General features: G+C 38.7%; 6 protein-coding genes across 7 annotated transcripts; 1 reads left to right on the top strand and 5 right to left on the bottom strand.

Annotated features, from left to right (window-relative positions):
• Positions 1-4,966: 4,966 nt before the first annotated feature.
• On the bottom strand, positions 4,967-61,539 carry gcgrb (glucagon receptor b). Its single transcript, XM_080879233.1, has 14 exons — positions 61,266-61,539; positions 18,740-18,883; positions 18,526-18,622; positions 18,337-18,444; positions 15,884-15,972; positions 15,496-15,602; positions 15,229-15,385; positions 13,120-13,279; positions 11,258-11,318; positions 10,997-11,066; positions 9,844-9,932; positions 9,495-9,639; positions 8,429-8,470; positions 4,967-8,123 (listed from the first exon to the last, which is right to left on the bottom strand). The coding sequence occupies exons 2-14, from the start codon at positions 18,791-18,793 to the stop codon at positions 7,722-7,724; spliced, it is 1,581 nt and encodes a 526-aa protein (XP_080735359.1). The 5' UTR covers positions 18,794-18,883; positions 61,266-61,539; the 3' UTR covers positions 4,967-7,721.
• Positions 61,540-77,558: 16,019 nt separating this feature from the next.
• On the bottom strand, positions 77,559-90,650 carry slc25a10b (solute carrier family 25 member 10b). The gene is made up of 11 exons (XM_080880685.1): positions 90,108-90,650; positions 85,622-85,741; positions 83,818-83,932; positions 83,504-83,552; positions 83,377-83,418; positions 83,247-83,290; positions 83,089-83,159; positions 81,786-81,878; positions 81,420-81,497; positions 81,262-81,318; positions 77,559-80,466 (listed from the first exon to the last, which is right to left on the bottom strand). Exons 1-11 carry the CDS (start codon positions 90,195-90,197, stop codon positions 80,365-80,367), a joined length of 861 nt encoding a protein of 286 aa, XP_080736811.1. The 5' UTR covers positions 90,198-90,650; the 3' UTR covers positions 77,559-80,364.
• Positions 90,651-94,127: 3,477 nt separating this feature from the next.
• LOC308395813 (claudin-4-like) lies at positions 94,128-95,044 on the bottom strand (the record flags this gene model as incomplete). The annotated part of the gene is made up of 1 exon (XM_080880805.1): positions 94,128-95,044. One exon carries the CDS (start codon positions 95,042-95,044, stop codon positions 94,376-94,378), a length of 669 nt encoding a protein of 222 aa, XP_080736931.1. The 3' UTR covers positions 94,128-94,375.
• A 9,662-nt stretch (positions 95,045-104,706) lies between these two features.
• On the top strand, positions 104,707-107,545 carry LOC308396323 (GTPase IMAP family member 9-like). The gene is made up of 2 exons (XM_080881528.1): positions 104,707-104,863; positions 104,967-107,545. Exons 1-2 carry the CDS (start codon positions 104,752-104,754, stop codon positions 105,818-105,820), a joined length of 966 nt encoding a protein of 321 aa, XP_080737654.1. The 5' UTR covers positions 104,707-104,751; the 3' UTR covers positions 105,821-107,545.
• Positions 107,546-107,547: 2 nt separating this feature from the next.
• On the bottom strand, positions 107,548-109,391 carry LOC308396322 (GTPase IMAP family member 9-like). The gene is made up of 3 exons (XM_080881527.1): positions 109,263-109,391; positions 109,015-109,086; positions 107,548-108,617 (listed from the first exon to the last, which is right to left on the bottom strand). The coding sequence occupies exons 1-3, from the start codon at positions 109,270-109,272 to the stop codon at positions 107,686-107,688; spliced, it is 1,014 nt and encodes a 337-aa protein (XP_080737653.1). The 5' UTR covers positions 109,273-109,391; the 3' UTR covers positions 107,548-107,685.
• Positions 109,392-113,026: 3,635 nt separating this feature from the next.
• LOC308396324 (GTPase IMAP family member 9-like) lies at positions 113,027-115,104 on the bottom strand. 2 transcript variants are annotated; one of them, XM_080881529.1, is made up of 3 exons: positions 115,069-115,104; positions 114,757-114,870; positions 113,027-114,303 (listed from the first exon to the last, which is right to left on the bottom strand). In XM_080881529.1, the coding sequence occupies exons 2-3, from the start codon at positions 114,848-114,850 to the stop codon at positions 113,465-113,467; spliced, it is 933 nt and encodes a 310-aa protein (XP_080737655.1). In that variant the 5' UTR covers positions 114,851-114,870; positions 115,069-115,104; the 3' UTR covers positions 113,027-113,464. The 2 variants fall into 2 exon arrangements, with proteins under 2 accessions (XP_080737655.1, XP_080737656.1); XM_080881530.1 differs by lacking the exon at positions 115,069-115,104 and having other exon boundaries at positions 114,757-114,877.
• Between the last annotated feature and the right edge of the window lie 837 nt (positions 115,105-115,941).

The following is a 115,941-nucleotide window of genomic DNA, read 5'->3' as shown; positions in this document are numbered from 1 at the left end:
ACACAAGCAGCCAGTACAGCAATCAGTCTTTTTATTGGTTGTCTCTCACTGGTAAAAGTCTTTTACTGGGTCCAAGTCCTACACATCCAATTGTCTACCAACAATTCCAATCTCAGGTCTCTTTGGCATCAACCTGTACTGCCCATGTTGTTGCTCTGCTGTTACCTGCTCTCTGACCCCCCACAATCCTTTTGTGTAGTGAGCAGGTGTTCATAATTTCTTGGATTAGAAAAACATGGGTAGGAAGTAAAAACATTTCAAAATAAAAGCATGCAAACTTCTAAAAACATGCAACTACAAAACCAAGCTAATAAAATACATGATAAAACATTAACACTGCCATTATCCTATTATTGTAATAGAGCACCATGCCAGACTACAGGTTTATGTGCGGTTCCAAGAGTGTCTAAAAATAGAGTTGGCAGGGTCTTCAGCTGTAAGGTCCCTCGCCTGTGGAACCAACTCCCAGTTTGAATTTGACCCATAGACACCCTCCATACCTTGATTAGGCTTCAAACTTGCCTTTTTGGTAAAGCTTATAGTTTAGGTTGGACAATCAACCATTCCTTAGCTACCTTGCTGCTATAGGCTCAGACTGCTGCAGGACTTCACTGTGATCCACTTAGCACTTCTTTGCCTTTCACCTCTTTCCACTGCTCACATGCAGCATGTCATTAAATATTTTCCCCTCGCTCCCTGAATTGAACCTGAATTGAATTGTACTGGTGAGTAAGCCTGCAGTACCAACACTGTCAAACCACTTCATGCAATGACATTTCAGGATCTCAGTACTCAGGAGAACAGAAAAAATGGTGGATAAAGTAAATAAAGTTCACCTACACCAGCCAAACCTCTGTACAAACGATATAAATAAAGCCATTAAAACACAATTTTGAGCCCACAGTTTAAAACTGCTTTATGCAGCACACAACAATTACAAAAACACATTAATCTCTCTTTATCTCTGAAAGGCTTTAGCTTTGTTCAACATCTGTTGAGTCACAGGTTAACTGTAAAAATATCAGATCTTTTGTACAATAGCAGGAACAAGGATAACTCTATGGCAGTGGTTTCATTTTGCTATCATACTGTAACTGATTACAGCTACAGTATGACGTTTCCTTTAAAAACAAGGATAGCTCTCAGAAAGACCAAATCTGGCTGCGTAGCTATTAAACACAAGAAGAATGATGACAGTAATTACAGTGGGAAAACAGTTTGATCCACATGAGACCTAAATGCTTTGTGCTCAAGAGGCAGATAATTATTTTTCTGCAATATCTACACCCCTCCCATTATAGTACACACAAACATATGGTCTTTTATTCTGTACACATGTGAGCAGTGTTTTTTCCTCTTACTGCACTTTTGTGGGACTGTAACCCAGCCTGTGCCTGTTTTTGGACTCAAGTACTTTTCACAATAGATCTGTCACGGCTGATTGATTCCCGCGCCACGTAGCTCCTCAAGCTGTTTTTGTCCTGATCTCAAAATAACGTCTCATAACTTTGTGTACTGCATGTACACTACTTCTTGTCCAGTGTAAACTCGGAGACTTCAACAGCACAAAAAACAGATAAAAATTAGATTATAAAAACCAGTTTCGCAGATTCTAACACCCCCCCCCCCCCCCCCCCCCCCACACACACACACAACGCAGACACACAGCACAGATATAACGAAGACTGTGATTTCAAATCTAATACCAACCACAAAAGGTCAGTGAACCCAGAGGAAAACTGATTTTAGCCTTTGGATATTTATTCCTTCAGTATTAGATATAACTTTATTTCCTATTTTATTAAATAATTACTGCAGCCTTGTCTGAGATTCTTTCTGCTTTAAGGATTTTCATAAGATTTTTATTTTGAGGGTTAAAAAATGATACTGAACTAGAACGCAGACTAACTGTAGTTAAAAAAAAAAGGTAGATAACAGTTACTGCGCTTATTTGAATTATATCCTTTTTGAGTTGCAGCAATTTTATTAGTTCCAGAAATTGTTTTGTACCATCTACAATCCATTTGCTATCATGGGTTTGTGGTTTGGGAGTGAAATTCAGATTATTGCTGTAAGATTTTTTCACAGTCAGCTGAAATTACACACAGATGGTTTCAGCATCCTGTGGGGAAGCTTTGGGGAGGATGTATGGAAGAAGTTTGACCACAGTAATATGTTTTCAGTGACCCCAAAGATATAATGTGTTTTCAGACATCCTCCCTGTAGACTCGCAACATCACAAATGCCCATCTGGGATATTATTGGGTCCCACTAGTTAAAATATTATAGGAGTTCTTAAAACAGACATTTTAAGAACTGTGGGCCGATCCGAGAAAGCGTGAGTATTTGTTCTGTTTTTGTAATACATTTGGTCTCGCTTTATTTTTGCATCAATTAACGAGATTATGGTTGCAATTTAAACACCAATTAGAGACAAAAGCTTCTTTATCAGAATTTGAAAGCAAATTTTGGGCTTCAAAATCCAATTAATGAAATCAATTTTGTGATCAGTCCCTGTTTGCCCCTATTTCCTCTGTTTTTCTTATCTTTTCCCTTCACCTCCACCCAGTCATGACAGATGGGTGCCTCTCTCTGAGCCTGCTTCTGCAGAGTGTTGCTTCCTGTTAAAAGGGATTTTGTCCGTCCTTTGCCAGGTGCATGCTCTCAGGGAATTGTCTGATCATTGGGGAACATTCTCTACATTCTTCACCTTGGATTATAAAGCTCCCTGATGATGAGGGTTGTGAATCGGTGCTGCTTAGATAAAACTAATTCTATTCTATTCTACAAACTGTTTGCCAAATCCAGGCCTCAAGTGCCGGTGTCCTGCGGGTTGCAGATGTGTTGTTTATCAAGCACAGTTGATTTAAATGGCTAAATTACCTCCTCAACATGTCTCGAAGGTCTCCAGAGGCCTGGTAATGAACTAATCATTTGATTCAGGTGTGTTGACCCAGGGTGATATCTAAAACCTGCAGGACACCGGCCCTTGAGGCCTGGATTTGAACACCCCTGCTCTAAGTAGCTCTTCATTTGAGTGTGTTATGCTCCCTCCACTTCCTTTATACTTTGCAGGGTTTTCTCTTTCTGAGGCCGTATGTTGGAGAAGATGGTTAAACTGACTGGGGTTTACCTGTGTAAGGCTCACAACAGGTACAGCCTAGTAGTATATGCAAAAAAAGGGAAATAACTGTGTTATTCCCCAACAAACACATAAATAACAGTAAAACTGTGTTTTGCTTATAGATTTTGTTTGATCAGGTTCCAAGGCTGGTAGTAGCTGTGACAGCTTTTTACTAGTTGCTGCTGGTGCTACTGTTGAGAATGCAGCAGCAGCCCTGACAGCTGATATGTTGGTCATTTTCTACACTTATTTCTAGTTTCTTTTCCTCTTTTAGCTTTTCAGCTCCAACTTTTCACTTGTTTGTCCATCTTTATAGATCACTTTTTCCACACTAACCTGTTGATTGGGCAATCCAGTGTCAGCTATGAAAAAGGGCTGCTGGAAATGCTTGTAGGGCTGGTGTGCAACTGCCATTCAAGCCACCCAGTAGCCTGTATAATTATATTGACAAAGAAAAAAAAATCATATTGACCATCAGCCCACAAGTGTTTTGGCCCACTGGGCAAATGCCAAGGAATGAAACCACTGGGTTTTAGATTTTTTTTCTTGTTTTGCCGACACACTGCACTAATATGTCAGTTGTCCGTTCATGCATACCATGACTGATTCTTCATACCTCATGTTTATTATTTTGACATCGCAGTCTGTCTTGTCTCCCCTCTTTCTCAGTGGCTATGAGCTGGCTTGGGACAAATTCTGACATTCAGTTTTCAAGTAAAACTGCACAAGAAAAACAATTAAATTAAATAGACGGATTGAAATTGGATTTGTAAGCTAGCTCTAATGGCAGGGTCTCAGTGCATCCTTGTGTCTCTCACGGTGTTGACGTCACACCAGATTTTCTGCTTTAAACAAAAAGAAAAAACTGTGTTTTTTATTGGACATGTTGTAATCAGTAATTATACCTTTCCTACTAAGTGAGGTAAGAAAGTCAGTAGCCAATGTCAGATGGCTTGCACATGAACCAAAGGGTAAATTTTCCTATTATACTTGATGTAGTACAGTTTGCTTGCCAACAGTACACAATTAAATAATTCATGGTAAACTCTGCTCCAGAGTTGTGGACAAACCTTCAGTCACACACTCACTTCCTGAAGCTGATAATCCAAGTGGGACAAAATCCAGATTTTTTTCCTGGAAATGAAATGTTAGGTTGTTGTGAGCCTGTCCAACCCTGTAATTTCCCCTGTATCCCTTTTTTCTATAATCAGAATTGCACTTACAATATTCGATGCTGGAATGCAGCATTCTGCCTTTGGTGGTTTATGTTCTCTCTTATATGTAAATGCACACACAGGCACGGCAATATTTTCAGAGAGACTTCGAGATCAATTACACACATGAGCACACATTCCCAGACATGTATGACTAACTAATACATAATTCATCAACTCATTACCTTCTGCACAACAATACACAGATATATGAGTAACCATTTCACATTGCAGTAATCTCCATTGGAAACATGGTTAACAATAAGGCCGCTAATCTGCTATGTCACATGTAATTAGCAATAACTGAGAGTGTTATTCCTGCATGTGTGCACATAGACCATTTCAGTAGCTTATTGTGTGCTTTTTTAAACTAAGGTTAGAACTTGGATATTGAACAGGAGCAGTTCTACAGAAAGTCACTGCAAAATATCAGCTAAATCCAAGTATTTCTTTTTAAATGTCACAAAACCGAGACAGGTGTATTACTTACCTTTCAGTCAGAGTTGCATCAATGACTCTGTTTGACACAACATACACTCAGACTCTTTTTGCTGACAGAATCAAATTTAATTGGATCCACAGAGGCATATGAAACACAATGATGTGGCTTTTATACAAAACCTCTTCCTTTTCTTAATGACAATGTTTGCTTTAGGGCTGTTTTGACAACTACAATACTTTAAGCAAAGAGACACAATCTGATACTTACAAACATGCTTTGTGAAAGAAAAGTCTTTTCTCATAATAATTCTTACTGCTTTCATTTTTGAGTCACCTGCACTGTAACCATTAGCATAACAATACACCCAATCACCCACCTGCTTTTGTCTATTTAGCTTTATTGATATGTATAGTTAACTCTTTAAAGAGTGTCTATTTTCTGTTCTGAATTTAAAGAGAAAAAAAAGGTCATTTAGGTATATATGCTGCTCAATAAAACAAAGGAACCTTCATCACAGTATAACACATAATCAGGTAAACTGTCAATTTGACCAGCTGACACACATAAACCGCTATGATCGCATTTCACCTGCTCTGGTGCAAATGAGAGTGACAAAACATCTGGAGATGCCAGAGTATCCAGAAGCTTTCACGCCTGTCACAGATAGATCAAGAAATTGGAGATCCATTGTTTGACCTGCCATCGCTGGTGTTCTCAGGTGAATTCCTACACAGCTGCACAATGCTGGGCTGTAAGCACAGGTCCTGCTAAAGACTGACTTCACGCCTTCCTCAGTCTCGTTCTAACATTTTAGTCAGAGACATGTACATGAGTAGCCTGCTGGAGGTAATTTTGTAGGGCTCCTATAGCTCTTTGCGTAATAGAAAACATGCTGGTTTTGCTGCTGGGTTGTTGCTCCTATATAGCCCCCTCCAGTTCTCCTTATGTAGCATCCTGCCTCCTGGTATGTCCTTCACTCTCTTATGACAGGATATGGATGTACCATCCTAGAGAAGCTGCTTTTTCAACCAGAATGGGCTGCAGTTACCATCTAATGCCAATGGTCCACGGACATCAGCTATTACTACTTCCTTTTTGAGAGGTGTCTTGGTGTTACCACTCCAGTGCAAGTGTTAGCACTGATGCACTGGAGAGAAATCAGCTGAAAATGATTCACAATGGTTTCTTCAATTCAAGTCAATTTTATTTACACCAAAACAGTCACTTCAAGGTGCTATTTCTTGTTTATATGGTTTCCTATATATCTACATATAATATATAAATGTATTAATAAAAATATCTGTAATAAATGTCCACATTTATTCTAAAAAAAAACACAGTGTCAGGTTCTGCTTTCTTTGCACGAACTACAATGAAACAAGAATTAATTTTGGAAATACCTTTGCTACAATAGAGGTACTGATAGCTTTCAAATTCATGTGTACATCATGCCTGTTAGCAATAGTTCACACTTAGTGAACACACATTTTAGAGGAGTTTAATATTGTTTTTATTTAATAATTTTGGATAAATTAGGATGACCATCATTGCTACAGCCCTATAAAACGTATGCTTCCCAACTAGACAAATTGATATTGCACAAGTTTCACTGGTTTTGTATTATACTGTGAAGATTGTATCTTCTCTTAATTTTTTTAAGCAGTGTTTCATTGCTGGCTTCATTTATTTACGGTATCAAAAAAACCCAGCAACAAATAAATATGGTGGGTGGGGCACAATTTTTGTTCTGCGTTACTAAGTTTGACATAGAAAGCATAACAACAATCTAACTTTCATTGTCAATGTGGTGCATTAACAAAAAATCTTAGTCATACATTGTGTTTTTAAATGCAAAACCTTTTTCTTTAAAAACCGTCCTGGAATATAAAACAATCTTTGGACATCTGTACAAGCTGTAGATTTTGTGCAAAAATTATATTTCTAAAAATTAAAGTACGCCTGAAAAATTGTGCAGCTGACGGTGACTGTAACCGTGTAAGCATGAATCTTACAATGAGGCAATGAAGGCAAATGAGGAATTTGAGTTAGGTGTCAGACAAATCCAAGAGGCTCTGGATAGAGCGTGTACATCTAATTATATATATACAGTTAAATATTCAATTAAAATTCAGTTCAACCAAATTACTCCTCTGTCCATATACATTCAATCAAAATTTGTTTAAAAATGGAGTAGATGAATAAAAATATGGATTTCGTGCTTTATGCAGTCAATAACAAACCTGTGATATATTATTATTTTCTTGTTTGGCTTTGGCTTGTTAAAACCAGAATAAGTTAAACTTTGTATCATGTTCCTTCTAAAGGTGAAAGAGTCCATATTCTGTGTGCCTGCCTCAGCATAGCAAACACTGACTCCTATCACAGCATGATAAGATAGAGAGGTCTCCAGTAAATTGCAATTCCTGACCACTCAGACATTAAGAGTCTCTCATGGTGCAATTCACATTCATTTCCATCGAACCAAAAGTTTAAATAAAATCATACTTTGACACCAAGAGGTTCTTCTGTACCACAGATTAGTGCACACTGCTGCAAACACACACGACACAAGCATGTCCCACAATGGTTACACCGGATAAGATGTGAGAAGGGTTGAAATAGCTGTCCTCCATATGTGCACAGGCAGACACACGTACGCACACTGAACGCCAGTAAAGTTTTGATTTATTTGATCATTCCTAATGTCTGAAGTCAATAAGTGTTTTTTCCTCCATCTCCCAGAAGCAATAAATACTCATATGCAGCTGGGCAGGACTCAGTGGCATTTCCTGCAATGTTCTGAATCGGTGAACATCATGATCCCTGTTTGTTACTTCCTCATCCTCTTCCTGCTCAAGCTATACAACTGCCACATGATAAGCACGGATCCAAAGCAAGAAGCGCAATCAGTGAGAGTTTTTGCGATGAGGTCCCAGGGAAGTCAGACATTAGTTTCCTCTCCTTCCAGAGTATATGAGCGGTACTTCACGCGCTCTTCCAGACACACATCCTCTGTGGCAGTGCTGCTGGTGGCGCCTCTGTGCGATTGCAAAGAGAAGTGCAGGGTGTGCCTGCTTTTGGCAGGTCTGCATTTCCCTGTCCCGTTGCTAAAGGAGACAACGAGTTTGCGGTTCTCCTCAGCTGCAGTGGAGCAAACCGGGCCGCTGTTGGCTTTGTTGAAGTGAGGCCAGTCAACATTTGGGTCACCGGTGTTGGGCACATTGCCAGTGGCGATACTGCCGCTTTTAACGTGTGGCGTTTGGCTGTGTGTGTGGCGGTACTCCTCATCAATGTCCTTACCCAGTTTCCACCTCTTCCACTTTTTCAGCATCTCCGACTGCACCTGAGAGAGGAAGTGATGGGAGAGACAGGAGAGATAGTGGTGATGAAGATTGAACAAGACACAGAGGACATCAATAGATGGATGTTCTTTGCCAAAAACTGCATTTAAAAGACTGCATATTAGCAGATGGATCCTGTCGTGTCTGCTGGTCTTTGCAGACAAAAGAAACAAAAGTGGAACTTGAAGATGTTTTTAGAGATACAAAAGAACAAATAAAGGAAGAGACAGAGACAATAAAAAATGTATCCTCACAAAGAAGATACATTTAAAATTAAAGTGGCTTTTGACAAATGAATCAGTCTCACCTCTTTATTGACAAAGCAGTACAGGATGGCAACCAGCAGGCCCTGAAATGGAAGAACATTTAATATGCTTATTGTACTTAAAATACATTTTTTCATTATTAGAAACAAATACCCAGAAAATCACTATTTTTGCCTCATTACTCTCATCTAGTTCCCACAATAAAAGAGTAAAAACACTTTTTTTCATTTTATTGCACTGGACAGCTAAAACACTTGATCACTGAACTGCCAAAGGCAGAGGCATAGTATGAATGATGGAGAATATAATTAATGCAGCCCAATCTCATTCCTAGGGTGTCAAAATCTCTATTACTATTTTGTCAGAGCCGCTGGGATCTCACAGGTGCACCGAAACCTGTCTTATAGAAATAGAGAGACGCTCTCTCACTCCCAGCTTGTCACATATGGATGCTTGCAAACAAGCACGTGAAGCCACATTTAAATGCACCGCCATTTTTTAATGTGTAGAGTTATTGTTATGAGGGGGCGCATTGTACCACAAAGTAATTTTTCACTAAAACTAATCAGGTAAGTTTATGGTGCAAAGACCTAAATTACAAGCAACAGCACAAGAGCATTCAAAATTAATGTGCCTTCTTGTGACTTACTCCACCTTTCATCTCCACCGTAATAAATGCACTTCCTAGTCTTTCCAAAAAAAGAATTTTATCTCTCAGCCATGAATGCTGCCACATCTGGTTCATCAAGTCATGGTGCCAGGACAGCTTGTTCACATTTCCTGCAACACCAGCAGTATCTGACAGAAGGGTAGGATTTGTGTGCTGCCTGAGTAAGAAATAGTCTAAAAAAATAAAATTTGAGGATTAAGAAGGAGTTTGCTGGGCAAAAGAAATGTCGAACCCAAGCTCTTCACCTATGTTTGCCTTTATATGCAAATGTACAACATATAAAAGTGCCAATTTCTTTGTTCTCTGTGACATCTTTGAGTTATACAGATAATTTATTACTTTAGCGTGCAGTTTATGTCTTCCTGGGTATTAATCCTCTGAGGTCCCTCTGTTATATTTATGGGCACATGTGGAACAAGTGAAAGTTGAACTTATACCTGGAAGGAGTTGAACAGGAGATCACAGAAGAGGCGAACGAGGCGCAGAACAGAGCCTTTAGGAACAGATTCATCAATGACAAAGGTGAAGAGGATGGCATGAATCCCAAGCAAGGGAATCAGAGTTAGGGTAGATTTTGCCAGTCTGGAAGAACGGAGAAAGGGGAAGCAAATGGTATTAGAGATTACAAGAAAACTCTGAAAACAGGGGACTATATATAAAAATGGCTATAATACCAAAAAAGTTAATTCCCAAGCGAAAAAGCTACTAAGACTAAGTAAATGCTTCCTGTCTGCATTTTCTTTAAAAAAACAAAAAAGAAAAGAAATAAAGGAACACATTTCTCACCTGAACTTGTAGTCAGTGTATCTCATCTGGTGAGCTCTAAGTTTAGACATTAAGATTTTAATAATACGGATAAATATGAAGAAGTTAATCTGAAAGAAAGAGGATAAAGAAAGTCACTTTGAAGCAAACACAATGCAATATTTTAGCATATGGTGCTAGAGAGAAGATTACTGCCGCTTTGGAACGCGTTAGTAGTTAACACAAAGTCTGACTTTAAACGAAGTCCTCACAGTGGGACTGGGCAGACGGATTAACGTCCCCACAACACGAGCAATTCAAGTGCTTGCGCACAGAACAAGCATGTGCACGTGCGCACACACTGTGATCTAGTGCAGGACACTTACTGATGGCAGGTCATTTATTATCACAGCACTCAAGATTTTGGCGCTCCAAGTTTGGTAAAGTGCGTGTGCTGTCTCAACACAAGTATTTGTGTAAATATGTATAGTGGAGTGTACACAAACGCAGTTTATTTAGGTGTGAATCAGGTTGTTTGCGCAATAGTAGAACTGCAGAACAGCTCTGGGGTTGTTGCACAATGATGAAAGACTTTACAACAACTTTACATTTTTACCAACTTTTTCTGCAACTGCATTAAAAAGTAATGCTCCCACACAGTGCAGCACTGCGCATGTTTAAGTGCACTGGTCATAAGTGTGTCCATCCATAATGCTATTTGGGAACAAGAATCAGGAAACACACAAAAGGAAAGCGTCAGCTGGTTTTGGTATGTGATGTTGTTAAGAGGGAGTGTAAACACAATGATGTTGTCCTATATGAAATTTTAAATACTGATATTTTGTGAATATTGCACATGTGGTTGTATAAAGTTATATTTTGTCATCAGACTGAGCAAAGTGAAATAGCACAGCACTGAATGTAGGAACTGATAAAATATCAACTGCAGAAAATAAAAGTCACTATTTTTACACGACTTACATTTTTCCTGCAGTCCTATTTTCAACAGCTGCCTCATCTACACACATTCAAATACAAGCAGGCAGACAAAAGCATTTGGTATCTTTATGAGCACTCCTAAGCATCTGCCAAGACATAGATTGTTTTGAATTGTCTTTAAAACATTATCCAAATGTAAACTGACAAAGTTAAACACAAAGGTGAGAGAGAGAGAAAGAGATACAGAGAGTCTTACCAGATAAGCAAAAAGTATAGGAGATCGGATAATCCACCAATATCCCATGTTAATATTCCTCTCCCAGCACCTAGATACAGAAACAAACTTATGGGCATAACACATTTTATCAACATTTCCTCTGCAATATAAATTCTTTAAAGGAAACCAGGAGAAAAAAGACCCGCACTGATCTGTCTCCTCAGGGGTCACGGATAAAAGCGGCAATAATTAAACTGTCTTCCATTTGATGTGAGAATTCCATGAATTGATTAAACTTACTCTTCATTCTCATACAGGTATTTCACTGTGATCCATGGCAACACAAATATGAGCGGAGCACCTGAGAATGACAGAAAGCAAAGAATAAGGATCCCAAATCATTTCCTCCAAAGCACACGCAGTAGTCCTAGCTAATATTTATACTTTAGTCCAGTAATCAGTATCAAGTTATATTATTATATCACTGCCCATGATACAACATTTTTTATATTTTTTTCTGTCCTTGTGAATTTAATATCTCATTACCATTTCAAATATTTCCGCTCTCGTCTTATCCTAAGCAGACTTTAAAGGTCTCTAAATATTAAAATCATCTCTGTCATGTCTGCCTTTATCTAAGCTTCAATGAGCTCAATCCCTATGTGTTTATGAATGTGGTCTCAGAATTGTATCAGGCCTGTCAGGCTATAACACATCAAGGTGAGCTGGACAGTTGTTATTTTAGACATGGATGAGTAGTTTTCTTCAGTGAGTATTTTTAAAAGCTATACAAGAACTTAACTATGGACAGCTGTATAATTAAGTTCTTATTACAGAACAGGAGGCTGAAAATCATACATTCAATATTCATTTGAAAATGTAAAAATGGTGGAATCTAGGAAGTCTGAACTGGAGAAGCACATCTGCTCTTGAATGCTTGTTGTTACGGAATCTGAGGACTTGTTAAGTAGTAGTAGCAGCTGGACTCATTACATTTTTGTGTGTTTCAAAACAATACTTGACAGAGTTCCACGCCGTTAGGTGTTTACAGTGATATGAAAAAACAAAAACAAAACATATTTTCTTTCAGTGTCTCGTGGGTATGAATTAGATATCTCACAGTCTTAAAGACTACTGGGTGTTATACATCAAAGTCAATTTGCAGGTCTTGCAGAGTGCTACTGTCTAAGGAAATGTAAAAACAAAACCTGTATAAATCTTTCTTTGTCTCCAGAGAGAGACACACTAATGCAGGCTTTAGGTTTTAAAAAAGAATGAAGAATACATTATTTGGTTAGTCAGAGAAGTTTGAATTCAGGGCTTTTTTGAAAACCTTCTATTTTCAGTCACAGCTTAGTTTTAAGGTCTAAAAAACATTTGTAACCGTCAGTGGTATCTCTCAGCCTCCTAGCAGAAACACCTGTGGTGTCAATTTGAAAATCCTATGTCACCTTGTTTTCAAGTTATTGCATTCACAAGATTTTTAGAAAACACTTTGAAGTCGAGGTCACTGAGATTCAAAGCCGCCTAAGACTCTTCGAAGGCGCACCTATTGTATCAATTTGAAAACTCTATAGTGCCTTGTTCTCAGGTTATTGCATTCACAGGATTTTCAGACTACCTGGCTTCTGACCTTTGACCTTTAGGTTAAGGTCACTGAGATTCAAACTTATCCGCCCGCCTGGTGGGGAGACGTGAACTCCCCATCAGCCTTTAACAGTTATGGTCTGGGGTAAAATACACCCTTCTGATAAGTTAGCTCTGCTGTGTGCTACACAATATTTATATATACAAGAACGTTGTTACACCTAGCAGCTGGGAGACAGACAGACAAAACATATTGGTAGCAAGAGAAAACCTCTAAGGATACATTCCCACTTCAAACATGAAAAGAAGGTAAGGTGTAGTGTTTTTAGTAGTCTCGAGTGTTTATGGGATACAATAGCTAGAGACCGCAGATTTTCTTGTAGCTCCTCCTTGCTCTCAGAGCTATTAACATAACTGTTGGCTGACTTGTTGTTGCTAATTTCTGTCGTCTGACTAAATCACCCATCAAAAGACTGGCTGAAAGTCAGAGCGCTGTTCACTGTTGGACCTTTTGCATTACGTTGATAAGCACAAAGCCAAGTGTTCAGCTGCTGTTTAGCAGATTATGCTCTTACCCCAACCAATGGCCAGGTAAATGTAGAAGTACTTCCTCTCGCTGAATACAGTGATGACTAAGAGGCTATGAAGATAGATGCCTTCCACCAGAAGCCAATAGTTGTTGGCAATTACACTGTACTGCATCATCACCATGGCACCACGACACCACATCACAGCCTGACACGAGACAGATACCATGGGAACACAAACAATAAGCCAAGTTGTCCGTGCTTGCACAAATGTAGCAAATGCAGCTTTTAAACAAAGCTTCACAGGGTAAAAGCTGACAAATGTTTCAGTTCAGATGAATTAGTTTAACATTGTTCCAGTTCAGGGACAACAGCTACAGTACAGCACAGTGGGAGTTTTATTGTGGAATACACGGGTAGTTCCCCCTTTGCTAGACACCACAAAAATGAAAGTAAAAAAAAATGTAATATTTTTAAGTGATTTTTACTTCTTAATGATTGAGCTAAATGTGGATTATCTGACATCTTCCTCGACAAATGTGGAGTGTTTCATGTAAAAAGAAGCAAGGGGAACTTGAATATATCCATAGCTGAGTTTGCACTGTCCACTCTATACATTGAGTCACTATCTTTTTGTACTAATGTTAAATTTCTTAACTGTAGTTTTTATTCCACTTATAACGTAGTAGAAAATCATCCCAAACTGTAGTGTGTAAAAGGTATATGCTACTTTGCTCTTCAGCTGTAAAGTTAATGTTATTTTATTACCCATTAAGAGTGGCTACAGAACATCCAAACAGTGGTTCATTTAATTTATTGCCAGTGATGCAAATAAAGCTAATTCATGTTACATATATTTTACTTCTATGTTGTAGAGAGATGTATAAAATGAAATGTAAAGTATTTATCCAGAAATACAAGCAATGTTGATCTGCCCATAGCCTCTAATATGGTGCAAGTATTCTGCTGTGTGTTTTAGCAACAGAGATAATTAGATGGGCAATAGCAGTATACATTTGAGTGGTATCAGATATCAACAGGTGTCTGCCCTCGCTCATCTTCTGTGTAATAAATCCTAGATAGTGATCAGTCCTTTATGTTTCTTGATATTCTCTTGCAACCGCATTTCAGAACTTTAAATTAAATTCTTATGGACCTTTATGAACTCATGACAGGTTAGAATAGCATGTGAATTTCAAACATATATAAACTATATACTATATGGACAAAAGTACTGGGCCACCCACACATTACACCTACTGGAACTGCTCGGCTATGGAAACACATGATGTTAATGCCAGAGGATGTTTGGAACTCTGCAGTTACTGAGTCAGCACTGCGTTGGCGACTTTTACGCACTATACGCCTCAGCACTTGGCGACCCCGCTGTTCAACTTTACGTGGTGTGTCACTTTGTGGCTGACATGCTGTAGTTTCTTTTCCCTTCTTTTGCAGTAACACTACTTATAAAGGTTGTTGGAAGAAAGTCTATAATCTATACATCCTATAGAGTGCCATGTTAGGGCTGGTGTGCTCTTTAGAAGAACAGGTCGCATGGTCAGGTGTTTGATTTTATGCACCTTTTGCAATGCGACTGAAAACACCTCATTTTGAATATTAAGAGGTGTGACCCATTACTTTTGTCAACATGGGGTATATTCGTTTACTGAAGCTTTATTTACAGGAAATGACATGAAAAACAACACCAACAACATCAATAATGTTTTGTAGAATATGTCTTTCTTATCACAGATTTGTTGGTCTAGACATACCCAATCAATATCTAGTCAGCAGTTTATTGAAATATATGTGTGGTGGTTGTTAAAACCTACATGGAATTTATGTTCAGGACGAGCTGTGCAAGTCACACTGTTGAATATAAAAATTATATCGTGGTAGAATATTCTCTGTATGTGTTTGTGGCACATACTGCACTACATTACATTTGCGATCGACCTTTAATAGCAACATCCAGTGAACACTGATGTTTAAAGTGAGGGATTAAAAGTAAGTTATCTATATGTTTGTCTCCTCCAATCACTAATCACCTTAATATTATCATTTAACAGCCTCTACACTCTATATCTACTGTAATATGGTGGCTATGGCTAAGGTTTTACAACTGCAGGTGAGCTGGATGTGTGTTTGTTCGCTGACCGGTATGTTGACCCAGCTTCGTGCCTGTGAGTCACTGTTGCTTCTGGGATCCAGTGTGAGGGTCAGTAAAGCATCTTTAACCAGAATGGACACAGCTCTCAGGATGAATGAGGCAAACAGGTTCATGTGGATGTTGTTTCTCATACAGTGGAGCTTCCTAAGAGGTAAGAAGTGAGAGTAAGAAGGTAGAAGATGTAAACAAGATCCCGTAATTCAAACCAGGTCTGCTCCTTAACCCCCTTAACACGTCCTCTTTACATGATGTACCTGAAGAAGATGAGAATTCCCAGTGCCAGCAGCAAAGCCCCCAGTGAGAGAGAGTAACCCACTGTGTACATGATCCGCAACTGAGTGAGGATGCGGCCATACTGCTGCTGAAAGAGATAAAGTCATTTACAGACATGGACTACATTCAAACATAGATACAAACACACAATTTATATTCAGCTTTATTTAAACAATACAAAAAGATCCTAATAATTTACTGAACAGATGGAGGATTTTCACATGCGGCAGTAAGTTCAGATCATAATGAGTTAATGTTTTAAGTACCAGTACCGTGTAACAATCTGCCACTGCAGGCAGCTTCAAAAATGGCCACTAATTAACAAGAAAGCCACACACAAAAACAAAGTACTGCACTGTGTACACACACCTCACCAGGGTCGTCCTCACATTCACTGGTATTCTTCTGTGCCCATTTGCCATCTTCACTGCAGAATCTGTAAACCAGACCATCCTGAACTATACACACAAAGAAACAACGATTGTAAGATTTTATTTTAGAGTGGCATATGTAAACTATGCAAATAGTGCTGTCGCCTAAACACAGTGACACTTTTGGATTTAAATGGTAAATGGCCTGCATTTGTATAGCGCTTTACACATTCAGTCATCCACACACAGGTGATGGCAGCTACATTGTAGCCACAGCCACCCTGGGGCGCACTGACAGAGGCGAGGCTGCCGGACACTGGCGCCACCGGGCCCTCTGACCACCACCAGTAGGCAACAGGTGAAGTGTCTTGCCCAAGGACACAATGACCGAGACTGTCCAAGCCGGGGCTCGAACCAGCAACCTTCCGATTACAAGGCGAACTCCCAAATCTTGAGCCACGTTCGCCCCATTAAATTAAATTAAAGCTTTATTTCAGTTTTACTTTAATTTTAGAGTTTTACCAATTCACAACACTGACTATTTTATATTGTGAGGCAACTCTTAGCAGATTCGCTTATGGTATCAATTTCAAAATCCTACGTTACCCCATGAAGCTTTTCCAGCTGAGGGTAAAAAGATCAATTTCATCCCAAGGTTTAACTGATAGCTACGATAAACATAGCCATTATTTCAGAAATGCAGATTATGATATTTGATTGACACTTTTTACCACTCAGCTGTAAAAAGCTGATGGGGTATTGTCATCACCCTGCTGGGCAAGCGGATGGGGAGTTTGTGAATGTGATAAATCAAGAAGGACCAATTCATTACATAGGTGCAGCTACTAACAATCTCGGCTGTGTTCAAAGCTCAGTAACCTTGACCTCAAGGTATAGGGCAGAGGTCATTTTTTGGGGGGACTGTGCTCACACAGCCACACAACCTCCACTTCAGATACACTGACTAGTATTTAAAAAATGTATTGAAAAGCATGTTATTACCTTTCAGATATGCAAATTATGTTTTCCATGGGGTTTTATCTCAGAGTATTCCCTGAACATATATGTACGGCCCTCTTAAAAATGAGAAGGAATTCATTAAGCATTGTGGTGGGATAGTGGTGTAGTGGTTTGCATTGCTTCGTCATAACATGAAGCTTCCAGGTTTGAATCCACTGCTTATTTTAGGACTTGGCAGAGAAGGAAAATGTGCAGTTTTTAACCAAATCTAAACATAAACAGACATCATTTTCTATGAGTCTTTTCAACAAGTCGAAAAGATGAATTTTCACATTTTTAACATACTCTCACTTTGTAGCTTTCTTGCAGCAGAATAATATATTTTCAAACAAAAGTTAGTGAAACACAGGTTGGGTCTAAAGTAGTGCTGCACATCAGATGTTTACACACACCCCTGCAAGGCTACGAGTCCTCCGGAGATAGCAAAGATAAACCCCCCTTCACACCTATTCAGAGGCCCAAAACAACCTGGAGGAAGCCTGTGCATGGAAACAAAGATAGTAGACAGACAGCTGCAGTCAAAATCCAGGCTTTTCATGCTATGAACCAAAACTGTTAAGTGTTTGAAGCAAAAGCCCGCACACCACAGGTAAATGACTGAGAAAGCTCCACAGGACAGGTGTGCTGCCACCGGTGACACAGTGTGAAGTCTTTACACCACTCATAGGTTGAGAGTAAAGTCAGGGCTGAGTAATATTTGGCTTTCACACTCATTTAAGCACTCCCTGAAACCTCAGTGCACCTCAGTACATTGTATTCAGTACATCATTCTGCCAACCGATTACCTGCTGTACATGAAGACCAGAAACCAATCTGTCAAGTGTTTGTATACATTATATGTTTTGTTAGAAAACTGGTCGTGTTACCCTGAAATGCATGAGTAATTTTTGAAACATGTTTTCTTACAGTGGGTCATTCACACATGTAACGCAGATTGACCGCTTAATTATTAAAAACCTTGAAAACCTAGAAATATAATAGAAAATGCAGCACTAAACCCTGACACACAGATGCAGCGTCAGGCTGCTGTGGTCATAAGCTTTTATTAACTCCCTTTTTTTTCCACTGTTTCACTGTTTGTACTTATTCACATTAATAGTTAAAAAAAGCAACACAGTGAGCACATGGATGTCTTTGTTTTGGTGAGCAAGCTATCAAACACAATAATTACATATTATCACCTTATATCCTTGTTAAGTAAACCTTTCAATTAGCAGTCAAACTGTGCAGTGAGTTAGGTATAAGCATTTTATCCATGTAAATGAGAAAAAAAAACAGGTTAAAATTATGGCATATAATGAAATGCTACAGATAAGAGTGATAAGACTAGATTTAAATCGTACATTTGCAAACTGTAGCAACAGTACATTGTGACGCAGCAGTTGCTCTTTTGTTATTTTTTGTCTACCTCACACATATATTCACACTGACCTTTATGGTACCATGGCAGGAACCATGGGCAGGAGACATTTACAGTGGTTCCTGGAAGTCCATCGGGCCAGCACGCATACAAATCAAAGGTTCTGTTACACACCAGCCCTACAAGGGAAAGCAAATCTTTAGTCTGTGCTGGTGCAGATGCATTTTATGGACTTGCGTGCTGGGAGGAAAACAAATCACCTGTTGAAGGGGGCGTGGCACCGAGGTGGTCAAGGCACTGGTTCTTGTAGCTGCTCCACTGCTCCTTCACAAGCTCAAGAGAGTTAGCAGAGGAGACCTGAAGGGAGAGAGGAAATTTCTTTTGATGACTCTCAGAAGTAGACGGTGTGAATCAAGAAAAAGGAAACATATTTGAAAATTGGCATGTGAAAGTGAATAATGCTGGGAGTCATACCTTTTTGCAGCTGCAGAGCATGAGCAAGGCCAAGAGGAGACACACCTGGGACATCCCACTGATGCTGGGAGGATGGGGGTGGGGACCAAAACACAGAAGAGGCCCAACTCATGAGGCAGTCTCAGCCCTGTTTCACCACTTGGCCTGCAAACAACACGGAGAAGCTTGTTATAGGCGTGTGTTTGTGTAGATAACTTGAAATAACGAAGGGACTGTGAAACAGGTAACAGAAAAAACAGGCAATAATCAGTGACGCGCTTCTCCGTCACAATCACAACATAAATAATTTATATGCACCTGCGAGATACCTGGTTAAAAACAAACACCTAAAAGTCTTTGTTTTATTTTATTTTTTACACATCCTTTGCCATTAATGTGCTTTATTGACCTCAATATTAGGATATAAAATCTGTAACACAATCAGTAAGATGGGCTAATGAGTTGCTGACTATCACTTTGTTAGCACAATAATAATATTAATAATAAGAGGAAGAAGAAGAAGATTTGTTATTAATAAAGCAGTTTTCTGAATCTGATTCTGATTCACACTCCTGGTACGTTTGTGTATTTGTTCATGCCAACCCTCACATCTAGAATTCCACACTACAACTATATATACTTCTGAATGAAACCCATCCTTTGTCTATGTCTTAAATTCGACGAGCAGTGGCTTTCCTGTGGCATCAGTTGACGAGCTTCACCAACGCAGTTGGAGAACAAAACGAAATCTGAAACGTTTCTGCAAAAAACACCTTGAGCATGGAAACATTTTTAGCTAAAACGTTTCAAATTCCATTCTATTCCAGTCTCTTTGCTTCTGCTGAAGTGCTTTGTCGGGCTGTGGGTGTGTGTTTCTGTGTGTGGTTACCCCATGGCGCTAAAATGCTGTGACAGTGATCTAAAGTGAACTAAACTCGGCATAAATAGCCTTTCATTATCAGCGCACAAAGATTATCACCTTCATTTTAAGAGCTAAGAGCTGAGGAAAAAACAACAATACAGCAAAATACTGCTGTGCTTTGTTGCTGCAACAGATCTTTTATCTTCTGGCGCTGGAACAATATTTTTCCTTAGAACCACATGCAGTTTTTATTGACTGAGCAACAAAGTCAAGCAGACAGACAGAAGAAGGGCAGACAGTTCATAAGCTCTTATACAGGACACAATCTGAGAGATTAGACTATACTACTGCTTACGGTGAAATATCGGAATGAATCTATGAATATTAAAAATATGAGTGAGCCACTGATTTGCACTGTCACCTCACAACATGAAGGATCAGGGTTTTAACTTCCTTGTTAGAGGAGGCCTCTCTGGGTTGAAAGAAAAAAAATGGAACAGCAGCCAAGTGCCTGAGATGACCATACTGTGGATATTTACTCTAACAAACTCGGTAAAGAGCCAAGAGTATATAAAACAAGTGAAACAAAGTGTTAAGAACCAGCAATAATTGGATCCTGTGTTCAAAGCCTGATATATCTTCCTTCCATGTGCTTCACAACACAGCTGTTGTCCAAAAAGTGTACATTACCTTGAACTACACAATTGCATAAGTTTGCATTTCACTTGGAATTATCATGCGACTCATTTGAATTCACCTAATTTAAACATGTTCCTTAAATACTCCATAGAGATCTAATATCAATAACAGTGTTTTTAAGTTCTTGTTTTATTTTTTAAAGTTTGGTGGGATTATTACTAAAGATGGGTTTCAAAATAAGAAAATATTGACACAAGCTACAACATTACTGGATTTATCGATTTAATGTTCACTTGTTTTCCACTACTGAGTGAAACTAGAAAATTTTGTTAATGTTTCCAGTTCTCTAATCACATAGTATTAAATCTGAAATGCAGTTTTATGACACTTTTGGGAACCTTGGGCACAAAGCAGTAACTAAACCTTCTGTTGCAAATGCACAATGAGTCGTTCATATGCACAGTTAGATTCAATTTTTAAAGTACTCAGCACAAATTGCAAACATTGTTTTACCTTTACAGCAAATGATTTTTTTAGACTTTTCTTGCTCACACAGAATGTTTATGCTCTACAGACCTCTGAGAGCCACAACGAGTGGTCTGTTTGGATCACTCTTAATTGTAGGAGAAGCTTATTTTCAGATTCTTGGCTGAATGGAGGATATTGTGCCCAGTATTTGCTGGCAATCGCTCTATTCTGTTTTCCCTGCTTAAGTTGGTGTGTGTCAAGTGTGCATATAAGCGTATGTCTGTGCATGCAAACCCCACTGGGCTACTTGCATCTGTGTATCTCTTTTTAGATATTAGCAGTGAGGAGAGGACAATGCAAATTACAAGACTGCTTCAAACTGATAGCCTTGTCGACCACACAGGGAGATTTTACATTACACATACATAAAACACATGTGCATAAAACACTTGCACATGCATACGCCTACACAAACACATTAACATGCTGTGGACTGCTGATATTTGAATGTATTTCAGCATTTATAAAACATAGTTTCAGGCAGCACTGTAGGTATACCCTAATTTCCAACCCTGCAAACACTTTACCTGCCTTTCACTGGGTGTAGATAGAATATTTAGTGGCAGTTAAATTTAATGTTGGTATCCACAGGCTACAGGATGTATTTAAAGCAGTGAGCACCACACTGTGTAATGCTGTCTAATGCTGCTTTTACTTGATTTCCTTTTATTTATATGATACATTTACTCGAAAAAACAAAACAAAAAACTTTCTATGTACTTCTATTGTATGTGAACCAATGCTTGCATTCTTTTAAGTATCCAGCTTGGGCCCATTTTACACGGTAGTTAAATGGAAAGGGCTCAGCGCTCTTGTCCAATGATGATATGATGAATACAGGAGTCTGTGTGTGTTATTAAGCAGAGAGAAAAAGCCAGAGATGGAAAGTGAAAAAGATATTTGCCCAGCTTCTAATCTGTATTACAAAAGCCTGTATGACTCAACATTTCCCATTAAATTATTCCTGAAAAATATCCTTTTCATATGAATGCGCATGTAAATCAAAACAAATGACAGACCACAAACAATGTGAATGTGCATGTGTATGGTGAGTACTACTGTTACTCCCTAGGGTTATATACTTGAAGAAACTGAGTGTCAGCTTTCACCTGCATTATGCATTTGTCTTTATCGCTCTTACACACTCTCTGCCTCTGCTTTCTAGGGAAGAAAGAGGTGTAAGTGTAACATCTCTCTAATGACTGTGTTGTTAGCTCATAACAGAAATTATTGACAGTTGACTACAGGAACCTCCCACGTACTTCGTATGGACTTATGCCTTGCAGCAATTCTTTATAATTTTGTTTAATCTGTTAACTATAAAATGAATGAAGAAAGTCAAATGGTCAATCTGATTCTTCCATTAAAAAATGTCATCTTTCATTTTCCTCTTCTGTCAGTATCAGTGTACCAGATACAGGCTAAGGCCGTGCCTGTCACTCTCTTCCTCCCACACATCTCTATTTAACTGCACAATGTGTAAAACGCACAACAGACAAACAAAAAAAACAACGACAACAAAAACATACAGAAACTGCAGGATGAGAAAGTGAGGGAAAGAAATATAGCCTTGTGATTACTGCTTCTCGGGCATCATGGACTTTAAGTTTAATTGATCAAAGTAATGACCAGTGATGAAAATTAGCTGTTAAACACATGGTTCCCCATCACCATTAATTCAAACTGTACATTTGTATTCAGGCCATAGTTTCTATGGATAAGTGCATTATCTGCTGTGAGTGCCAACCAATTATATTGTTTAAATCAATAATCATTCCCTATGTGAGGAGGAGCAGGCAATTAGTATGGAGAGTATGTAGGTGGTAGCAGAGACAGGAGTGCAGTGGCTGTAACGCAGAGCTGTAATTATGTTGTTTCTGCCTTGGTGAACCCTCCAGCCCCATATGGTGACTGACAGCCAAATGGTCTTTAACTCCAATAACATTCTTTGCAGGACTTTAAGTAGTTCTCATTTTAGTTTGTTTTGTGTTTGCTTGGTGTTTTTAATGCTTTCTATCAGTACCTCCCAAGAATGCAAAAAAAACATTGCAGTCAGGATGAAACTATTAAAAAAAGATTTCTTCTGTCTGCACTGATTTATCTTTGAAGGTATGACTCTGTTCTGGGCTCTCCCCGCTTTTCCATGCGCATTTGCAAAGCCTGTGGCAGGCAGAATAAGAATCCTGCACTGAACAGGCGCCGGTGACACCGCATATGACGCTGATTCATTCAGACACAGCATGAAAAGGAGGCACTGGAGTGGTTTTGGTTTGCTAAGCTGCTTGCATTTAAATACGTGAGCCTACATAAGATTAATAAACTAGATGCATAAAAGGTTATCACTTGAGTTAAAGAAGTTGGCTTTTTAAATTAATAGTGGTCATTTCTTTTCAGTGTTTTTCAAATGTTAAGTTCTTCATTAGAATTTAATTTAACCTGCAATCAAAGAGCTACAGCACCATTTTCTGTGCTATAAAAACCTTTGAAATAAATTTAGACCATTATGCATACAGTAATTCTACATCTAGCCTTATAGTAGTTAGACTTATAGTAGGATCTGTTTATGTTTTTATAATATTTGGAGCACTTCTGTCTGCACCTCAGTATATTGGAAGTGATTGGGATTTGGGTTTGAGCTGCACAAAACGTTGTGCAATAACAGTGTTTTTCCATACAAAACGTTCCTGCTCCTCTCACAGACCTCACTATGAACATTTGGAAGTATTTTCTGGCAAATAAATAGTCCGAGTGAAAACCACTGTGCAGATTAACTTATTTAAAAGGGTGTTTATGGAAATAAGTACTAATCTTAAGTTTTCAATCAATTTTAAGCCAAAACGAGACTTTTATCTAATGTGTTGGGTTGGCATCTCAAAACCTGAGCTAATACGATTCCAGTGTCTGCATGCTGTCCATTCGACTCTTATACAGAGAAGGTGAAGTCACATAGAAGAGCTTGAATTATGGTCTTGAGGGGATCACTGTTATCTTCATCAGATTAGGTGCACTTGGCATAAGATTGTGTTTGAGTGTGTTTTGTGTGTGTGCATGTAAGGGCGTGAGCCTGTATTTTATGAGTACCTGAAGTGTGTGATGGAAGTGATCCAGAATCTGCTCCTTCAGCAGATGTTACGCTTCACAAACAGAACAAGTGCCATATTTCTTTTCATCTCTCACCTTCTCTCATATGTTCACCTTTTGCTTCCTCCATCCTTCTACTTTATGATCCTTGAACCACTTAGAGGCAAAATGGCTTGTCAGATGCAAGGAGACAAATGCCTGTGGACAAGTTTTCAGAAAATCTCCCTCTGTTCCCTGCCTTATCGTTCCTTCTGCCTCCTCGGGGGAGAATTCTTGCCCATCTTGTTTTCTGTCTGATTTGGCTTATGTGGAAAATCTTTGCAGCAGGAAACACAGAGGTGACCAACAGGCACAGGCTTGTATCTTTTGCATGGACCTCAGACATATAGTTGGCATACTATTAAAAGTAGTTAGTCATTTGCATTTTCATAACCTGCTTACCCAAGAGGACTTAGTTTCCTATTATAACTCTAGTCTCAATAGTATTCTAAACTGTTGCCCCACTCAAAACCAAATCTGTATCATTCTCTCAGTCAGCACCCTGGTTTACAGCTGAACTCAGGCTCCTGAAAGCAAAAGGACGACGACTTGAACGCCTTTATAAGAAAACTGGTCTGAATATCCACAAGGAAATGTTTAATAATCATATTATGTATTATAAGGAGTGTATTAATCAAACAAAATCTGCTTACTACTCCACCATTATCTGTTCAAAAGATGACTCAAGCAAGATACTGTTTTCACTGTTCAACTCTTCTTTCAGGCCACCAGATTCTTAACCTGCTCATCTTTACTCGTCCTCCTTTTGTGATTCTTTAATATTATTTTTCATTGAGAAAATTCACAAAATACACCAAGAACTGGTTTCCGAGGTTCCATTTAGCTCTTCCTGTGTAATTCATCTCTCATCACACTTTTTTTTTGCTTTCCAGCGCCCCTCGGTTACTGATATTTCAGATTTCATCTGTAAGTCAAAACCTTCTACTTGTCAGCTAGACCCCATTCCTACAGTTTTGGTTAAGGCATGTCTACCTTCTTTGCTTCCCGTCATATCTGCTATCATCTGCTCTTCACTTACCACTGGAACTGTTCCTGCTTCCCTCAAAATTGCCGGCATCACCCCAATATTGAAAAAAAACTGGTCTTCTCAAACTCAATAGTAATAAATCCGAGCTCCTCTTGGTAGGCACTAAATCAACATTATCCAGAACCAAGAGTTTCTCTATTACTATCGATAACTCACCGGTCTTCATTTCTTCCTCTGTGAAAAGTTTGGGTGTCATCCTCGACAGTACTTTATCTTTCAATTCACACATTAATAATGTTACTCGGTCTGCATATTTTCAATTGCGCAACATTAATCATCTCCGTCCTTTTCTCACCCCACTGCCATTCTTGTCCATAGCCTTGTTACTTCCTGGATTGATTATTGTAATTCACTTCTTTTTGGTCTTACTCCAAAATCCATCCACAAGCTCCAACGCGTCCAGAACTCTGCTGCCCGTATCATCACCAGGACCCCTTCTGTCCACCACATCACTCCTGCCTTGCAGCAGCTTCATTGGCTCCCGGTCAAATATCGCATCAATTTTCAAAATACTCTTGTACACATTTAAGGCTATTCATCATCTCTCTTCGCCCCATAAGATCACCGCCCCATCTCGTTGTCTCAGATCTTCTTCCTCCCTTTCACTCTCCGTCCCACGACTCTGGAATTCCCTATCCTAATTTAAGAAATATCTCTTCCTTCTCCCTCTTTAAGTCCAAACTCAAAATCTACTTGTACAAAATAGCTTATCCCACATAACCTCTCCACTCTGCTATTTTATTTGTTTATGTCTTATGCTTTTATGATTCTGTAAACTGCTTGCTTTTATTCTACTGTGTACAGTGACCTTGAGTGTTTTGAAAGGCGCTTTCAAATAAAATGTATTATTATTATTATTATTATTATTATTATGTAATTGTGAGGCTTACAGTTCTTTGCTATCCAGATTCATCAGCTACTTTCACACCGTGTGTTTACAATTTTCAGTATTGGCTTAAGAAAACTAGACAGTCAACTTTCTTTTTCCATTATTCATATATTAAAATAGTCCTGTTTTGGGATTCATGTGAAATATCAGGACTTCAACTTTGGGTTGGAAAGAAATCTGGGTACCACTGAGCCAATGGCAGATGGGCTGAGCAGCTTTTAGCTGATTGCTACATTCACAATAAGGTAGCATTTCTGTCTTATGTCATCAAATCATGGCAATACTGCGCCACAGGGCAGGTGTCCAACTAGGGGATGACGCATAACGCAGTGTCCAGATGAGCATCATAAAAGTTGTGTGAAGGAAAAGACAGAGAGAGGGAGAGAGCACATGGGGGAAAGGCTTGGCCAGTACATACCATTCTTAGTGTCCAGTGGAGCATGCCAGAACTATGCTCTCTGGGCTTCATAAAATTATTCTTTACAATACAATGCACATGTCTTCCACACTAGGACTGCTTATATAATAAAATGGAAGAATGAAATAATAAAAACATAAAAATAATAAAGTGGAAATGAAACAGCCAAAGTGACCTGGTTGAATTGTCAAATAAATCTGCTCCCAATTGCTCAATACAGTTGCTCCGTATCTTATGTCTCGTTTAGTAGATTTCTATGTCAAAGAAGGACCCACACGCTCCCCTACATCCAAAAGTATAAAGTACTAGATATAGAACTGAAGAGCTGACCTTATTGCAAAAAATAAACTGCAAAAATGACAGTTTGTGATTTTATGAGGGTTTTGTGATGAACCACTTCTTGGCTCTGAAGTCTCTGCAGACAGCCAGAAAATAATCCAGCACATAACTTAGAAGTTACCGTTAGAAACATATTTTCTTACTTTTGCACAGAGGTTGGCAAGCTACTACATATTTATCATATATTTTCCTCATTACATTAGTTTCATTGCCAGGTGTACGAAGAGTGACTTCTTATCAAAGCTGTCTTGATTTAGTGTTTGGGTTTTTACGTGAGGGTCACAGTGTTGTTTTTTGGGAGTGAAGCCAGAATGGGAGTGAAGCAACAGTCCAATAACGTGTCTTGGCTCTTATTCAGTTACACAAGCTGGTGCATTCTTTTGCTCACATATCTCTCTGGGCATATGGTCTGTTGTGTGGGTTTTCTCTAGTATTAATTTCCTTTGCACGTTACACTTCCCTGTCTAATCATTCACGCGATGAAGACATAGTAATATTAGCGATCTTTGTCTTTACTCTTTTGAACAGGGTATAACAAACTGGAGGAGTATAAGTCATGTGAATCCAACAGCTTACGTGTATTATTTGGCTTCATTTTTTTTTTATGTGGCTAAAGATGGAGATGTTTTAAACTGTTCAAGAATGTTGCACAGCGCTTTAAACTCTTTAACAATCGCTGCAAAACCCGGAAGCAATTTAAATAGTTTAAATTATTATTCCTTACCCCATTAAACAATTACTGCGATTATGTTCCAGTAATGGATCCAATAATGAATTCTAGTTATTGATTACAGCTCAACTTTGTGGGCTGATACATACACATTCGAGTACAAACAGCAGGTTCATGTGCAAAAGGACAAAAACCCTGATGAAGGCCACAAGCCGAAACGCGTTGGTCAGTCAATAAAGTTGTTCATCTTCCCTTAAGTGTTGCTGGAGTTCCTGCATTGTGTATTCTTTCATCCTCTCCATGCACCTTGGAAGTAGGTGAAGTTGTGCCAGATATTTTTGCTGTGATTTATCTTCAAAAGGACAGAAAGCCAGACAAAGTGGCTTTGACTTATTGTGTTTCCCACAACATGAGGGTAACGTAAAGTGATGACATAGGATGATACACCACAGTGACCAGCAGTGACAAAGCCTTTTGTCCTGTCTTCCTCCCCCTCACCCCCAATTAGCTGCAGCAGAGCCTGGTTCTCCTGTAGATTTCTTCCTGTTAATAGGGAGTTTTTTCCTTTCCACTGTCACCAAATGCTTACTTGTTGTCTCGCTGTCTGTGCCTTGATGTGACTGTTGTTGTGACATTTTACTGTATAAGCACAACTGAACTGAACTGAATTGAAATTAAACATATTATGTTATACCAGAAATGTAGTAATTGGAACCAATATCAGTAGTATTACATGATTCTGGCTAACTAATTCAATACCAAAACAATATGCTTATCTCATGTACTTTAACGTAGACCCCTTTATTAGAAGGTTTTCAATTGACTGGTATGATTTGAATATAACTGTATATTTTTGATGACAGGACACTCTATCAAAGTAAAACATTAGTTGGGTTACATTAGCTTAGCACTTATATGATATTAGCCACTGTAAACAGTTTGTGGAACTAATGAGGTAACATGTCACGAGATCTGGACATTACTATTTTTTTTCCAAAACAACACTGTAAAAGTGCTACTGATTGGGTTGTGTTTAAGGTGTTAGTCTGACACATGACATAATTGGTTAGTTTGGGCACAATAATTAATCAGAGACACAGCAGAGCCATTGCCAATGAGTTATTCTTCTCATTGAAAAGCAATGAATAATTATGTATTTTTGATTGCTATTTTGTTCTATTTAATTGTTTTGTACATACAACACTCATCTTCAATATCTTTTTATACACAGTTGTTCCTCAGAAGAGGAAAGATGTATAAAATGAAAGCCCTTTCCAGTGTTTCAGATTTTCAGGTTTTGATTGCATTGTAACTCTGCATTGTAGACCCGGTCTCTTCAGAAGTGTAGAAGATACATAAAATATGCAATAAAGATATATGATTTTAAAAAAATCATAGCAATATTAAACCTCTTAAGCCCCAAAGAGGTTTCTGAGCTTCCTGCTCGAAAATGAAATGCCCCAAACTAACTGATTATTTCTCTGCAATTACAAACTCCGTGCTTACAATTGTGGTATCAAAATAAAGCTAACACTTGTGAAATTTCATCAGAGGTATACATATTGAAGCAGATATTACTGTGTCAAAATTACTGAGACTGGAACACAGAAAAAGTAAGTAGATTTTATCCTCGCCTAATTTTTTAATTTGTTTTTAGCATATAACCCTTTTAAAAATATCCCTCAGTTCACATTTCATTCCAGAAATTCAGTAACCAACATATAAACATCATCTGTGCAAAGATTTATGTTTCTAAAGTGAAACAGTGGAAAATTACAGTTTCACTCTTAAGCCCCGGTACCGGGAGCGTGGGGCTTAAGAGGTCAAGGACTGTCAATTTAATATTTTATGTTTGCTCATTGTGCATGACTCTGCATTTGTGCACCTGCACAGATACTGTCAGTGCATTAATGTGTATTAAAATAAAGGCATATAGGACTATCATGGCACCCGCACTGTCTCCAAGGTACACTGAAACACAAAAGACGTGAGTGAAGGGTAAAAACACAGGTGTCTGATTCTTGTGACCAACACAAAAAAAGACATAGAAGCGCTGAGGAAGCACAATTGAACCAGTGTCACAACAGATAAGACTCAAGGAAAGAAAGAAAATTTTAAATTACACAATGTCATTAGACCTCTACATTACACATGTAGCACAGGACAACAATTAGAAAAAAAAACCTGTCTATTGTGAACTTAACTCTCCAAATTAGCCTTAAACTAGAACTGTTTGACACTGATGTGAATTTCTTCATTATAGTTACCATGGCAGCAGTGAATCAGATCCCCTGACATAAGTGAATATCTATAAAGGATTACAACAATCAAAAACCAAACAATTACCCCCCAAAAATCTCAATGTTTCAAGATATGAGACATTTAAACATGGTATTTTGAGCTAGCTGTTAACATCAAGTTCTTTATCGAGTTATGGCTCTGATTTCTCTTATCATTTTATATCACATACTGTCATGGTCCCCGTGTCTGCCCGGCCAGCTCCAAAAGGCCACATGTGTTTGGTGTACATTCTCCTCTCTCCTCCCCGCCAGGGCGGAGCTCACTGCAGGCTTCCGCCCTTGGCACACACCTGCATCTCGTCAGGCTCTGATTACGGGTTGGACTCACTGCTGGATGATTATGCTAGACACGTTAGTGAACCTCTTCCTCGAATCCTTAAGCTTTGTAAACTTGCTGCGATCTCTGTGTAACCTTATTTTCTCCTGTGCACAGTTTTCCCCGGACCCGTGACTAACCTGTTGTTTCAACCACTGTAAAGAAGAAGAGCTAGTATGTGTGTGACTCCAATCCCGGACTTCCCTTTCGGACCTAGGACCCCCGTTCCCCTCACTGTATATATCTGCACCTGGTGATTGTGTAAATAAACGTTGTTTTCTCCTGAACTCTGCTCTGCGCCTGAGTCCTACTACACCGCATGACACATACTAATTTTGTACAGAACTTTGTTTTCCTGGCTTCATGTTTCCTTTTTTAAATTATTTTTCTTTAAACTTGAATAGATTCCTACCTTTTTTGAAGTACAAAATAAAGAAAAGAGAGCAACAGTTTTGTGTATTGGTGGAACGAATACATAAATTATATATTTTATATATTTTTCTTTAATCTTCTTTCTTTAATTTAACTGACAATGATGCTGAGAGGGTGGGGGTCCTGTACATTATTGGACTCCGCCCTGTTGCTTCATTGCAGTCTAATTACCAAATAGTTTATAACTCAAATGCTATATTGATAAATCATGTTCAGTATCAATGATCTCTCCCTTTTAAACTGACTGTGGAAAAATGTTCAGGTTCTCTCTCCTCTGAAGCAGAGGCATCCTCCGAATAGCTCTTGATTAGGAGAAGAGATCCACTATCAGGCATAAAGACTATCTGCACACAGACTGCGACCTGGTCAATCAGAACTTGGCAGCATGCTCTTTTTCTACTTCCACTCAGTCTCATTAAGCTTTACTGTACAGACTCTTTTCAAGGCAAAGTCAAAATGTGCCCCACAGTTTTGAAGTACAGGCTGCCAGTATGCTTTCTGTGTCCTCCTGGTGAGGTTGTCTTCTGCAGAAGCTCACACCATCACCTGCTAGATGACCCCATTGGATAAATGCCTGATGATGTGTTTAAGTATTTGAGAATTTCTTTCACAGATCTGTGTTTTGTTTCTTGGTACTTCAAAACGTGCAGTATTAAAAATGTTTTCCCTAAAAGTTTCTGTTGTCGATCCCTTTTTTCGTATCAGTAGGAAACAGTCAGTATATCACTGGTTTTGAGTTGAGTTGTTGTTTCTGAGCCTAAACTCAATAAATTTTTACTTCTTCACACAAACAAGCTGTTCTACTCGCATCCAGACACAAACAAAGAGATGAGTGTCTTTCATGTTTCACTTTCCCACAAGCGTATCCCACTGAGTCTGACATCTTTAAAATTTAAATGATCACATTTTTGGTTAGGTTCAGGCAAGAACAACTTGGTCAGATTCCAAGTTTAAATTGCCACCCGACTGATGGTAAGCAACTTTGTTACCACATGGTTGTTGTTTTTTTTAAAGTAAATGGAAAAATAGAGTCTGCCCATCTTAAAATCCTTGATTTTGTTCATGGCTCCTTAAGAATGTATCCCAAATTCATCTTTTTCTTGAATACAGGTTATAATTTTGACAGATGCTCTTCAGTTTACACCAGAAAAAGGACAGAAGAGTTGTTGAAATGCTTCAGTCTCTGTTTTTCTATATTTATACAACCAAATCACAAAAATCAAAGATTTTATATTATAAAATATGTCATCCTACTTAGGAGGAATGCTCTGGTTTACACAGTGTTAGATACTGATTGTGGCAGTTTAGTAGTAAAAGTAATATAACAAAACAGGAAAATCACCACATCTGATACACAGGAGGTCCTGAAACAGTTTTCTTTTCCCCCCTCAATTAATTCAGCTGACATTTCTTTATTATATTTGTTAGTAGAAAAATAGCTTAGTCTGGTCTGGTTATCTTTAAATCCTTCAATCTTTGCTGCCAGATCCAGGGACAGGGGACTGTTTACTGTCAGTGTTGGATGTTGCATTTTGTTGTACTGCTTCAATTATTCATTCCTCCTTCAAAGTCTATAAAATGCACTCTGCTAAGTCTAAGCTTTTACGAGTCTCATTAAATATCAAAGAGAGTTCTTTTCAATAAAATACTCACATTCACATATTGTAATATTTCTAACCGAGTTAGCATAAGACCAAGTTTTCAGTTGCTACAGAAAAAAAAACATCTTTAGATTGAGTGATTTCATGGTATAAATTCTGCTCTATAGCTGCATCAGCGACTTCAGCTGTTGAGATACAAATTACAAAGTAGCGAAGAATGATGCATACATAATGTCTTAATCCGCTCTTAGGGAAAAAAAATACTGATTTACATGCTGCATGTTGGTCCTTGAAAGTATTCATTCAGCATGCCCGTTTCTGATCACAGTAAATAAGACTGTCCTTCAATTAAATATGTTTAAAGTATTACTATAATTAATGGTAAACCCACGAAAAAAACATCACTAAATGTTCTCAGTGCTCTCTGATGGGCTCAACCAGTAACTGTGAAAAGTAAGCGAAGTAAGTGGCTCCATTCATCTCTGTCAGATTAGATACATTTTGGATTTAACAAGGAAACATAATTATGTTAAAATTAAACAGACCCATAAGCGCCCCAGGCATCACAAGACACAAAATGCAGTTTAACTGTTGATGTGCAAGCCAGAAAGATACAAAGAGTGTGTTTATACTGTATGTGCATGAATTTGCATCCTGAGGGGCCAGCCCATAACTCAACCTAGTTTGTTTGGAGCAGTCCCATTCCTCTTAAATTACATTACAGGGAATCTGATTCAATGAACTGGCTTGAGAAAAGCTCAAAGGGGTAAAAATAATAATAAAGTGCATTAAAAACTCAGCGACAAATTCTGTTAAATTAAAGATAATAAAGGCACAAATCAGTTTTCTGCAAAGGAATTTTATTTGAGAAAAGAGATCAATCTGTGTCAGCCATGTAATTTTTACCGCTGCACATTTATCTAAATGAATGAACTATGCCATCAAATTCTAATGATAAATACATCTTCTCCTGGCAACTCTACATGAATATAGTAATCTTTTCTTCATCCATCCATCCATTCATTCGCTTCCGCTTATCCTTTTCAGGGTCGCGCTGGAGCCTATCCCAGCTGTCATAGGGCGAGAGGCGGGGTACACCCTGGACAGGTCGCCAGTCTGTCGCAGGGCCAACACACAGAGACAGACAACCATTCGCACTCACATTCACACCTAGTGGCAATTTTGGATTTATCAATTAACCTATCCCCACAAGCTGCATGTCTTTGGACGGTGGGAGGAAGCCAGAGTACCCGGAGGGAACCCACGCAAACACGGGGAGAACATGCAAACTCCACACAGAAAGACCCCGGCCTGATGTTGGAATTGAACTCAGGACCTTCTTGCTGTGCGGCAACAGTGCTAACCACCGTGCCACCGTGGGGTACTTACAGAAGCAACACCTTAACCAGACTCCCTTCAAAAATGAGTATTAATGTGACAAAAAACACCAGCTTTGACTTTTTCTTTTACAAGTAGCAGCAAAAAGCGGCAATACTGATAACACAAGGTGAAACAGTTGAAACATGTTGGCTGTAAGAAAGCAACAAGTGTACCTGACTTAAAGTTTGTTACCTATAGCTTTAAAGCAGTTGCCTTATCCAGAGCTCCTCCCAAACTTGGAATGCTACTTAGTAGTCCCATTGTCTCAGTGCTTGAAGCACCACGTGCATCACATGATGCTTCACTGGAAGCTTCACGGTGTCAAATGTATTTTTACAAAGAGTGCAAAATGAATAATGATGATTTTGTTAGTGCAGCCAAAAACAAGCATGTTTTCAACGTGTGATAAAGGGGTGCATTGACACAACAAAATCTCAACAGGTCATTTGTTAATGCTCTCCCTCAAACGCCCTACGTTACAACAAAAACTTGGTGCAAAACTTGGTGAACATTGAAGAAATCTCCGAGCCTTCCTGTAATGACACAAGTGACTTGCACCCTTCTTTGGGCTATTCTACTGCCAAGGACTGTGTGACGTCCTAACTCTTGTCACCAAGGATGATAGCCAAATGAGTCAGCGCTGTGTCAGTGCTGACACAATGAGATATTTTGTGGTGCTGTTTTGTGATGCAAATCACAAATAAAAATCTGCAGAAAATCACAAAAACAAGTTTAACAGGTCCTGATTTTGTTCAAACAAGAACATCCTGGCTCAGAAAATTACCTCTAGCACGTGTTTGACAACCATGACTGTGCTATCCTCAAATCTGAATGCAGTAGGAACAGTCTCTGATCTAGCTGATCATCCTCATCCTTTAAGGCATTTAAATAATTTAGATTTGTGTATGATAACACATAATGCAATAGAAAAGTACTATTATTTCAAATGCAGTTAAATGTTCCATTGAAGGCCATTATGCTATGCATAATCATGCAGAATCTAGGGAAGGCATAAAAAAAAGTTTCGGTCAACCAGATAGCTCTTCTGAATCTGATAATTGCCTTTCAAATATAGAAATTAAATCTAAAAACAATTAAAGACAGCACATGGTGATATCAAAGCTGACACATACTGGCTATAAGAAAGCAACAAGTGTATCTATACAGTTGTTGGTCTGATTAGAGCTAAGGATAGGGATGGGTATTGATAAGATTTTCACGATTCCGATTCCATTTTCGATTCTGTTTAACGATTCGATTCTTTATCGATTCTCTTATCGATTCTCTTTAAAAAAGGAGAACACTAAGGTCGATTAGCTTAGAACTTTGTTTTATATCTTCTCTTTGAACAAGATAGAAATTTAGGAGTAACATGGCCTTACAAACCCAACAGTGAGATCTTAAGAGATCCACAGCCTACGGCTCTTCAATGGGGTGTCACAGGGTCCCCAGGAAAAAAAATTGTAAATGTAAAATAATAAAATAAATATTCTTCTGTAGCAATAACAAAGTATAACATAAATTGTTCTGTGGCAATTACACAAGAATATCCAGTAATGTCCCTGCCTACAATTAAACACATTCACTTACCGAAAATCATCTGCTGTGGCAAATGGGTGCAAGCCTTTTACCACAAACTTAGTCACTGCTTGGTGTCATTCATCTATCCTGCCTGAAAGGAGACGCTACCGGTAGACTGCAGCGAGAGCTGGCAGCATCTGAGCCAGACTCTGTCTGTCTCTCTCATCATGGTCACCTAAACGCACAGTAATGGCAGGTTTTGTAATAAGGCAGATCGCGCTAACATAATATGCACTGTTAGTTGATTATTTACCTGCCGCATTAACGGGAGAGCACGTGCAAACATTACCGCTGCTGCTGGGTTGAGATTCACGAGTCCGGAGCGGAATTAAAAACACGACATTCATTTAAGGTCATCGCGTGTTTTGTGAGCAAATGCTTTTGCATATTCGTAGTGTTTCCTCCCTTAAATTAAATATCTACTTTGCAAGTATTGCAAGTTGCCCTGTTGTCATCCGTTCTCGTAAAGTATAACCAAACTTTTGAGCATTTGAGCCGCTTACTTAGGTTATCTCTGGAAGGAAAAAGTCTCCATGGAGAAACTCCACACTGGTGAAAAATGAAAAAAGAGAGTGTAGGAAAGCTGAGCGCAGATGGAGAAAAACAAACCTCCAGGTTCATTATGACATTTATAAAGAGAAACTTCACAATTATAATTTACAACTGAGGAATGCAAGGAGGTCCTACTTCTCTGACATCATCACTAAAAACAGCCATAATGCTCGGGTCTTATTTTCTACAGTTGACAGGCTAACAAACCCTCCTGTGTCAGTGGCAGCTGAACTTCATTCGACCATGGCCTGCAATGACTTTGCCAAATTCTTCACTGAAAAAATCCAAAAAATTAGACAAGCAATTGGTACATCAACAGCAGATCCAGGATATGTACTGTGTCCACCAAAAAACTGTTTAAACACCATGAAACAGTTTCAACCTATTAACAGCAAAGACCTGGAGGACATCTTAGGTCAACTGAACTCCTCCTCCTGCTGTTTAGATGTCCTGCCAACAAGTTTTTTCAAAAAGGTCTCAAAGACTTTGGAGTCAGACCTGTTACAGATCGTCAACTTTTCTTTATTATCAGGTGTGTTTCCAGAATCACTAAAAACTGCTGTAATCAAACCTATACTGAAAAAGGACAATCTTGACAAGACACAAATGAACAACTACAGGCCGATCTCAAATCTCCCGTTTTTAAGTAAGATCATTGAAAAAGCAGTTTCTCAACAGCTCAGTTACTTCTTAAAACAGAATAATTGCTACGATGCCTTCCAGTCAGGTTTTAGACAGAACCACAGCACTGAAACCGCTCTGACCAAAGTGTTTAATGACATATGTCTGAATACAGACAGTGGAAAAATGTCAGTCCTAGTTTTACTGGATCTCAGTGCAGCATTTGATACAGTTGACCACAACATATTACTCAAACGACTGGAGAACTGGACAGGTCTTTCAGGAACTGTACTAAACTGGTTCAAAACATACTTAGAAAACAGGAAATACTTTGTATCAATAGGTAACTTCACATCTGAGCAGACAAGTATCACATGTGGAGTTCCCCAAGGTTCCATCTTGGGACCCCTTCTGTTTAACATCTACATGCTCCCACTGGCACAGATTATAAACAACAACAAAATAAACTATCACAGCTATGCAGATGACACACAAATATATATCACAATGTCACCAGGAGACCGAGGCCCTGTACAGGCTCTTGGTAAATGCATTGAGGAAATCAATGACTGGTTGTGCCACAATTTTCTCCAGCTAAACAAAAACAAAACTGAGGTAATAGTCTTTGGCGCCAAAGAAAAACGATTACAGGTCACCAGAGAACTTCAATCTATACATCTAAAAACCACAAACCAGGCGAGAAATTTGGGTGTAGTGATGGATGCAGACCTAAACTTAGAAAAACACATTAAGACAATAACAAAGTCAGCTTACTATCACCTCAAGAATATATCAAGGATAAAAGATCTGATGTCTCAACAGGACCTGGAAAAACTAGTCCATGCATTCATCTTTAGTAGGCTTGATTACTGTAACAGCATCTTTACAGGTCTACCTAAAAAATCAGTCAGACAACTACAGCTCATTCAGAACTCTGCTGCTCGAGTCCTCACTAAGACCAAAAAAGTGGACCACATCAGTCCAGCTCTGAGGTCCTTACACTGGCTGCCTGTCCATCAGAGGATAGACTTTAAAGTTCTGATGCTGGCCTATAAAGCTCTGAATGGTTTAGGACCAAAATACATCAATGACCTCCTGACCCAGTATGAACCTTCCAGATCCCTCAGGTCATCTGGATCCGGTCTTTTATCAGTTCCCAGAGTCAGAACCAGACACGGAGAAGCTGCATTCAGCTTTTATGCTCCTTATATCTGGAACAAACTCCCAGAAAGCCTCAGATCAGCTGAAACACTCAGTTTATTTAAATCCAGTTTGAAGACTCACCTATTCTCAGCTGCATTTGAATAAAGCACCAAATCCACACTTTAAGCTTAAATTTCAAAACTTACATTTAACTACTGATTTTATCTACTGTTCTGATTTTATCTGTTTTGATTTTATATACTGTTTTGTTTGTTTGTTTGTTAATTAGTTAGTTAGTTTATTTGCTTGTTTTAATCAATTTTAAATCATGCTTTTTATTTGTTCTTGTTTCTAATGTCTCTGTAAAGCACTTTGAATCACCTTGTTGTTGAATTGTGCTATACAAATAAACTTGCCTTGCCTTACGCGCCGTGTTTCCTGCCAGGTAAATGACGCTCCGCAACGTGATGACGTCATTCGGGGCGACTGGAATCGATAAGGGAATCGTTTGCAAAAATGGCAAACAATTCCAAGGAATTGAAACAGTGGGAACTGGTTCTCAACAAGAACCAGTTTTCGATACCCATCCCTAGCTAAGGATGAAGCTGGCTCATTTTTTCACAGTTTACATGTCAGGTGATCGCATTTCAAGAGCTCAGGTGTCCTAGTCCACACCATTAGCAATACCAGGACCTTGCCGCTGGCACAACTAAATGGAATGCAGTTATAATTAATGTCATCATCTACAGTTAAAATGCCTTCAGCGAAGACAAGGTCTGTAAGGTATTAAGTTATTATCACATTTCACCCGCACCCTGGAAGTATTTGCTTCATCTGCAGTTCACTTAACATGAAGCTTCTAACTGACTGCAGTTACAAAGCACAAGCTAAAAATCTTTGTCAGACTCTCACATGAATGTTTGGATTTACAAATATGAGAAGTATACGAGACAGATATGAGCACAGACTGACAGTAAAATGAAAGCTAAAAATAATGTTGTACATATCCAGGTTTATTGCTTAAAATCTGTTCTGTGTTTGGAGCACACTGTAAAAAAAATTGTAATATAAAAGTATTTTTACTGTGTATTTTACAGTTTTTTTTCTGCTTTTTTAGAATATCATAAAATTTACATAAATAGACTGATTTTACATGTCAAATGTAAAATAACATAAAATCCCTGTAAATGTTTGCTTTGAAGCAGTAAAGCAGCAGAACCCACAAAGAAACGGGCATATTTTCAATGTCAAGAAAGCTGTAATTAATATGTAAAATAAGGTATTTTATAATGTCATTCTAAGAGCTTAACTAACCAATTCTTTGTGGTACTTGAGAGCACATCACAGCACATAACATACACAATTGTGTATTTTAGAGTTATGGGTGGTTTTCAGCTGCATGCCACACAACACTGTTTAATAATGACACAGTAAAAAGAAAACGATCCTGTACAACCTGAGAATGACAGCTGTTATTATGGCCAAAACAAGGAAACAGGAGTGGAACTCCAGCCATGATTAGTAGGTATTTTCACGCACCAGAGCGGACGTCACGTTACAAAGTGAGTTGACATGCTGCAAAGTCATAAAAAATGCCAAATAATAACCAAATACTGAAATTTTGTGACTGCAGTTGGAATTAGAGGACACTGAACTTGGCTCTTGGAGAAAAGTATTAAAAAGCAGTATATAAATTGCATCTAAAACTTTAAAACTGTATGTACTTCTATTTTAACCTTTGATCCATGTCTCTACATTGCCATTTTTTCATTTATCAACAGTGTTTCAACCGCTGTTGGTTTTCTATTTGCATTTAAATAGTGACCTTAAGTAAATATGATCTGCTTTCTTCTGCTAATATTCTCATTTTCATTTTGAACATGGCAGCTCATCAGACTAACACGCACAGTAACAGATGCACACATGCCTTCTGCAGTATTACCAACTGTTATTTCTTTCTGAGTTCTATAAAAGTGAAAACAACTGAATAAATTAGAAAATCAAACTAGCAGCTTTCCAAACACTGGCCACATTAGCCAACGTATGTTGGGCTCTCGAAGCTGGTAACATGAGGTGTTTGGTGATACAGTGTCAAAGAGAGGAGGTTCAGCTGTTGTAGATAACTGTTCACATTTGCTCATGTAATATTCAGTTTTACTCCTCGTCAACTTTAATAAAGTGTAAACCCACAGAGTTTGGCCACATACATGAAAAACCCTTATATTTACTATTGATATAATTTTTATATTATTAATATTTATTGTTGTAGGGTCTTTACCTTACAATAGAAAGCATCTTGTGGCGACTGTTCTTGTGATTTGGTGCTATATAAATAAAACTGATTTGAAATTAACTGAATTGAATATTTGGCACACACCAGTCTTTTCTGCCCATTTCCCTTCCTTAAGAATGTGTTCTTAACAGCTACTTTTCTGCTGTGACCTGATGAAGCTTTAGGGAACCATAGATTAACCAGCTGAAGGGCCAGATGTGACTTTCAGTTCCTGTGTCAGGTCTTTATTAGATTTTTTCTTATTTCTTAAGGTCATAACTTTCAGGTACTGTTTATCTGCCTTGTAGGCCTGCCCCTACCTTCTTTGGTCCATCTTTTGTCCTGAGATATGGCAAGTTTTCTTGTGGAATTAACTTGTTGTCGCAAAATGCTACTGCTAATGTACCCATATATTTTGTGGCAAGCTGCTAGTAACAGGAGATAAAATTTTAAATTTGGTGTTAAGCTGTCTGTTATGTGCCGACACAACACAGGTTCATACCTTGAGTTGGCTGCCTTTATATGCAGGTCAGTGTTAAGTGACTCCACGAGATGAGGGATTATCAAGATAAATAAAACAACGACAAGAATAAAAAAACAGGAAGTAACTACGACAAAGACCAGGACTACAATGCACACGTCTGACCCAGACAAAAAGGTAAACAAGCATGAAGACATGACTAACTGGCACAAAGAGAAAAGACAGTTATCTGAACAGTGAATGGAGGTAATTCAGCATAGAGGAGAACAAGATGACTAGACAGGGGAACATGGGAAGATAAAAGGACAAGAGCAGATGAGACTGGGACACGAAGGAACACAGAATGAAACAAATTAAGAATGATAAGACAACAGGCTTTAAATTATATACAAACACAGCAGAAAATAACCACTAACATGAAGTAACTAAACCTGGAATCACATGCAGACAATTACAAGTTAAAGACAAAACACAGGGGAAACATGATAATGAAAACTATGAATGGAGCACAACCTAACAACCCAGAATAGAACCCAAATGAGTGAAACTAGAAACACTGAGAAATTACCAATAAACTGACACAAAATGGTAAATGGCCTGCATTTGTATAGCGCTTTACACTACATTCAGTCATTCACACACACTGGTGATACAAGCTACATTGTAGCCACAGCTGCCCTGGGGCACACTGACAGAGGCGGGCCCTCTGACCACCACCAGTAGGCAAACATGGGGTTAGCATCTTGCCCAAGGATATTTGGCATGCAGCCAGGAGGCAGCCTGGGATCGAACCACCGACCTCCTGATTAGTGGCTGACCTGCTCTGCCACCTGAACTACAGCCACCCCAAAAGGACAAGAGACAAAATTCAGAGATGGGACTAAACCCGACACAGGAACACAAAGGAGGCAGAAATACATAAAAGACTCAAGGGATACAATATAAACATAAAACCCAGAACAAAACTTCATGAGAAACAAAAGTTTTGAATATCAAAATGCAGTAAAGCCAGCAAATATACAAGGTAGATAAAAACTCAAAACACTGGGATCCTAAAAAGAGCGAAAAAGCAGCCAATGTTCAAAGGACATTTTTTGAAAGACATTCAGAAAGCCTGGAGAACTACTGCTCAAAACTCCAGGCGGGGGTTTAAGTGAACACTTAAACCCCCGCGGAGCCATCATTTTGCGTTTCTACCTTTAAAAGCCGGAGAGCAGTCAAATGCTGGAAGTGGAAGCTAAATTGGCTAGTCATTCATATGTATATTAGGTTGTTACCTAGGAATTCTGGAGGGAGGGGAGTGGGGGTGTGTGAGCTAAAAGCTGTGAACTTCCCTTTTGTGTTTCATCTTGATGCATTCTCAATCATCCAGGGAAATAAATCTCCAAAAGTCACCAACTTGGAGTGTTACAGTTTGCCATCTTAGGGAGAAATCAACACACATGGGTGTATGTCCTTTGTTGCTGAGATTTATTGATAAAAACAGTACAAAAAACCAACCATTTGTACACATATTTACAAATAATAATAAAAAGCACAGCGTGGTTCAGACTGATAACACTACCAAAAGGAAGCCAAACACTGTCACCCTTTACAACAAAACAAAGTGTGGCGTGGATGTGATGGATGCCAGGATTGTGAGTGATTGCTGAAAATGTTGTAATGTACTCACTCGCTTTTTATTATTTAAATTACAAGTCTGACTCTTTGGAAACGAAACATAGAGAAATGAGGGGTGAATCAAAACCTTTGTCCAATACAAAAGTCCCATTAAATATACAACTTGGTTCCCTGTGTTTTTATATTGCATATATTCTACTATCTGATTTAATGCAGGGAAAACTATAGGGGAAAATAAATAAACCTCAACCCAGCTCTTACAGAGCTGTTGGTGTTCTCCATCATTGGGATTTTATAAATTACTGTTGCCCTATTAACTAACAAAATGGCCCAAAATCCAGTATCCACTATTTTTGCAATATGTGAGAAACAGTCTTGTACATGATTACCATCACACTAGTGTAAAAATAGGATGGCAACCTCCAACTGGTCACCTAGAGGTTGAGCATGCAGCACTCTCACCCTCTTGGAAACCACTTTTGGTCACAAGACAATTGCACAGGTCACTTGGTGGGAGGAATCCTACCTCAGACTGACTGCACTCGCCCTCCAACAGATTGCTAACACGTTATAATCAGTCAGAATTTGTGCTGCTGAGCAACTCATCTGCTCCTTCATTTATTTCTCCAAGTAAGGATACAATGTAATGAATCACACAAACCTGAGTAACTAAGATTTGTGGCAAGCAGTTTATTGTAAATTGCACTCTAAATTTAACACAGAAAAGCGTGTCTTATTTTGCATCTGATATGTGTGTGATTGTTGCCACTAGGAGTGTTTAATTATTTGGAACAAGAAGGGAAAATGTTATCAGAATCAGTGTATTCTGATAAAATCTCTCCCTGGATGCCTCAAAGCTGTGAGCACAATGACAAAACCTTGGCTCTGTCCTATTGCTCTCTACTAAGTTCTCAGTGTTTTGATGCGAGTCCCACAGTTTCCTGCACTGCAAAAACACTGAGATTGATTCAAATAGAACTGAACTGAACTTCATGCAATGTCAAAGTGACAGAAAAGGAAATCCTGATGCAAGATGCATACAAGGATACACTTTATGCTTAATCTGTTGTCATCCTCCATAATCACTCTGCATGGATTACTTTCTCTTATCCAGGGTTCATCATACTGTCCATTATCAAAAGGCACTAAAAGTGCTCTGCAGAGAATTAACCACACACGGATATTTACACACAACAGCCTTAAGGATGTACCTGCTGGAGTTCATAGTGTGTTCTGTGTATCAGAGTAAAGAAAGCTGTGTGAATTACCAACACAGACCTGCCTCAAACACATGAGGTGAAAACAGCAAGACTTTGTGAGAGTGTTGTTCGTGTATATGTTTGTGTGTGCAGGGCACTGATACCTGTAGACTAACTCAGCAGGAGTTTTGCTTTGACAACAAAACCAATCATCTGATGTCTTTCTGCTTCAGATGAAAAATAACAGATAAGAAAGTAAGTAAAAAAAAACAAAGTGGAGAGCTCCTGTGACTGCGATGGTTGTCATTCATAACATTAGACCATCAGTGTCAAAACAGAGGAGCTTAGATGAGTGGCTTCATTAAGATATCAACATGATGCCTCACCCATTTTTTTCAACCAGCCTCTTGGTCTTTTCATTGCCAGATTAAGAAGAAAGAATAAGAAGGAAATCCGCACAGACACAAAAAGAAAGAGGCTGCAAAAATATAAAACAGGAGATGGTAAAGTTCTGTGCTTACATGCTTTTTTGCTCTTTTTACCTTAAAAAAATATTTAATTTTGGTTTAAAACCACTGCTGTTTTTTTTTTTAAAAAGGTAGATTATGACATCTGAAAATTAATTCTTAAATTAAATTAAATATTTTTTCTAAATCAGCGGCCTTCTAAGTTAAGGACTTTTTGAGCTGTGGCTGACAACCAATTTTCAGACGTAAGGTCGTTAATTCTCTGACATAAATATATATATATATATATATATATATATATATATATATATATATATATATATATATATATATATATATATATATATATATATTTTTTTTTTTTTTTAAACAAAAAAAAAACCTTTTACCACTGAATTGAACAATGGTCATCAATTTAATAGACACTGTTAGATCGTAAAAAGCAGAAGCATCACTGAAAGTAAGTCCTTCATCATTTCTATGGGCTCAACAGACAACCTTGTGCATACTACAAACAAGCGTACTTGGCTTCAAGGAAACTTCAAATAAGAAGTCAATGCAGACAACCGATCCGAAGTCATATTTTTCACCCATCCACATACTGGTAAGAAGTTTCCGGTCCAACATTTCATAAATTGAAGTACAACATCAGCACTCTAGGTATGTTGCACAGCCAAACACTTTCATGAAGCTAAACATGGCTCTCTTGCCAATCTGGATTTCTTTGAACTTGAACATGAAGCTCACCCAACCAGAGGCAGCAGTCTATCAAAGTTCCTGTCCCAGAGATCAGTTAGATGCTTCAAATATCTTTACTGAACAAGTTCTATAATGGAGATATATGCTCCAATGAAGCCCAAAAGACAGAAATTAATAAACAAGTGAAACTGAAATTTCTTGACTTTTTCCTTAAGTTTTTCCTTCAAGTGTTACCTGTTTACCTTTGGGTACTCAGCACAGAAAAAACATGAATATCAGAGTTTCATTGTAGTAAATGAAGGATAACGTCCTTCAAAAAAATGCAGACGGCAAGCGTGTGTTTGTTCATCAAATGTATTTTTAAGAGTTAAAGACTCACATGATTGTATGAGTAAATATCACACTGACATCATGTTTCCATTGTAGTAAAAACTCTGTTCTTGTGATACAGTAACCATGTCCACAATTCATTCAGACAACCCAAAATTATTTATTACAGGAGCAAAATACAGAAATGCAAAGAAAGCCTACTTCTATTTGTCTAGGGCCAGAGCTCATCAGCTTCCCCAAAAGCTAACCCAAATATGTTCAATTGAGAAATTGGGACATGATGAGTAAATAGCTCACCAGGGGCTGAAGCGGCTGAAATGACATCCAGTCATGCATGTTAGAAGGAGAGATGGGAAACTCTGAGCTCAAATAGAGTGCCAAAATGTGAGAGTGAGCTTCCTATAGCTTGAAAGTGTATATGAAGCAGTACAAGTTGGATTTCCAATATTAATTCTGCTTTCTTATGACACAAAAGATGTACAGAAGTAGGAATTGCTTTTCCTGCAAACTGTGGCAAATACCAGAATTAATGCCATCACTGCTGGAATTGAGTAAACTTTGGTACTGTTTAGGCTGACAATGCACCCTGCAATGTAATTTTTGCGACCTGGCGTCTAACACGGCTACAGAAAATCAGTCTCTTTATTTTCTTCTTTCACCTGCTCCCTTTAGGGGTGACCACAGTGGATCATCTTGCTCAAAACATTACAACATCAGTCTCTCTGATGGATAAAATGAAAGTATGGGCAAGACAGCATAGTGGGTGGTGGCTACAGACGTCTGGGAGAAAACCATGGAAAAACCTTTGTGACTTTATGAATTTGTTTTCTGTTTTAACATCTTCTATTCCTATTCCGACTGTAAAGTAATTTTTCATTTATTTATCTTGTGCAGCAACATCTGTAGTTTAGAACAGCTCGGTGAGTCAAGTGTGCCTCAGGAGTGGGCACAAATGGTTATGGCACTCTCCTGACGTCATAGTTTGTGAAAGCACCGTGACAGCCGCTTTAAAAGAAGCATCAGTCAAGTGACATGCTTCTTACAGACAACTCACACTATCTTTTGGGTGCATTCAATATTGCTTTCTCGTTTTGTTTGAGGCTCGTCAGAAACTATTGCATGTTTCTTGGACAGTGATATCCTGAAAGTATTTGGTTAAAAGCTCGGTTCAGACGGCAGAACAGCTTGTTTTTGACATTTTTCTAGTTTATTTTCTCAATCGTTTTCTTAATTGGGTGATTTTAGCAGTAATCTGGACTGAATGTCATGGAACATTGTGTACTCATTTTACTGAGTGTCTCTTTGTTCGCTGTGGTTGCAGTGACAGGAGGTGGCTGTACACCAGTGTGAATCAGCCTCTTAAACTGGCATGCTTCAGCTCCGCAGCATAATGACATGAGCTGGACAGGTGTTCCACACAGTGATTGAGAAGATAGTCAGTTGTGAACGTGTCGGCTGATTACATGTTTGGAATTGGGAGAAATTGTGTTTTAAGAGCGCAATAAAGTGAAATATCAGTGATTCACAAAAGACCTCAAGTGTGATTCAAGGTTGGAATTAGAGGACTTGTTGTTATTCAAGATCAATGCAGTTGCTGCTCTGTGTGTTGCTGTCCTTGAATACTTATTCAAGCATCTGTGAGTTTAGTCATACATAAAGACAGCCAAACCTGCGCACACAGCAGCTATTGTGGGAATGAAAGCTTAATCTTACCATTTCTGTCAGACTTTTTGTAGAAAGGACATTAAATTGAAATTTTAAATATTCACTTTAACACTAGCACTTCTAAAATGGGTACTTAATGTTTAAGAGCCTCTTTGGTTTAATTCAGAAAGATTTAGATAAATCTTTTCAATTTTTGTCAGATAGTGTTCCACTCCATCATTCACGCCTCAATGCGCTGCTCTAATCCCCAGATACAACAGATGCTAAATATAATCCAGTTCCTTTAACTATTATTGTAACTTCCTTTTTCCATTTTACAGTTCTGGTGTGGATACAGTTTAATCAGGAAAGCCATAAGCATCCTGTTAGATAACTTGAAGCTAGGGATTGTGTGTACAGTGTCTCTCTATGTCTGTCTCCACGTTGGTTGAGTGTTGAGTAATTGCGTATGAGAGCATGAGGGTGGGAATGGATGTTTGTATCTGTGTGTGCCTGTTTGTCTGTGTCTATATGTCAGGTTGGGTATTAGACGCCACCTCTCTGGGGACATCTCGGGCCCTCCAAGGTATGGAGGCCTATCTCCCTGCCCTTTTAAAAACAAGCGCGTTCATGCTGACAGGTGTACACACGGGTGCTCACACACACAAACGACACCCTTTTTGGCTCCTACCTCAAAGTACACTGTGCGCTGTCGATCTTACGTGCTGCACAATAATGTTTAATATTTAGTATTTACTGTTATATTCAGTCAAACAGATGTTCAAACCTCTCAAGTCTGATACTGAGATATCATTCATAAATTTCTATTGACCTGACAGCGTTCTCCCTGCCACTACTCTGTCTTCCCTCCTTGTCACCATCTGCTAGATGAATCACAAACAGGCTGCGTGAAATAACGCCCATTTTGTTTAACCGAATTATCAGAAAAAATTTTTGTTGAAATGATTCCGCTTATCTGACAGTATGATTGCATCTGATCAAGTACCCACATCAGCCAAAATGACACAGAATACAAAAAGCTGTAATTATTTCATCAAAAGATTTGAGCTTGGTGAAAATTGTCATGACAAATGATCATTTGTATAACAAAACTGTAATATTTTCTCTTACTTTCATAAATTTTACCAAAAGAAAAAGATTTTTCTGAACTACTGCGAAAAAAGTTACATCTCTAAGTTAAGCTCTCAAACTATACAACAAGAGGGATTGTGGGAATTCAATCAAAGGGAATGCAGAAACACACTGTGCAGTCCTTCAACAAGGCAACAAAATACGTGGTCAATTATGGCTTGTTGACTGACTGTGAATACATACACTTTATTAGCCAAAGTATTCACTCGTCTTCTTCACATGCATGTGAACTTGACTGATATCCCATTTTTGATCCAAAGGTTTAATATGATGTTGGCCCAACTTTTGCAGTTATAACAGCTTCAACTGTTCTGGGAAGACTTTCCAAGAGGCTTTTTAATTCCTTTTCACAGTCTCTGCTCTTATTCATCCCAAAGGTGATGCCACATTGAGCTCAGGACTCTCTGCAGGGCAGTCAAGTTCTTCTGCCTAAACTTGCTCATTCAGGATTTTAGGCCCTTGCTTTGTGCACTGGTGGGCAGCCATGTTGGAACACGAAGGGACCTTCCACCACTGTTCCATCAAAGGTGGGAGTATGAAATTGTCCAAAATGTCTTGGTATGCTGAGAACACCAGACCAAGCCAACTCTTGAAAAATAGCTCCAGACCATAATCCACCAAACTTTACACTTGGCACAATGCAGTCAAACATGTACCGTTTGCCTCACAACCACCAAATCCAGATTTGACCTTTGATTACCACATGGTGAAGAGTGATTTGTCACTTTAGAGAACGCTGCTGTAGAGTCCAGTGGTGTATTTTACACCACTGCATCCAATGCCTTGCATTGTGCTTGGATATGACTGATTGATCATGGAAACCCATTGCATGAAACTCTCTACACACTCTTTTTGAGCTAATCTGAAGGCCACACAAACTTTTCCACTCTGCAAACTGACGTCAAAGTGACGTCTTTGACATGTCAGTTATGTATGTTCAATTTTGGTACACTGGCGACGTCTTTTTGTTTAACATCTACCGAACGTTTAGTGTTGTCGTACAGCCTCCGTGTACACGCTAAAATGTGCTTATTGTGGACATCTTTTCAATGTCAAACTCATTATAGACACTGTTTTTATATTGCTTCTGCAGTGCCATGTTTATAGAGGGTAGAGGGCATGTTTTCTGTACAGAAACAGTTATGTGTAAAGGAATGCAGGGTCAGAGGACATTTCCAAGATGGTGCGGACTCTTTAGCTAAAACAGAAAGCTAACTTTCATGTTACAGAGTAACATGAAAGTTCTGTAACAAGTTGGATAACAAATTACTTTCCTCTGGAAGTAACTGGGTAATCCACTAAAATGTGCAATAATATAGTACATATTCATTACATTCATGCATGTAATGTCTTTGATATGCTGCTCCTCCTATTAGACATGAATGTAGTTTTAGAGATGGGAATTTAGGTCATATTATTGTTGTGGTTTCTATATGTATCTATAATTATCAGTTTATTCTTACAAAAAAGAACTTGCAACTTAATATTGTTGGCTGTTCATCAGCATTAAAGTAATTTAGCAATTTATTTAACCTAACATCACTTTCCATGTACCAGAGTAGATGGCTTAAACTTTAGCTGCCCTGTGTGTCCTGTAGAGAGCTGGAATATTGGTTGTCCCAACAACAGGAGTCATGACGACAGACATGGAGCATGACTAAAACATTAGGTGTCTGTGAAAGACGCGGAGGGGTAAGTGATATCCTGGAGGGTAAATGGTCGCCCATCTGAGTCTAAATACTGTTTCCACGAGCACTACTATCTTTTACATAACCGCGCAGAGACAATGCAGAGAATGCACGGGTGAATGCACGAGCCAAATAAAACCTCATTCAGTAAAGCTCAGAGGGACAGAACACCTGCGCGATCTCAGCACCGATAAACCTGGACGCATCACAGTTCATTTTTTGACTTGCAGGCATGTGTGCATATCTTAGAGATAGAGTTACATAAAAATGTTTATGTGCCCACACTGGTTTGGAAAAGCATCTGGCAGTGAATTAATTCATCAGCCTTTGTTTACTGCCTATTTATATACAGTAATTAATGAGTAAGTGGCACTGGGGGATTGTCTATTGGGATTCATTCCTGACAGGAAACAGCAGTGACAGCAGATCTGTGTTGATTGTGTCAAAATGTCCGACTTGACTCAGCCAAGTGCCGGAGAGCACAGGCAAACCTCATCGATTTTTCTCTACAATTTCCTGTCTATCTTTCTCTTCCCCATCTTCTTCTGTCTTTCCCCCTTAGCTATGTATGATAGATCACATTATGATGTATATTAGCGCTTCATGTAAAATGGATAAGTTCTGAAGCGATGAATTCTCTATATCTTTATTCCACTTTTTCTCCAGCATATTTCTGGTCCAGTTGCTGCACAACTAAAAAACTACAGAGTGATACATCGCTGCAGGAAAAACTGTCTGCACTGAGGATTTAGTTAACACAGACTTAGAATAAGAAACTCTTTCCTCTATATTTCTGCTCAAAGGATATCTTAATGGTTTCTTGACAAAGATAAGTAAACAGACTCTGCTACACTGAAACGTTTGACAATGAGTATCAATGAAAACATACAGTAAACAATACAGTAAACATACAATAAACATTAAAATATGCCAATCTTTTGATAATGTTTGGCTGTAGCTTTGACTCTCTCTCAGTTTAAACATGGTTTCCTATTTATATCTCAGATATAAGATAAAACAAGTCATAAAATAGCCTTTTTCAAACTAGAAGACTAAATTCAGTTACGGCAGGATGTGGTACATTTGTTCCAATACAGCAGTGTAACTCCATTCTATCCTTCCTTCCAATTACTTCCATTTCATCCTGTCCCTAGCATGCCCCTTGGTCACACCAAACCTCTGCATGTCCTCCTTCACTACATCCATGAATTTTCTCTGTGGTTTTCCTCTTTTCCTCCTGCCTAGCAACTCCATCGTCACCATCCTATCACTATACTACATTAGTAAGTGAATCATATACACCAGCGGTCTCCAACCTTTTTTGCGCCATGGACCGTTTTATGCCCGACAATATTTTCACAGACCGGCCTTTAAAGTGTCATGGATAAATACAACAAAATAAAACTAGTACCGGTACCGAAAAAAAGAATATTTATTCATAACACACTTGAAAAGACCCAGGAAAACCGAGTTAACAATAAAAACGATAACAAAATAACGCTAAAAACCGATAAAAACCCTGAAAACCATACATTTCACACCCGAGCCTCAACTCTCGCGGCCTGGTACCATGGCCCGGGGGTTGGGGACCGCTGATATACACAGTGTACCTGATAAAAGTGTACTAACAAGTATCTAACAGAGACATAATGGAAGAGGAACTTGTGTATTATATTATATTATCCACCAGCTGATAGGCTTCCTGTGTGGCTTCTGGATTTGAAGCAATATTAAAAACAATATTGTAACAAATAATTGCAACCAAATAAATGTAGCATTAAAATCTGCAGTGAAATCCAAAAATGCATCTTTTTTGAACACTAACATGAGTTATTACTACATAAAAAACAAATACAATGTAGTTTTTAGAAACAAACACATTTACATTTTAAGTTTTAAAAGCTGATTTTCTTACTCATTTCTCTTTATGAAGTTGTTGTTGATAATTACTTCTGTCAATCAGCTTAGACACGAGAGAGAGAACGCTATATATAATTTTTACAGTCATGTAGAAAAGAAGATTTCCACAGAATGCTATGCAATCCTGTGAAAGATTAAGTGCACATTTACAAATCCACTTGATTAAGAGATCATCAACAAACTCTGGTATAGTTTGGCTGTTTGCTGGTCTGGTTTACTCAGGTCTGTGTTAATGCAGTCTCACAATCCTGGAGTGGATGTTCCAGCAAATTCACTGCATGCAAAGCTCAGAAAAAAACAAGACTAGAACTCACACTCAGTTTGTTAAACATTAAAGTTCATGACAGTTCATTTAAATAGACTGAACAACAATGGTTTGTTTGGAAGGATTGTCAGAAGAAAGCTTCATCTCTCTACAAAGTTTTACAAGCTATTAAATCATGAGGCATACTGAGTTTTTCACAAGGCTGAATAGAGTCTTGTGAAAATGTTCTTGTGCTCTGTATGATTGTATACACATTCTCCCACTGCAAAACTTCCAGTTGTGGGGTCAAATGAAAGTCAAGGGCAAGGATTTAGGTACCACCCACTCACATACAATTCCGTTTGTGGGATGGCTAGAGACAGAAGAAGTTCAATTTTACGCACCAAGAAAGTGAATGAAAAAAAATATTGGAAGAATACTAGTGGTGTAATTTGAAAGCAAGACTTGCGGGAGGTGTGGGAGAGCATAATGGAGGCTACAGAGATGGTTATTGTAGAGTGTGAAGAGATAACGGAAATAGGGGGAAACTGAAAAAGGAAGAAATCCAGCCGAACAACAACGGGAGTGTGTTTAACCCAATCCTTTAGATTTAAAAAGGGAGGGTTATTACCACCGATGGGTGAACAGGGTAATAGATGCAGTCCAGAAACAGTAAGAGTAAGATTGACACAATAGAGCAGGGGATGACGCAGGTAGTGATAAATGTGAAGGTCCTATTCTTTTCAATTTTGCTGCCAGTTAGAAAAACTTCCAGAATGGACAGAGAGTCATTAATGAATGCAGCCACAGTGGCATCACAGGCACATGCATGAATGTCACAGTTAGCTGCACAGAATAAAATAAATAAAGAAATAAAACTAAATATAGCTAATAGCCGCCATCAAAAATTACTGTTGTTAATTGCTGTGAGTTAACAAGCTGTTAGCTATATTTATAATGAGTGTAACAAGCATGAAATGATGACCCTGTCTTAATTTTATCATGTATGTGCTATATTAAGCACCACATTTCTAAAAATGACATTCATAGAGAAAAGGGAGTGTAATGTACTGTTGATGACAATACTGTATATACACATCTCTCTTTTTTGACATGTGTTTATAACATTGTACAGTGGTGGAAACATGAGGTTTTACAGAGTTTTTAACGTTTCCACTTTTGTCATTATGAATTCACTGCAAAGATAAAACCTTTATGAATGAATGAATGAATCAAGGCTTTATTGGCCACATGCAGGTTGCCCCGCAGTGGAATAGAACCCCCCGACTTACACGCACAACATAGACATCACATGGGAATACAGGTCGGAGATCGGCAGCGTTACAGAAAAACACTGAAAAAGTACACAACAATGGGAAAGTAGAAGAGGAAAAAGAGACCTCCACTCATACTGGGCTCCTAGGAGGACAGCATGAGAACAGGAAACAAAAAAACTCCTCTGCATGGAGAGCTCATAAATGTCCACAGTACAACATTATGGAGCACGTGACAAGCCACAGGGTTGGGTAGGGGGTGAGGAGTAATCCGAAGGAAACACAGCAGTCATCCTGCCCTGCGCTATTATTCTAGCGTGGGCCCAGACCCGCCGTGGTCTCCAGGAGGGGATATAATGAGGATATGCAAATAGGTTGGAAATGGAAAATCCTTTACTGTTCTTTGTTGTGTTTAAGCTATAGTAATGTTAAAGTCTGGGTCTGTGCCCACATATTAGACTAGTCAGATAATTGTTTGTTCAGCATGTGCAGCACAGTGGCGCAGTAGTTAGTACTGTTGCCTCACAGCAGACTAAATAGGTGAAACAGCTAAGAAAATGCAGAAAGGAATTTCTTTAGTGTACATTTTCAATTCAGTGCTTTTCAATTTGGAAAAAATACTGTTGCAACAACTTTACATTTTCAGCCTATTCACATAACATTACTTCTTCAGAGATATTCTGCTGTTTCTGACTTGTTATCGCAGGGATCATTTTAGATGTGACTCTAGTCCAAATCACAGCACATCCATTATCTTTAACTCATATGTGGCAATTTTCTTAGAAAATGACACAATTTCAAAATTAGATATGAGGCCATCTGCCAAGTTTGATGTAATTACAGGCTGAGCGTTTATTATTATTGTCATTTCAGCTTGTCTGCCTGACATCCCTCTCACTCACAGAAATGATAGCCATGCTTCATTACACATAACACAAACTTTGTAGCAAGAGTTAGTAACTTTTCATAATTCTTTAATGGCTTTTTTTTTTTTAAATAAAAAAAATGCACTAAACACTCCCAAACATCCCATGGGTACTCTTGCACACTTCCCTCTGTACCATTCAGCAATTAGCAACTCAGAGACAGCGTTCACACACCGTGTGTTACTTAGAATAGAGTAGAATAGCCTTTTATTGTCATTGCATATGTTCAACAAAATTGTATCAATTCCATTTTTTTTCTTTTATACCCCCATTCCCAACACATTCCCATTAATTTATTTTTGACAGTCACAAGGACGTATATCCCTGTAAGCAAACTGTGTTTGTGAAACACACTAAAAGTTCAGCAATTTAAGACATCTGTAAGGCCTCATGCCGCATTGCCCTGCAGCCAGTTAAATAGCCACAAGGGTGTCTCATGATGATGACATCAGATTGAGGAGTTAAATTATTGTGATTTTAGCTGACGTACACCAACTTTGTTTCAGCAAGCTGGGGCAATCTGCACTTATAGTGTGTGTGTGTGTGTGCGTGTGTGTGTGTGTGTGTACAGAATGCGTCACGAGCCACTCTAGGTCAGTGTTGATGAATTAAACAACTGTGTTTATATAGCAGGCCTTCTTTCAACACGCATGCATAAAAAGAATACCCGCAGATCAACAAAGTTTCACCCTTCAGCATGTTCTGCTATCCTGTCTTTATTTCATAACTAATGAAAACAAAGCAAATGTTCCCTCTTAAAACAGAATAAATGTTAATGGGTATCAGCTTAGTACAATTTTCCACTCAGAAATAAATGGAAATTCACAAGAATCTCAGATTAGTACATTTCTTTCAAGCTCATTGCTGAAATTGACATTTTGCACGGTTCATACTGAGTTCTACCATAACAGAGGGAAGAAAACAAAAAGGCAGGACCCTTGATGTAATGAGAAAACTCAAGGAGGGAAAGCAATGCCTGTAGCACCATTGTCACCCTGTAAACTGTGCCAGAGTCTTGCTGGTGTTTTTGTTTTTTGTGCACCTCTCACTTTTTTGTAACCTGCCATGTGCAGTGCTGAGAGCAGCGGGGAGGCTGGCGTGGGCAACTTAAAGACATAATTGTACTTCTGTGTCCGTCATTGTCGCCAGTTTAATGGAGCCCAGAGATTTTTAGATTTCACAGAGGGAGATGCTGGAACAGTCTGAAAAGATGAAAGGTTCTGGAGAAAACTGTGAAAAAAGTTGTTTGCTTTTTGAATTGATTTCTTCTACTGAGTGGTGACACCTTTCATTCAGCCGAGTACTGCATCAGGTTTGGAGCTCCAGTATTAACGGTGACAGGATTGTGGTGACACAGCTGGCACACAAAGTATCAGTATTAGTTCAGGCAAGTCACAAAGTCCAAGTCAGCCAGCAACCCCAGTACATTAGCTGACACAACCCATCTCAGTGCCAGCCTGTATCTCCTGATGGCTCAACTAACTACCCTTCACAAATCCAATTGGCAAATATTATAGTGGGCACACCATTTAAGTTTGTTGAACAATGTACCACCAGGTTCGGTAATCCAACTTCACCTTAGCGTATCCATTTCATGCTGTCTAACGTAATCGATGTCCTGGATGAGGGTTCTGTGCTCTTATTTCCAAGAACAGAGTCATGCCGCCAAATATAAATTACTGCAGAAGGAACTGGAACAGTCTTCTCTTGACCAAACTGCTCCTGACTGAAATGTACATGTGCACATTTGTATGCAGGAGAGAATGACTAATAAGAGATTCTGAATCACTCTCTCTGTTCTTTAACTCATTGTAATGAAATAATAACAAATGCAGGATCAAATACAGGACTCTACAAAAGAAAAGAAAAATGAAATACGCAAGGCTGGCTTTAACATAAACCTTCTCTTTCTCAGCATGTTAACAACAGTCAGGGACTTTGAAGTTCGACACAAGAAAAACAAACCATCCAATCAGCATTAAGCAGTTGGTTATTTTGTTTTGAACGTGTAATGTAATGCAGAAAATAATGCACTCCTGTGCATGTGTGTATTTATGCTTTCTGATGTGAGGTAACCTATGATGTTTGATTTAATCTTGGTAATTAGGTCTCGTGGAGTTCAGAAAAGAGTGCAAGTCTAGCCTGTGGTTTAATTGCATCATTGAATATGTTGTAATTTGGGCTTCCATTCACTTCTTATAATGCTATCGTGAGCCTCTGTTTTTCTTGCGTGATGCCACAGATAAAAAAGACAGTGAGAATAATAACTGGCTGTTCAACTAAGCGGCAAATGTCAGTGTGTGTTTATATCATCCTTTCTGCTTAAACCAGAAGTCAAACACAGCTCCTTGTAGTTTACCTGCTAGACTTTACAGTTGCTGAAAAGACTGGAGTTCATCCTTGCACAAGCAAACAGGAGAACATCTTATCGCCTTCAGTGGAGCTACTATTTATTTATTTATAGCTGTTTCTAGAGTGGAGTAATTTAAGTATTAATTAAGCCTTCCAGTTCATCAACAGCCATAACACATCTCAGCTGTTCCTCGTGGACTTTGGTGTTTTATGCATTTAATAAATATTCTCTGTGCATAATGTCAGCAATCCCATAACAGATATTTTTTTAAATCTATACATTAAAAAAAAACCTTAAATGCAGTTTGTTTGTTTTGCCTCAGCTGTAAATTCATGGAAAACCAAGTGGCAGGTTTTGAACTTTACGGCCCCCATGCTTTTGTGTGCACCAAGTAATGCAAGTATTGCATTACTTTCATCAAATTACATTTTTCAGTAACAGAGTAATGTAATGTCCTACTGTGTTAAATTCAGTAATCACAACACAACTGCAATTATGTCGTTACTTGCATTACAGAGGTTCTGAATTTACTGTATCTGCATGGCAAGTGGATAGAAAAAAAAAACTTCAAACATGGCCTTTATCTTGCGCTACAGTAATCTTATTTTAGTTCAAGAGCAGGAGAAGGAAAATAATGGAGCAGTCTACACCTTTTGAGGAGTGAAAAACTTGTAGACTGCTCCCCCTACATGTTTTGAGGAGTGGAGTGAACAGTCGAATGAACAGGAGCACAATGGTAAAGTGAAAACTGGATCCAGGACAGAAATAAGTGGATTTTACTGCAAAAACAACTCCGGCTTTTTGCAAGAATCTGCACAGAAAGCTAGTAAAGAACCCAGAGTAAACATTTCAGATCACCATATGAAGTAATGTGAAAGCAATGTAAAGAGTAGTGTAATATTATGTCTCCAGGTCCATATTCAATTCAAAATCTTAGTATAATGGCAAATAAAGCATGGTCATAAAAAGCAATTGCTATTAGTACGGCTGGGCCATATCATACCGTTCACGGTAATACCGGTATAATGTTAGGCAATGAAAATGAGAAAAAATTAGAAAATGAGATATCGCGATAGAATATGGGTAAAACGCACGCGCAGTGCCTTTGTGTTCATACGCACATGGCGGAAAAAGCACGGCAGCGACAGAGAATGAGAAGGGCGAAAGCGTATCGTTGAATGAAACAGATGAACCATGTTTACAATTGGTTTGTAAACATGATGTAACTTCAGTGGTGTGGAACTGGTTTGGCTTTTGTCTGGCAGATGCACACCAAAGCACATTTTTGGTAGAGCATGCAAGCGGGCCGTCGTTATTACGAACCAATTTTATGTGGTACGCGGCGCTAAAAAATCGCTCAAAAAATGTTTTAGTACGACTTTGCTAAGCTACGAAGCCGTACCGCACGATGGATTGTCGGAGCATTACTGCTACTGTAGTCAGGAGCCTCGCAGAGTGATACGTACTGTGCTTTAACATAATATTACCGCATTGTGTGTATATAACCAACTTTTAAGTTTTGTGGGTATTATGCATGGTTACGCTCAGAATATGTCGGCCAATTTCCACTGGAAATGCCTTTTTGTTAAACTGTCAGCAAGGAATTTGCATTTGCACTGTTACATTTTTATATAGCTTTAATGCACATAAAAAACAGCTGCTTGTTTAAGTGAAAATACATTGATGGGTTTTTTTCCACAAATAAAGTTAATGAGTTATTAAGTATTTTGTCTCGCATCAATTATATTGTCAGTAATATCGTTATCGCAAATTTTCAAATATATATCATGATAAATATTTCTGGCCATATTGCCCTGCCCTAGCTATTAGTTTCAGCTGCATTTTATATTTAGCCAACAAAAGCTAACTAATATCTTGTGAACGCTTTCATGACAGCATGAAAATGTTAGCATTCAGCTTAAGTACAACTATAATAGCATACAGTGTCATAGAGGACAGTAACATTCAGGGTCCTTCCACAGTCTTTTGCTTTACTCTAATACAGCAGTTTAAAACCTTTTTACACCTGACATGCCTCATTTTCAAAAGTCCAACAAGAAAAGTTCAAGCTTCACACTCCATCATTTTTTATCAAATTTTAACAATAAAACACTGCATCCCACAACCGCACAAAGTAAACCGATGCATGTCTAAATCTGTTAAGAAGACGCAGACTGTCCCACCTGTATGCATATGGATCACACCTCCCAAACCAATAAGATTTGAAAAGAAAGCAAAATCACACAAGTAGGAGCTGAATGTATGTCTGGGCAGGTAACATGGCCAGTATGTGCAGGTGGTGGTGTGATTATACTGAAAGTGAACGAACCTTAAGTCTTATTTAGCTCCATTGATACTGACTCAGAGTTGCATGTTTAGAATGGCTAAAAACCTTAATCGGCTTTGTATGTAGCCCTAGCTTCATTCTTGGAGTACTTCCCGGGAAAATATCAAGTATCATATCAGCCATCACTCACTGGATGCAGTCCCTAAGCATGAAATCACTTGAGTTGCAACACTGACACCCACACACTGTTCCTGCCACGCAGACAGAAAAAGCAATCAAGGTATGACGGTTAGGATATGACATTCCAGGGAGTAAGCGCTGATTTTCTACACAATTGGCATGCTGTGACATGGGGTGATAGTGGCAAATCCTAACAAGTCACTCTGTCAAACCACAACTGCACAATTTACATCTGTGGTTTACAATCTTCACAGCCTTTATATCTTGGGGTAGTTAGTTGGGTTTGGGAGTAAAGTGGTCTCTGTCACTTAGTATGGATATCATACTAAAGAGAAACAGAGCACAGGGTTGCATAGCTTAAGAAGAAGGAAGAATAGAGGAACAAATGTTAAGCCTGTTAAAAGTCCAGGAATCCATAGAAATCTCCAAGCATGGAAAAAAAACATAAATATAATTGACTTGTAGATACAAGTAAATGCCTAACATATGTCATTATCTGAAAGAATTGTGAGACTACTTGAGTATCATAGGTGTAGTTTGTGAAGAGTTTTTATAACAATCATTTCACAGCCTCACAGTCACATTCACTGTTTTCATAGTAAAAATGTCCTTGAGATGTGTTGTTTTGTACAAGAGAGTGTGTTTGTACAACTTCAGGGCTAGACCTCTAAATATCACACACCGAAAATATGTTTAACTTGACTTCCACTGAGAAAGATGAAGAGGTCCATACACTGACAAGATTTGGACAACTGTGCAGTGGATTTTAAACTAAGCATTTAAGATGTGACTGTAGGGCAGCCTTTCAGAGTTTAGCAAACATAATGTATTAACAAACGCCAATGCTGCCAGTGGAAACAATGAACTAGTGTTTTTTGATGATGTACAGAGCTGCTGTCTCTGGTCTGATTCCGACAAATGCTGTGAAAATGAATAATGAACCAAAGCATACTGTGGAAGCAAACCACACCCAGACTTGCTCAAGGCAAAGAAAAGGAATGGGATAGATGATCAGGTGACCATCTATAGCTAAACTAGTCACCTGATCGCAACCCAAAAAAACATACTTTTCAGATATTGAAGAGAAAACTGAAGGTAGATACCCACAAACATAAATTATTAATGCAATGCTTTTTAAAAAAAACAACAACTTTGATCTGAAGCTGAAAGACTGCACTTCGATCACATCTTGATTGTCTGAATTAAAATCCACTGCTGTGTTGTACAGAGGCATAATTACACAAAGTTTGCCATGCTTATGGACCTAACTGTACCTTCTAGCAGTACAGAAGGGTTTATTAAATAAAATAAAATCAGTCTTATATCATAAATGACTCGAAAGGTTCCATGTAAAATCCAACTGATGAGATTTCCCCGGTCTTGGGTTGCAAACCCTTTCTGTCTTTGACTATTGATTGAAAACGTTCTGCCAGTGAAGCCCTAAGACTTTAACATCGATGATTGCCGCAGGTGGAAATGGTTAATGGATAAATATCCTTAGCTTACTTCACCTGCTTTCATGTTTGTAGATCAGTGTCTGTGAATCAATATCTGTCCTTTATAAATCTTCCCTGCATACAGTTGGCCCATCCTGACCAGGCAAATCAAATCTCTGGCCATCATACCATTACAAAAGAGTGGTCTGATGTCTGGGTGAAAGCACCGAGCCCTCAGCCAAGACATTTCTTTTTTATTGAAAAGAGAAAAAAACATATAAGAGGGCAAGAAGACACAAGAGGAGAGAAAAGGTTCCATTTTTAAGAAATTGGATGCAAGCATCAGAACAAACATGGGGTATTTTGTGTTCAGAAGACTACAATTCAGAGCAGGTCTATCTGTGCATAGTATATATGGTGTTAAGGATGGATGAAATGAATACAGTGTTCTTGTGACTGAAAGTAGCCAGTCATAACCTAATCTAAAATGCCCCCGGGACAAGAGTCCAAGTTGGCTTCTCTAAGGGCAAACCAATCGGTGTGCAGAGCGTTCAGGCGCAAACACAAATAAAAAATACATCAAATACAATAACCATGAAAAGCATCTATGTAACTATTTTCTTTTCTTTCTTTCTTTCTATTTTCTTTCTAAATAGGATCAGACAATTACAATACATAACCATACTAAAATGTATCCTATTACAGCTATAAAAAGCTTTGACTGTTTTGTGAGGTCATTATATAATTTAAATTGCAGTCACAGTTTTCTATTTAGTTGTAATGCTCTTCTTTTTTTAATATCACAGTCAAGGAAATGATCACAAAAAGCTCAACATTAGACCCTTACAGAACTACAACACTGACTGGTTTATCTGTATAGGGGCACTCTTAGCCTCCACTGACATATTGCACTATGAGCTCTGTCTGAAGCTGCATTAGACAGCTGCGATGAAAGCTGTAAATTACCTGGCAGATATTGGCTAAGGTCTGACGATTTTTACTGTCACTTTTTTCTTTTTTAATCAAGTGATTACATAAGAACAATAAATTTACAGTTAAAGAGAAGACACCTTACTTGTTGATGTTACATGGTCCTTAGCTGCAGATGAAAAATGTTAGGAAACTGGAACTTTTTAGGCACATACAGCAATAACATTGCCGTAAAGCAAAAGGAAATATAAATACGTCTCATATACAACTTACATCTTTGCAGTTTTGTGTTAATGCAAAACACTAAAACTTGCTTTGCTGGAAGAGCTTGTCTACTTCATGGCTTTGCTAGAGATATTTATCATAACTCAACTTTTCCACAATCCGATTTAAGTGATCACGGACCTTTCGTTCCACATTAACAAACCACACGAGATAAACTAACACTGGCATTTCATATTATTTAGTTATCTGATGTCCCATCCCTTTAGAACAGCCCAAATTAACTGGTCCGAATTTATATTAAAGGCTATCTGTGCTTCCGATGATAACTGACGGAAGAAGAGGCACATTTAACAAGGTTTGCCAGTCCCTTCATGTGCCCGGCGCACTCACATATCCTTGAGAATCAGTCATACAAGAGCACAGAGGCGTGGAAGACAAGAAGGACTTTGTGAATGACAAGAAGGATTGCAACTGTGTAAATGCATTCAATAAGAACAGTCCTAACACTTTAAAAGCAAAAAGGAAACAATCACCTAAAGCCTCAGCTTGTAGAACACTTCTAAAAGCTGAGCTTCACATTTCAGTCAATGATGCCGGAGAAAAATTATGCCGGCTCCAAAAAAATAAATGAATAACACTTAAACAATGTCCCTCAACAGAGAAACTCGCATGTGACAACCAGAATTTTCAGTCATCACTTTTTGTGATGACAGAAACCAGAAAATCAGATAAACAGTGCGAACTCCAACCAGTTTGTTTTCTTTTCTTTTTTTTTTTTTACCTATGCTTCCAGACCTCCTCTTGCGCTCTTGGCACCCCCACACTGCCCGCTGTTCATCCGGCCCATCACAGCAGGTAGGTCCACAGCAGACAGACTATGTACAGTGTCCAGAGGCAGATTTATAAAGTAAGAACGAAAAAACAACCTGTGAGTTCTCAAATTAGCTCTAGTCCAGTTAAGCAGCACTGGGTCTTTTTGTTTGTTTCACTCTTGATGTCTGTAAATCACTTTTTAAAGTAAATGTCGCTCTCTTTGCAGTGCGGTCCGCTGTGCGCTGTACTCAACGCTGCGCTCTTAATGGCGCTCCGCGCTCCTGTATTTCACAGAAAGCGATGTAGAACAAGGACTCCAACTTCCGGTGTCAAGTTTCAAAATACAACTCCACATGATGAACGGCAGGAACAATGTATGTGTGTTTCTATACCTGAGTCAGTCTGTATAAGCACAAGCACTATCAGAATTGTAATAATTTCGGTGGTGACATTTATTTACCCATATAAATAAAAATGATTAGACTTTAACAAATGAATGTGGCAATAGAAGGTGATTTAACATTAGGTGCACGAATAAAATGAGCAGGAAAAAAGATGCTGGAGAAAAAAAGGCCTGCGGGGAAACTATAATGAATCAAAGTTATTAAGTAACAGGTCAAAATGCTACACTAATATATCACAACTCCAAAAAGTTAAATATGCTCCTGCCTTATGTGAGAGGTTTACTTGAGTTATCATGTAGGACTGTGTATGTTGTGTCTAAGCAGACTTCACAAAATCAGCGCACATCTATTGTATATTAAGTTTGATTTCAGCTTTAATAGATAGATAGATAGATAGATAGATAGATAGATAGATAGATAGATAGATAGATAGATAGATAGATAGATAGATAGATATGATATGATAAAATGAATAAAAATGCAAAATATATTATATATATTATAAAATATTATAAAATATTGTTCAAGTAAAGTTAGAAAAAACAATTAGGAAAAAAATAACAGGTATAACAAATAAAATGACTGGACAAAACCAGGAAATAACTGTCCATCAATCCATTTCTTACCAGTTATTCAGTTCATGGTCGGTGGGAACGTAGCCTATCCCAGCTACTATAGGCCAGTCTGTGCAGGGCTAACACAGAGAGACACAAAATATTCACAACTATGGATAATTCAGAATCACCAGTTGCTGGAGAACCCAGAGAAAGTCACGCAGATAAATGGAGAACATGCAAAATGCGTACAGAAAGCCTTCACCGAACAGTGGATTTGAACCCACTGCTTGTTATGAGGCAGCATTGCTAACTACACCGTGCCATCGTGCTGTTCTCAAAAAAAAAAGAAAAAGAAAAAAAGGTCAGAAATATAAAACCCAGTGACACCCAGGGTCTAGGTAAAGCCGACGATATAACGTGTCATACATTTATTTCAAAGGTGTTTAATTTTCCTCATTTTTCTTTTTCCAAATGTCGCAACATGTTGTGATACCTGTAAAACTGGTATTCGCTTCGATTGCAGATACTTTCTTAGTACAACTGTATGATGGATATTTTATTTAGGCTATAAATTTTACACCTTTCCCTCGTAAATCCATATACAAAAGTTAATTTGGCATGATTTGATTTATTATGAAACGAAATTCGCTTAACTTCCGGGAGGCTTATTCCTAAACATGGTTAGCTTTATGTAGGTCCGTTCCCACCGGTACTTTTAACTGAATGTGATTGAATGTTTTTCCTTTCTAACTCAAGTGTTGGCCCTGAAGAGGCGATCACAGCAGAGTTTTCCATCTGGAATATATATAATAAAAATAAAATACTAAATAAGTAATCACTTGATGGTTACCAGTGACACACAGTGATTGGAGTGGGGAGTGGGTGGGAAGAAGTGAAAATAGACATCATTAAATAAATGCAATACATAAATAAATAAATAAATAAAATAAAATAAAACTATCCAGCAGACTCAAGAGGTAACACGAATAAATGACTCCAAAGTCAGCACATCTTAAGAGATTCGTTGTGTACACTTTTTAATGTTTGGTAACATTGAAGCTCCAGTGGTTTGCTGGCAGTAAGGAATCCATCACGATTCCGCCCCCAGTATCCTAAAAGGGAAACAAAAAACAGAAAACGTCAGTAAGAGGCGGCATTTAGCTGATAAATAAATAAATAAATAAATAAATAAGTAAGTAAATCTTGTCCACTCTTAGCCATGGATGCAATTAAAAACATGATTACATGCAACATTGCAATAAAAAATACACTGCAAAATGAGGAAGTCATTTTCATAGTCATACTGGTCAGAAAATAACCGACTTTTATTGTTTTAAAGTGTGTTTGTGTGAGGTATACTACCTCCCTCTAATCCTAGATGTTTGTAGGCAGCTCAACTCAGAAATACCTGCACAGAAATACTTTGAATGGGACAAAGCATAATTTACCCATCAACACGGATCAAAGAGAACAAAAAAGAAAAGAAAAAGAAAATAGCAAGTATATGGTATATAGAATACCACAGGAAGCCCTTTCCAATGGGTGCCAGCAGGAATAGGATATTAAGAAATTAGGGGTGTGAATTCAAAAGATTTCTGATAGCTCATCTGATTTCTCTATTAAGAACAATGCATTCATAAGAGCAGCTGAGAAACTGCTCAGACTTTTCTACTCCCAGGAGTTGATCACAGCTTGAGGAAGTAAAAAAAGAGTGGAAAAAAGTCAAATATCAAAAGCAACCAAAATGACATTTGATTTGTGTTTTGTTGCATGATATATGAAAGAGTAAATGAACTTAGACAACAACCTAAACATCTGCACTACATTAGAATTCTGACAGAAGTTTATATGTAAGAAATATTAAATGTCAGTTTGCATTTTGAATTAAGCATTTACTTTTACGTGGCATTTACCAATCAAAGGACAGCGCTGTCCTGCTTGGTTCTGTGGCAAACAATGGCACGTGTGATATGAGCAAGGTTTTCGTTTCTCTTTTTGACCTTTGTTTCTTTACACAGAAGACGTTACATGGGGGTTTTTTTTGTGTACAATAAAACAAGACTTCAAAGACTTTGTTCATGATATTGAGCTCATCATTGATAACTATAGCAAACAAAAGTAATCTATTTAGGTATTCCAGAGCCTAATATAATAATGAACATGTTTTCTTATTATTTTATTACAGACAGTATGTCTGCAGCTATTCCTTTGACTTCCCTGCCTTCCTGAATGTCCATGAGGCAGTTTTGGTTTGGCAGTGTAGAGAATAGGTAATGACACAATATCAGTTTTCATATTTTATATCATACAGAAGTTTTTTAAATAAGCTGTTTCAAAAAACAATTTCACCATGTGGTAATACAGAAACAAGTTAGATAACATGCTTGTAGGCGACTGAGACCGCTGAAGCATGAAAGTGGGGGTCATGTAGAAAACCCACATGCTGATAAAGCAACAAGATTCATGAGGGAAATGATACTGGAAACCATGTTTATTATCCCGTCTCTTCAATTTCAGCTCTGTAAACTGGCTATACGCCTGCAGTAACACAGGGTCCTCAACCATCAGGAAAATGAAAATATGGTTAAATGGAAGTTCAGTTCATTTTAAAAGAAAATTTGCCTCTTCTGTGTCAAAAAGGACATACAGTTTCAACTGCTGACATTTTTGTCACAGATGATGCTCATAAAAATGACAAATTAGCATTAAATTTTGCTCATTTCTCTTGCACATTTGCAGCCTTTATTTTTTTTACAGACAGTGATAAACAGAAAGTAAAGAGAGGAGGTGAGTGCTGTACGTTGGCATCGGTGATGCTGGTCAGGAGAGAGCCGCCATGTGAATTTTAAACTGATAACACGATGATTCAGGGGGAAAATGAATGGGTCATGAGGCACTGATAGACTGGAGTAATGAATGAAGCAATATGGTACAGAGAATGAAGCAGTAAGAAGTAAAATGTGCCAAAACTTAGCTGACCAGCGAGGGGTCTGCTGTAGAAGGCTTGAGCGCTACCAATCAATTTTCAAGAGAAACAGACAAACAGCAGCGAAAACATTGCTTGGCAGAGTAATAAGTACGTCAGAAGGAAGACATATCGAACCGAAATGTTGTTGTGCATACAAAAGCATTTACAGTGCACTGAAGCGCATTTATTCTTCCAAATGAGTGGTTTAAACACAGAGATTTTAAAAATGTCTGACTATTTGCCAGTTTAATTTACTCCCTGAATTTTCTTTTCCACATTATGCCATTAAAATCGTTTGTTTTCTGATGATTGTCACTTTAATTCCTCGTGGTAATTAATTAACCATGATAAGAGTTGAGGAATGAAATCCAGCCCAGTCACATCACGATTCATCATTCTGGAATGGATTTGAGCGATGAGGCTTATTTTTTAAATCACATGGCAGGACCTTGAGCTGAGAAGCCTGCCGTCAGCTGCCACAGCCTTTGCATGAAAGTCACAAAAAAGCTTCATAAATCTGTCAGATATGTCTGAATATTTTTTTTTCTGAGTTAGCCTCTTATTTCATGTTAGACATTATTGTCTTTCTCCTCTTCCTCAGTCTGCCGCCTCTTTCCTCGTATTGTAGGTGGTGCAAATCAGTAAGTGCTGCCTCTGACCTTGAGCTGCTAAAGCTTCATCTTAAAGCACGATTCTCAAACGTATGCTGGGCAAGGACGAATACTAGCAGCAGTGTTTTACGTTTTATTTTTTGCAATACGAATGATAAAAAAAAACTGTTATTCAAGCTGTGAAATTGAATTGAATGTTTAGGTTCACAGAGAGTTGGAAGCTGAATGATTAACGTTTCCAGTCAGCTGAGAGCAGTTTAATCAATGAACAAAGAATCATTTATTTATGACATCGGTCCCTCTCTGCCCCCCCCCCCCCCCCCCCCCTTCCAGACATGCTCTGTTTTGAATCAAAATTTGTCTCATACATTTTTTCCACAAAAAAAGGTGTTATGTATTTAGTAAAATCAGTTTATAGTTTTGTGGTACTACTTTCTGTGTAAAGTAGAGAACACCAAGTGTGGTGCATGTGCGCATTGATATGCCTGTGCGTTCCCACAACATGGTTATTAAAGTAAGTTACTAACAACCAAAACGGTGTTGTTACTTTACCAGTTAAGTTATAAGAGAGAACATAACAAAAGGATAACTCCCCCCCCCCCCCCCCCCCCCCCCCCCCCTTCCTTATTCAGTTACTAGACAAATATTGTGACTTTCAAAAGTTTAACCAATTCGTGGAAACCACTATTTGAGGTCACTTAGATGATCCATTCTCCATGTATGTGGTGCGGAAAAGTCAAATTTCCACTTGACTATTAGTAACTAATTGGCTTCCAAACCAGTGTTAGGACCACAAGGCGCTGAAAAACTCTGAAAGCGCTTGGATTAAGGATGACAGAAAATTTAATTGCAATTTAATTGCAATACTTAAAAAGTGTGAAAATATATTTTTTATTGGAGAGACCTTAAAAGTTTGGGCCTTTGCAGAAAATGAAGACCACTTTACTCCAAACTCACTTGTAACTATTATCCTGCTCACATCAGGCTATACTGCATCAGTATATGACCTGTGGGCTGTTATGGAATAGTGATGGAGCATGAGACTGCTGTTTGACTGGGCATTGGTTTTCAAATAAAAGCTACAAAGCGGTGTGATGGACCGAGCAGTGAAGGAAACTTAGGCACAGGTTAAAGTCCAAAAAATGATTTTTTATTTAACCCAAAAAACATAATTGGTTAACTCATGCAAAAAGAATCAAAATCTTGGGCCCATAAAAGAGGTCAAACTAACAAAACTCTACTCAAAGTTAACAACACAACTGATAACTCAGACAAACTGACCCAACTGAACGAGACAAAGGGGAAACTTAAATAGTGGCTGATCAGCCCACAAAAACAGGAAAAGGGGTAAAACACACAAAACCTAACTAAACCAAACATAATGAACTCCAATTCCCCACCCAGCTGCCTTAGGTAAGAGGCAGGGTACACCCTGAAGAGGTCTCCAGGCTGTCACAGGGCTCAACACAGAGAAACTGACAATCATTCATACTTAATTTCACACCTATGGTCAATTTAAAATCACAGATTAACCACACTAACTGCTTGTCTTTGGACTGTGGGAGGAAGCCAGAGCACCCCGAGAGAACCCACACAAACACTAACTCCACACAGAAAAGCCAAGGAAGATGGTGGAGTTGAACCCAGGTTCGTCTTACTGTAAGGCAGTTACACTACCTACCAGACCATCATGCTGCCCCTTAAGTCTATGTGTTTGTAGCAATGAAAACATTTTCTTCTGAAAAGATAAAGAAGATATAAATTAATAATGTCTGTGATATATTACAGCTTATCTAATAGCATCCTACTAAAACACATCCTCAGTATGGGATTGCTGTTATGGATTATGGATTATGGGTTTGTGCTTTTTATGAGCACCTAATGTCAAATTTAAAAAAGAAAAGAAAAGAAAGACTTTGGGTCTTCATGACTTTAATGTCATACAGTACTACATCAATTAACATAAACTGGGACAGCCAGAGGTGTCGAGTCAGCTGGTTTTCTTTTTTGCTGTATTTTGAGGTGTTGATAAAACTTTCCTTCAGTCGTAGGCAGTGAGGATCTTGTGACTGGCACAGTTATTTTCTTGTGTTTGGCACATGACTTTAAGTTGTATTCTGCCCTTCTACGCTTTGCCCCATTTGTAATGTCTGTAGCTACTGCAGTTGATGCAGTGACTCTCTAGCATCTTTGTGTTAACACTTTATCATGCTCTATTTTCACCTCTGCAAGTAATCAATACTTACTTGCAGATGAAAAGATGTATGTGGTAAAACCTGCATTAAATCATTTTAAGGCACTTTGAGGTTATAGCACATTTTCCTTTTGTATTTGGTGTGTAAGTGTAAGTGGTTTATCAAAGAAATTATACTGATGAAATATATCAAAGTGTTAAAGCCAATATAAGCATATAAAATGCTCCATATATCTTTTGCATTTTCATTTTAAGTGATTCTATTCAATTTTGTTTCAAACTTCCAAGGCATCAATGAACCATATTTCCCACCAAGATGGCTGCTTGATTTCATGTTTTTAAAGTCCTGCAACTAATTTTTTTTGGGCTTCAACCCTCCTGAAAGTTGAGCCCAACTTCCAGCTCTCCTGGAAGTTTCTTGAAATACATTAAAAACTAATTGAGTTGCTAAAGGTATTATTATTACTATGGAGTTCCAATTAAATTTGCTTGTGATGAATATAACCCAAACAAACTCATCATATGCATATATGGAAATTGTCTGTGCTCTCTTTTCTTGCCTGTGCATATTTTTCTGCATGAATGAGGAATCCGGTTTATTGAATTAATGCCCTAGAATGTTATGATATTCCGCAAGCCCACATTTCCTTTACCACAGCTCACTTTACAGCCACACTGACTACATGAAAGTAAAATCCTGAACTCTGAGTAGGAAATGTAGAGATAAAGGAAATGTGCTGTGGAAGAAGCAAAGCACAGATCCAAAATCAAAAAGTTAACGATTGACTTTTGACAGATACAAATTGTTTCAGCTACCTTTAATTCTAATAGCATAGTCAGAAATATGCATCGATGAATCCTCAGTATTCTTTTAAACAACCAGCAGACATGCACATATATAGCACACCCACAAGAGATGGATTCCCTTTTTGTCTTTTCTCACAATCCCTCTAATCCTTCCTGAGGCTCTCACTCACCCCCACCACCACCAATATGATTCACCACCAGTTCCTCCTTATGCACACACACAGTCAGAGTTAAATGTGTCACGTAAGAGAAGACGAATAGTAACACCAAACTCAGACAATTTGTCTTGAAACCCTTGACGCTGTTTTTGATCTGTGGCAGGAATGCAGAGTGAGTCTGGGTCAACATTACAGAGGAGGTGTGGTGGAGAGCGACTCTGTGCAGCATGATCATGTTTTTTCAATTCAGGCAGAACCATGAAAGATGTCATTTTCCAAATGAACCCGTGGAGCTGGATAGCTAGGTAAAAAAAATCATCTGGATCCAAACAAATGAATAGCTGCATAGATATACCTGATGATTATACACTAAGTTGTGTTACTGAATGTTATTTCTCTTTTAGCTCAGTTGATGTCTAATAAGACCTGGGGAAGTATCTGTTCAGTGCTTAAATTCTGTTTAGCAGTGCAGATATTGCATACTGGGTTTTTTGAGCTTTTCATTTAAAAGCAGGTGTCTGCTACAACTGCTGAAAACCAAGTTATAGGACAGAGAGAGAAAATAAACCTAGTAAACTGCTAAAAGCCAGGAGAAGGTCACATTCATCATTCAAAAAAACTGTCAACCTGCATGATCAACTATGTACATTTAACATCATGTGATACATAACATACTAAATGAACCTTGAGTGTTTGGCCATCTGCCTTCACCAAGGTCAGTAGCATCATTTTCAATCACAGAGAGGTTTTAAGTATGTGTCATCCAAGATTTGTGTTCTTCACAGGAATATTCTGTATTTCTAATGATTTAATATTATTTCTTTTTACTATATGATGAAGTACTTTACACGTCCTAAGGCATTAAAATAGAGCTGAAGTAATGTAAGACCTTTTACTTACTGATGTTACAGTTAATACATGCTATCTCCTTGACTGGAGAGCATGAGTTTTAGCGTGCAGTTTAAAGTGTAGGAAGCTCTTGGGGTAGTGCTGTTTCCTTCTCTAAAAATATTACTAACGCAATAGCGTGTGCTATCTATTTTAATTGGTGTGTGATCTTAGCTGCTGCTGAGCTGCAAGGACCTCATTGTATCCAACGGCCAGTGGCAGAAGTCTTGAGATGAATGTTGTTAGAGCCTGACGGCTCGTATGTGCAAAGCACCTCATTCCATCTTGCTAATGTAAAAGGAAATATGACCAAAGAACTGAAACATCTGTCATCCAATCTATTGATCAGGTCCTACAGAGTGTTTGTGGTGAAGATGTTATGGCCTTGCAACTTAAATAATGTGAACTGAGTGGATATATTTTCAAATGGCAAACGGCCATTAAAAATGGTAGACATTTGGAGCTGTGCTAAACCACTGAACTTCAGAAATAAAGCAATAAAGTTATGCTTTGCGTAATTCATTATAATTTCAAACCTGAAATGGAAGAATAAATAAAACAGAGTAAGAAAAAAATTAACAAGAAAAATAAAATGAACACAATTCTTACTGTAAGCAGAACAGCACTGTGCTTTGAAGACAACTTTAATCTGCTTTTCACCATTGGTTTTTGGCTTGCCTTTCTCTTTAGTAACAAAATCTAAAAAGCCTTTTGTGGATGTGCTCACAAAAAGACAAATCCACTGTATCTACAGCTAAACAGACTGGACTTACTGAACGCTAATCCTGATGTTGGTATGTCTAATCAGAACATCTTAAAGCAACACATCACTGACTGTGACTGAGGGAAAAAAAAGGTTCATTATTATCTCAGAGTTATTATACAGTCGGCATCACTGGTTTATGGATTTCTTGTTCATACGAGTAGTCTTAAATGACTTAAATGAACTTTCTTGATTGCGATGGGAATTAAAGTTATTACATAACTATGGGGAGGGTCACAGTGTGTTAGTGAAAGGACTTGTGAGGATGAAAGTTATCAGGAGGGACATATCCCTTACTGCCATTTATTTAGCTGTGACCTGTAATTATTAATCTATAGTTACTGCCTCTTGTTTCTGCTTATTTATTTAATTATTTGTTTTGTTATCTTTCAATAAAGCAAAAACTTGGGCATTAAAGACCTATTGGGTATCTGTACCTGATGCTGAATGTAAGCATTCATGTTTCCTTGTGAATGACACTGAGGGAAAAAGAAAAAAAAATCATTAATGCAATGCAGATGAATGAAAGGTTACATGAAGGCCAAGGTGTTGAAAATAACAAAAACCAGAGAGAAAGCAGTAGAGTTGTGGAACAAAGTCCTGTGGATTGAACCAAAATTGTAAATCTCTATCAAAATGACAGAAAGAAGAAAGAGTAAGAAAAAAGGATCAACTCATGACCCGAAGCAACACCTCATCTGTCAAATATGGTGGTACTTCTGTTACTGAGTGTGTATGGTTTGCTGGTGGAACCTGACATTTATTGATGATTTCAGTACCGGTGGAAGAAACACGAATGCAGTGTGCTCAGACTGAACCAAATGCAACAAAACTCAGTGCATGATATCATCAGTAATGGCTGCAAATATAAGCCCAGTGTAACCAAAGAGGTTTTTTTAGGATGAAGACAAGCAATATCATCAAGTGATCTAGTCAGAAAACATGATTAAATTTATAACAATCAGTAGATAACCATCATTTTACAATCTACTTTTACTGAACCGCTAACCCTGTAGAGCCACAAAGGTTGAGGGATGAATATTTGTGGTGTGGACTGTGTTACCAGATGAGTTACCGAGTGCCAAGTAACATGGAAGAAAAACTTTCATTCTTAGATCGCTTTCATTGTCGCCAGAGTTTCACCGTGACCTTTGAGTTAATATCATTTCCTGCTGTTCCTCCATCTAGACTCAGCCCAGAACCCGCAATCACTTTTCACTGAGCTCTTGACCATGCTGAGATCAAACTGAACCGCAGCTGGCCTTTAAAGCAACATAGTGGTCAGCAAAGTGGGTAATTGTTGTCTCATCCATCCTCAGAGTTCTAAAACTATCATAACGGTCTATAAGCCAAATCACTGCTGAATGAAATCAGGTGATGCATGTGATAAACAGAGGCGAGTAAATAAAAGCAGCACTGGATTTTTATTCCTTTGACAGTTGCATTTAACTTTGTATTAGCTAAAGTTAAAATTTTGCTATGTGTGTTGCCCTCGTTTGTTAGTGAAGTCTCGTTAAGACTCAAGCTTTGCTTTTTAATCTCATGGAGAAAACCAGCGGGTGCTTCATAATGATATGGAGGAAACTTCTCAGTCACAAGGTAGGCCTGCTCAAAAACATCCCCTATTTTATCCTCTTTTGTTTACTCCAATGTTGGACACAACAAAATTAAAATGACTTCTACGGCGTATTCAATAAAATTTCAAATTATGAAATCATATCAGGAAAGTATTTACTGAGGTCATACAGCAAAAGATTCTATATAGATTGACCTCTATTTGAACCAGAGGAGTCAACCTCTCCAGGCCATTAGAAAGAATGCAAGTTTAAGGCAGTCCTGCATTGGCTTCATTTTTCAGTCCCAGAAGCTATGTCCATCTTTTTTCATACTGCCTATGGTTGAATGGAATGTATTTAATGTGTTTGTTGAAAACTGCTGTTCACTAAGTTTCTGCAGCTCTTAAATTAGTGACAATCCTCTGTAGCTTTGTCACCTCTTTCAAAGTCTTTTGCATATGAATAATTTTACTTACTGGTCCAAAGTGAATTGAAATCTTATGAAAACAAAATTCAAAACTGTTCTTCAAATTTTCATTTTTAAAAAAGTGATGCATTTACTGTCACAGAATCTAAATCAGTCCTTTATCCTTAGCTTATTTTCTTTTATGGAAATGAAAGGGAATAGTTACTTTATTCAAGAGCTTTCAGAGCATTTATCTTGGATGATTTCTCACTCAGTCTTTTAATTTTAGTGGATTTTAATATTTGCTAATACTGTGGTTCACAGTATGTTTAGTAGATCTGTCCCATCTATCAGCAGAGCCACACAGCAGATCTTGTTTTATTGGCATTTCTGTTAACTTTGAAACTGTTGATATCTGTATCTCAGGCTATTGCATGTGAGTCTACGCTTCGTGCCACATTCCAGCCACAATCCCTTTCTTGTTTCATTATTCCAGCTGCTTTTACTCTTAAGTTTCTGTGCCTTCAAAAATCTAGCATAGATGCCTCTTACACAATCAGGCAGTATCTCATGACTCTCTTTAACATGTCTTGCTCCATTATAATCAACAACATAGCTCCACTTAAATTCCAGAAAACCAACCCTCCTAGCTGAATGAATCTATCTGTGCACTGTTGATTCTGACTCTTGTACTGTTGATGGATACGCTCGACACCAATTTCCAACTTAGCTTGAAGATAGAACCTTTATTGTCCAAATAGGAAACTGCTCATCATCCTCAGCTTCCAATAACTGTGGCGACCCTCAAGGATCCATTTTAGATGCTTTTTTAATTTTCATTTTATATGCTCCATCTATGTACTCCAGCTTCCTCTTCCTCCCACAGTGCAAAGACATGTAGTTACTGAGATTTGGGTTAATTGGTGGTTCTAAAATGCCCGTAGTTGTGAATGTGAGTGTAAATGTCAGCCTGTTTCTCTGTTAATTCAATTCAATTTTATTTATATAGCGCCAAATCACAACAAAAGTCGCCTCAAGGCGCTTCATAGATACAGAGAAAAACCCAACAATCATATGACCCCCTATGAGCAAGCACTTTGGCGACAGTGGGATGGAAAAACTCCCTTTTAACAGGAAGAAACCTCCGGCAGAACCAGGCTCAGGGAGGGGCGGCCATCTGCTGCGACCGGTTGGGGTGAGAGAAGGAAGACAGGATAAAGACATGCTGTGGAAGAGAGACAGAGGTTAATAACAGATATGATTCAATGCAGAGAGGTCTGTTACAGTTTTTCTCAAATGCTAAAACACATGTCACAAACGTTACCACCAGGTCCCCCAATGTCCAAACACAACACCCTTCTCTAAAGCTACATAAACACAACCACACCTTCCCACTGCAAAACTCAAACTCCCACACCAAGAGAGCAGCTCGAAGCTGTCAAAACTGTAAACACTATACACAGCATTACACACTACAGCAAAACAATTGAAAACACAATGCTCAATTTGTGAGAAGGTTCTTTGTTTCATAACTGCCAATGCATATTTTAGAAACTATACAGTAACGGATCGTCGTAGATCTCTGCAGAGGATTAGGCATTTAGATTTGTGAGTTTCATATGAGTAGTATAAATCTATAGAAAATCCTGCATGTACGTACACTACTGTAACACAACTCAATGCAAAAACAGAATCTATTGCACACAACAGTAATCTTGAAAACATGAACAGGGTGTGAAGTTTTTTTATTTACGTTATTCACACCACACACACACCACAATCACTGTGCGGCATCATGTCGCTGAGCTGTTGCTCGCATCTCGTCCGTAATGATGGTGCGAGGTTGTCTTGCTCTCCCTCCTGGACCTTCTCCTCTCCCATGTTGGCCTTCTCCTCTTCCTCGTTGGTCGCTCCTCTTCCTCCTCTCATTTGAACTCCTCTTCCTCATTGGCCTGCTCCTCTTCTTCCAGGGCCAGCTCTTCTCCCTCCTCTGCATCAAATTCCTCTTCCCCTGACTCTGCCTTCATCCACTGTGTTTGTTTGGAACCTTCAGCATACTGTGCACTCTGAACTTGCTTTTACATGTGGGTACAGCATTAGCAACAAGTGTCTTCAATTTTGAGTCATTGTGTGTAGTGAATGACGCCAGGTGTGTTCCCTGTGTTCAAAGATTGGTGACTGTGGCAAGCATTTTGCATCACATGGGCTTTCATTTGAGGATATGAGCAGAGTTGTTTTGCAACATGTGTTTTAGCAAGGAAAAATGTGTTTAGATTTATGAGTACAGAGGGTTGTGTTTTGTGAATTGTGTCTTCATGTGACATGTGTTTATGGTACTGGAATATGGTGGCTACATTTAGTAAATGTGTTTAGACTACTGGTCATTTGGGTTACAGGATTGGCTTTTGTGTTTTAACATTTGAGAAAAACTGTAATACATAGTGAGTGAGAAAGGTGACTGGAAAGGAAAAACTCAATGCATCATGGGAATCCCCCGGCAGCCTACATCTATTGCAGCATAACTAAGGGAGGATTCAGGGTCACCTGGTCCAGCCCTAACTATATGCTTTAGCAAAAAGGAAAGTTTTAAGCCTAATCTTAAAAGTAGAGATAGTGTCTGTCTCCCGAATCCAAACTGGAAGCTGGTTCCACAGAAGAGGGGCCTGAAAACTGAAGGCTCTCCCTCCCATTCTACTTTTAAATACTCTAGGAACAACAAGTAGGCCTGCAGAGCGAGAGCGAAGCGCTCTAATAGGGTGATATGGTACTACAAGGTGATTAAGATAAGATGGGGCCTGATTATTTAAGACCTTGTATGTGAGGAGCAGGATTTTGAATTCAATTCTGGATTTAACAGGAAGCCAATGAAGGGAAGCCAAAACAGGAGAAATAGGCTCTCTCTTTCTAGTCCCTGTCAGGACTCTTGCTGCAGCATTTTGGATTAGCTGAAGGCTTTTCAGCGAGTTTTTTGGACATCCTGATAATAATGAATTACAGTAGTCCAGCCTGGAAGTAATAAATGCATGAGCTAGTTTTTCAGCGTCACTCTGAGACAGGATATTTCTAATTTTAGAGATGTTGCGCAAATGGAAGAAAGCAGTCTTACATATTTGTTTAATATGTGCGTTGAAGGACATGTCCTGGTCAAAAATGACTCCAAGGTTCCTCACCGCGTTACTGGAGGCCAAGGTAATGCCATCCAGAGTAAGAATCTGGTTAGATACCATATTTCTAAGATTTTCAGGGCCGAGTACAATAACCTCAGTTTTATCTGAATTAAGAAGCAGAAAGTTAGCGGCCATCCAGGTCTTTATGTCTTTAAGACATTCCTGCAGTTTAACTAATTGGTGTGTGTCATCTGGCTTCATGGACAGATAGAGCTGGGTGTCATCAGCATAGCAGTGAAAATGTATGCTATGTCTTCTAATGATACTGCCTAAGGGAAGCATGTATAATGTAAACAGAATTGGTCCTAGCACTGAACCCTGTGGAACTCCATAATTAACCTCAGTGTGTGAAGAGGACTCTCCATTTACATGCACAAACTGGAGTCTATTAGATAGATATGATACAAACCACTGCAGCGCAGTACCTGTAATACCTACAGCATGTTCTAATTGCTCTAATAGGATATTATGGTCGACAGTATCGAATGCTGCACTAAGGTCTAGCAGGACAAGCACAGAGATGAGTCCACTGTCAGAGGCCATAAGAAGATCATTTGTAACCTTCACTAAAGCTGTTTCTGTGCTGTGCTGAGCTCTGAAACCTGACTGAAACTCTTCAAATAAACCATTCCTCTGCAGATGATCTGTTAGCTGTTTGACAACTACTCTTTCAAGGATTTTTGATATGAAAGGAAGGTTGGAGATTGGCCTATAATTAGCTAAGACTGCTGGGTCTAGAGATGGCTTTTTGAGTAAAGGTTTAACTACAGCCAGCTTGTTAGTCCCGTGTCAGGTTGACGACCTGTTCACGGTGTACCCTGCCTCTCGCCCTGTGTAGCTTCCATCAAGTTTCATTGTTGCTAGAAAAATAGATGCTGTACTTTATGTCCTCCAATTGGGGAAATGTTCCTAGAAGGTACATAACACAACAGTATAATAAATTGGACACGAATGAAAAGCCAGAAATACAGAATAAAAATGAGTGAATTGCTAAAAAAATATAAATTGACTGTTTAGAAAGACTCATTTATCATAAGTACCTGCTGTTCCCCAAAGAGAAAAATAAATAATATGACAACAGTTGGACACAGAACAAACCTCGAATCCCTGGATGATGCTGGAAGTACTGAATGCCCTGTACAAAATGTACTTTAGTCAAAATGTTGAATCTTTTTTTTGAACAAATACATTTGTGAGGAACAGTGTTTATTGACTGAGAGCTAATGAAGTGATGGGCCTCCTGAAAATAAATAAGGATTTTTGTCACCACTGTACACACAGATGGCTTACATAGCTGTGGAAAAGTAACACTCTTGAATATGTACGTGAGCAGGTTAAAGATCATAATCACTACTGTGAAGGATGGTATTATTAATGTAAAGGGCACCTAGATTAATTCGTTCGTTAATGATTATGTCCGAATATAATAACTTAACCACATAATTGTGCAAAGGAAGTAGTGATCTAAAGCCTCGGGGTGGGGGTGTTGAGAGGCATTAAACTATGTCCTTGTTCTATTGAGGCCAAATCCCTGAAGATGAAGTTATTTCACAATCACAGCCACTGTTATTTCACAGTGTGAGCCTATGGCACAAGAAAAAGCATCAACACAAAGACTACCCTGTTTGTTTTATGACATAGACTTAATATAGCCCAGTGGGTCTGCAGCTAATTTATTAAATGTCAAAAATAATCATCACAAAAAATACGGCATGACTAACAGCACCTTAATTTTGTTCCAAAATAAAGCTTTACTATAATGTAATAAATACAAAACACCAATTTTAAATTAGTACTTTAATTCCAAAAAACATTTGTTAAAATCTAAATCAGAACTCATCACACTGATCCTCCAGTTTCATTTTTTCACAGTTCATCCTAGGATGAAGATGCAGGGTTACTTGGATGCACACTTGGATGACGCTTCACACGTTTCTATGCTGCCCTCTGCAGGACAGACACTTTAAGGCAACATGACTTTACAAGTTCTGTTAACAGAGCAGGCAAAGCACTTCAGATGCATCATTTCTCTGAACCGAAGTGAAAGTTGTCACAGAACAGTAACTGGGATAAGACATTAACGTTGCTAACCAGAACTTTACTTTTAGAACATGCTTTAACATACAGCATGTGTTTCTAAGCAGCAGGTCAATCATAATGATTTCAAGGGTCATCTCATAAAACAGAGAAGCATCCTGAGACAAACTCTGACATGCATCTAATTAGAGAAAACACTAGGATTAAAGAATGCTACAGCAGTTCTTCACAGGCATCTTTATAGATTTAAAAAGAATTGTAAGATATCAAGTGGTTATTGAAAATTTTACTACAGAAGCTCTGAGAAGCCAGTCAGACAGAAATAAAGAAAAAATCCAGTGATTTTTTAAAAGGGTGGTCTATTTCTTTTTTGTCACTCCTGTGTTAAAGCAACTCATTCTCCTTCCCAAGGCTTCAAATGCAGTCATTTTACACAATACGCACAAAGTGTCCGTTGGCATTGATGTACTGACACACTGATTATGGCATTAGTTGGTGGCTGTCGTTCCCAGCTTGTCACATAAGGATGAACAAACTACTCCTTTCACATCTGAATGTACGTGGTAAGTTTTATTCTTGAATGTAGAGTGTTAATGATGTGAAGGGTCATCTTGTAAAAAGTGTGATCATTCCATAGCAAGTAGTTTTTGATGGTTAGATGTAACCAGTGGGTGATAGCATTTAGAAAAAAAGCAAAAGCTTAGAAATGTATTTTCTTTTGAAATGTGAAGAAGGAAGTGGAAGACACCGAGCTCTGAAATGTGGCACGAACTGCAGTCTCCTGGGTGACAAACTCGTGACTTCTTTCACATCCCCTTTAACCTCAGAAAGCGTATTTTGTCGCCCTTTAAAAGAGGACCCATTATGTCTCAGCACCTAATAATGCCTCAGCCAGTGCATCAAGGGACAGATGCCAAAAGGACACTTTATGGGTATCTCTGCAGCACTAGCAGTAGTGCTTTATCTGACACCTGTGAATGAGAATGTATTGATTTATGACTTAAGAACAGGCAGGAAAAAAAAAAAAAAAATGATATTCTATATTTAATATTATTCATATGGGAGAACAGATGAAAGAAAACAGACTGTGTTAGAAGGTAAAACTGTTTTGGGGTTTTTGGGTTGTTTTTTTGTTTTTTTTAATCTGCCCCAAATTCACAATGTGTTTGTACAGTACGATTTTTGGTCAAGAGGTTGTCCCTGTGTTTTGAATGGAATATAAACTCTTATGTGAGAATGAGTGCAAAGAACAGTAACACTGATGACTGTATCAGATAAGAAAAGGTGGTGATTTAGACCCATTTTACTTCACGTTAAACCCAACAAACCCCTAACGAGCTATGATGCATTTCTATCCAAAGGAAATTCATAAAAGTAATGTTAGAAATGTGCCAACACACAATGTAAGTGCCTCGTGTTTATACTAAATGCTGAAATTAACATGAGGGCCTTTAGTTTTATTTATAACATGGAATAGAGATACCTCTAGTGGCCAAAATTAGTACTGCAAAACACTTTTCCCCCAGTAAAATAACAAATTAAGAAAGATTACTCTGGCAAAAGAAATTCCAATTAGTCAAATACAGGAGAGTTAAGACTTTAGATAATGTGCAAAGCCCTCAATTTGCCACGAGGGCTTCTGCACAAAACAGCCTCTATCTTCATTAGGATTTTAACAGCCTCGTCCTCTGGTTCACACTTTCTCCACTAATTTCCTTCTCACTTAGAAAATGCAGCATTAGCAAGACTGGTCCTTATCTTCTCTTGATCTGAGAGTGAAATGCTAACAGAGGAACCAAGTAAAATACAAAATATCTGGTAAACGATAATGTAACTTTAACCTGCGAAAAGTCGATTTCCAGTTCTAAAATATAAATTAATCAACAAGGAAGATAACAAATAAATCAGTACCAAGAGTACAGCCCACATGGTTAACGTTGGTTGGAATGGTTATCATGGAATTACGTAACAGCTTGTTTAGTCATGCTTCAGTAATGGCTTTGGTATTTACTGTTACTGTCTATCAGAGTCACACTGAGGACAAGGCCGTGCTGGGTTTGTTTTTAAGCTTCATAAGTAGATTTTACAATTCTATAAATCCTAAACATGTCTTGGTATAATATGATAACAATCAATGGTTAGAAAAGGACTTATTTAAGCAACAATTCTTAATTCAATTATTACAATCACGTACCCATCTGTAGCTAAAATGATCATGGATATCCATTAATTTTATTATCTGTCATTCTAATAACCCATTACAGACCTTTTTGATTAAATCATTTCTAACTAATATCATATCATTAGTATTTATGGATAATCAGAAGAGGATTAGCTCCTTACTGGAAGTTGGTGCTCCAAATAAAAAAAACAATTTAACTACTAGCTGTAATGTAGAGGTAGAGCTAAAGGAGAGGGAAAGCATACACAAGCCATAACAAACTGTGTGTGTCTTCCTTCCTTCCCTTCTTTCCTTTGATGAACAGCAGAGTGACTGTGGGTGTAGTGATAGGCAGTAAGGGTGGCTTAAGAGCGGCTGGTCAGAGGGCAATCAGGAGATGATACGAATGCCAAAGTGTTTCTTGAGCTGCTCAAGGAAGATGAAGGTGAGCACTGTGTGGGGAATCAAGCGGATTCCTGCAGGAACAAGTCCCTGTAAACAAAAGTTACCAAGAGATTACTATTTGCAAGTTTCCTCTAACAAATCTATTCAATTAGAGCTCCTACATGAGATTAGGCAATAAACTAAACAATGCTTTTAATATTTTATTTATTATTTTTGTAAGGGTATTTCTTTTTTCTTATTTTAATTTCATGGAGGTCACAGGTACAGATGAGGCTGTAGATGAAAAATAGCTTCTTGGTGATCTCAGTCATTTGCAGCAATCTTTATTCATCTTTGCTGCCCTGTTGAATAAACTAATACATAAAAATGTTGCAGTTTGTGTTTATGCACAATGCCAACGTCATCAACAATTATCCCCAGCAACAACAAGAATAAGCAGTACTGTAAAAGATTATCTGCCCCCGCATCCACCAGATCTCAGCAACATAATCAATACAAGGCCCTGAAATGATGAAATCCATGGAAGTACAGCAAGTAGAAACCTGAAAGTCTGTCATGTCTCTATATCCTCTGGTAGCAGCCATTGTTAACCTCAGCTGCTGTAGGTCAGTGGTTCCCAAACTGTGGCATGCGTACCACCGGTTGTACATGGGCTCCCTCTAGTGGTACGCGGGAAGTATCCCCCCAAAAAATAAGATTAAATAATATGCCATGTTCTGACTGAGGGATTTCTGAAAAATTTAAAACGTAGACATTTCTGAGGTTGATAAAGTTTATTTCAGGTCATACAACCACCTCTAAAATGTTTGTTTTAAAAGAGAGTAAAATAACTGAAGTGATACATTTAGGTTTTAAATGTATTTTGTTTTGTGTGTCTTTTACCTTGTAAAATGCGAGTGGACCCAGTTTGGCTGTTTCTCGTAAGCAATGCATCACCCCCTGAAGACAGAGACATTAATTAAAACTGAATACCAGCAAATACCAGGATTAAGGGATGAAAGTATGAGAAATGAAAAAGTGATAATGAATGATCCACTCACTGTATACTCTCCTTTTGAATTCATCAGCCTCGTCTTCAGTACGTCTAGAGGCTGACACAGGAATGTAGCACAGCCTCCCTGCAAATGATGTAGATGCAGTTCATATGAGTGAAGATCAATCAACAAAAATGTGAGTGCAAAATGTCTGTGTGATCAGTTATCAAGATCGTGGTAGTCTTGAGAGCTTGGAAAAGGAAGCCACTGAACTCTAACTTGGTGAAGACACTTCACTTCTTGGATGAAGACATTTTGCATCTTAAGATAAAGGTTCGTTCAGTTTTAAAAACTGACAAAGTCCACTTACTTATTAAAGCTCTCAAGACTTTATACCAACTGAATTAGACTAAAATAAAACCAGATACTTACCGCAATGAAGCTGGAAAGAAAGTGTGTGAATATGTTATCTCCCATCATGCCTGTTCCTAACACCAGCTGCTTGGCTTGGTCATAACATGCCAACTACAGAAGAAGAAAATAAGAGGAAGAAAATGAGTGTTAGTGTAAAAAGAAATAATGTGCCCTTTCTGAATTTCCTACCACTTTCGAATTAAATAGTTGGCTGCAATTTGGATTATTTAAAACACTGTTTGCCCAAAAGATAGTGACATCCTAGAATTTAGTTTTACAAAAAACAAACAAACAAGTCCAAAATACAGTCAAAAATGTACATTTTGAGTTTGGCTCCTCCTAGTGGTAGTACAGGAAAAAAAGACGATGTCAACAGGTGGGAGTGTTGAGTAAAAATATTAAGACAGCTGGCTGTAACAGTTACACAGCGATCAGTCATGCTTGGAGAATGCAATGTAACAAGCACTGCATGTTGTCAAAATATTCTTGCTTTCTTCTTACACTCTATACAACAGAAATGCTGCTTGATGCTTTGCTGCTGCAGACCTTCAATGATCTGTCTCGAACATAAAATGTACTTTATACTCATTTTCTGACTTACAGTTTACATTTTTCTGATTACACTTTTAGAATAATTAGACGTGAGCAGTTAGAACAGCGCTACATTGCTTTTTGAATGTTATTTAAGTGAGAGTTACAAACCTTTTCAGCCAGAAAAGAACAAATGGGGTCCACTGTATGACGAAATATCCTTTTTACCTTGTTACTTTTAATTAAAATCATTCAGAAATGTCTATGGTTGTGCTACTCTGACATTAGAATGCATGCAAATTGCTGGACAAAATTATTTCAAGTATCTAAACAACTATCAAACTTTTCATAGTTACCGATTTTGATTATTCCAACAATTTAAGTCATGTCTGAATAATTCATTTAAAATTTTTGATCAATTAAGCACCAATCTTAACAGTTTTTTTAGTCCCTTGACTGTGAAAGAATATTAATTAAATGCAGTGAAAATACATTTAAACTGAATTTCACATAATAGACTCTTCAGATCACGAATCGACTGAATGATTTTAAATACAAATAATGTCGTCTATCAGGAAATAAGAATATCACATCAATAACCCACCAATATTAAAATAAAAATTAAAATAGATGCAAATCGCCCATCATTGACCTGAGAACTATTAAGGTCTCTAACATTTTCAGACATTGTGATAATTGTTTAAAATTGGTATTGTTAAAAAAAAATACAGACAATGTTTCCTGATAGGAAATTGTAGCCTGCGAGCACATTTGTACTACCGTAACTTGCCTGTCCCACAGTAACCATTGCTCCTCTGCTGGAGGCCATGGAGGCTCCTGAAAAGAGTTTCCTGATGCCCTCTGCATGACAGGATAGAAATCAGAAGTCACACGTGATACCCGTGAGAGCTAAACATGAAGCTATAGTATATCCTATTTGGTATTTACCTTCTCTGAAGACTCTAAAAAGTCCATCAATGGCATGTTTGTAGCTGGAGGAAAAAAAAAAAAAAAAGCATTAAATTAATAAAAAAAACATTCAAGCCGAACTTTTTAGACTAAGAATTACAACACTCACTTTCTCCTCAGTTCTGGTGGTAGTTTCATGTCATTCTGCATCCTAGGGACAAGCACATTTCATATATTCTGATTTCAATAACTAGTGATTGCAGTAATTTGGATACAGAACTGTAACTGTATGTTACCTGACATTCACCATGTCTGCAGGGGTCCCAACAAACCCACCAGTGAAACCTGTTGGCAGAGAAACCTTGTTGGAATGCGTGTTTGTGAAAGCCCGAGTTATAGAAAAAAGTAACAAAATATTTATGTGTGTGTGTGTGTGTGTGTGTGTGTGTGTGTGTGTGTGTGTGTGTGTGTGTGTGTTTTAACTCCATTAAACTTATAAACAGTTGGGTCCTTAGGTAACTGACCACTGACCCAAACTGTAAAAGCAGTTTTCTTCTGTTTCTCAGCGATTTCAAACAATAAAAGCTTTTCTCCTAATACATGTTCCAACCTCCAAAGGCTCCCAGCAGGACCTTCTGGTAAAAAGGCATGGGGCCCTGGTTCGTGCTGCCCATCATGTCCCTCACTGTTTCATAGATGGCAAATCTGGTGAGGGAATATGACATCTGACAAGAGAAAGAAAACAAAGAAAAAGACAAGAAGAGAAAGAATTCTTTATTTAATTATTGAAAATTTTGTATTCTGGTTCTTTCCCCCCTTTTTCTTTTCTGTTTTCTTTTGTAAATCGACTAGTACGTACGTACGGACGGACAGACCTACCTACCTAAAGCAAAGCAGTTTTAAAAGCAGCCTTTACATTAGTGAACTTTCATAAATTCTTCATTTATTATGTCCCAAGTAAAATAGTTCAAACCTTTAGTTTGTTTTGTTTTTTTCATTTTCAGGATTCACATAGGACTGATATCAGGCGAGTCAATCAGTAATCACATGGTCAGACCACCATTTAAGAGTTTTGACAGTACAGAGAGGTGCTAAGACCTGTGGGAAAATGATACTGACATCTCCATGAAGTTTGGCAACAGAAGGAAGCATGAAGTCCTCTAAAGTCCTTCTGCTGATAAAACCACGAGCAACACCAGCAGATGACATGGCACCCCAAACCACCACAGACTGCAGAAACTACACACTGGACTTCAAACACTTTAGATTCTGTCCCTCTGCACTTTCTCCAGACTGTATGACCTTGACATAAAACAAGGAAATAAAATGAAAATCACTTTCATCTAAAGAGGACTTTGGACCGTTAAACCGAAATCCAGCTCTTTTTTCTTTATCCCAAGTAAGATGTTTTTGACACTGTCTCTGGTTCAGGATGAACTGTAGCTCCATTCCTGAAGATGTTTGTTCGTGGTGGCCCTTGATGCATTGACACCAGACTCAGTCCACTCCTTCTGAAGCTTTTCCAAGTTCCTGAAATTACTTTTCCTGGCAATCCTCTCACGGTTGTGGTCATTCAGGCTGCTTGTTGACGTTTTGATACCACACTTTCCCCTTCTAGTCAACTTTCTATTGATCAATGCATCGACACAGCATTCTGCAGCCAGGCTTTGTCACCTTTGTCAACTGAACAACTCTCAAGTCAGCAGGTTTCCCATGACTGTGGCTGAATGTGATAGAGTGCACAGTACTACTACTGTTTAAATTTACACAAACTCTAAATAAAATACGCTAATAATTTGAGATAATTTGGATTTCTGATTTTTATGAGCCTCTATCCATAATAATTAAAGTTAAAACAAAAATATTTGAAATATTTCTCTTTATTTGTAATGGATACAGATATTATAGTTTATTTTACTTACATAAAACATTTTCAAAATTGTCTTGAACTTCATAATTACTAATTCATTTAAACATTTGGGTGTATTTGGTATGGCTTAGGTGCGTGCGCCTTTAATTACAGGGTGGTTGAGAGGAGAGTTTAGTTCACTTACGGTCTGACAGGATCAAACTTGAACAACCCTTTATTGACAACTCTTCGTTCTCACCGCGGTCACACCTCTGCAACATTTATAGACTTGCAATTCACCAGTGACGTATTTGATCATATCCTGCTGCAATAAACCAGTTATTTTATTCATCAACCACAGTTAACTTCACATAATAGTCAGCACTACAGTGTAGTAAGTTCAAATAGTAACATTTTTAATCTCAGTACTATGCATGTGCTACAGGTACCAAATTACATGCTTAAAGTAAATGTCTCACTCTGTTTTAGTGAGAGAAACAACCAATGAAGAAAACAACACACACAAACACACAGAATCCTATGGTATGCACACAGGCACCCATACCTGTCTACATAGTGAAGCAGATAGACCACTGTATAGAGCCAGGACTCCGTCGTTCTTCACCACATGAACAGCCATTCCAATCATCCTCTTCTTTACCTCCTGCTGCGTCTGTAAGTGTACCTGGACAGACAGTCATGAAGATCACACAGTAAATACACAGCAAATAATGAAGAAACTGATATAATGTGTGTCTATTGTGGCTGATACAGCAACCTCACGAACTTTTAGTTTTACAGAACAACTTGTACCACAAGGGGTGACTCTGTATAATCTGAATTCTCTGGTATTAGTAAAGCTCTAAAACACTCACCAAGCTCTGATGAGACAGTCGTAAGAGGAGGATAAGTCATGATAATACGTGCAATTTAGGCAATCATAAAGAAGTTTTCCAAATGTGTTACCAAGATATACTTGTTTTATTTTTCTTATCAGAGAAGGTCAATGGTCCAAAATGTGGCTTTAATCCTATGTTATTACCAAGATTACACCATGAAGGTCACTGAGCCTTCAAATGAAACTGTTGTCAGTGTCTACTGCAGTAAAATAGATGTATAAATAGTTATGATTCCTTGAGTCGCTTTTTTGTTTAATCACCATCCTGCTGGTTTACACTGACAGACTGTTTTTAAGCACAGTTCAATTCAAATGGGAAATTTAATATTCATTTCCTAGTTTTACTTTGGAGCTCTCAGTATCTCGTTTATCACAGCTTTTCAAAGTATCAGCAGTGACATGGAGAACTACTGACAGTCTGTACTGAATTCTGTTGGGTTGGGCTTAGGACTCTCTGTAAGACAGCCAAGTTCTTCCACCCCAAACTCTCTAATCCATGTCTTTGTGGACCTTGCTTTGTGCACTGGTGCGCAGTCATGTCTTGCTGTTCTAAACTCTCCCACAAAGTTGGGAGCATGAAATTCTCAAAATTGTCTCTTTATGGTGAAGCATTAACAATTTCTTTCACTGGAACTAAAGGGCCGAGCTCCACTCCTGAAAGGCAACCTCACACAATAATCCCCCTTCCGCCAAACTTTATACTTGACACAATGCAGTCAGACAAATACCGTTCTCCTAGCAGTAGCCAAACCCAGAGTTGTCCATCAGATTGCCAGATGGAGAAGAACGATTAGTCTCTCTCGAGAAAATATCTCCATTGCTCTAGAGTCCATTGGCAGCATGCTTTACATCACTCCATTCCATGCTGCTCGGCCAGGGAAACCCATTCCACAAAGCTCTCTACGCACTGTTCTTGAGCTAATCTGAGGGCCACATGAAGTTTGGAGGTCTGTAGCTATCGACTCTACAGAAAATGACAAACCTCTGTATACTATGCATCTCAGTATCCATTGATCTGGCTCTGTGATTTTATGTGACCTACCACTTTGTGGCCTGAGTTGGTGCAATTCCAAATAGCTTCCACTTTCTTACAATACCACTAAAAGTTGAACATGAAATATTTATTTTTTGACTGGACTTGTTCCACAGGTGGCAGCTTATCACTGTATCACCCTGGAAGTCTCTGAGCTCCTGAGAGCAACCCATTCTTTCACAACCGTTTGTAGAAGCAGTTTGCCTGACTAGGTGCTTGATTTTATACACCTGTGACCATGGAAGTGATTGGAACACCTGAATTCAATGACTTGTAAGTGAAAACTTTTGGTGTAGTATTGGGGTGTTAACTGCACAAGCACTACCCCGGCTTAAGCTGAGTTAAACTGGACTCGACAACATTTTGCATGTTTCTGGAATCTTATTTTTATTATTTTAAGCATGGCTGCACTTGAGGAACTTTTCCATTCTGTTCCTTGTTTATGCCAACACTGCTGTACGTGCTTTGTCCTCAGTGGTTACTATACTTAAGCTATCAGTGAACCAACACGCATTCACAAGCCAAGAAACACTTGTGCACACTCATCGTGTTGAAATATTACACCAGGATGAGGTGATAAGAGTCTGGCTAAATTATTGTCTTTTTAGGTGAGGTCAGAAAAATCTTGTTTAGCAACTCTCCAGTACAGGTTCAGAAAACAAAAAACAGTTTATCTGATGGTGTAATAGATCTCCTGATTAACACACATACAAAAAAAGTATGCTGATAGGGCATGACCAGGCAGTTTTCTTATTTGACGTGGGTTTGGTGATACACGTCATTCCTAAATGCAGATGTCCTGCTGTTAACGTTTATGGAAATGTGGTTTGTTGGTATGCGTTGGCTTTGTAAGTTGCAAAGTCGCAAACTGCCTTAATGTTGGGTTACAAACTACAGAATAAACCCCCAGTTCTTTTGTGTATGATATGCACTAATTATAAGCGTATCCTTTCTTTTCTTTATCCAATGACAGCTCCCTACAAAACCTATAAAGTTGTTATTATGGTATTTAACTCGTGGGGGAATGAAGGTTATTACAGAGGAGTAAAGATGACATATTTAGGCTGCAGTGGAACACCGCTCAATGCTCTGAACAACAGACTGAATACTTTAAATCTGTTTTTATGCTAAAAGATAGCAAGACAAGCAGTGACAAGCAAACATGGAATGCGACTCACTTCAACCGTATATCAAAAGTAAACAGATTCAGTGAAATTCACTTTTGTTAAGTAAACAAACAATTCTCCCACATGGGATCCAATTCACTCTGACACAAAGAATAACAATGGAGCAAAACAGCATCACCATTAGCTTTCAGAACACACGCTTTCATTTCCACAACAAGGAAATAAGCTCCAATTACTTGCCCTCAGTTTATGGAAATAACCACAGTACTGTATACAACACAATAAAAACTTGCACAGTCACTCTATTGTCTCACAGTGAAATCACTTTGTTGTTCACTAATGTAGACTATCATGTTAGACAAGAATAGCTTGTCAGTAATAAATCTCAAAATCACCTTAAACTAACTAAAATCAGGTTACTAACAAAAACCCCACGGGGGACAAATGTTGACTACTTTTTTATCATTTCCCGAAAACTAGTCCTTGAGGCAACTTTTGTTTTGGTTTAGCACTATATAAATACAATTGAACTGAACTGAACAGAAGCATCTATAATTTATGTTTTAAATAATACTTTTAGAGGTCAAAGGTTCATCACTGTCATGAAAGGTGCCTTGATTTTTCCTCTGCCATAAACTTGTATTTTAATCTTTCCCATAATTTGTGTGCCAACTACGAAGATGAAGCTACACTTCAAAAACATCTCCAACCAGTTCACAAGCTAACACACATAGAGCACTTCATGGCATTTTTTGCAGTGGGGTAATTGCAAGCCTTAACTACATAATTACACACCACAGGACTTCCTGAGGACCAGTTGGCCTTATTAGGCTCACATGCTGCTTTTTTCTGTGCAATCAAAAGGGAGTAACATAAGAAAGAATTTGAGTAATCTGTTAGAGATGTACAAATTTACTTCTCCATGCAGCAATGTGACGAAATCAACAAGAGTGAACAAGCATGTCCCTGCAAACACTCACAGATCTGCATTCTCCACCAAGGAGAGTATGTGGCAAAAGTTTTTTTTTTTTTTTATTTCTCAGTGTGATTTAAATTGCACTTAATCTATTGATATCCGAACATACATTCTCTTCCATTTATCCATTTCACACTTGGGGCAGCTGGAGCCTAACTCAGCTACCATAAAGCGAGAGGCGGGAGTATCCCCTGGACTTAATGCCACCCTGTCGTAACACCACTTTTTTATATTTTTACTCAAGTAATCAACATGTTTTGCTAATTAGACCTGTATATCCTAGACTGGAAGTCTAGTCCCAACTTATCTTAATTCATAAGTCATATATGTGTCATGAGTGGGCCTGAACAATAACGCCACTCTTCTAAAATTTGTCATAAAAATAAAAAGTATAATTTATCCATTTACAAAACAATTAGCAGCCTGAGATAAATACAATTTCCAAAATATATTTCAGTTTTCCACATTTAATGAGACTACTGTCACTGCACAATGCTTACAGTTTACAGATGACAGGAACAAAAATCTTCACATGTAGTTTTTGTAGCTAATCAATAGTACGTTTTTATTTTATTTTAATCAAGCTTTTTAAATATTGTAATACTTGAATTTTCATCCCATTTTTACTCCTGTAATTAAGCCCAACATCTCCGCCGAAGGGTTAGCAGTACATTTAAATGAAACATTGGGGTAATCGATGCCTTCACTGCAGGTTTCACACTTTAAAGACTCGTTCGATGGGGCAAGCAATCCGACGGCCCAGTTCGGGCTCCCAAACCGGATGTTTAACACATCTGTCTTCGACCATGGTACCTCGAAGTCTGTCTGTCTTTAATAAAGGCTGAAGGTGTGCAGCTTTTGAAAGCACAGAATGATATCTGAAAACCACTCTGTGATGAGCTATTCGCGAATAACTAATATGTCATGTTCCCCAGTACTGCCTCTGGGAACAGCTGTACCCATGTGTCAAGGCCTGCACACGCGGCGGAAGGTTACTGTGCCCCTTACGCCGCTCACCTTAAGGAGATCCAGAGGATGCGTGCAGCAGGCGGCTCCACATGATGCCAGCCCACCGAAATACCACCGCGACATTCGTTTTTCAGTCATGCTACCAGGCTCTGCTTGTCCCGTGCAGATACAGCGGTTACTTCCTTCCTGTCAGTCCGACTCGACACGCTGTCCGGCTGCTAGGGTGGCTTCGTGGCCTGCTGGGAACAGCTGCTGTATCTCTGGTGGTCTAGAGGACACGGATAACCTCGTTAATCTTCAAACATTGCGATAAGGGCCTGCGCTAAGGACCGGGGACTTTGGCAGCATCGCGCACACTCGCGCCACATCTCTTCTGTGTTTTGGTCTCGAGCTGAAGCGTAATAGGAATCAGTAGTTCTCAAGAGAAGAGGAGCACAGCCAATTGTCAGTGAGGACGGCGGATCTGCCTACTGTCCCCGAGGGTCGAGATCCAAAGGTCGACAGCGGTATGAGAACGCTACAGCCCCCGACACAGCAAAAACTCACATAGCCCACTTTTGCATCTATGAACTGTCACGCTTTTTAAAGCGACAGGCGTCCTCTGCGCAGCTGCAAACAAGACGAAGTGTCGCACTGTCCCTTTAAGAAGACAACTGTCGACATTCTCACTCAAGCGGTAACGAGCCATGAAAAAAAAAAAGAGTTTGGTGATGGATACTGTTCATATAAGACAACGTTTTATCACGCGAGACCACTTCAGGTGATTAAAAAGTGTAATTTAGTCATGCAGGAGGGGGTAGCATGTCCAAACACGTGTCTCTGAATGGTTGTTTGGTGTTTGTTTGTTTTTCAGACAATTAAATATTAATATTTAGAGAAAGAATACGCTTAAAGGACTGTAAAATAAACGAAATATAAGTGAGGCGTAGTGTGGGTAATAGCAGGCCTTAACATAAATATTTAATCCCTAGACAGATAAATATTACCTTTGGTTACTTCACCCGTTGCCTACTGATGGTGGTCAGAGGGCTCGGTGGCGCCAGTGTCCGGCAGCCTCACCTCTGTCAGTGCGCCCCAGGGTGGCTGTGGCTACAATGTAGCTGCCATCACCAGTGTGTGAATGTGTGTGTGAATGGGTGGATGACTGGATATGTAAAGCGCTTTGGGGTCCTTAGGGACTAGTAAAGCGCTATATAAATACAGGCCATTTGGTTTTGTTAATTATTCCCATATATTCATATATTGAACATGAACATGATTTTTTAAAACATAATCTCCATTTCAGAATATATTTGTTTGTACAGGCACAGGAAAGAGCTTTGACAGTATGACAGTGACAGGGGATTTCTTTAAATCACCCTGTAATTCTTCAGCTAAGACACCTGAGTTAGAAAACACAGAGACTGCAGTCATTTTTACACGCGTGGGCAGCAGCAAACGCACCCTGCAACTGCACACTGCTGCCTGCGTTCCTTTATTTTATACATGTCTGTGTGTGTGTGTGTGTGTGTGTGTGTGTGTGTGTGTGTGTGTGTGTACAAAAATAACAACGTCACTCAGAATCAGCACACACTTAAGATTATAGTTTCACTTCTATAAAAAACATGCTCTGCAGACCTGTAGTTTCCTGTCTACACTTACCTACACTGTACAGAGTGTACTAAAAGCAACGGGTTATTTCCCTTTTCTACATCTGTTCTCAAAAAGAGGAAATGGTTCAGTAGCTGAAAGAGTTCATCAAAAATTATTAGGTGAAAAAGTCACATAGACATTTAGATTGCTTAAACAACAGAAAAACACATTTCATGAAGCTGATCAAATTATATAAAAACAAAAATCTCTTGACAGACAGGGTTGTACATGCTTTGAGTCCATAACAGTCCATAACATAGAAAGACAACCACACATGCTACATGCTATTTAATGACTAATTGTAAAGATTTCCTTGCATTTAGCGTGTTGTTGTCAAATTCACTGGTGAGAACACTCTTAATGAATTACCTGTGGAGAGGTAATCATGACTGAGGCCACTCTAGCTTTGCAGCTTGATGTTTAACTTTTTATGCTGAGGCTCCAGAGCTGACCCCGAGTTCAGCAGAGAACTTATTCTTCTAGTCTCAAGAGAAAAGACGCTTAAGAAAGGTGTGAAAAAAGTTGACTAGAATTCAGGTAGTTTTCAGTTTTAAAATGACATTTTTTATGTTTACATTTCACCTTAACTGAATTTGACATGTAGATTGCTTAGTGATCAATAAAAAGAGCACATCTCATGAAGCTGATCACATTATATACAATTTTTCCTCTGACAAATTGTACCATATTGCAGCTGAGGGTGCTTGGAAATAATTAGACTGTGAATTATGTTGTGTCAAAACAAAAGCGATAAGGGTGACTGAAAATAAACTCACTGTTTGTTCCATTCCAAAAAGAAGAACTCCTCATCAATATATTGCCCAATTGCACAAAAGAGGCCTACCTTTAAAAAAAACTTTTTAACAAAAGTTCAATATGTTGCTGTGAGGGCAGCATAAAGGAAACACTACATAGAGACACATCTTCTCGGGTGATGTGTGCTTTGTTTCTTTCTGATGTAAAACTAAACAATGATCACATAACACATAATGACACCTAAACCGGTCCCAAAAGTAATATATAAAGGTTGTTGTTGGAATAGTGCATTGTTTCCTTACAGTTTACTTGTGCCCCCTTGTGTTTTTTGGGTGCTATTACTACTCAAAGTGCTTTAAGATCCAGCAGCATTTCATTCTTCTCTTACTCATACTCTGTATGGTTAAAACACACACACACACACACACACACACACACACACACACACACACACACACACACACACACACACACACACACACACACACACACACACACACGGTAGAACAAACATGCAGTAAATGGGAAATGGTTAACAAGAACAATGTGAGCCGAATGCTTAAATGATAATCTAGATTCTGCATAACGTTCAAGTTCAGACTGAAAAGACCTCAAAGGACAAATTTTGTTCTGTGTTCATAATCGGTGACATGTGAGGTAATCATTAACATATCATTGCAGCTGTCCTTCAGCGAGAATGTGTGTTGCTCTTGAGGCCATTTTTTTAAAGCAAACCCAGCTTGGATTTTTTTTTATTAGATTAGGAAATGTTCAATGTGTGGTAAAGTCTTGACAATAAAGAGCACTGGGAATAGAATTTTGTGAACATCTTTTTCTGGGATGGTTACATTCAATACATGTTTACTCAGTTTCATTAGACATCAAATATGAACAGGACAACCAGCTGTTGTGATGGCAAACACATTTATTGTTGTGCATAGGTCATTACAATCCAAATAAAATAATTAATTAAAAACAATAGGAATAAAACAATTCTTAGTAAAGTATATTGTATTATATTCATTGCATTTGCTGACTTGACAGAAAAAAATGCAGTATTAAAACACAATCAGAAAAAACACAAGTAAAAATGTATTTGTTTTATTACACTAAAATAGAAAAACTGTGTTTACTGGAAATAACATTTAGATCAATAATTATTACTAGTGGAAAAAGTCCCAACTGTCATCAAGCTATAAAATGTATATCTAATAATAGCAGACTAAAATGAAATTTAACAATTTCTTTGTGTGTGTTAAAAGTAAATGGCATTGCTCCAACTGCCCACACATATTTTCAGTGCAAACACCAGCTCACACAGCTACAATATGCACACTGGTCTTCTGTACACAGACAGCCCCCACACACACGCACAAACACAAGCAGAGGCTGATTGGAATCTGACAAATGTAAGTCACATGCATTAGTAAACATCTGCAATCCACCCACAACTCATTTCACTTTCTACTCTTTTAAAAAGCCCTTCTATCCATTTCCTTAGCAGCTTGTTCAAATTAGGATTAATTAGTTCTTTAAAACCTGAATCATGAAATAACTGCCAGAAATCTTTTTTTTTTTTTTGATAATGGAGTGTTTGTTGAACTTTTAGACAAAATATATATAACATTATTTCAAATTTTAATCTGCATATATGAGTTTTAATTTGTATCACATTTGTTACATAAGCCATATTTTTGCAATTTAGTCATTAAATATTTGTCATGCAATTTATATCATTTTTGAGAGTAAAAAAGTCATAAGCCTTCCACCTTATTAAATAAACTTAATTTAACAAACCAAACTTAACTTTATAATACTATGAAACCTATTATGTTCTGAATATCCCCTTGTAGATAATGACCTTGCAGTTTCCAGAAACTTAAATAATGAAGTTGTGACCTCTGTATCTGTTCAAATACCCACTGGTTTCATACAAAGGATTTCTCTTGTTGCTTTACCTCTCCTGTTGCTACTGTTTGTTGGTCGTCTTTTGCTGGTCTTCCGATAATGGGCAGAGCTCTTGCTCCTGGTGGAGGAGAGCCGATGTGCAGCAGAGCTCCCCCCACCAGGAGCAGTATGCTGGCCCCCCAACCCAGGTACAATGCCGGCCCCAGTTCTCTTTTCAAAGGCGCAGCAACATTTGGATCATAGAAGTCCCTGATGATTGCATAGGCAGTTCCACAGATGGGTATCAAGTAGGCAAGCCCAGCCACAATGAAGAGCACCCCTGCTATCCTTTCCAGTCTTGCCTTGGAGTCCTGGTTATTGTCTCCCATGCAGTGAGTACACTTGGCTCCTGACACCCCGAGGATGATGGCCAGAAGACAGAGAAGTAAAGACAGAACTGCGAGGCTCCGGGCTGCTTGGGTAAACATAGGCAGTGCCAGGGTGGAGTCATAGGTCTTGCACTGGATCTGTCCTGTGGTCTGAGACAGACAGTTCATCCACAGTCCTTCCCACAACACCTGGGCAATGACTATCTCTCCACCTACGAATGCAGATACACGCCACAGAGGAGCAGCACACACCAGCGCCCCACAAACCCAACCCAGCAGAGCCAGCACCAAACCCATCAGCTGAAGACCTGTTGATGCCATTGTTGCTTATGAAACTTTAAAAAAAAATACCCAAAAGTGATCTTTTCTTTGAAATACCCTGGTTCAGTTTTTTTCTTTTCTTCTCCACTATATTCCAGTCATTTAAAGGGATTTTAAGCTGTTTGTATGGGTCCCTTCAATTCAGTTCAGTTCAACTGAATTTTATTTATATAGCTCCAAATCACAACAGCAGTTGCCTCAAAGGCACTTCTTCTCCTCAGTGTGCTTTCTTTTTCTTCCAATAGGTATGCTGCAAAGATGAAATCAACTTCAGGAAATTAATTTCATAGAGACACATTTCAAATTTGCTAAGACATAAAGTAGTATCAGAAAATTTACACAGCAGTCAAAATGTAGTCCTTTCAATAACATATCTTACACAAATTTCAACACTTACTTTAATCTGTTATCCACAGACGATGTGATGGTTTGTTAATCATTTGTGTGTTTCTAGTGATGGAGAGTAGCCATATGATGCAAGTAGTTGATGTCTTTCTTCTGTTGTGACTGACCAGTTTGTCTCACACACAGAGATGTAGGAGGGCAGCAGTGTAATAGTGCATACTAAATACACACCACATACACAGAGCTGGTTATGCAAAAAATGAAATAACAGCACAAGGACACTAGGACACTTTGTTACAGACATTGTTGCTTGCTACTATGTTCTCATCTCTTTGAGCTTGAGTGGGCAGAATGAGGCGGAGGATGAAGTCAGGGAGTAGTTTGAAGCTCATTAGCATATGCCAAACTGACTATAGTGGGATACTACAGAATTGGAAAAACTCTAATAAGAACTAAAAGTAACATATTAAATTATATATAATATATAATAAATTATATAATATATTGCTTTATATATTATATAATGTTTTAAGTTTTAAGCTGACAAAAAATTTGTTTGGTTTTTGTAAGTTGTTCTGTGATCAGACAGCCACTAGATGACATTAGAGACACTGCTAACACTACCACACTGGCATAAGGTCCATTTGAGGCCTATGTTTTCATTATTTCCGTGCTACACAGGCTTTCCTGATGGTGATATCCTGTTAACAGTTTTGAATAGCATCCACTTATACTCCTTCTGACACAGCTGGTTTCATTGTTTCAACATGAGGTCCCTTGTTTGTTGTCACTGCTTCTCCAGCTCAAAATAAACCTACTAAATAACGCCAGACTTTCTGAGAGTAAAAACACTGTCTCTGAATAAATTACCTAAAAGTCGAGTCGGCTTCTAAACCTTTGGTCCATTTATAACTCTACATAAATTAGTGTGAAAGTGACAAAATGAACGATAATGAAGGCAATTTAATAATCCATATAACAGGTAATTTAATGGAGTTGTATTTGTTTAATTTTAATTTTAGTATGCACTTTTAAGAGTAATGCTGTGTCTGGTAATGTGTTGTTTGTTTATGAGCTGACGATGTGCAGTGGGAGTTATGAGGGTAAAAACTAAGCAAAATCCATATTTGACATGTCTCACAGCATTAAAGAATCATACAAATAAAACGTGTTAACAGAGAAATGTTTGCTAACACTGTTGAAAAAGACCATTTAAGATGTGAAAATCTGACTCCATATTCAGAATGGATTTCCACCTTACAATATACAGAAATTACTTATAAGAATTACCCATTCCCGCAGTTAATAATCACTGTTGGTGTAAAGGTTTTACAGGACACAATTATCTTTTTTTATTATTTGAGCTATTATTTACTTATGAAAGTGGCCCTTTTGCATTTGGTTGGTTCATACTTAATTCCCACAATATCAGAAAAATGGTAAAAGGGGCCACATTTAAGAGCAAATTGTTGACACCTAGACATAAAAGTCCGAGTTTTTATAGCATTTACTTTGTTATGCTTCTTGTGTTTAGTACAGAACTGAAAGCCTTTGTGATCACTGTATTCAGAATACAATGGGATTAGGTGTGTTCCTCCTGCTTGTTGCAGTTGTAAAGATATAACATTAAATTATAATTCAAATATACTAAGAACACCATAAAACCACTTGCACACATTAAAAAAGAAGTAGCTTTACCATGATGTGAAATGTAATGAAATAGCATAAAATTTAATATGTAAAGTCTATTTTTAAGCAAATTAAAATGCTATTTTGAGCCTACTTATCAACATCTTACCTAAAGTGTGTTTGCCAATTCAGGGTGAGACCCTGTTCTATGGGGGGGAAGTGTGACGGCCAGTGGGCTGGCCTTGTGTTTTGCTTTTTCTTTTACCTGTTTCTTGCAGGTAGGTGGAGCTGACCCAATTACTGATGCAGCACACCTGAGGGGCCAGTCCCAGTGTATATAAAGACACCTTGACTGAACCAGGGTGGCTGGCTTTTGGCTTCCTCTGACGTGTTATGTTTATTTGGAAGTTTCAGTTATGGCTGTTATGTCCTTTAACTTGTGTTTAAGTTGCTTTACCTTATTTTCATTAAATATGTCTTACAGTCTTTAAAAGCCTGTGTGTGGTCTCCCATTTGTTTGTCACTTCCTATGAGCCGGGTTGTGACAGTGTTGCCTTGCAAGATGGCACCGGTGTACATGGCTTGCCGTCCTCGGCTACATCTGCTTCGCTGCTTCTTACCCTCTCTACGCTCTTTATGGACCTTGGCATTGTATTTTTTTATCCTTTTAGTTGTATGCGCATCTAATGGCTGTGCACTGATTACATACGACAGGCAAACACTTTTAAATCTAAGACTCTCTCATTCCTCTCGGCCTGATCCTTGCTGGAACCTGAGTGACGCCACCGCGCCCCGACCGGACCCTCCGACCGGACCCTCCGACCGGCTTCCTCCACCTACCTATTCCGAATCTACACAAGAAACGCTATAGGAAACGCGGTAGAAGGAGCGGCCATCGCGTTCGCTTCAGGCTCTACTTTAAAGCCAGAGCCACAGGCTACCCACATGCCAGCCTGGATATTTTATCTTCTTTCCCTCCTTCCCAGGAGCGCTCTGATGCTAAGTTGCTCACCCACCGTTGGATCTGCTTGGCCGACCACGAAGTCTACCCTGCGATTCCAGTGGCATGTTCTCCTGCTCGGGTTTGGATAACATTGCTCCGACGCGGCGTTTGCCGAAGCAACCTAAGTGTCCTACGACGCACCACCCGTGGCGACTTAGCCCCTAGGATACGGATGGCATTGCTTAATGTCAGGTTGCTGGTCAATAAGACCTTTCTTTTAAATGACTTCATCTCCACTAATGGGATTGATGCCTTATTCCTGACTGAAACCTGGATTCGTCCTGGTGAGTTCATCCCTTTTACTGAACTTCTTCCGTCGGACTGTGTTGCTTTTAGCTCACCAAGGCTTACTGGTAGGGGTGGCGGCGTAGCCTCGGTTTTTAAGAATTCGTATGCAGTTCGGCAGCTACCCTCACCTACCTACTCTAGCTTTGAAGTCCAATTATTGGAGATGACTGCATCCACGACCACACTCTGCGTGGTGGTTTATCGACCGCCTAAATATAGCAAATATTTTATCACGGACTTTGCTGATCTCCTAGGCTCCGTTCTTTTTAAGTATGGTTGTGTTTTCATTGTCGGTGATTTTAACATACACACTTGCTGTAAGGATGACTCATTTGCTAAAGACTTCCTTGCCTTAACGGACTCTTTTAACCTGGCTCAGTGGGTTAATGACCCAACGCATGTTAAAGGACATCTTAGTGCGCATGCGCCAACCAGCGTGCAGCCTGTTACAGTCGCTCCTGCTTTTCTCTTAGTTTAGCTCTTTTTTCTTACGTATTCTTTTTTTTTTCTGACTTGTATTTTCCTCCGTTTTCTATCTCTTACTCAATCATGTGGATTGAGAGAGTTTTTGTTCTTCTGGTGGCCGTGGAACTGTTACTTTTATCATGGAACGGGACCGCGGCACATCTCCTACACGCACGGACTGTTTACTCCAGAGATCAGCTGATCGCCCTGATGCCGGCCGGCTCGCTGGCCAGGCCCGCAGAAGTACCAGCTGAAATTTGGAGGAAAACACATCGGGGATGCAGAGGTCAAGGACAGAAGAGAAGAAAAAAGGTGACGGTGAGACAGCGGAGGCTCGAAGCGAGGAGGAGGTTTAAACCGTGTCTGCCGTCTATCGTGATGGGAAATGTGCGATCGTTGGCAATTAAAATCGACGAGCTCTCAGCACTGGTACGGAGTCAGAGGGAATACCGAGAGTGTAGCCTGATGTGTTTCACCGAATCATGGCTGCACCAGGACATTCCCGATGAGAATGCTTCCGTGGAAGGCTTCCACACTGTTCGGGCGGACAGGGACAGCATCGCTAGCGGTAAGCGTAAAGGAGGTGGGCTTGCTGTTTTAGTTAACAACCGGTGGTGTAACCCTGCCAACATAACAATCAAAGAAAGGATTTGTTGCCCGGACACTGAACTGTGTGCTGTTGGACTCAGGCCGTATTATTTACCCAGGGAATTCTCTCACGTCATCTTTGTGGCTGTCTATGTTCCCCCCTCTGCTAACCCCACAGCTGCATGTGACACTATCCACTCTGCCATAGCTCGGCTACAGACTCAGCACCCGAGTGCCTTTATTGTGATCTCGGGTGACTTCAACCATGTATCACTGGACAATACACTACCAACATTCAAACAATATGTGGACTGTCCCACCAGGGGAGAGAAAACTTTAGACTTACTGTATGCTAACGTCAAGGATGCATACAGCTCCTCCTCCCTCCCCCCACTTGGTAGGTCAGATCATAACCTGATTCACCTCACCCCCCGCTATGTGCCAATTGTGAGGAGGGAACCTGTGACCACCAGGACTGTTAGGAGGTGGTCAGAGGAGGCCTTAGCAGAACTACAGGGCTGTTTCGAGGTGACCGACTGGGAAACACTCTGTGAGCCTCACGCCGAGGACATCAATGGGCTTACTGAGTGTATCACAGGCTACATAACTTTCTGCACCGACTCCATTGTTCCAGCTCAGACTGTTCATTGTTACCCAAATAACAAGCCGTGGGTGACTAAGGACATCAAAGCCCTCCTCAACAACAAGAAGAGGGCTTTCAGAGGGGGCAACAAAGAGGAGGTGAGGAAGATCCAGGTGTTACTAAAGGACAAGATCAGAGAGGCTAAGGACAATTACAGGAGGAAGCTGGAGTGGAAACTCCAGCAGAACAGCATGAGAGAGGTGTGGAGGGGCATGAAGACCATCACTGGATTCAGGCCAACCAACAGCAGGGGAGCTGAGGGAGGTGAGAATAGAGCCGACGAGTTGAATCTGTTTTTCAATAGATTCGACACCACAGTGTCTGCTCCCACCCCCACAACCTCACCTGCAGTCAGCCTGGAATCCAGAGCCACACCACTGTGCCAGCCTCTCTCTTCACATGTTGCCTCCTGTGAGATTCCTGACACCCCTCCCCCACCCATCACCTTCACTCAATACCAGGTTGAGATGCAAATGAGGAGACTTCACTCAGGCAAGTCTGCTGGACCAGACGGAGTGAGTCCCCTTGTCCTCAAGACCTGTGCCCCCCAGCTGTGTGGAGTCTTTCATAAACTGTTTATGCTGAGTCTGAGTCTGCAGAGGGTCCCGGTGATGTGGAAGACATCATGCCTCGTCCCTGTACCAAAGACGCCTCGTCCCAGTGGCCCCCAGGATTACAGGCCCGTGGCACTGACCTCCCACATCATGAAGACCCTGGAAAGGCTCATCCTGGACCAGCTGCGACCCATAGTAAGACCACACCTGGATCCCCTTCAGTTCGCTTATCAGCCTCGTCTCGGAACTGAGGACGCCATCATCTACCTGCTCAATCGTGTCTACACCCATCTGGACCAGCCGGCGAGCACTGTGAGGGTCATGTTTTTTGACTTTTCCAGTGCTTTCAACACCATCAGGCCGACCCTCCTGGGTGATAAGTTAGCAGCGATGCAGGTGGATGCTTCTCTGGTGTCCTGGATTGTTGATTACCTGACAGGAAGACCACAATATGTACGTCTCCCACAGTGTGTGTCTGACAAGGTGATTAGCAACACAGGGGCACCACAGGGGACTGTCCTCTCCCCCTTCCTCTTCACCCTCTACACCACAGACTTCAGCCACTGCACAGAGACCTGCCATCTTCAGAAGTTTTCTGATGACTCTGCGGTGGTTGGATGCATCAGCAGGGATGATGAGACAGAGTACCGGGCTGTGGTCGACTCCTTTGTCACGTGGTGTGAGCAGAATCATCTGCAGCTCAACGTGGCAAAGACCAAGGAACTGATCGTGGACTTCAGGAAGACCAGAAAACACTTGACCCCTGTTTCAATCCAGGGGGTCAGTGTTGACATTGTGGAGGACTATAAATACCTTGGAGTACACATTGACAATAAACTGGACTGGGCTAAAAACACCACAGCACTTTACAGGAAGGGCCAGAGTCGTCTCTATTTTTTGAGGCGACTGAGGTCCTTCAACATCTGTCAGAAAATGCTGAGGATTTTCTATGAGTCTGTTGTGGCCAGTGCGATCCTCTATGCTGTTGCATGCTGGGGGAGCAGGCTGAGGGTCGCAGATGCCAACAGACTTAATAAACTGATCCGTAAGGCCAGCAATGTTGTGGGGATGGAGCTGGACTCCCTCAAGGTGGTGTCGGAGAGGCGGATGCTGTCCAAGATAAAGACAATGTTGGATAACACCTCCCACCCACTCCATGACATGTTGGTCAGTCACAGGAGCTCGTTCAGTGAGAGACTGAGATTACCGAAAAGCACCACTGAACGACACAGGAAATCATTCCTGCCTGTGGCCATCTCCCTGTACAACGCATCCACTTAACACACTGTTTGCTGCTACAGCTACACATGTTTCTTTTCCAACTATTTATTTATAAGTGACTTATGTATGTATGTATGTATGTATGTATGTATATGTATATATTGTACTATTCTTAGTTAGCGTATTGTCTGTCTTGTCTTAATGTTGGTTTAAAATGGAGCACTGTAACAAAAAATAATTTCCCCCAGGGATCAATAAAGTATTCTGATTCTGATTCTGATACTTTGGACTTGGTTTTCTCATATGGTCTGGACATTTGTATCAAGGATATAAGTGACGCTGGGATCTCGGATCATTTCCCAGTTATATTTGATACTGGCTTATGCACTAATGAACTACATCCTGCGGCTCCCCTTCGCCCGCTACGTGTAATTAATGCTGAAGCGATGTCAAACTTCTCTATGTCTTTCTTGGATTCTGCATCTGTCACTCTCGACTGTTGTTCTTTTCACTCGGTTGATGACTGTGCTAATTCCTTCCTATCGCTGATTTCTTCAATCCTTGATACTGTTGCCCCCATTAAGATGAAGCGCCCTAGAACCTACTCTCAGTGTTGGCTTAATGACACTACGCGCGCCTTACGTCGCGAGTGTCGGCGCGCTGAGAGAAGGTGGAAAAAAGATAAACTTCAGGTTTCCCATGACATGCTACGGACTAGCCGCTTAAAATTCCAAAGTGCTGCTAAAACGGCCAAAGCGTCCTTCTTGTCCAAAATCATCCTGGCCAATGACCATAACCCCCATACCTTATTTAAAATTTTTAAACTCTGTGGTTAACCCTTCCCCGGACATGCCTTTAATTCATTCTCAGGGTCTTTGTGAGCGATTTCAAACTCACTTTTTAAAAAAGGTCTCATCTCTTTAGTCCTCCCTTCCCCCTGCTTTATATCCTCTCCCCATTCCTGAGTGCATTTCAACTTTCCACCAGTTTGAGCCTGTGTCACTTTTGACTCTTAAGCGGCTAGTTGCTCAAATGAATAACACCAATACTGTGCTTGACATTCTTCCATCTCGTTTAGCTAAGGACTGTTTTGATGTAATCGGACCTAGTATCCTATTTCTTATGAACTTTTCCTTGCTCTCAGGCTGTGTTCCTTTGTCCTTTAAGCATGCTGTAGTCCACCCGATTCTTAAAAAAAGAAATTCTGACTGTTATGACCTTTCAAACTATAGACCGATCTCTAAGCTTTCGTTCTTGTCCAAGATCCTGGAGAGACTAGTTCTCTCCCAGCTCCAGGCGTACTTGGACACGAACAATATTGCTGAGAAATTTCAATCTGCCTTTAAGCCATTGCATAGCACTGAAACAGCGTTGGTTAGAGTTCTTAATGATATTCTTGTAATCACTGATACTGGACGCTCTATGGTCCTAGTTTTACTGGACCTCTCTTCGGCCTTTGATATGGTAGACCATAACATTTTATTACTAAGACTTGAGCACACTGTGGGTATTAGAGGCACTGCCCTCGACTGGTTTAAATCATACCTCGCTGATAGATCCTTATCAGTTCACTTAGGCACCTTCTCCTCTTCCTCCGCTCTGGTCTGTTGTGGTGTCCCTCAAGGATCAGTTTTAGGCCCTATTCTCTTCTCATTGTATTTGCTCCCTCTAGGCGCAATCTTTGAAAAATACAATATCGCCTTCCACTGTTATGCCGATGACATACAAATCTATTTTGAACTTACTGACGACCTTGCTGTGTCCCTGCACTACTTTCAAGAATGCATGCGGGAGGTCAAAGAATGGTTCCTGAGTAATTCCCTCGTTTTAAATGATAAGAAGACTGAGATTGTGGTGTTCAACAGTAAAATCCCTCGTGCCCAACTCTGTGCTGCCCTGGGTTCCTTTGCTAGTTTTTCTTGTGACTATGTCAGTAACTTGGGTGTACTGCTGGACAGCTCGCTCAAACTCGATAAGCAAGTGTCTGCTGTAGTGAGATCTAGCTTCCACCAACTGAGCCTTATCTCTAAGGCTAGGCATTATATTCCGCATGAGGACCTGGAGAAGCTTATTCACGCTTTTGTGACCTCCAGGTTGGATTATTGTAACTCCTTGTATTACGGTCTTCCCTCTTCTCTTCTTCTTAGACTGCAAACAGTCCAAAATGCAGCAGCCCGCCTTTTGACTGGTACCAGGAAATTTTGCCATATTACCCCTGTCCTAGCTAGCCTGCATTGGCTGCCCATAAAGTACCGTATTCAATTTAAAATATTACTCCTTACTTTCAAAACTATTAATAAATTAGCGCCAAGTTATCTTAGTGAACTTCTCAAACCACATACTCCTGCTAGAACACTCAGATCTGCCACTCAACTACTTCTGACCCAACCCAGATCTCGACTGAAGTCCCGGGGTGACCGTGCGTTTGCTCTGGCTGCCCCGGTACTGTGGAATACCCTTCCTCTCGACCCCAGCGCATCTGATTCCATTGCACTGTTCAAATCACGATTAAAAACCCACTTATTCAATCTTGCCTTTCCCTCTAGTTAATATTTCTTTTATGATTTTATATCATGCACTTTTATGCTCATTTAAATTCTTGTTTGCTCTGTACCTGTTGCTTTCCTATGTATTAGTGACAGTTATCTGCTTGCATATTTAGTACTTGCTTTGGTCCTATTTCTATTATCCTCCTCCTATACTCTATTTTACTTGTTAAGCACCTTGGCATACCCTTGGTTTTTAAGTGTGCTTTATAAATAAAGTTTATTATTATTATTATTATTATTATTATTATTATTATTATTATTATTATTAAAGTTTTAGTTTCATTTTTGAAACCTCTGTGTTGTGAATAGTTTCATTTCACTGAAACCCACTGTGGTGAGCAAGAGTTTCATTTCACTGGAAAACACTGTGTTGGAGAGAGCCAGAGACAAAGAACGATAGAGGGTGACTGGCACGCCTCAGTATGAACATACCTGCTGTAGAAGAAAACATTACACGGAATAACAGACAGGTTTTGTGGGTTTTTTCTGTTCCTTTTTTTCCCTACAGCAAGATGGGTTTAACCACGACTGAAGGTTGGTATTTTTACTTTTGTGCATGCACGCATTTTCTAACATGCTTATGTAATCTGATACAGAACCCATGAGTTGTTTTGATTTTTAAAATCGATCCCCACAGACTCCTTTTCCCCAGTGATCGGTGACTTAAGGATTGTTCTGCTGGGGAAAACTGGCTCAGGAAAGAGTGCAACAGGGAATACTATCCTGGGTTACAAAGCTTTTGACGAAGAAATATCTCCATCTTCTGTAACAAAGATGTGTAAGAAAGTGACTGGACATTTTGATGAAAGAACTGTGAGTGTTGTTGACACCCCTGGAATCTTTGACACATCAATTAAAGAAGAGGAACTGAAAAAGGAAATAGAAAAATGCATAATGCTGTCTGTCCCAGGACCCCATATGTTTCTGCTAGTGATCAGATTGGATGTGCGCTTCACAAAAGAAGAGAAGAGTTCTGTTAAATGGATCAAAGAAAACTTTGGGGATGAAGCCTCAAAGTATACAGCAGTGCTTTTCACAAGGGGTGATCAGTTCAAAGAAACATCCATTGAAAACTACTTAGAGCAAAGTCCTGATCTGAAGGAGCTCATCGCTGAGTGTAAAGCTGGGTATGTTGTATTTGACAACACATGCAAGAAAAATCGCACTCAGGTAGCTGATCTGTTTGAAAAGATAGACCAGACAGTGCAATTAAACGGGAACCATTACACCGGCAGCAAATACGAAGAGGCCCAGAAACAGATGAATTGGAACAAATGGTGGCGCAAATGTGGAGACACATTGAACTCTGCAGGTAATTATTTGCTTGTGGCAGGAGCGGCAGGAGCAGCAGCTGCTGCACCTGCAGTTGGTGCTGCTGTAATGGCAGAGGAAGCAGCAGTCGCATCCGTTCGGCCTCTATTAATGTTTGTAGGAGCAGGAATTGTTAAAGGCATTGGGGGCTGGATCAGACCTAAAACAGAGAACAGCTAAGTATTACCAAGCCACAACCTTTATGAAGTCTCTTTATGAAGAAGAGGCTTTTTGTATACAAGGACAAATTCACGCTTGATATTATACCTGCTGTTTTAAACTTTATGAAGATCATCAGGTTTGGTGTACGGTTTATTTCATAATGCTTTTTTTTATTTTTATCATGCAATAGTTTGTTTCCATAGATAATCAAAAAAAGAGAATATTTATTGAAAACATATAGTTATGTAGAGGTGAAGCAAAAAGAAAATGATTCAACATCTCTTAATCATATTTTAATCTGCATTGTCACTACTCTCTCATCTTTGTATTGTATTACAACATTTACAGCACTTTTTAAGTAGTATTTCTTTTTTTTAAATTTGTTTTTCTTGTACAATGGTGCGACTTATTCAAATCATCTGTTGTGTAATGATAGACAAGCTGGACTATGTACCTGAAGTTATCTGATACTTACGGTTCATTATAGATATTTACTGTAAATTCTTGTCAGGATTGGGTTTTTTGTTTTTAAATTTAATGTATAATCTGATTTACAGTTTTATATTTAATTTTACTATAAAAGGGCATTTGAAAGTACATTTTCCACTAAAATCAATGCCATTTCTTGTGCTAATGCCTTCTTTCATTGTTTTAAATAAAGTCATCCACTCTGTACCAGAATGTCATTAGTTCTTTTTTTGCTCATGCCCCACCGCCAAGATTGTGCAAAAACCTCCATGTTGAAATTCATCAGTCTTGCTGATATACAACACTAATCATACACTGGCTGACAGCTAAATTACCATGTTATGATATCACATTCAAACTGCATTAAAATAATTAGATTTTACACTTGGTCTGGTTTAGGCTATATGAAAGGTCATAAGGTTTTCTTGGCATAAATGGATGGAAATAAACACAAAATGCATAAGAAATAAACAAACCGCACTTATGACAAATGAAACTGAAACAAGAAATGATTCTTGGTACACGTTTTCTTGTAAGATTCATTAGCAAATAATACATAACACTCATTCCATTGCAGGTATTAGTCAAACAGATGAAAATAGACCAATCTAACCTGTAATACAGGTTGTAGGTGTAGTTGGCATTTAAAATATAACCTGTACATTTGAAGCACCACAACTCAGTTTACAACCTTTTCACATCTGAACACACCCGTTATTTGATACTGAGCCTCCTTTCATTTGTAATTTTAAATAAATAATGTTCAGCTTCAGTGTGTTTTGTTCTTAATTGCAGAACAAGTAGCAGTGTCCTTACTTTGATCCTTTTGTGGCTGACAGAAACTGACTACCATTCATTTTAACATCTGTGCTGGTCTTATTTGTACTGATGGTATGCACTGACATTGTTGTAGTGGCAGGACAATGAGGACTTGCTCTGTTTCCGCAGACGTGATGGGTCAATGGACGTCTACCATTGTTTCTCATTTCCTTTGGGGAAATGAGCTCAGAATGCTACTAATAAAAAGTAAAGGAAGCAGTGTGTCAGTTTCTGCGCATTTTAACAGTTATAAGTTACCAAGGTATAATCTATAGGTGAAAAATCTTTTTACATTTGGGTTTTAATATTAATTATTTTGAATCCTACTAATGAGCCAAAAGAAGTGATACTCATATTCATATATAAGATGTAAATGATAAAAAAGACAAACAAGTACATTTCATACCATTTGTTTACTATTAGCTTTAAATTCACATACTCGTTTTGAAACAGAAACAGAACCTAAACAAGTCACTTACGCAAAGTTCCAAACCATAATGTGTGGGATACTAATACTGTATATGGAATATTTCTGTTTTTTATTCAGTGACACAAACTGTAGCCGAACAATATCCTTGCCACTACCCTCCATCTTGTTATACAGGCACGTTTGCTTTAGCCTTGCATTTTATGCCTTTCCAAATGAAAATGGCAGATAAACCGCATAAGATTCCCAGGACAAGTGCAGGGGCGCCTAGAGCCAGGGCCACTGTGGTGTTAGCTCCCACTGCAATGACCACCCCAGCAAACACCAAGACAACAGCAGAAGCTGCGGCCACGCGTATATTCTTTCTTTGAACCTTTTTCTTCCTGATTTTCTTTTCCTCCTGCTTCTGTCTCTCTGCATCCCATATTTTCCTTTCCTCCTCTTTCTTCTGTTCCTCCTCTTGCTTCCTCCGCTCCTCCTCCTCTCTCAGCTTCCTCTGGGCTTTCTCATACATTTCATTCGTGTAGTGCTTACCGCCGTTATCCTGTACCATTTCCTTGATCATGTTGATCAGCTCTTTTACCTGTATGCGGTCATCCACGTCAGTGTTGTTGAAAGCATGATATCTGCGTCCAAATGTGATCGAGAGTCTCCGCAGCTCCTTGCACTCCTTCAGAGCATTGTCAGCTTTAGCTTGATCTTTACACGTAAACAGCATGATTGTGTACATGGAAGCATCGTCTCCAAAGTTATCTTGGATCCACTTAACAGCATTTCTTTCCTCTTCCGTGAACCTTACTCCAAGCCGGATTACCAGTAGGAAAGCATAAGGGCCAGGAACTGACATTTTGACACACTCCTCTATTCTGACTTTTAATTCTTCCTCTGAGATGCCTGTATCAAACAGACCCGGAGTGTCAATAACCTGCACCAAGGTCCCATCCACTTCCCCACTATGCATCTCACAGTGTTTGGTCACAGACACAGGGCTGGGATCCTCTTTGAAGGCAATTCTTCCAAGGATAGTGTTTCCTGTTGCACTCTTCCCTGATCCAGTCTTTCCCACTAAGACTATCCTCAAACCTCCAGACAAATCCAGACCTGTGGTAAAAACAACAGACACAGAATTACTGGCATTTACAAAAAAAAAATGAATCCTTTCTTTTCTGCCTTGTTAGTCTTAAGTTAGTGTGTTTTTTTGTTGTTGTTTTTTAATTTAATCTCTGGACTGTCTGGAGAAAAAAAAGCCTTTAGCATATTTTCCTTGAAATATACTATTCATTCATTTGTTGTTATTTAAAAAAAATAGTAAATAAAACAACATTTATATATTGTTGTTAGTTACTGTTCTTACTGTCTTGGAGCTCCTGTGATCTGTGACCAAATAATTTCCCCTGGGATTAGTAAAGTATTCTGATTCTGATACAAAATTACTGAAATTAGAGTAGAACAGCTACTAGTAGAGTCGAGTGACCAGAGAGAAAATGAAGGAGCATACCATCAAAGTTTTTCAGACCACACCCATCAGACCGAGGTAGAGTTTTCTGCTTCTTTTCTCTGAGTTGTATTTCTGTCACAAGTTACACCATTGAGAGAAAAAAAGGTAAGATTAGTCACTGACATCTTTAAGAAGGTCTGTATCTTTTTGACTTTGCCTCTTTTGCCCTTTTCAGTGTATCAATATCACATCCTAGAGTAATTAAATAATTAGTGCATTTTTAAACTAGTTCAGAGAGATGATCTTACCTTCAGCCATTACTTCAGATCTTGCTTTATATGTCCCAGGTGGCCAAGTCAGTTTTTTCAGACCTGAGTTCTGAACTTAGACAAGACAAACGTAGACTGTGTCTCGACACATTTCACATTAAGTTTGTGGGAAACTTCTGGAAGCCTAGGCACCGGGGGCTTCCCATTTCCTTGTATTGTCTTCAGTTTGAAATGTGAAAACTGTCTGTGTAGGCTGTCCGCAGCCCTCTAAATATGGTTAACAGGTTTGTGTTTGGACATTGCTGAGAAGTTTTCATAGCAAACCAACAAAAATATTAAGGTTTCTCATTTAATCGCATAAGAATATTTTATTATTTACATAAAATGTATATATTTTACAATAACTCTATAATGACTTTGCTCTCTTTTTAAAGGAGAGATATTCTTGACCCCCTCATGCTCAAGTTCATCTTATTCTTTTTTTAAAAAATGTAAAGAAATTTAAAATAAAAGAAAAGGATCTGTCTGTCTGAGCCTAGAGTTGTAGGTCAGTACAGATGAAAATGGTTTTACTTTGGTAGATGTTTGGTATTTGAAGTAATAATAATGACAGATTGCATTTATATAGCGCTTTTTGAGACCCTCAAAGCACTTTACAATTCCACTATTCATTCACACATTGGTGGAGGCAGCTACAGTTGTAGCCACAGCTACCTGGGGTAGACTGACAGAAGCGAGGCTGCCATATCGCGCCATCGGCCCCTCTGGCCATCACCAGTAGGCAGTAGGTGAAGTGTCTTGCCCAAGGACACAACGACCGACACTGTGCGAGCCAGGGCTCGAACCAGCAACCTTCCGATTATAAGATGAACTGCCAACTCTTGAGCCACGATCACCCATAAGCAAAGTCTCTTGTTTGTTTCCCATTTTAATTGACAAAAAAAGTGAAACTATAAACAAACAGTCAATAGGTAAATAAGAATGGAAGACAGGTGTATTCAAAAATTCATTTCATGCGGATGAATGGAATGCACAAACATTTTAAAAGTACATGTTATTGAAAGTTATTGTTCGCCACATTCTTAGCCATTATTTTCACTTTTTCCATCATAGAACTCACACCTATAGAAAAAGGTCCATTGTGCCATTTAATTGAATGTGTCCAAGTGCTCCAACTAATGTCACCAGAACATATGAGGGGCAACATGCTTCTACACCAAAAGGTCCCTGGCAAGTCTTCGCTCTAGTCTTTGCTTCCCCCCGCACATTTACTCTAGGTTTCCTTTCTTATTGATGTAGTAATACCATCCATTGAATATTACTATGTTCTCTGTTTAACCTAGAATTTCCCTGACTTGGAATCGATTCTAACTCGGGTCATTAAAGAGAGAATATCTTCTCTGAGTCACATATTAGTTTCTTTAAATTTTTTGTTCTCTTTCACATAACCATCAAAGGATTTACCCTCAAGCAAAACAGCATCTGTAAGCAGGACTATGGTTTATGTGGAAGCATCTGCAACAACAGTATCCTGAATCCGCTTCACAGTGTCCTGCTACTCTTGTCTGAACCTCAGTTCAGACTGATCACTAAAAGGAAAGTGTGATGTCCAAGAACTGATTGCTCAATACACTCCTCAGTGTTTACGGTCACTTCATCTTTGCCACTGAATGGTGTGCTACAGAATAATTCAGAAAGTCTGCAACTCTACTGTTGAACTGATACACTTAAAAAACCAACCAAATATAATCTAGAATTAAATAGATATCATCACTTACAAGGAGTGTAAGCTTATGAATCATCTTAATAAAAAGTAGCTCAGTGTGCCCTAACTAGTACAAATGAGTGGCGGAGACATTAGAGGTCTTTCTGAAAGTGCTATAATTAAGTTCAAGGATATAATTCCTCCACTGTTATCCTCTTTACTCCAACTCCCAACCACCACTGTTTGTTTCACACAGCAAAAATGTACAGTAAAGCTAAAGACATTTTGTAGCATTATGTTTCAGATTTAATGTAAGATAATATACAATAATATTATTTAATATCTATTCCTATTTCAAAATATACAAATAAAAGCTTATTTTTTCAAATCAAGCCAATTTCACTATGCCTGATGTGCAGAGAAAAATTACATATTTGTTTGGTGGTGTGCCGTGTGATTTTTCTAATGTGAAATATGTGCAGTGGCTCCAAATGGTTGGGAAACACTGTCTTAGAATATACACCACCTGGAGGAAAATGTGGTTTTGAATTTGCACTATATACATAAATTTGAACTGAACTAAATGAGGATGGTTCTACTGTGGTACATTGTTACAGTGCGATGAATTTAAAATATTAATATATCTACAAATCTGTTTCACAGTTGTTTCACATATTCTTGAATTGTGATTTGACAAAAAATACTCTATTAAAAAACAGTCACATTAGATTAGAAATGAATGCAACATAAAGTAAATATAAAGTGAATTGAAACGCAATTTAAAACCACCTAATTCCAAATGACAAAGATTTGATGCCCAGTGTGTTAGCCATTATATATTGGCCTTTTTGTTTTGTAAAGGTGTAAGGCCCAAGTAAGCATACTTATTATGCAATTAAAGCCAAGTCCTGAAGCTACTGCCATGAGAAAAGGTGAGGTATAAAACAGCCCTGCACCCAAAAGTGCTGCAGATGTATATAATATCATTTTACACCACTCGTTTAATTTGATCCTCTCCTCTTCTTCCCTTTTTCTTTGCTCTTCCTCCCTCCTCCTCGTTTCCCTTTCTTCTTCAAGCCTCTTCTGGGCTGTCTCATACATCTCATTGGTGTAGTGACTTCCTCCATTCAATTCCACCATTTTCCTCTATTTTATCTACATACACAAATATGAAGCAATTTCACAATACGTAAAATTATTCAACAAATGCTTCCCTCCGAACCTAAATTAATAGTGACTATTTACGCAAAATTTATTAAGGTGAGCTTCACGGATCGGATAAATGTTTGAAAAAAACAAGTAACGCCCCCTTCGCTCACTTACAGAACTTTAAATGCGCGTGCACCAATCGCCCAATGTACAAAGCTGGCAGTCTGAACTGTTGTTCAATTGATATTCTACAAATACTATTACTGCTATCAGTTGACAAAACATTAAACACCTTGTTCCTCCCCTAATGGAGATTGTGCACAGGGCACACAAGCTGATGAACTAAGTAGAGCTAAGTGATCCGGACTAAATGCTACGCCAAGGTTAACGGTGTTACCACTAAAGACGACGTACATCTATTTCTAAGAGCTGTGCAACACAGCCAGGAGCCTTACGAACATAACACCAGACACTTTTAACTCACTAATGGTGAAGAGACGTTATAAAACAAGTGTTTCGGCAGGTTGCCACATACCTCTGTTAATTTGCACCACGTTTGCAAAAGTTCCTAACGAGTTCTGTCCGCACTTCACAAAAAAGCCTCCAGCTTGTTTGGCGCTGTGAAGCTTTTAATATGAAGCAGCAGCAGCAGGAAGGTGATAGGTTTGTATCAGCGGTAGCTTCACCAGTTTTGAATCAACTGTTGAATTCCGTTGCAGTGCAGGAATCGTTCATCTATCAAAATATTTAAATGTTTTATTTTGAAAGTACCCGTCCAAGTGCTTCCTCTGGTGTGCAGTAGCTGTTAGGTCAGCAGCTTCTTTCACGAAACACATTAATTTCACTGAAAAACAGTACTTAAACCAAGAGGAATGACTGACTGAGGAGGCTAAGTATGAAAATGAAAACCAGCCATTATAATTTAAACATTTATTTTATTGTTGCAAAATTATACACTGAGAAACCTTTGAATAAACAAACCCCTGCCCCTAACAGAGAAAGCATGCACATTTTCATCTTATTTTAAAATTAACAAAGTAGTAGTTCAAGTAGTGATTGCTGAAAACTATTTCTAAACTCACTCCTGGATCTTGTTTTTAATTTCCAAGTTCCTCTGTCTATATGACAGAGGATGATAGAAGTTGAGTCATACTGAGGATCATATAAATGACTCAGTAGAGTAAAATAAATATGCTATATGAACAGACTACAAAGTATTTGTTTTTTTAAGTAGTCAGTGTTATGTAACAGAAAACCCTGTCAAGTGATTGGTCAGAAATCGCACCACAGTATTATATAATAAAAAGTACAACCATCACTGGATGCATGACTTATTTTTTTCTTTGCTGGAGGAGTGGTGTAGGTTTAGTGGTCCTATCTCCCACACTTAAGTAAACATTCCCGTTGTGCAATTTAACTGAGAATATCCAAGTGCTCCCCCTATTGCCATGAGAGCATATGATGAAAAGTATGCTCCTGCACCCAATAATCCCACGGAAGCGATACCAAGCATTTTACACCACTCGTGTAATTTGATCCTCTCCTCTTCTTCCCTTTTTCTTTGCTCTTCCTCTCTCCTACTCTTTTCCCTTTTTTCTTCAAGCCTCTTCTGGGCTGCCTCATACATCTCATTGGTGTAGTGACTTCCTCCATTCAATTCCACCATTTGCTCTATTTTATCTAGAAGATTTTTGACCTGTTTTCTGCTTTCTTTCTGATTATTGATGAGTGAATGATACCTTCCTCCACAATGGTTTATCAGTCTTTGTAGATGTTTACTTTCTTTTACATAGTCTTTCACTGATTTATCCTGCAGCAGGTCACCATGTGTAAACAGAACTATGGTGTATATGGAAGCATCTGAACCAAAGTTTTCTTCAATCCACGTGACAGCATCCTGTTCCTCTTGTGTGAACCTTGACTTCAGGCTGATGACTAAAAGGAAAGCATGCGGTCCAGGAACTGACTGTTCAATGCACTCCTCAATTTTTGCTTTCACTTCATCTTGTGTTTTGCTTGTGTCAAACAGCCCTGGAGTGTCAATCACAACAATTTTTCTTCCACTTTTGTCTACCTCTTTTCTGAGACAGCCGTCAGTAACAGACTCAGGTGAAATGTCCTCTTTGAAAGCAGTTGAATCCCCCAGAATGGTGTTTCCAGACGCACTCTTTCCTGATCCTGTTTTACCAACCAGGATGATTCTCAGTTCTTCATGATTTGCAGAGCCTGTGGAAAATTAATGATAACATTTGAATTATTTGAAGGAGTGTGCATGACTAACATGACTTTTTAAAACCATGTTTTAGGGTAAAGTGAGAAAAGGTTCCGATACAGCTGAAGCAGGTGAATTTTCAGGTAGTTTCACTGACACTAGTGATTCTGTAGTCTCATACTTGCAGCTTTTATATGCTGGTGACCACTTAAATTGAAGTTGTTGTAGATGTTCACTGAAAAAAAAACCCGACTCCAAAAACAGATATGTTGGATGAACAAGGCAAAGTCCAACACTAGGTTAGTTGTTCATATGTGTTGATTAAAAATATATTTAAATAGACACGATGAAATATTTTAGAAACAAATCTTCTTCAAATTAAGTCATTTATACTACAGCATAGGTGAACACTTGTTATGTTTATGTATTCATGACAAACCGGCTGTACAAGTTCTTATTCTGCTTACCTCTGTATTGACTTTGGCAGTCAGCAGTTTGTCCACATAATGTCAGTAACATCAGCAGGATGCATCCTTGGATCCAAGCTTTTGCTGCCAACATTTTAGTAAACTAGCAAAAAACTTTACATAGAAACGAAAAAAGGAAAAGCATTAAAGGAAAGTCTTTCTAATCAGATCGCAAGTAAATATTGAACTACACTGAGAATATATGTTGAATAAATCATGCCCCAAATTGGGGGCATGTAGACTTTTTATAGAAACTCTATCAATAAAATTCGTCTTCTATTGAAATATTTAAAGGTTCTATTTTGAACGTACCTGTGCAAGGACTTTCTCTTGTGTACAGTAAACTGCTGGGTCACTAGAATCTTTCAAAGCAGACAGGACACGCCCACTTTGCATTTCCAAGGAAAACAATACTTAAACCAATGTCGGCTGAGCAGCACCAGCCAGTGATGACAAGATGAACAGCATCATGTTCAAGTGAAAAATGTGTGACGGTAGGTCTGCTTTCTCCAGAAAATGAATGCATTGAAACAAAAAAAGTTTTGCATATGAAATAAAAAAATTATACAGTCATTTAAAGAAAAAAATACGTTGACCTCTATAACTTGATTAATACAGATGTGAAGAGCAGGTTTGTGGGTAATTACATTTTTTTTCCACAAATACCCTTTTATAACCTAGTTTGTCTCACATAATTGATAGTGACTATATAACACCAGCAAAATAGGCAAGCATTCAGTAGGTAAGTAAATATATAAATTATATTAGAACAAGAAGTCATCAGAAATAAAATGAAAATCAGCCTTTTTTATTTAAACAATGATTTTATTTTTTCCACAAGTATACAGAGAAACTGTTGAATCAAATAAACCCCTGCACCAATAGAGAAAACACCCGCATTTTTATTTTATTTGAATATTAACACACTAGTAATTCAAGTAGTGATTACTGAAAACTTTTTCTTAATTTATTCTTAGATCTTTTTTGAATGTTTAAACTTGTTTCAACCTTAAGAAACAACGTTTCATTTCATTTATTTCATTTATTTATTTATTTCACACTTGGTCAACAGTTTCCACAGTTAGTTCTTTCAAATAAACCAACTACACTTTCTGTCAGTAAAGCACTGCAACCACGTGTGAAGAATACGAAAGAAAAGAAAACGTTCAACTTTTTTTTTTTGAA

The sequence above is a fragment of the Rhamphochromis sp. 'chilingali' genome (genome assembly GCF_963969265.1).
Source record: "Rhamphochromis sp. 'chilingali' genome assembly, chromosome: 4".
In the NCBI taxonomy this organism is placed as follows: Eukaryota; Metazoa; Chordata; class Actinopteri; order Cichliformes; family Cichlidae; genus Rhamphochromis; species Rhamphochromis sp. 'chilingali'.
The sequence above is the reverse complement of the archived record's forward strand: the minus strand, read 5'-3'. Positions and strand labels throughout refer to the sequence as shown.

What these genes read in the sequence shown, in the direction of transcription:
- gcgrb (XM_080879233.1), bottom strand. Translation starts at nt 18,793, where the DNA reads ATGTCCCAGGTGTGTCTCCTCTTGGCCTTGCTCATGCTCTGCAGCTGC. An exon ending in GTGAGGACGACCCTGGTGAG is followed by an intron (nt 15,603 to 15,883) that starts GTGTGTGTACAC and finishes TATCTCTTTCAG; the next exon opens with CAGCAGTATGGCCGCATCCT. An exon ending in GAAGCTGGGTCAACATACCG is followed by an intron (nt 13,280 to 15,228) that starts GTCAGCGAACAA and finishes GTCTCGTGTCAG; the next exon opens with GCTGTGATGTGGTGTCGTGG.
- slc25a10b (XM_080880685.1), bottom strand. Translation starts at nt 90,197, where the DNA reads ATGACTGAAAAACGAATGTCGCGGTGGTATTTCGGTGGGCTGGCATCA. An exon ending in CCTGCTGGGAGCCTTTGGAG is followed by an intron (nt 83,553 to 83,817) that starts GTTGGAACATGT and finishes CTCTGCCAACAG; the next exon opens with GTTTCACTGGTGGGTTTGTT. An exon ending in ATTCAAAAGGAGAGTATACA is followed by an intron (nt 81,319 to 81,419) that starts GTGAGTGGATCA and finishes CTCTGTCTTCAG; the next exon opens with GGGGTGATGCATTGCTTACG.
- LOC308396323 (XM_080881528.1), top strand. Translation starts at nt 104,752, where the DNA reads ATGAACATACCTGCTGTAGAAGAAAACATTACACGGAATAACAGACAG. An exon ending in GGGTTTAACCACGACTGAAG is followed by an intron (nt 104,864 to 104,966) that starts GTTGGTATTTTT and finishes CGATCCCCACAG; the next exon opens with ACTCCTTTTCCCCAGTGATC.
- LOC308396322 (XM_080881527.1), bottom strand. An exon ending in TGGTCTGAAAAACTTTGATG is followed by an intron (nt 108,618 to 109,014) that starts GTATGCTCCTTC and finishes TTTTTACCACAG; the next exon opens with GTCTGGATTTGTCTGGAGGT.
- LOC308396324 (XM_080881529.1), bottom strand. Translation starts at nt 114,850, where the DNA reads ATGTTGGCAGCAAAAGCTTGGATCCAAGGATGCATCCTGCTGATGTTA. An exon ending in CTGCCAAAGTCAATACAGAG is followed by an intron (nt 114,304 to 114,756) that starts GTAAGCAGAATA and finishes AATTTTCCACAG; the next exon opens with GCTCTGCAAATCATGAAGAA.